Here is a 144,179-nt window from a genome sequence, read left to right as displayed (position 1 = left end):
GATTTTGCTAAGAATGAATTGGAAATATTACTGTGTGGGAGTGATGAGCATATTATTGCTAAGTTTTATAAAATGTTATTGAAATTGAATTTGAAAAGTGAACATGTAAAACTGTATGATTCAATGGGTAAGGAATTTTGGCTATAATGTGATGCCTGAACAATGGGAAAATATGTGGATGAAAGGTTTAAAATAAACTATAATTTAAAATATTTTTTTATAAGATGATGTATCGCTGGTATTTAACACCGGATAAATTATCCAGAATGTATAAAGGTATTTCAAATGAATGTTGAAAGTGTAAAAGCAAAGAAGGAATATTTTTCCCATTTATGGTGGACATGTGATAAAGAAAAGAAATTTTGGAGTAAGATTCATATTATAATACAGAATATTCTTAAAATGAAAATAAAAATGAAAGCAGAATCTTTTCTTTTGGGTTTATGGAAGAGGACTTGGAGAAAAAAACTTGGAACTTGGATCTTATATATGTTGACCACAGCAAGATTATTATACACACAAAAGTGGAAGGACTCTTAGATTCCCACTATGGATGAATGGCTACAGAAGCTGATGGAGTTGGCAGAAATGGCTAAATTGATCATTTTGGTTAAAGGAAAGAATATAAGTACCTTTGTTTCCACATGGAGACTGCTTCTGAACTTTGTGCCTGAAGTAGGGAAAAAAATTAAACTTTGATTTTGGGTTTTACCGATTAGATTGATATGTTTTTATAGAAATGAATAGTTTATATTACGATGGGAAAACAAAAACTTGTGGTTTGATGTTAATGCTTTTTTTTTTACTGCAACAGAGGGAGTCGGAAGGCAATGTTTCTCCTTTTCTTTTCCCCAATTTCTTCTCACTTTTCTCTTCCTGTTTCCCCCTCAACACACTGTGTCTTCCTATTTACTTTTGTATTTTGTATTTTATCTTACAACCTAATAAAAAATGTTAAACTGGAAAAAAGATGTGTTTATTATTTCAAGGAGGAAATTTTCTTATTTTGTTCCTTAGTTTATGTAGTGTATTTTTAAGGTAGTGTTTTAAAGGATTGGATTCAATATCGGTGTTTTTAAACATATATGGCTGTTTCCTTAGATGTTTGAGGCTTTATAGAACTTCCCTACCACTACTCAATTATTTTTGAAATAGCAGAGTTTAAATCCCCCCACCCATCCAGATCTGCAATACTGCCTCATCAATGTTGGGCAGAATCTACCTGAGAGGAGTGAGCAAAGAATGTCATAATTGTATGGAGTAGGTTAATCATCTCTTGTGACATTTCATCTCATGGATTTCCATGGTAAACTATGCTGTTCCATGAGATCTGTGTGCACAGAAGGTCTCCACAGGAATCATTCTATCCATGCCCAACATCACAATCCAATTTCTTTAATGAGGACAAGTTCCCAGTAACATCATTCAAGGTGTGCCAAGACCTTGCGAGGACCTGGCATGAGACGCTTTCAGATCTTGGGAGGCCTCCATTGTTTATGTGGGGGCTGGGGGGGGGCTAGAGATAACTGCCCCTGTTTCTCCCCAATGCTTCTCTACCGGGACTATGCCCACCTTGGATTGTCGGCTAGCTCACTGACTCACTTGACGCCAAGTTTATTTTCATCTGAACTTTCCCTAACTGCGGGGAGGACTATTTAAATCTGAATGGGGGCTGGTACATGGCTCCATCCCATCAGCTGAGAGGGCTGGGCTCAGTTAAACCACCGTGAGAGGGTGGCTCTGATGTCGGGGCCCCTGGGGGCTGGACTGGGATGATATTGAATTTCTTGCATCTGCCAGCAGAGGGGACCTGACCATCGGACCAACCGCCGTAAGAGGGCGGTTTTTGGACCTGAGCCCCGGATGCTGTGCTGTCTGCATTGGTTCATCGCTGCCATCTCACCACAAGAGGGGGTCGACTGGTTGATCGGACCACCGTGAGAGGGTGGTTGGGTCTACCCCTCCCCCTTGGATTGTGGTCGACCTGGAACCTGACTTTGTCCTCTGTTGTGAGGGGACAGTGGACTTGGTCTTGTTGGAAATACCCTGGAGACTCCCATTCCATGTCTCTCCCCTGGACCTTCTATATGGACCCCCTAGGATATGGTTGCTCCCATCCTCTGTGGTCAAGATGTATTCTGCAGCGGAGCTTCTTGGTCTGCGAGACTCCCCCCTCTTGCAGGCTTGGCCCTCCACTCTATCGAGGGCCTACCTCGATGACGGGCTTTGGAACCCCGAGAGGTGGCATGCCGCAAAGAGGGGGTTGTGGGGTTTCTTAAAATTGTCTTTTTGTAATCTTTTAAGGGGTTTAGGGCGGGGGGTGGGGAGGGAGGGGCATAGGTCAGGCTCGTTACAGGGGCATGGAATGGAAGGCGGGGAGCGGGGTGTGGAGGAGCTCAGTGTGGATAGGGTGGAGGGCAATTCTATCAGGACTATGGTTGGGAGGGGCAGATATGGCGGGAGTAGGGGGCCACATCAGGTGGTGGGGGCACGCACCCGCTATCCCCAAGCGGTGGCATGCCTCAGCCCCCAGGACTCTTCTCGTCTCCCTGGCTGTCCAGAGTCTCAGAGCCCAGGCCTTAGACTGATGCTGTGCAACGCCAGGTCCGTGGTTAATAAGGCCCCCCTCATTTGTGAGCTAATACAGGAGGGGGGTGCGGACCTGGCAGGTATTACAGAGACCTGGTTGGGCCAAGAGGGGGGTCCCCCTCGTAGAGATGTGCCCACCAGGTTTCCGCGCATTCCATCAGCCAAGGGCCCAGGGCAGGGGTGGGGGGGGTGGCGGTCGTCATAAAGGAAGGTCTTGATCCGAGGGAGGCCACTGTACCTCAGATAGCCGGATGTGAGTCTCTCCTGGTGAAGTGGGGCCATGGGATGCAGGTGGGCCTGCTGATCGCGTACCTGGCTCCCTGCCACGTGACAGCGGCCCTGCCCGAGCTTCTCAACGTTATTGCCGGGGTGGCGGTTGATACCCCCAGACTTTTGGTCATGGGGGATTTCAACCTGCCGTCTACCGGTGAGGCGTCTGGGATGGCTCGGGAGTTTATGGCTTCCATGACAGCCATGGACCTGACACAATTAATTCATGGCCCCACTCACGTGGGAGGACACACTCTGGACTTGGTTTTTATCTCTGATCAGTGGCTGAGTGGTCTGGATATAGGGGATATAGTTATTGAACCCCTGTCATGGTCAGACCATTCTCTCCTGAGACTGGACCTTTTGACCGCTGCACCCCACTGCAGGGAGGCGGAACCGACCAGGTGGTTCCGCCCCAGGCGCCTGATGGATCCTGATAGGTTCCAGAGGGAGCTTGGGCCAGTTCCTGAAACTCTGGCTCATGACTCGGCTGAAGATCTGGTGGCTGCCTGGGATAGGGCGGCCGCCGGTGCTCTGGACCGAGTCGTGCCTTTGCGGCCTCTGACCCGACGCCGAACCTGCCCAGCCCCTTGGTTTTCCGAGGAGCTGAGGGAGATGAAGCGCCGGAAAAGACGCCTAGAGAGTGGTTGGAGGGCTAGTCGCTCCGAATCCGACCGAACACTAGTTAGGTCTCATATTAAGACCTATCTAGTGGCGATAAAAGCGGCAAAGCGTAACCACTTTTCCGCTCTTATTGCATCGGCAGATAACCACCCAGCCACCTTGTTTAGGGTGACTCGCTCCCTCCTACATCAGGGAGCGCGGGAAGACCCCTTGCAAGGGCAGGCTGAGGATTTTGCACAGTATCTGCATGATAAAATCGCTCAGATTCGGGAAGGCTTGGACTCTGACTGGGTAGACCCTGGCGGGGTGACTGAGGCTGGTCTTGAGAATGTTATCTGGGATGAGTTCGACTCTGTGACTCCTGAGGACGTGGACAGGATCCTGGGGAGGTTAAACGCAACCACATGTTTATTGGACCCGTGCCCCTCCTGGCTGGTACTGGCCACCCGGGAGGTAACACGAGGCTGGCTCCAGAGGATTATAAATGCTTCTCTGAGAGAGGGTTTCTTGCCTCCCGCCTTGAAAGAGGCGGTGGTGAGGCCCCTCCTCAAGAAGCCTTCTCTGGACCCGGCCGTTTTAGCAAACTACCGTCCGGTCTCCAACCTTCGCTTTGTTGCGAAGGTTGTGGAGAGTGTGGTTGCGCGACAACTCCCACAGTTCCTGGATGAAACCGTCTATCTAGATCCGTGCCAGTCCGGCTTCAGGCCTGGGTACAGCACGGAGACGGCATTGGTCGCATTGGTGGATGATCTCTGGAGGGCCCGGGACAGGGGTTGTTCCTCTGTTCTGGTCCTGTTAGACCTCTCAGCGGCTTTGATACCATCGACCATGGTATCATGCTGCGCCGGCTGGAGGGATTGGGGGTGGGAGGCACCGTGCTGCGGTGGTTCTCCTCCTATCTCTCTGACCGGTCGCAGTCTGTGTTGACAGGGGGGCAGAGGTCGACCTCAAGGCGCCTTGCTTGCGGGGTGCCGCAAGGGTCGGTCCTCTCGCCGCTCCTGTTCAACATTTATGTGAAGCCGCTGGGTGAGATCATCCGTGGTTTTGGGGTGCGATGCCATCTGTACGCTGATGACACTCAGCTGTACATTTCCACCCCAGACCACCCCAATGATGCCCTCGAAGTGATGTCCCAGTGTCTGGAGGCCGTGCGGGTATGGATGGGGAGGAACAGGCTTCCGCTCAATCCTTCCAAGACCGAGTGGCTGTGGATGCCGGCGTCCCGGTATAGCCAGCTGGTGCCATCGCTGGCTATTGGGGGCGAGTCACTGACCCCCACAGAGGGGGCCCGCAACTTGGGCGTCCTCCTGGACACACGGCTGTCTTTAGAAGAGCATATGACGGCCGTGGCCAGGGGGGCTTTTTATCAGGTTCGCCTGATACGCCAGTTGCGCCCCTTTCTGGATCGGGACTCCTTGTGCACAGTCACTCATGCCTTGGTTACGTCACGCCTGGACTACTGTAACGCTCTCTACATGGGGCTCCCCCTGAGGAGCACCTGGAGGCTCCAGCTGGTGCAGAATGCAGCCGCGCGGGTGATTATGGGAGCGACGTGGCGCTCCCACGTAACACCTCTCCTGCGCGAGCTGCATTGGCTCCCGGTGGTCTTCCGGGTGCGCTTTAAGGTGTTGGTTCTCATCTTTAAAGCGCTCCATGGCTTAGGGCCAGGGTATTTGCGAGACCGCCTGCTGCTACCGATAACCTCCCACCGGCCAATACGCTCTCACAGAGAGGGCCTCCTCGGGGTGCCGTCGGTCAGGCAATGTCGGCTGGCGGCCCCCAGGGGGCGAGCCTTCTCTGTGGGGGCACCCGCCCTGTGGAATGAGCTGCCTCCTGGAATACGATTGATCCCGGACCTCCGGACCTTCCGTAAAGCCCTGAAGACATTTTTATTTCATCAAGCCGGCCTAGCCTAAATGGTTTTAATTGGGATTTTAAATTTTATGGATTTGGGGTTTTAAATTGGGTAGCCAGTGATTTAATTCTTTTAATTATCTTAACTTTTGCATTTGTATGTTTTTTAATTTTGGCTGTTCACCGCCCTGAGTCCCTTCCGGGAGAAGGGCGGTATACAAATTAAATTAATAAATAAATAAATAAAATAAATATGACAGTCATCAAAGTCAGGAGGCACCTACAAATCACAGAGTCCTGTGACATGTAGTCATTTAATCCTGGGTAGTGCACAATTCGTATGTTGATGATAACATCTCCATTTCCATCAGAAGGCCTCTCATGTGGGAAATGGAAACAATGGAGGAATGTGTGCGAATTGGCCCATAAAATAGCAAACTCAAATTCTCTAGTTTTCAATAAGGTTTATCAAAATTTCTATGGCAACGTAACTGACATACTTTTTTATTAAGATAATATTTCTCTGTTGAAGATAGTAACACTAGACGAGTGACAGCATAATTGATAGTTTGTTAATTATGAATAGGTATGATTACACCATCTATATATCATTTTCTCCTTCTTTCTCAAATGTATGAACATGAGTGTATCCTTTGGTCTTCAAGAGTTCCTCCACTGGCACAAAATATTCAAGAACCAATAATGGTGGAAACTTGGGAAAAAATATGGGTTAAAAATGTGAAATTTACGCAAGCACAAAATTTAAGAGAAAATTTTTATAAAATGGTTTACAGATGGCATTTTGATCCTAAAAAGTTAGCTTGCATGTATCCGAATCTGCAATCTAAGTGTTGGAGATGTGATTGTGATTATGCCATTTATTATCATATATGGTGGACTTGTAAAAAAGTTAAAGCATTTTGGATCAAAATATGGTGGATTATCCAAAATATCCTTAAAAAGAAGATAAAGTTTACACCACAGTTGTTTTGCTGGGTATAATCACAGATTGTACGGTTATAGAGACTAAATTGATCTTAAATTTAATAACTGCAGCTAGACTTTTGGTGGCGCAATATTGGAAGAAGGAAGATTTGTCTACTACTGAAGAATGGACATTAAAAGTAACGAATTTAGCAGAAATGGTGAAAATTTCAGCTTATTTGAAAGTTCACTCACAAGAAAGATATATCTCGGAATGGAGAAGATGGATCGATTATATTCAAAACAAATATCGAACTAAAAAGTATCAAATAGCTTATGAATGAATAGAAAAATTAAGAGTATTCATATTTAGTTAAGTAAAAGGGGAGTTAAAGTGTCAAGGGGGGATAGGAATCCATAGATAGTTAGATTAGTTTACTATATGATTGTCAATTGTTATACCCTGTATTTTGTTCTGGGAAGTTTGTGGGGGGGAGGGAGTAGGGGGGTTAGGGAAGGAAGGGGGAGGGGGAAATATTTGTAAATTTATTTATTTTTGTGTAAAACTTTTTAATAAAAAAAAAGAGAGTTCCTCCCACTATTCTCTGGAGAAAATTTATCCTGGGCACACTCTTAACAAGGAATTCTGCTGTGAGACTTACTGGTTTTTGGTGCTGCATTTGAATCCACTGTGGTTTTGGGAGGATTAAGGATTAAGCATTTGTAATAGCCATATAAACATGACCGATAGTCCTTGTTTAGCAACAAGGATGAAATAGTAACTTTGCAATACATCACATTCATGGGAATGGGACAATTGGCCGCAGTCATCTCACCCAGTCATCCCACTTCGCCCCACCCCCATCCCAACCAACCCACTACAACCACCCTTCTCTGGCAGCCCTTCCCCATCAGCCCCTCCCCTATTGCCCCAGGCATTTTGCCACAGTACAGTTTGACCTGGCAGATTTGCCACATGGAACAATTAGCTGCATGTGTCTCAACTGTTCCCAGACCAAAACTGGTCCCAGAAGGTCCTTCCCACCACATTGACCTCCTCCTCCTCTTCCACCGCCTCCTGGAATTGGGGCACCCTCCCCATATTTTAATCTCCTCCCACGTGACAGTCGCTCTTGGCAAAGAAGAATTGAGGCCAGGCGGACTGCAGCCAGGAAGAGGCTCTGTCCACCAGCAAGGCCAGCAAAGGCAGGAGATGAGTCAGATGGAGACTCAGATGGAGTGCTTCCTAGATCAGAGGCTCCTTCCAAAGAAGGGCCCTCTTGAATGCCCTGTGATTTGCCCCGCTTCCATCTCAGCTCCTTCTGTCCAAGGGTGATCAAGAATTAACTTGTATTGTTTTTTTAACAATATGAAGGCCCAGGGAAGGGGAGGTGGGGTGGCGGTTGTTATCAGGGAAGCCCTTAGTCCACGGGAGGTCACTGTTCTGCAGATAGACGGATGTGAAACCCTCCTCATGAGATGGGGTCCACAGGGTCAGTTGGGCCTGCTGATCATGTACCTATCTCCCAGATGTGTGGCAGCGGTCCTGCCTGGCCTACTCAACGCCCTGTTGGGGTTGGTGGTGGAGCTCCTCAGACTTATGGTGCTGGGGAACTTCAACCTGCCTTCCCTGGACAGGGGGTCAGCATTGGCTCAGGAGTTCATGGCATCCATGGCAGCCATGAACCTGACTCAGATTATTCAGGGACCGACTCATGAGGGAGGGCACACACCCAATCTTGTTTTCATTTCGGAGCAGCGGCGTGTTATGCTCGGTGGGGGGGTATTTGTCGTTTCCCCCCTGTCATGGACCAACCATCATCTCCTCCGGTTGGACTTCCAGAATGCCACCCCACCTTGCTGGGATGCGGAACCGACCATCTGGTTCTGTGCCAGGCACCTGATGGACCCAGAGAGGTTCCAGATGGAGCTTGGGATGATCCCTCTCTCTCTCTCCCATGCCCCGGTCGAGACCCTGGTGGAGGCCTGGGATAGGACGGCCGCTGGGGCTCTTGACTGTGTTGTGCCTTTGAGGCCTCTAACCCGGTGCAGACCCCGGCTTGCCCCTTGGTATACTGAGGAGCTCCGGGGGATGAAGCGCAGGAGGAGAGGCCTAGAGAGCTGTTGGAGGACTAGTTGTTCCGAATCTGACCGAGCCCGGGCTAAGATCGTTCACACGGTCTTACCTGGAGGCGATGGCGGTGGTGAAGCAGATATACTTCTCCGCCCTCATCGCATCCGCAGACAATCGCCCGGCTGCCCTGTTTAGGGTATCCCACTCCCTCCTGTATCAGAGGGCGGGGGAGGACCCTTTGCGGGGGTGAGCCGAGGAGTTTAGCCAACATCTTCCTCAAGGATGTATTAACCATCATTAGGATCCACCTACATGTGACCTTCCAGGTGGCCTTGACCAGCCAAAAGGGGCATGGATCTAGTTCACAGGTGGTCACATCTACATCCCTAGGATGACTTCCTTGGGTTCAACTGGATCAAACTGACCGACCCAAAGGTATACATGGTCAATCATGCCAAAAAAACATGGCTAAGACTGCAAGAACAAGAATGGATGCATGACCTCTGTCCTGCTTCCACCAGAGATCATACAAAAGGGTGACTAATGGTGTTGCTGTCCCATTTCAGGCCTGAAATCTGACTGGATGAAGTCTAGATAGTCTAGATAATCACCTCAATCTCAATCACCTTCTCTTAAAAGAGGAGGTGGGAGACTGAATGAAATAATCAGCATGGTGGTGTGTCCAGGAAAGGTTTCTTGAAGAGAGGCCATAACAGCAGTTCTTTAAATGATGCTGGGAAGACCCTCTTCCTCAAGGATGAATTAACCATCATTAGGATCCACCCACATGTGACCTTCCAGGTGGCCTTGACCAGCCAAGAGGGGCATGGATCTAGATCACAGGTGGTCACATCTAGATTCCTAGGATGACTTCCTTGGGTTCAACTGGATCAAACTGTTCCTAGATAACTGGGTAAGTTCTTTCCTCAGCCATGTCCATAGGATCTATACCATGCTTGGCCTCCAACAGGGAACAGATCCAAGCAATTTTATCAACCAGATGCACAGAGAATTCCTCGGGGAGGTCAGAAGGTAAACCTTCATGTGACCCTTACCCAGATGGTTCCGGATAATCTTTTAAAGGGCCATGGGTGGCACTCAGTGCAATAAAAAGTGCAACAAGAATGGAGAAATATAGACATTTTGCAGCTTCTACTGCCATGAGGTAGGCCTTAATAGAAGCTCTAGCTCATGTTGAGTCAGATTCATCCCTCATTCCTTCAGCAGACCTCTAGGTGCCTCTTGATCGTTTTTGATCCATCTATTGAATCATGCGGCATATTAGGAGCAATGGATCAGGAGAGGTTGCATGCAAGTGATCGTATCCAAGGCCATAATAGCTTTCCTATTTCAGGCAGTAACCAAGGCCTCAGCAGAACCATGCATCAGAGCCTCAGGTATAATCCTCAGTTCCTCGGATCTTGTCTCCCTGCAGAGAAGGGCAGCCTAAAAGAATCTCACAGTCATCAGGCCATGATTTGGCCAGGACAAAGAGGACAAGGATAGCTCCTCCTCAGATCACGTTCTAGTAGTCTGTCAAGAAAACCATGTTGGGTATGTCATCATTGTTTTGACTTGAGCCAGGAATGATGGTGACCATGGTGAGATGCCTGTATGGCCAGCCCCAGGGATAGCAAATGGACATCTCTCAAGACCATCAGTCTGGGGAAACCCACAGTCAACTGTGAAATACCCTCCAGAGGCTCAGACACGGAGGTTGCTATGCAGCAGGAAGGTTGGTACAGTGGCAACGATCCCAACCGGTCCTGTGAATGAATCTTCAAGAAAAGAATTTCAGACCTGGCAACTTGCAGAGCAGCACCCCAAAAGACCAAAAGAGATACCTGGATGACAATTGCTACAGCAACAGAAATTTGCAAGTCTTGCCATAAAATTGGGAAAAAGTTAATATCCTGAGATTCTTCCTCAAATTACATTTCTGCCTTGTGCCACTATTCCCAAGTAGCCCTCATGTTATGTGACCCAACTAGGGCATAAGCCAAAATCCATCTTGTGTGCAGGAGTCACTTTCACATAGGTCAACTAGACAGCTTCCCCATGACTCCATCTGCTATGTGAATTACAAGAAGAGACACAAACATGTTTTCCATTCTCCTGCATGAAGAGCAGCTGTTGCTAAGGGGATAGGACAATGGCTCTTCCCTGCAATTATCAGAAGAACAGATACATGCTTCATGTATCCCCTGTGGATTTCTAGGCACAAAAATCTTCCAAGATAAAATTTGCTTTAAAAAATATCTCTGAGTTCACCAGATGGGGTGGGCAGATCATGTCACCTTAGCCTGTCTTGCAAAGAGCTCACTCCTGGGTTGGAAGAGACTCACATGCCTTTGTTTCCTCTATGGTCACAGCCTAAACAAAGGTAAGAGGAAGCATTGTTGCTATAAATTTGTCCTGGTGCCATCCAGGAGGCACAGGTGGTGTCTGATCTGCTAAAGGTCCAGTGAGATTTCAGGAGAAACCTTCAAATCAGTTTCTGCATAAACCTTGATTTCTGTTCTAGGAGGGAAGGAGACGAGACTGACAGTCATGCTACTGCTGTTGCTGATGCTTTTCTGGCTCCTGGCTCCAACTACAGCAAAGAGTCTGAAAACCATCTGTGTGTTCAGGGGTTATATCGACTTAAAGGAATGCTACTATAGGCCTGGTGATCTCATTATTGGTGGGAATTTGCCCTTGGGAACCATTGTAACGTCTGTTGTCCCAGTCTTCGATACAATGAATTTTCCTATAGATCGTGCGTAAGTTTCAACTGGAGAGGAAATATGCAGATAATTGTTTTCTTTGCTTTAAATTCAGGGAGTTTTTTCAGAAATACTTCTAGAGTCCTGGTGCAGTGCACATTTTATGCTTTTCTCAATAAAATAGCAAGCTGTTGAAATATGCTGGAATTCTCAATCTCTTCATCAAGAAGATGATAAACAACAAAAATGAAGAGGGAAGCTGTGCTGGCCTAGTGAAGAAGTTGAATTGTAATATTAATCTGACCAGTAACTTCTGGTAGAAAATTCAAATAAAAGCTCAGCACTCTTCAAGTGTTCAGGATACAAAAATCCCTCTCAGTGTTGGAATCAGCATTACTCATGAATAATAGCCTTCAGTAAACCTATGAGGTGACCCCCACTGTACTCCTGTGCTCAGCAATCCTTACCACACCTGAAGAAGCTGCTCCAAGAGAGACCTGAAAGAATTACATTGAAATGGGAGCAGTTGTAAAGGATTTCAGCTACCGAAGCAAAGTGAATATGGCAGGGATGATAGAGAGTATAAAACAGTCCATGATATTGATGGAAAGGCTTGTCTCCTTTCTCACAAAGTCATCCAAGTTTAGCCAAGGAAATCCTTTGAAAAAAACCCAAACCCAGTAAAATTTGGGAGTTTCTGCTCCCAAATTTTCCCCCAAACAGTGAAGCAAATTCTACAGCCATGCACAAGTTTTCCTGTAATGTTCTGCAATGTTTTTCTCACCACAGACTCATCATTGGTAACTACCAGCAGTTCCTTGCATTGATGTTTGCTGTCTCCCAGGTCAATAAGGATTTTCTTCTGCTCCCCAACATCACCCTTGGCTTCCACATCTATGGCCATTTCCAGAGGGAGAGGTCTATTTCCTTAAACAGCCTCTCCATGCTCTCCTCACGAGGCCAAATGGTTCCAGGGTACAAATGTGATGTGAAGGACACTCTGTTCTCCGTCATTGGTGGTCTCAGTGCCAAATCCTCGAGGCAGATGGCCTCCATCTTCAGCATCTTTAAGGTCCCACAGGTAAGGGAGCTCTCTTGGATAGAGTATGGAGTAGACAAACTCTCAACTTTCCAATCCACATCTATGTGAACGCTGAAACAATCAAAGCCAGTTCACTGTGTTTGGATGATCAGTGTTTGGTTTAATTCGGTATACACAGGAATCAGGAAAAGATGAGAATGCTCCATACAAAGTCGGCGCTGAGAGCAAACACCTCTCAGCACAATTTAAACAAGCTGCGCCGCCCGCACCCCACCCTCGTAATGCATCTCAGCTGTTTGGCAGCCACTTCCTGCTCACTCTAACCAGGATATGGGATCATGACGCTCCCAAAGCTACAATGATGTTGATTCATCGGCCACATATCCCCTCATCTCGCACCCATTCAACCATCATCAGTAGTCCATTAGTGCCTCCACCACAACCGAAACCTAGCCACCCAGTGCACATCCCCTCCTGGAATCATTGCAGGAGCGTTGTGTGTGTGAACCTTCTTGTGACAAGCCATGGCTGGGCTCGACACAAACATCAGAAGCATACTCAGAAGCGAAAGAGGTAGTTTTTTCTGGGAGGGGGCATATAACGAACATGTGACATCAAAATGTGTTGCTGGGAGATCTTCCTAGAAAGGGGAGGAGATTAATCTTGCCACTCAAAATGAGTCAACCTGACTGCTGGGGCCACAAACCACACAATGGTGACCCCTAAAGTCAAATATCTAACTTTACTTTGTTTTTGAAAAAAGACTCTCTTTTTCTTCAGCTCGGTGTTGGCTTTGAGTTTTCTCAGGGGGAGAGAAGAATGTATCCTTCCTTCATCCGGATTAATCCCAAGGAATCTCCTCAGTATGTGGGTTTAGTCCAGCTGCTCCTGTATTTCCAGTGGAACTGGGTTGGCCTTATGGCCCCTGAAGATGACAGGGGAGAACATTTCATTTCAATTCTGATGCCAATGCTCCAGGAGAAGGAGATCTGCCTGGCCTTCACTGAAAGGTTGAAATTAGATAATATTCAGATTATAATGAAAAAATTAGTTCTCAATTTACAGACTTGGTCAAAAACTAAAGTGATTATTCTGTTTGGAGACTTTGATTGTAGTTTCAGTGTACAGGCAATTTTGTCTGTCCAGGAAAAATTGATCAAGACAACATTGCAGAATGTTTGGATCTTAACCTCCCATTGGAAACTGAGTTTGCGTGAATCTAAAGACACCTTGCTATTTCTAAAGCCTTTCCATGGAGTCTTGCATTTCAGGGACCACACTGGGGATGTCTCAGAATTCAATCATTTTGTTCTGTCTTTAGACCCCTTGAACCCACAAGGGGATATATTTCTCCGTCCATGGTGGGAAATCGTCTTTGGCTGCAAGATTCACCAACCAGACAAGATCCCTCCAAAGGGGGCAAAAATATGTACAGGAAAGGAGAATCTGCAGAATCTGCCCAATTACATCTTTGAAACAAGCATGACAGGTGAAAGTTACAATATCTACAATGCCATTTTTGCTGTGGCACACGCTTTACATGCAATGTATGGACCCAGAGCCCAACCGACCATGATGAGGCTTGGAAAGAGGATCTCCAATGTCCAGTCATGGCAGGTAATTACTGTGGCTTCCTTAGAAAGGAAAACATATTAAAAGCAATTATTAGAAAGAGATGAAATAAGAATAATGTTTTGTTGGAAGAGTTTGGGGGGGGGGGGAGAAGAGAAGTAAACCAAATGAGCTCTCCATAAGATCCATAAAAGAAAGACCTTCATAAAGTCCTGAAAGGCTTCAATGGTTGCCAGAGTTTCAGGAGGTAACCCTGACAGGGAGTAGATGTCAGCTGAGACCAAAAGAACAATCTGGATGTATTTGAGAAAGAAGCTTCCAGAAGTCAGTAGAAGTCCTAGTTGGCATATTTGTGGAACACCCTCTGTTTCCCTCAGCATGGAACCCAAATCCAACTTGTAGAAAGACACTCAATTTGTTTGAACCTTGGTTTATGTTTGTATAGTTTAACATCCTCTGTGACCCCACTCAATTTGTCCAGTTTTACATTTATTGCACTGCTCAGCTTGTTGTGTGAATTCAGAAAGTCTCGGTCCATCTGAGCACATATAGCAGGACTCAAAATAGTCTTAATGGGTTGTTTGTCTGAAACCCATCAACTTTTCTGCATTAATGGATAGATGTTGAACTTCTCTGAACAGTGAAGAGACAAACCAGGGCAAGCCCTTCCTTTTCCTTGACTCCATTTCATCAAACAGGTGCTCTGCATTGTGCTCTGCATTGTGCTCTGTTCAATTCTCAGATGGAGAAAATCAGAGGAATTGTACTCTGTTCTCATACAAATTATTTCATTGTTGCTAAAGTGAATTGATCAGTTACAAGACCCCAGGACAAAGTAAATATTTAAAACTACATGTAACCAAGTATTATAGGAGGAACAGCATATACAACCTTGTAGATGACCTTCACTCTATCAAGGACCTTGGAGTACTCATCTCAAATGATCTAAGCACCAGAGCCCACTGTAACAGCATTGCCAAAAAGGCATTAAGAGTTGTTAATCTAATCTTGTGAAGCTTCTTCTCCGGTAATATTGTACTGCAAACTGGGGCATACGAAACCTTTGCTAGACCAATTCTCAAATACAGCTCATCTGCCTGAACCCCACACTGTATATCAGACATCAATACAATTGAACGAGTCCAGAGATATTTCATGAGAAGAGTACTCCATTCCTCTGCTCACAACAGAATACCTTATGCCACCAGGCTCGTAATCTTGGATTAGACAATTTAGAACAATGCTGCCTTTGGTCTGACCTAAGCATGGTACACAAAATTATCTGCTACAACATCTTACTTGTCAATGACTACTTTAGCTTCAACTGCAATAACACAAGCACACAATAGATACAAACTCAAGGTAAACTGCTCCAAACTCGATTGTGTAAAATACGACTTCAGCAACAGAGTGCTCAATGCCTGGAATGCGCTACCTGACTCTTTGGTTTCTTCCCCAAACCCCCAAAACTTTAACCTTAGACTGTCTACTGTTGACCTCACCCCATTCCTAAGAGGTCTATAAGGGGTGTACATAAGCGCACCAATGTGCCTACCATCCCTGTCCTAATGTCCCTTTTTATTCATATCCATTTCATGTATTCATAATCATGTTTATACTTATATGTGTTATCTTATACATATTTGAGAAATAATAAATAAATAAATAAATAAATAAATAAATAAATAAATAAAATATTAATTTTGAAATGTGGCAGTAAAATCTTTCAATGTACTTATTCTGATGAAGCTTGATTTGAGGCAAACATGATACAAAGGACCAAAGAAAAACCATTTGTAGTTTCAGAGTTAAATATTTGGTGTTACTGCAGATTCCTCAGTTCTCCACCAAGGGAACTCCTCTAGTTTTTCAGAAATAAACTCATATTCTCAAGTTGGTCACCATGTTCTGACAGAAGCCATAACCATACCTCTAGCCCAAATACTCCTATTTCTGAAGGTCTCCTTTCTTTCAGATTCTTCCCTATTTGGGCAATGTGCAGTTCAACAACAGTGCTGGAGATGAAGTCTCCTTCTCAGAAGATGGACTGGGATCTGCTCGTTATGACCTTCTCAACTGGGTTTTCCTCCCCAATCAATCTTTTCTCCCCATGAAGGTTGGGCAAGTAAATCCTGAGGCTCCCCCAGGCCAAGATTTCACCATTAAATCTGATGGAATCGTCTGGGGCACAGAGGTGAGATGTAAGGTAATATTGTAAGTGCAGGGAGATTCATTCTCTTCCTGAGTTACAGAAGATGTTTCTAAGTGGAAAAATAATCAATTGAGTCAGAAATTATGGAAGTCATTTGGTGAAAAATCTGCTTTGTATCTAGCATATTTGGGGTTTGATTTGTTTCATTCCACAAAGGGTTAGGCTTGGGAGCAACATCTGCTTCAAATGCAGGATGCAAATACAGCAAGCCACATGGATTTCTATGGATCATCGATGCCTTTTAGAAATGCTGTAGTTCAGTCACAAGCCTTCCTCTGCAGGCTGAGATCCCAGTTCCAATCTCCAGCATCTGTTGGTAGGTTGCGAGTGCCACTGGCCTGAATCCCCCAGCACCTGTTCCTGGTTTGTGATAGACAGTGGCAATCTATTTCTTTAGAACAGAATCTGAAAATAGGAGGAGGAATAAAGAAGGGAAATCATAATGGGGAATAGAATGAGTGCAGCAAGTTCATTGCTTAAGTAATTTCAAATACTTCTCTTTTAGACCATCCCCTTTGCCAGATGTGGCATAAAGAGGTGCCATGCAGGAGAGAGGAAAAGAGTTCCAGAGGGAAAGCAGGTTTGCTGCTACCAGTGTGATGCTTGTCCAGAAGGGACCATTTCTAATCAGACAGGTAGACAAGACTTCAAAAGTAGATCTTCCAAGATCAAAGAAGACATTCATTAAATCTATTTTGTTTTTTGTGATCATTTTTGATATGGTTGACATGCACTCATGCTTTTCAGCAGAACCTTTCAGTTGGTGGATATAAATTGCCCTGGCCACAGAAGTCACCTTTCCTAATCCTCAGCAGTTCCATGCAGGATAGTTTTAGGGCAGAATTTATGAATCTCCAACTTGCATTTCAACTCCTCCTCTAATATCTGATTGTGAAACCCAAAGTCTAATCTTTTCCTGAGGAAGTGGGGTTTTCAGTCCAAGCTTTAATTCTTATTACTTAATGCATGTTTCATCCATCAATATTATCAACCTCTGAGGAAATAGACCTGCCAGAGAAAGAGGAGATTCATCTATCTGTGCCTCTTTGATAGAGTAGGAGCGATCAAATAAGTCTGAATAAACAAATCTGAAGCACAAAGCAGAGAGGTTAAGGCAAGGATAATGTACACATAAACAAAACAGCAACATTCCTGGATAACAGATCTATCGATCTTCTGTGTGTTCCATTATAAAGTAGGGGAGAAAACAGGCAGCAATCTCAAATTGAAAGACACATTACTCATGGAATTTCATAATGAATGGATAGCTGGAATTGAACTAATCCTCGTTGCTGGTTAATCTATCCTAGAATCATTATAAATGCAGCATGATTTGCTTGAATGAATGAATTCTTAAACAAAGATTCTTGATTTCAGATGCTGCTCACTGTGAACCCTGCCCAGAAGTCCAATATCCCAACAAGGACAAGGACGAATGCATTGCCAAGAAGATCCACTTCCTTGCCTATCAAGACACCCTGGGATACACTTTAGTTTCTCTCACTCTTTTTCTCTCTGTGAGCACATCTGCAGTCCTGGTGATTTTCTATAAATATCATGACACACCGATTGTTAAGGCCAACAACAGAGAACTCACCTACATCCTCCTGGTCTCCCTCCTGCTCTGCTTTCTCTGCTCCTTCCTCTTCATTGGTCAACCAGGGAAGGTCACCTGTCTTATACGACAATCTGCCTTTGCCATTCTCTTTTCCCTGGCAGTTTCCTCTGTGTTGGCAAAAACTATCATGGTGGTTCTGGCCTTCATGGCCACTAAGCCAGGGAACAGGTCAAGAAAACTCTTAGGAAAACCACTGACTAACTCTATTGTCTTAGCTTGTCCCCTGGTCCAAGCAGTCCTTTGTGCCACCTGGCTTGGAACCTCTCCTCCATTTCTCAACTTGGACTTCCACTCCTTGTTTGGAGAGACCATCTTAGAATGTAAGGAAGGTTCGGCTTTAATGTTTTACATGGTCCTCACCTATCTAGCTTTTTTGGCCCTTGTCAGTTTCACAGTGGCATTTCTAGCTAAGAGATTGCCTGATAGTTTTAATGAAGCCAAGTTCATTACTTTTAGCATGCTGGTCTTTTGCAGTGTCTGGGTCTCCTTCCTCCCCACCTACCTGAGCACCAAAGGAAAGTCCGTGGTGGCTGTGGAGATCTTCTCCATTTTGGCCTCTGGGGCTGCTCTCTTGGCCTGTATTTTTGTCCCCAAATGCTACATTATTCTGCTGAGGCCCAATCTGAATTGTAGAGAAAATATAGTAAGAAACAAGAATGTCTAACTAATGCCGGGATCTGCTTTTTATATTTATATTTCTCTTTGTGGCATGTTTAGAATATGATGATTTCTAAAAAAAATAATGTCTTCAAAGAGGAATTTCTCCATTAAAAAATTCCTTATCAAATGCTGCAACTGGTTAGAATTTACCTGTGGTCAACAGCAATCACCCAGCCTTTTGTTTATCATGCCTTCAAAATATCCTCGTGTTGTCCAGTGCCTAATGTTGATGGAAAACTAGTTATTAGAGATGTATTCATTATTTCAAGGAGGACATTTTCTCATTCCATTCTTTTTAATTTAATTATTTTTTAAAATAGTGTTTTAAAGAGTTGGAATCAGTGTTTTTAGGCCTATATGGTTGTTTCCTTCGACGTCTGAGGCTTTATAGAGTTCTCTACCAGTATTCACTTCTTTTTAAGAACATTTCCCTTTCCATAAAATGGCCTCTCATGTGGCAAATAGAAAGAATGGAGGAATGTGTGCTAGCTGGCCCATAAAATAGCAATTCTCTGGCTTTCAATAAGCTTTATCAACATTTCTATGGCAACGTAACTGATATACTTTTTTATTAAGAGAATATTTCTCTGTTGAAGATAGTAACAGTAGAAGAGTGGCAACATAATTGATAGTTTGTTAATTATGAATAGGTATGATTACACCACCTTATGCATAAATCATTTTCTCCTTCTTTCTCAAATGTATAAATATGAGTGCAATCTTTGGTCTTCAAGGGTTCCTCCCACTATTCTTTGGAGAAAATGTACCCTGGGCACACTCTTAACAAGCAATACTGCTGTGAGAATTGATTATTGATTTTTGGTCCTGCATTTGGAGCCTGAAGGCTTAAGCAGTTGTAATAACTACATAAACATGACAGATAGTGCTTGTTTAGCAACAATGATGAAATAGTAACTTTGCAACCAGAGACAATGACTGAACGATCCAAGGACAGAGGCATGGGAATAGAATGCAAAGGGCCACCAAATAAGCATCAAACTTTAGACCTATTACCAAAACAACTAATTTTAACCTCATTGGATACTAACAAGATGACATATGGGGGAAGGCCTGGGAGTAGGGGAAATTACATGGTTTATACAGAAATCTTCAGACCTGGCTTTGCTTACGCAGTAACCACTTGACTTTTAGTAAAAGTATACCCAACTCTACAGATAGAGTCAAGGATTTTTCTTTCCTAAATGTCTAAGCTGGGACAGGCCTGACATTCTGTCCACCAGCAAGGCCAGCAAAGGCATTATGCAACCGGTGGTCCCAACTGGAGAGCCATAGATGATGCTTCCTAAATTAAAGGCTCTGTCACTCCAGGAGAGATTGAATTTTTTCCCCTCTCAGATAGATGTACAGAGAGCACAGTCCTGCCCTGCATTGACAGCAGGCTACAGCTTGTGGGCCCCTCTTTGCAAACTGCACACCTCAGGCCATGGAATTGATCAGCAAACGGAAGCACTGAATTGGCTGCTGAATGGTGGGAACAGAAGCTGTCTGGCCCATGTGCTCACCCTTTCAATTGAACCTAAGTGGGGCAGCTCGAAGGGAGTCAAAAGGCAACCATGATCACTCCTGCCACAGCCTGGGGTATCCAGTTTGCAAAGAGGGTTGCATGAACCATAGCAGCTAGGGAGGGGTGAATGCCATGGGTCAGCTGGGGTGAGAGGGCTGGGATGAAGTGGATGTAGGCAATTGTCCCAGACTACACATTGACCATGTTCACAGGTCTGTAAAGCATTAAAAAAATGATGTTCTTCATCAATGTTGGGGCAGATTCGCTAAGCAAGCACTTCCAGCATGATTTTGGTAGCAGCCACCAGTGGCCTCATTCAGTTGTGGTCCCTTGGAATATGGTGGCCGCTTCTGTCATTGCACCAGGTGGCCTTGTGACAAAGAGATTCGTTCTGCTTCCTCTGGCTGTTTATGCAGCATTGCAGAAAACTCTGGAGCTCCAGCGAAGGTAAAGTTTCAGGTGGGGGTCAACAACGGTGATTTCATTTATTTATTTTATTTTCCGAGTGCAGAACATCTTACAATAAAAGGAGAAAATATGCTATTTAAAATTGGCCTATTGATCTAAATAAACCAAAAACCAAAAACTATACAATCAATATAAAAATTAAATGCAAAAAAAGAAATCTTAAGAAGAATGAAAATATTAATCTTAATGTGAACGTGGGTAAATATTTATAGGAGCATTGCATGACAATTGAGAATTCTTTCTTCTGGATAAACTTTTCTTTCTTTTGATGAGTTGGCTTAATGGAAGTTTGTACTTTCTCTAGGCGAAAATTGATACTTTAAAACTCTATATGTATTTTATTACTCTCTGCAATTCTATCCATATTATTATATTTTTTTCTTTATTTTTTTAATAATTTTCAATAATTTTTTTTTAAAAAAAATATATAAAAATTAAACACAGAAGGAATTTAAAAACCGTATTTGACATTATACAGGCCATATTCGTTCAAAGTTACAAAGGCCCTGAAAAAAGTGACTTATGACTGTTTTTCACACTTACGACCATTGCAGCATTCCCATGGGCATGTGGTCAAAATTTGGGCCCTTGGCAACTGGCTCATATTTATGACGGTTGCACTGTCCCAGGGTCCTCTTTTCTGACCTTCCAACAAGCCAGGTCAATGGGGAAAGTAGATTCATTTAACAACCATGTCATTAACAGGGGGGCATGGATCTAGTTCACAGGTGGTCACAACTATATCCCATGGACTCTGTCGACATCCTTTGGATCAGCCGGATCAAAAACTGTTCCTAAATTACTGCAAAAGTCCTTTCCCCAGCCTTCTCCATAGGATCCACACCATGCTCGGCCTCCAACTGGGAAGAGATCCAAGCAATTTTATCAACCAGAATTCCTCTGTGAGTGTGAGAAAAAAAATTCCCTCACAGTTGCTGTGCCTATTAATGGCCTTTGGCTTAGATAATTGAATAGGCCAATCAGAGTGCAGCTCCTGGTTTTGAATCTCCCGGGCTTTTTCTATGCCTTCCCTAACTGTCACTAACTGTCACTAACTGTCAGCATATAAGGAGCTGCTTGCCAGCAGTCTAACCCAGTTCGGGATCAGAGGCAGAGCTGAAGTCACCAAAGCCTCTCCCTTCTGAGGAAGAAAGGCCCAAACTCCAATCGTACAGGGCGATTGGAGAAAGAGCTGACAAGATACTTAAGGAAGAGACTGACAACGGATATTCTGTTGAATAGGCTTTGTTTATTTTCGTAAATAAAACAGTTTAGTTTAAAAATCTTTGTGAGGCTCATTTAAAAGCTACACATGACCCTTACCCAGAAGGTTCCAGATCATCTTTAAAAAGGCCACGGGTGTCACTCAGTGTTATAAGAAGTGCAAAAAGAATGGAGAAATATTGACATTTTGAGGCTTGTAGTGCCATGAGGTAGCCTTAATAGAAGCTCTAGCTCAGATATGTCTGTCACAAGTAAATGCCTTATTCTCCATTATGTAAATAGTATATGAACGGGATATCAGGGGTTAACTTATTCTTCACTTCTTAATGTATTCATACTTCACCACTCCCTTTCCTAGCTCCACCCATTGTATATATAAGGAGCTGGATACATCCCTTTTTTGCATCTATCTGTGAATATTCAGTGAATATAGAATGCCTTATGTAAATAAAGAGAGATATATTTAAACTCTTAATTCTCTAATTACTTATTGAGTCTGATCCTGAAAAATATCGTAACAATCTGGTAGCAGAGGATGGTTTAATTGACTCAATAAGAATTTAAATATGCCTAAAAGAGATAGGCCCAACACCAGGGCATACAGCAAAAAAATGGAAACGGACCAAGAGATAATCGATGAGTCCACGAATGCAATTTCAAGAGAATCTGAAGAATACACCACAGAGGACGAAGAAATAATAAATGAAGATAATGACCAGGAGGAAAACGAAATAGAAAACAACGAACTCAGGTCAGAGATACTAAAACTTTTAAAAAGCCAAAAGAGCGATGAAAGTCTCATTGCGAACCTCCAAGATATACTAAAAAACAACGGAGCAGCGAGAGAAAAGCACATCGCTACTGAAAAGCCAAAAGACTCAAAAATAGTAAGTGAAATGCTTACAGACAAAGGCGCAGTTAAGAAGAAAGGCAGCGATCCCGCGCTAAATTTCGAATGGCAGCCATCTTGGTTTCAACAGACACCCAATGTGAGCGAAGCAGAGCCAATCAGAAAGCAAGATTCAAAATTTTTGGCGCGAAAGGCCTTACTAGATAAAGTAAATAAAAAAGAAAAAATATATACCTCAGAAGAGTCAGAATCAGAAAGCGAAGAGGATTCATCAGATACACAAATAAAGTCAGCAATGAAAACGCTTTTTGCTGCTTTTGGACCGAAACTGAAGATTACTAAAAAATCAACCAAAAAACAAGCAAGCGAGCCAGAGCCTCAAAATCCAACAGCTCCTGTCCAGACAACAAGAGCACCGACACCTGAACCCAGAGAGCCCTGCAGATACCACCCCACGCCGCAGACTGATCCAAGGACCAGCACCTTCAGCAGAAGGAAACAAGCACCCGCTATCACCAGGACTCCCAAGATCGAGCCGGAGACTGATTCATCGGAGGAGGAGCGGAGCGGGCGAGCTGCAGCAGCGAGAACCTCTCACGACGACTCCAGGAACGAAATGAGCAACGCGCATGCGCAAAACTACGAGGACGACCCAAGAAGACATGAGATGCGGAGAGAATCATGTAGACTCGTTGCGAGCATTCCCACGCCGTTTTGCAGTTTCCAGCATTTACGAGACCACGGACTACCCCCGGTTGTAAGTAATGGACCCAACAATGTTGGGAATTTACCCAGTGACTTCCCAAAGCTGAGGATAGATGGCATTAATTTGCAAGAATGGTATCAGCAGCTCCAGGTTGTCTTTATGAAAGAAAACTTATTATTTTTTATCACTAATCCCCCAAAAAGACCTTGGACTCTAAAGTTAGATTGCCTACACCATAGAGCATTTTTCTTGTTAATTTCCAGTGTGTCTCCTGCCATGTATCACAGCATTAAGCAGAATCTGACTGTCTCAGAAATTGTTCAATGTATGTTCAATTTATTTCACAGTGATAGTGTAGCTACTACCACAAGAATGTCTAAAGATTTCTTCTCTTCTAGGATAAAGCCAGGGGTTACTATAAGTGAACATTTAATATCTTTAAACAAAATTAGAGCAGAACTGCATTTAAGGGGGGAGGTGATTTCAGATCAAACGATGAAAAGTGTTATCATCAACTCACTTGATCCATCATGGGATAATTATATGTCACATTTAGACACTATCAATCTAGGATACTTATCCATAGAAAGTCTATCCAATAAGTTAATAGCTGAAGACAATTCAAGGAGGAGTCGCTCTGACAATCATATAGAACACAAACAATACAGAAAGGTAGCATTTCAAGAAAGATATCATGAAACATTTAGATGCCACAATTGTGGGTCCAAAGAACATAGTAGGAGGGATTGCCCTAAAATCACAAGAGAAAGACATAGATCAGAATACAGAAGTAAGTACAACAACAGACAGTCCTCCATTGATAGACATAGGTATAGAAGTCCACCTAATTATAAAGAACATAGAGGGGGCAGAGATATTTCAAAGGATAGGAAATCTGGTTCACTGAATGGACTAAACAAACAAGACAACACTAACATACAGCAAACAAAGAACAATAATTGGCTTATTGATTCTGGAGCAACTAATCACACTACAAATAATAGAAATATATTGTCTTCTTTTGTAGAGGATAAATTTGTAATCAAAGTAGCTAATCAAGAAAAAGTCCAAGTAATAGGTAGAGGGAATGTAACCTTACCTGGTCTAGGAAAAATAGAGGGGGTATTACTAATACCTGAAATACCTCATAACATACTTAGTGCCATAAAACTAAGCAGAGATTCTGACACAAACATTGTGTTCTCAAAGGGAAAAGCAACATTAGAGAAAAATGGAATAGATATAGGTACAGTAATAATCAAAGGAGGCCTACCTTATTTAATGACTAGGGAGAAATGGCTACACAACATTGATTCAAATATGGAAGATAACATTGAGACAGAAAATGGAAACAATAGTAACAGTGACAATGATGAATGTGAAGCAACTCACAATCACAAAGATACACACAATGAAAAAAGACCTAAAATAGGTAAACCAATTCACGATGAGTGTGCTCATATTTTACATAGGAAGTTAGGACATGCCAGTTTTCCTGTAGTACAAAAAATGACTGAACACGCAGAAGGTGTTAAAATAAAAAATTGTGAAAACTATTTGGAATGCTCAGTGTGTAAGTCTACAAAGCTAAAAACTAGTCCCAGACCTAGAAGATCAACAAGATCAACCAACAAAATTTTTGATTTGGTTCACATGGACCTAGTTGGTCCGCTTACACCATCAATTACTTACAAAAAACGTTACTTTCTAACCATTGTAGATGATTATAGTCGTTATGGATTTGTTTACACATTAAAACATAAAGATGAAACCTTTCAGAAATTCAAAGAGTTCTACAAACGTATAGAAACACAGCACAATATTAAAATAAAGCAAATCATGACAGATAGGGGATGTGAATTCATGTCTAAGGAATTCTCCCAATGGTTAAAGGACAAAGGAATGTTACATTACACATCTAGCCCATTTTCCGCATTCCAGAACTGAGTGGCAGAGAGAAAGAACTCAACATTACAAACCATGATTAGATGCACATTAGAAGATGCTGGCTTAGGCAAACAATTCTGGTCAGAAGCCCTACAATATTCTAATTACACACAAAATAGAACTTGGTCCAGCATTGTAAATAAGACACCATATGAAGTAATGTATAATAGGAAACCAAAATTAGCACACATGCACATATTTGGAGTCACTGCAGACGTACACATACCTAAACAATTAAGACGCAAAGGAGAGAACGTATCCAGAAGACTTAGATTTATGGGATACGAGACAGGCACAAAAGGATACAGATTCATCGATAATAATAATAAATTTATAGTTTCCAGAACGGCTGTGTTCCATGAACAGGCCAACTGGTCTAAAATACATCTTAATGAAATATTTCCAAACACCAAACCAGATACCAAACTTCAAAGAAAAAGAAATATAGAAGAACACGATAACAACATGCATAGGAATAAAACCAAAACATGGACAAACAGTCAACACAAAATAAAGACAGACTCTTTAACAAAAAAAGAAGCAAGGTATTTACATGACAATGATAGTAAGCCTAAAAGAACAATCAGAAGTAGTAGAAATCAAGTGCCAAACAAATACAAAGATTATATAATGTATATGGATGGAGAATCAACAACACCTAATACATATGAGGAAGTGTTAAAACTTCCTCCTAAAGAAAAAGAAAAATGGGAATCAGCAATGACTAAAGAGATGGATAGTTTACGAGGGCTAAATGTATTCACACCTGCAATTGCACCAAAGGACAAAACCATCATTGGCACTAGGTGGATATATAAAATTAAAAATTTAGAGGGAGGTAATACCCTATACAAAGCTAGATTAGTTGCACAAGGTTATGCACAGAAATATCCCGAGGATTATACAGACACATACTCTCCCACAGTTAGAACAGAGAGTGTCAAAACAGCTCTAGTTATAGCATCAGCACTCAACCTCGATGTGTTTCAATACGACATACAGACTGTGTATTTACACGCAAAATTAGATAAAGAAATATATGTAAGAGCACCTCACAGTCAATACACAAACAAAAATGAGACTTGGTTATTAAACAAAAGTTTATACGGGTTGAAACAATCTGGTAAACAATGGTATGATTGTTTAGTGAAAGTACTTAAAACTATGGATTTCAGTGCCACTACTGCTGACAATTGTTTCTTTGTAAAAAAGGATGGTGATTCCATAGAATTTGTATTAATCTATGTGGATGATATTTTGTATATAGGTAAACATAAGGAAAGGAGAGAAACATTTGTAACAAAACTAAATGAACATTTCTCACTAAAATCTTTGGGTAAAGTAAATAAATATCTTGGCGTTCAAATCAGCAAAACCAGAAGGGGATTCAAACTCTCTCAAAGAGATAAAATCATAGAGCTCTTAAATAAATGTAATTTAAGTAATGCTAAGCCCTGTGATACTCCCATGCAAACTGATTTTCTAAGAAATGCAGACGAATCATCCCCTGAATTCAAAGATAACACGTTTTATAGATCAATCATAGGTTCCCTTCTTTACATTTCTAATTGGACTAGACCTGATATTGCCTTGCCTCTCAACTTATTGTCCAGGCATGTCAGCAAACCAACACTATACCATTGGGAAGCTGTCAAAAGGATATTAAGATATTTGAAAAGTAGTTTAGACTTTTGTTTGTTATTGGAACCTGATAATATCAAGGAACCCATCCTCACATGTTACGCCGATGCGGATTGGGCTGGCGATACTTCATGTAGAAAAAGCACATCTGGTTATATATTTCTCCTTAACGGTTGTCCAGTTTACTGGTACACTGGCAAACAAGATTTAGTAGCTACTTCAACAACAGAAGCAGAATATGTTTGTCTATCTAAAGCAGCAAATAACCTTGTATGGTTTAATGACTTACTTTCAGATATTTGGAAAAAACCCACCTTACCATTCATCATGCATGAAGATAATAAAGCTGCTATCGAAATATCTAGATCTGATGCTATTGGACAAAGGTCCAGACATATAGATATAAAATTTAAACATGTGAGACAGTTATCTCAGGATGGATTTATCAAAGCAGTTCATTGTGAAACATCAGAGCAAATAGCTGACATATTAACAAAGTCTTTGCCATCCAAGCAACATAAATATTTGACTTCTAAATTACATGTTTTATATTGTTCTGAATCTGAATGTAATTGGTGTGATATATCGAATCGGCATTTAGAGGGGGATTTGTCACAAGTAAATGCCTTATTCTCCATTATGTAAATAGTATATGAACGGGATATCAGGGGTTAACTTATTCTTCACTTCTTAACGTATTCATACTTCACCACTCCCTTTCCTAGCTCCACCCATTGTATATATAAGGAGCTGGATACATCCCTTTTTTGCATCTATCTGTGAATATTCAGTGAATATAGAATGCCTTATGTAAATAAAGAGAGATATATTTAAACTCTTAATTCTCTAATTACTTATTGAGTCTGATCCTGAAAAATATCGTAACAATGTCAAACACAAGGCCCCTCCCACCCCAGTCCACACACAGGAGGGGACGAGTGCACAGGGTCCAACAGCGTCTGGCAGTAGTCACAGCCCATGCTGGGCAGGTGGGTCCAAGCACTGGGACTGCCAGGTTGGCCCTCCAAGCAGAAGGGGGAGGCAGAGCCGTGGGGGGCGGCACCTGATCAGGCCTGCTGAATGCATCAGGTGGCTGCCCACTCACTCACCCACTCTGTCCCACCATTTGTTTTTGCTTGCCCACGGCCATTCCAGCTGGGACAGGGCAGGCAGATGCATGGCCCCCTTGCAGGCCAAACCTCATGCCTTCCCCCAGGCATCTGCTTCCACCTGCTCCTGTTGCTTTCCAAATCTCTTCCTCCAGCTCCACCAGACATGGGGATGAGCCTCCCACACACCTCCCCACCTGGAATGGCTCCAGTATATGGGAAGGGCAGGGAGACCCATCCCCAAGAGGCAGCCAGGACTCCCCTCCCTACTCTGCCTTGCCTGAGCTCAGCCCCAGAGCTGACCTACATGTCCTACACCAGCGTACTTTGGAACCCCTCAGCCAGGCCACACCGCCTCACCCCCTGCCTCGCCTTCAAGCAGTGGCACCAGCAGTAGCAGAGCCCTCCAGCAGGAGCCCCACTGTCCCTTAGCCCCTCCCCCAAGTCCTGGAAGCCCAGACTGGGCAAGCAGTAGCCTGGAGCAGGAGCCAAGTGAGCCCAGGCAGCCCCTCAGGGAAGTAGGGCATGGCTGTGGAATCCTGGTGCCCTGGGAGCTCAAAGGTCAGATGACTCATGCTGCCATCTGTACCTCCCTGTGTGGCCCAAGAGGGTCAGTGAGTCTCCTCCGGTGGATCATCCTGGTCTCACCCCCCAACATGAGGGACATCTATCTCGCCATGCCCACCCTGTCCACACACACCCATCCACCCACAACCACACAGCCATGCCACTCCCGGCTCTCCTAAGGGCAACAACAATCCTGATCTGGCCCTCAATGAAATGGAGTTTGACACCCCTGCTCCAACACATGTTCAGTCAGATTCATCCCTCATGTTCCTTCAGCAGAGCTCTGGATGTCTCTTGACCCTTTTCAGCTCCATCAATTGAATGCTGGGGCATGTTGGGAACAATGGACCAAGAGTGATTACATGCAAGTGATCCTATCCAAGGCCTCAGCAGCTTTCCTATTCCCGGTAGTGGCCAAGGCCTCAGAAGGACCATTCAGCAGAGCCTGGGGTATAATCCTCAGTTCCCTTTGGAACCCTATCAGTCACTAAGAGTGGACTGGTCAAAGAGATCCAGCCTCCCTGCAGAGAGGGGCAGCATAAAAGAATTTCAAAGTCATCAGGCCATGATCTGGCCAGGACAAAGGGGACCAAGATAGCTCCTCCTCAGATCACGTTGGAAGTGGTCTGTTTTTAGTTTAGCCATGAATGATGGTGGCCATTTTGAAATGCTTCTAAGGGCAGCCCCAGGGATGGCAAATGGACATCTCTAAAGACCATAATCTGGGGAACTCTGTGGAGTGCCGCAGGGATAGGTCCTCTCGCCCCTTCTGTTCAACATTTATGTAAAGCCGCTGGGCGAGATCATCCGTGGCTTTGGGGTGAGATACCACCAGTACGCTGATGACACCCAGCTGTACATCTCCACCCCAGGCCACCCCAATGATGCCCTTGAAGTGATGTCCCAGTGCCTGGAGGCTGTGCGGATCTGGATGGGGAGGAACAGGCTCAAGCTCAACCCTTCCAAGACTGAGTGGCTGTGGCTCCTGGCATCCCGATATAGTCAGTTGACTCCATCACTGACTATTGGGGGAGAGTCTTTGGCCCCCACAGAAGGGGCTCGCAATCTGGGAGTCTTCCTGGATAGGCAGCTGTCCTTGGAGGAACATCTGACAGCTGTAACCAGGGGGACCTTTTGTCAGGTTCGCCTGATTCGCCAGTTGTGGCCCTTTCTTGATCGGGATTCCCTGTGCACAGTCACTCATGCCCTTGTCACCTCTCGCCTTGACTACTGCAACGCTCTCTACATGGGGCTCCCCTTGAAGAGCACCCGGAGGCTTCAACTGGTCCAGAATGCAGCAGCGCGGGTAGTGATGGGAGCAGCATGGCGCTCCCATGTAACACCGCTCCTGCGCGAGCTGCACTGGCTCCCAGTGGTCTTCCGGGTGTGCTTCAAGGTGCTGGTTATCACCTTTAAAGCGCTCCATGGCATAGGGCCTAGCTATCTTTGAGACTGCCTGCTGCTACCAACGACCTCCCATCGTCCCGTGTGCTCCCACAGAGAGGGCCTCCTCAGGGTGCCATCAGCCAATCAATGTAGGCTGGTGACCCCCAGGGGGAGGGCCTTCTCTGTGGGGGTACCTACCCTCTGGAATCAGTTGCCCCCAGAGATAAGGAGAATCCAAGACCTTAGCGCCTTCCGCCGTGCCCTTAAAACCCACTTTTTCCAGCAAGCCGGGCTGGCTTAAGAAGAAATTTTAAATGTTTTAATTGGTTTGTATTTTTAATTTTGGGCCAAATTTATATATATTTTAATTGTTTTTAATATTTGTATTTCATGTTTTTTAATTCTGGCTGTACACCGCCCTGAGTCCTCAGGGAGAAGGGCGGTATATAAATTTAAAATAAAATAAAAATAAAATAAAATAAAAACCCCACAGTCAACTGTGAAATGCCCTCAAGAGGCTCAGACATGGAAGTTGCTAGGCAGCAGGGAGGCTGGTACAGTAGTAATGATCCCAACTGGTCCTGTGAATGAATCTTCAGGAAAATAATTTCAGGCCTGGGAATTTGGGGAGCAGCACCCCAAAAGACCAAAAGAGACACCCGGATGACAATTCCTACCCTTAGGATACAGCAACAGAAATGTTCAAGTCTTGCCAAAAAATTGCAGTTAATACCCTGAGATTCTTCCTCAAATTCCATTTATGCCTTGTGCCACTATTTGCAAGTAGCCCTCCTATTATCTGACCAAACTAGGGCATAAACCAAAATCCATCTTGTGTGCAGGGGTCACTTCCATGTAGGTCAACAACACAATTTCCCCATGACTCCATCTACTCTGGGAATTACAAGAGACACAAAGATGTTTTCCATTCTGCTGCATGAAGAGAAGCTGTTGCTAAGGGGACAGGACAATGCCTTTTACCTGCAATTATCAGAAGAACAGATACATTCTTCATGTATCCCTTGTGGATTTCCAGGATGAAATTTGCTTTAAAAATTGTCTCTGAGTTCACCAGATGGGGAACAGAACGTGTCACCTTAGCCTGCCTTGCAAAGAGCTCACTCCTGGGTTTGAAGAGACTCACATGCCTTTGTTCTCTCTATGGTTGCAGCCCAAAGACAGTTAAGAGGAAGGATTTTTGATATAAATTTGTCCTGATGCCATCCAGGTGGCACAGGTGGTGTCTGATCTGCTAAAGTTCCAGTGAGATTACAGCAGCAACCTTCAAATCAGTTTCTGCATAAACCTTGTGTTCTGTTCTAGGGGGGAAGGTGATAAGAATGACCGGGCAGGAGTCATGCTACTTCTGATGCTTCTGATGCTCTTCTGGCTCCTGGCTCCAACTACAGCACAGAGGGCGCAAAACATATCTGTGTTCAGGGATTATGTACAGTTAGAGGAAAGTAACTACAGGCCTGGTGATCTCATTATTGGTGGGAATTTACCCTTGCGAATGATTTTCAAGCCTCCTGCCCTAGATTTTAATACAGTGAATCTTCTTTTAGAAACTGTGTAAGTTTCAGCCTTAGGAGAAACATGCAGATAAATGTTCTCTTTGCTTAAAATTCTGGGACTCCTTTCAGAAATACTTCTTCTAGTGTTTTGAACGGTCCTGGTGTAGTGCGCATTTTGTGCTTCTCTCAGTAAATTAGGAAGCTCTTCAAATAGGCTGGAATTCTCAATCTCTTCATCAGGAAGATGATAAACAATAAAATGAAGAGGGAAGCTGTGCTGGCCTAGTGAAGAAGTTAAATTATAATATTAATCAGAATAGAAGCTTCTGGTAGAAAGTTCAAATAAAAGCTCAACACTCTTCAAGTGTTCAGGGGTTACAAAAATCCCTCTCAGTTTTGGAATGAACATTGCTCATGAATAATGGCCTTCAGTAAAGCTATGAGGTGACTCCCACTGTAGTCCTGTGCTCAGCAATCTTTACCACAGCTGAAGAAGCTGCTCCAAGAGACACCTTAAATAATTACGGTGAAAGGGGAGCAGTTGGAAAGGATTACAGCCACTAAAGCAAAGTGAATATGGAAGGAATCGATAGAGAGTATAAAACAGTCCATGATATATATGGAAAGTCTTGTCTCCTTTCTCACAAAGTCATCCAAGTTTAGTCAAGGGAAATCCTTTGAAAAAACCCAAACCCAATGAAATTTGTGAATTGTTGCCCCCAAAAGTCCCCCCAAACAGTGAAGCAAGTTCTACAGCCAAGCACAAGATTTCCTGTCATGTTCTCCAATGTTTTTCTTACTACAGTCTCCTACCCAGTAACTACCAGCAGTTCCTTGCATTGATGTTTGCTGTCTCTGAGGTCAATAAGGATTTTCTTCTGCTCCCCAACATCACCCTTGGCTTCCACATCTACCGCCATTTCCAGAGGGAGGAGATTATTTCCTTAAACAGCCTCTCCATGCTCTCCTCACGAGGCCAAGTGGTTCCAGGTTATAAATGTCACCTGCAGGACACTCTGCTGTCCGTCATTGGTGGTCTCAGTGCCAAGACTTCAATGGAGATGGCCTCCATCTTCAGCATCTTTAAGGTCCCACAGGTAAGAGAGCTCTCTTGGATAGAGTATGGAACAGACAAAGATCAGAAGCACAGACAGAAGCCAAAAATAAAACTAAAAGTATTTTTTTTGGGGTGGGGAATATTATGAGCTTGTGACTCTGTTTATTTTTTATTAAACAGTAGCCATCATTTTAGTGCCATTTTCTTTTTTAATTTGATTTATATGGCGCCCTTCTCCACAGACTCAGGGTGGCTTACAGTGCGTTAAGCAATAGCCTTCATACTTTTGTATATTTTATACAAAGTCAATTTATTGCCCCCGCAAACTGGGTCCTCAATTTACCTTAGAAAGGATGGAAGGCTGAGTCAACCTTGAGCCTGGCAAGATTCGAACTTACTTTAATTGCAGACAACTGGTGTTAAATTAAAGTGCTTAGTCTGCAGAGCTATCCAGGCTCCATTTATTCTCTGTATCAGGTTGTTGGTTTCTTCTCTTGTCTTCTGATGTACCACAACCAATAAAAATGGCTAAGATGGGAAGAAGATGAAGTTTGCCAGTCAAAGTGAGTCAGCCTGTCTGTGAGGGCCATCAACCAGACAATGGTAACTACTAAAGTCAACATAAAATTTACTATGTCTTTGAAAAAATAATCTTACTTTCTCCAGCTCGGTGTTGACTTTGAGTTCTCCCAGGGAGAGAGAAGAGTTTATCCTTCCTTCTTCCGGATGAATCCCAAGGAATCTCCTCAGTATGTGGGTTTAGTCCAGCTGCTCCTGCATTTCCAGTGGAACTGGGTTGGTCTTTTTGTCCCTGAAGATGACAGGGGAGAACGTTTCATCTCAACTCTGACGCCAATGCTCCAGGAGAAGGAGATCTGCCTGGCCTTTACTCTAAAGCTGGAATTAGATGATATTCAAATCGATCAGAAGAAGTTTATTCGTAATTTCCTTACCTTGTCTAAAACAGAAGTGTTTATTTTGTTTGCAGACTCAATTGTTACTATCACTGTAATAGGGGTGATGTATTCTTTTGAAAACCAGAGGAAAGTATCATTGAGGAAAGTTTATATCTTCACTTCCCATTGGAAACTTGGCATGGAAGAATCTGAAGAAACATTGCAATTGGTAAAACTTTATCATGGGGTCTTGCATTTTAGGGACCACTCCAGGGATGTCTCTGAATTCAGCCACTTCCTCCTGTCTTTAGAACCCCTGAACCCCCAAGGAGATGTCTTTCTCCCTCAATGGTGGGAAGTTGTCTTTGACTGCAAGATCCATAAATCAGGAACGATCCCTCCAAAGGGGGAAAAACAATGTACAGGAAAGGAGAATCTGCAGAATCTGCAAAATTACATTTTTGAAACGAGAATGACAGGTGACAGTTACCATATCTACAATGCTGTTTATGCTCTGGCACACACTTTACATGCAATGTATGGATCCAGAGTTGGACCATCCATGATGAGGCTTGGAAAGAGGATCTCAAATGTCCAGTCATGGCAGGTAATTTCTGGGTCTTTTGACTCAGTCCACAGATGCTTTAATTGGAAGCTCAGCATATGCATTTCTTCAGTTACTGATTAAATAACTGCTTACTTCAATACCAACTCATCTGAGACCATGCCCTTTTTTTAGTTTACCCTTTGTTGTGCCACTCAGTTTGCTGTGTGAAAAGAGCTTCTTATTAAAAATGGATGGAAACTAACCAAGCAGAGAAGCAACCTAGAACTAAGGAGAAATTTCTTAAGGGAGTGTTTATCTTTAGAAGTTGTGGGTGCCCCATTGCTGGAGTCATTGAAGAAGAGACAGGATAGCCACTTGTCTAAAAGTGTAGAGGGTCTGTTGCTTGAGCCGGGGGTTGGATTAGAAGACCTCCAATGTCCCTTCCAAGACTGTGATTCTGTTTCTATGACAACCACAGCACAGAGCAAGATTCAAAGTGGTCCTAATGGGTTCCTGATCTGAAATTCATCAGAATTCCGTACATTAAAGGCTAAAATGTTGGACCTCTCTGACTAGTGAAGTGACCAACCAGTTCAGATGCTTCCTTCCACGTGGCCCAGTAGATCAAAACCGGTTTCTGCATTGTGCTGCCTTTGAGAATGAGCTAGAGAAAATCAGTGGAATTTTCCATAGTTTTGATAGAAATAATTTATTCACTCCAAACATTCATTTATCAGTCAACAAGACTTTGGAACTATTTCAAAGTGCACGTAGCGAAGTATACAAGAGGAAAATCCTAAAATTAAATTTAGATTGTGGAACTAAAATTCTTGTGTTTTAGTGAAATTGGAGTTGGAAAACATACCCAGTGATAAAGGGAAAACTTAGTTTCAGAGTAAAATACACCTGATTCTTCAGATGGCAACCAAGAAATGGAACTATGATGTTCCATTTGTAGCTCCAGCCCAAATACTCCTATTTCTGAAGGTTTCCTTTTTTTTCAGATTCTTCCTTATTTGAGGAATATGCAGTTCAACAACACTGCTGGAGAGGAAGTCTCCTTCTCAAAAGATGGACTGGGATCTTGCCGTTATGATCTTCTCAATTGGGATTTCCTCCCCAATCAATCTTTTGTCCCCATGAAGATTGGGCAAGTAAATCCTGAGGCTCCCCCAGGCCACGATTTCACCATTAAATCTGATGGAATCGTCTGGGCCACAAAGGTGAGCTACAAGGAAATGTTGTAAGTTCAGGGAAAGATTCATTCTCTTCCTGAGATGCAGAACATCTTCCTAACTTGAAAAATAATAAATTGAGTCAGAAACTATGGCAGATATTTGCTGAATAACCTGCTTTACATGTAACACCTTTGAGGTCTGATTTGTGTCATTCCACAAAGGGTTAGGCTTGGGATCAACATCTGCTTGAAATGCAGGATGCAATTACAGCAAGCAACAGTGATTTCCATGGAACTCAGTTGTATCCCCATGGTTCTTTCTTTTAGAAATGCTGCGGTTCAGTCACAAGCCTTCCTCCTCATGATGAAACCCCAGTTCCAATCTACGGCATCTATTGATGTCTCAGGAATGCCAGTGGCCTGAATCCCTCAGGAGCTGTTCCATATTTCTGATAGACGGTGGCACTGTATCTCTTTAGAAGAGAATCTGAACATAGAAATAGGAATGGGGAAAAGAATGAATGCAGCAGGTTTGTTCCTTAAGTAATTTCAAATACTTATCTTTTAGACCATCCCCATTGCCAGGTGCGGCATGAAGAGGTGCCATGCAGGAGAGAGGAGGAGAGTTCCAGAGGGCGAGCAGGTTTGCTGCTACCAATGTGACCCTTGTCCAGAAGGGACCATTTCTAATCAGACAGGTAGACCATACTTCAAATTTAAATCTTCCAGAATCAAGGAAGAAATTCATAAAATCAGTATATTTTTGTTATTGTGACCGTTTTTGTTAAAATTGACATGCACTGATACTTTTCAATAAAACCTTTCTATTGATCTAAACTGCCCTGGCCACAGAGGCCACCTTTCTCGATCCTCAGCGAGGATAGTTTGAGGACACAATTTATTAATCCCCAACTTCTTTTTCTGCTTCTACTTTAACCTCCAGTTGGGAAACCACTTTTCAGTCTTTTCCTGAGGAAGTGGGGAATGCAGTCCAAGGTTTTATTTGGTCATTTAGTGCCTGCTTCTTCCAGCATCTCTATCAACCTCTGAGGAAATAGACCTGCCAGAGAAAGACGAAATCCATCTATTTATGTCTCTTTGATAGGGCAGAAAGGGAGGAATGAACAGATTTTTAAAAAGTTTTTTATATTTTTATTTTATACATCTCATTCCCTGAATGGTTTGATTCCTAGGTTTCATATATTTCAATATAAATAATCATAACAATATTTTTCTTAATAATTACAGCCCATTTTCATTTCTAATTTTACTAACATATAGTTTCTACTGTTATCTTTCAACTCTAAACCTTCTCATAATTCTATCATACTTCATATCATCTTAACATACTATTAAGATGATATACTACTACTTTTTACTATTTCCCCCCTCATATTTCTACTTCTATTTTAGCCCTCTTTTTTTGCCCTTACCCCTATCAATCTAATAATCAAAGACGTGATCTTTCCTTTTTTCATTATTCAATATTCCAGTATATCAATCATGATCTTTCTCTGGCTTTTCGTTAATAATCACATTTTTTAAATATACATATTATCTCCAACCATTCATTTCTTATATTCATTACGTTACTACCCAGTAGTGGGTTGCTCCCAGTTTGCACCAGTTCTACAGAACTGGTAGTAAAACCAGCGGAAGGCTCTGCCCACTGACCCCGACATCATCAAAATGCTTCTGCGCATGTGCAGAAGCTTCTATGCAGGAAGCTTCATTTCCTTATGTTGTTCTTTTATAAAATCCTTAATGTCTTGATATGTCAGCTCCATATCCTTATATCCACTTATTTCCATTTTACAGTCAGTCCAATTTTTAAAAAAATCCAGGGGTTATCCACGTCCCTTCCAATCACTTTTATTTCTTCAAAAGTTTTGTATTTTGAAGTTTAAAGTAAGTTTGAAGTAACTCCTTATAATCCAACAAAGATACAAATTCCCATAGATGCACAGTTCTCCTCTTAGCAGCAGATGGTGATCATGATTCAGCTTAGTATTGCCTCTCTGCATAGTGCTGATAATCCAATTTTAATTATTTTAGATTGTAAATCCAATAGGTGAGTGAACAAATAGTAATAAAATTTGATAGTCATAAAATATAAACAATTTCCAGATCAAATTCCAGTATATATAATCTTTAAAAAATACCTTTTCAATGTCATGTCTTCACTTTGAGAGTTCAATTTTTTAACTTAGTTTTCTTTAAAAAGTTTCTCTTCTTAAATATTATAGCTTATATATATATATAAAAGCTATAATATAATATTGGAAGTGTCTTGGCAATTTTACGTGGAAGAAAACCCGAATAACCAAAGACCTACATACAAACACCCGCGAAAACCTCAGAAAACAGTGTGTGTGTGTGTGCTTATACCGCAGCTAGCAAATAGTTCCAGTATTCTTCCCCCTCATATTTCTTGGGGATATTTTCAAAGAAAATTATTCTTTTGCCCAGTTCACAAGCCACTCACATTCTCTGCTCCTGCTCAGTCTTGGGTATTCAGGTTGTCTTCTGCTTCAGGGCAGCCATGTTTGCTGCTGCTGATCCCTGTCATTGGCGGAGTGGGCTTTCCTAGTCAGGGAAGGGAGACGCGACTCCCCTCTACCTGCTAGGCTGTCCCCCTTTGCTTCACCACCCCTCCAGGGAGGCTATAGTCCCAATTTGAACCCTCCAATAATGAGAGGTCGGAGCTGACCACGAAGCTCGCGGATCAGGCTTCTGAAGGCACTGGAAGTACAACTGGAAGTCAGGAATGAACAGATTTGAAGTACAAAGCAGAGATGTTAAGGCAGGAATAATGTACTTAAAACAAAACAGCAACATTTCTGGATAACGGATCTGCCATTCTTCTTTGTGTTCAATTATAAAGTGGCAGAAAAACAGGCAGGAATCTCAGACTGAAAGCCACATTACTCGTGGAAGTGCACAGTGAATGGACAGATGGAACTGAATAAATCCTTGTCTCTGGTTAATCTATCCCCAGAATCATCATAAATGAAGGTTGATTTGCTCTTTTTCATGCCCCATAAATAGCACAGGGGATTGTTTCATTACTCCCTTTATAGGAGGGTCAACAGCAGAAAGGCAACACATTTATTTATTTATTTATTTATTTATTTATTTATTTATTTATTTATTTATTTATTTATTTATTTATTTATTTATTTGATTCTATTTCTATACCGCCCTTCTCCCGAAGGACTCAGGGCGGTGTACAGCCAGAATAAAAACACAAAAACATACAAACATGATAAATTTAAATTGAAAAATATTAAAATTATTAAACAATTTTGGGCCAGTTTGATTTAAAACCCAAAGTTAAAATTCCAAATTAAAATTCATCTACATAGTCAGCCCTGCCTGTCAGAAAGCAGGGTCTTGAGGGCGCAGCGAAAAACACGGAGGTCGGAGATCTTACGTATCTCCAGGGGCAGTTCATTCCAAAGGGCAGGAGCTCTCACAGAGAAGGCTCTCCCTCTGGGTGTCGCCAGTCGACATAATTTGGCCGAAGGCACCCTGAGGAGTCCCTCTCTGTGGGATCGAACTGGCCGGTGGGAGGCTATCGGTGGCAGAAGACGGTCTCGTATGTACCCAGGTCCTAAGCCATGGAGTGCTTTAAAGTGGTAACCAGCACCTTGAATCGCACCTGGAAGACCACTGGGAGCCAGTGCAGCTCGCGCAGGAGAGGTATTACATTGGCACAACGAGTTACGCCCATAAACACCCGCACACCGAATTCTGGACCAGTTGGAGCCTCCTAGTGCTCTTCAAGGGGAGCACCATGTAGAGAGCATTGCAGTAGTCCAGACAGGAGGTGACAAGGGTGTGAGTGACCGTGTGCAGGGCGTCCCGGTCCAGAAAGGGACGCAATTGGCAGATCAGGCGAACCTGAGAAAAAGCCTCCCTGGCCACGGCTGTCATATGCTCTTCTAAGGACAGCCATGCATCCAGGAGGACACCCAGATTGCGAGCCCTCTCTGTGGGGGCCAAGGTTTCACCCCCAATAGTCAGCGATGGCACCAGCTGACTATACCGGGACGCCGGGAGCCACAGCCACTCAGTCTTGGAAGGGTTGAGTCTGAGCGTATTTCTCCCCATCCAGATCCGTACGGCCTCCAGGCAACGGGACATCACGTTAAGGGCATCATTGGGGTGGTCTGGGGTGGAGATGTACAGCTGAGTGTCATCAGCGTACTGATGGACCTTCACCGCAAAACCATGGATGATCTTGCTCAGTGGCTTCACATAAATGTTGAACAGAAGGGGCGAGAGGACCGACCCTTGTGGCACCCCACAAGCAAGGTGCCTCAAAGTTGACCTCTGACCCCCTGCCAACACAAACTGTGAGCGGTTGGAGAGGAAGGAGGAGAACCACCACAGCATGGTACCCCCTATGCCTAACCCCCTCAACCGCTGCAGCATGATACCATGGTTGATGGTATCAAAAGCCGCTGAGAGGTCTAATAGGACCAGGACAGAGGAGCAACCCCTGTCCCGAGCACTCCAGAGATCATCAACCAATGCGACCAATGCCATTTCCGTGCTGTATCCTGACCACAAAGTGAAGGTTGGAATAAGGTTGGACGATAATTCGCTAATACAGCCGGGTCCAGGGAAGGCTTCTTGAGGAGGGGCCTCACCACCACCTCTTTCAAGGCAGCAGGAAAGGCACCCTCACTCAAAGAAGCATTAATAATCCCCTGGAGCCAGCCGCGTGCAACCTCCAGGGAGGCCAGTACCAACCAGGAGGGACACGGGTCCAATAAACATGTGGCAGTGCTAAGCCTACCCAGAATCCTGTCCACGTCCTCGGGAGCCACAGGTTCAAACTTTTCCTAGATAATACTCTCAAGACCTACCCCCATCTCCTCCCCTGGACTTACCCAATCGGAGTCCAAGCCTTCCCGAATCTGAGCGACTTTATCATGCGGGAATTGCACAAAATCCTCAGCCCGACCCTGCAAGGGATCTTCCCATGCCCCCCCCCCCCGAAGAAGGGAGCGGGTCACCCTAAACAGAGCAGCTGGGCGGATCTCTGAAGATGCGATAAGAGCGGAAAAATAATTAGATTTTGCCGCTTTTATCGCCACTAGGTATATCTTGATATAAGACCTCACCAGTGTTCAGTCAGATTCGGATTGGCTACTCCTCCAATCGCTCTCCAGCCATCTTTTCCAACGCTTCATCTCTCTCAGCTCCTCAGAGAACCAGGGAGCCAATTGAAATCGGCATCGGGTCAGAGGCCGCAAAGGCACGACACGGTCCAAAGCTCTGGCGGCTGCCCTATCCCAGGTGGCCACCAGGTTTTCAATTGAGTCGTGTGCCAGGGTCTCAGGGAATGGCCCAAGCTCTTTTAGAAACCTTTCCGGGTCCATCAGGCACCTGGGATGGAACCACCTGGTCGGTTCCGTCTCCCTGTGGCAGGGGGAAGCAGCTTGAAAGTCTAAGTGAAGGAGAGAATGATCTGTCCATGACAAGGGCTTGATGTCTAAATCCCCTTTCCTAGATCATTCAACCACTGACCAGAGACAAAAATCAAGTCCAAAGTATGTCCCCCTATGTGAGTGGGGCCTTGAACTAACTGGGTCAGGTCCATGGCCATCATGGAAGCCATGAACTCCCGCGCTGCCTCTGATGCTTCACCAGCGAATGGCAGGTTAAAATCCCCCATGACAATAAGTCTGGGGGTATCCACCACCACCCTGGCAATAACATTGAGCAGCTCAGGCAGGGGCGCCGCTATATGGCAGGGAGCCAGATATGCAGTAAGCAGGCCCATCTGCACCCCACAACCCCACTTCTCAAGAAGGGACTCACATCCGGCTATCTGAGGAACAGTGGTCTCCCTCGGACAAAGGCTTTTCCTAATAATCTCCGCCACCCCTTACCCGCCCCTCCCCCGAGGCCTTGACTGATGGAATGCAGGGAAACCTGGTGGGCACATTTCAACGAGGGGAACACCACCCCTCCTGGCCCAACCAGGTCTCCATAATCCCTGCCAGGTCCAACCCCCCTCCAAAATAAGATCGAAAATGAGGGGGGCTTTATTTACCACCGACAAGGCATTGCACAACATCAGCCAAGGACCCAGGGCCTGAGACTCTGTGCAACCTGGGAAATGAGCAGTGCATTGGGGGCCGGAGTATGCAATCGCTCATAAGCAGCAAGACCGTATGCCCAAAACATGAAATGGCCCCTTGCGCCCGTCATATCTGCCCCTCCCACTCACTATCTCAATTGAGCTGCCCATCATTTCACCCCCCGGCACCCCGGTCAAACTTACATCCCCGTCCCCTCTGTGATGCCCATCAGACCCACCACCCCATTCAGTGGCCATATGGACCCCCCAGGTCCATCTCTACAGCCCCCTCCCCCCTCCTGGATCCCCTTAAAAACTTCCCTGATACCCTAATTAAAAAAACCCTCAGCCCCCTTTTTTTTTGCATGCCACCTCTCTGGGTCCAAAAACCCGTCATTGAGGAAGGCCCTCGATAATGTGGAGGGCCATGCCTGCTAGAGGGGGAAATCTCGCAGTGCAAGAAGACTGGTTGTCGTGTACATCTCAAGTGTCAGAGATGGAGGCGAGAAGCATGACTCGGGGTCCATTCAGTAGTCTAGAAAGCCAAGGTAGAACATACAGCCATTTCCAGTACAACGTATCACTTTTGCAGGAGGGAAAATATGCATGATAATTGCTCAAGAAATGCTTAGACAAAGACTTTTGATTTCAGATGCAGCTCGCTGTGACCCCTGCCCAGGAGACCAATTTCCCAACAAGGACAAGTACCAATGCATTGCCAAGAAGATCCACTTCCTTGCCTATCAAGACACCCTGGGATACATTTTAGTTTTTCTTGCTCTTTTGCTCTCTGTGATCACTTCTGCAGTCCTAGTGGTTTTCTATAAACATCATGACACACCGATTGTCAAGGCCAACAACCGAGATCTCACTTACATTCTCCTGGTCTCCCTCCTGCTCTGCTTCCTCTGTTCCTTCCTTTTCATTGGACGACCTGGGAAGGTCACCTGTCTCGTCCAACAATCTGCCTTTTCCATTCTCTTTGCCCTTGCAGTTTCCTCTGTGTTAGCAAAAACTGTCATGGTAGTTCTTGCCTTCATGGCTACCAAACCAGGGAACAAGACAAGGAAACTCTTAGGAAAACCACTGACCAACTCCATTGTCATAGCCTGTCCCCTGATCCAAGCCATCCTTTGTGCCACCTGGCTGGGAACCTCTCCCCCATTTCTTAACTTGGATTTCCACTCCTTGTTTGGAGAGACCATCTTGGAATGTAAGCAAGGCTCAACTATAATGTTTTACGGTGTCCTTTCTTACCTAGGACTTTTGGCCCTAGTCAGTTTCACAGTGGCATTTCTAGCTAGGAAATTGCCTGATAGTTTTAATGAAGCCAAGTTCATTACTTTTAGCATGCTGGTCTTTTGCAGTGTTTGGATCTCCTTCCTCCCCACCTACCTGAGCACCAAAGGGAAGTCCATGGTGGCTGTGGAGATCTTCTCCATTTTGGCCTCTGGAGCTGCTCTCTTGGCTTGTATCTTTTTCCCCAAATGCTACATTATTCTGCTGAGGCCAGATTTGAATTGCAGAGAAAATATAGTAAGAAACAAAAATGTCTAACTAATGCAAGGATTGGCCTCATTTATATTTCTCTTTGTGGCATGTTTAGAATGTGATAAGATTTCTAATAAATGATGACAGAAAGGAGGAATTTGTCCATAAAAGAATTCCTTATGAAGTTCTGCAACTGCTTACAATATTCCGGTGGTCAGTTTTTTCTTTTTTGTGTTTTCGAAGTGTCCTTAGTGAGTTCCAAAGCCCTTGTTATTAAAGATGTGTTTATTATTTCAGATATTTCTAAGTTTATATGGAACAGGAAAAAACCAAGAATTAGATAGAAACTACTGCAAGATGCTTAGGAAAAAGTGGGGGTTAGGTTTTCCAGATCTGAAATTGTATTTTGAGGGATGTTGTCTGGCCTGATTAAAAGACTTGATGAACCTCCAGAATAAGAGGGCCACGAATTAAGGTTTGGATGGCATGATTATTTATGGTATGATAAAGTTAAAGTTAATGTTTGTTTATTTATTTATTTATTTTGTCGCATTTCTATTCCGCCCCACTCCCAAGGGACTCTGGGCGGCATAGAATGTTGATTTTAGTAATCACTTTGCTAGACGTGCCATACTAAGAGTTTGGAATAAATATAAAACAAGGTTCTATATGAAGTTGCCTCTTTGGGTGTCCCCACAAGAAGCTTTTTTAAGAAAATAAATGGTGGCAAAGGCAGACAGTTGGACATATGGTAAAATGTTATCTTTCAACTCTGGTGAAGATACATTAAAGTTGAGGGAAGAACTTGAATTAGAAGGTTATGTTTGCCATTGGTTTACATATCAAGAACTGAAAGAATAATCTAAATAAAACAAAAAAGAGTTGTGGGTTTGATTTTGCTATGAATGAATTGAAAATCTTACTGTGTGGTAGTGATGAGCATATTATTGCTAAGATTTATAAAATGTTATTGAACTTGAATTTGGAAAGTGACCATGTAAAACATTGTATGATTCTCTGAGTAAGGAATTTTGGATATAATGTGATGCTTGAACAATAGGAAAATATGTGGATGAAAGGTTTAAAATTTACACTAAACTGTAATTAAAAACAAAAATTTTATAAGATCATGTATCGCTGGCATTTAACACCGGATAAGTTATGCAGAATGCATAAAGGCATTTCAAATGAATTTATAAAGGAAAGATGAAACTTCTTACCTTTTATAATGGACATGTGTTAAGAAATTTTAGAGTAAGATTCATACTATAATACAAAATATTATTAAAATAAAAATAAAAATGAAACCAGAAACTTTTCCTTTGGGTTTAATGGAAAAAGACTTGGAGAAAAATTTTGATCTTATATATGTTGACAGCAGCAAAACTATTATACGCACAAAAATGGAAGGACGCTTATGGACAAATGGCTACAGAAGCTGATGGAGTTGGCAGAAGTGGCAAAATTGATCGTTTTGTTTAAAGGAAAGAATATAAATATCCTTTGTTTCCACATGGAGACCACTTCTGAACTTTGTGCTTGAGGTGGATAAAAATGAAACTTTGATTTTGGGTTTTACCGATTAGATTGATATGTTTTTATAGAAATAGATAGTTTATATTACTATGGGAAGACAAAAAGTTGTGGTTTGATGTTAATGCATTTTTTTTTTTACTGCAACAGAGGGAGTCGGAAGTCAATGTTTCTTCTTTTCTTTTCCCCAATTTCTCCTCACTTTTCTCTCCCTGTTTCCCCCTCAACACACTCTGCCTTCCTATTTACTTTTGTCTTTTCTTTTTTATCTTATAACCTAATAAAAAATGTTAAACTGGAAAAAAGATGTGTTTATTATTTCAAGGAGGAAATTTTCTTATTTTGTTCCTTATTTTATTTAGTTTATTTTTAAGGTAGTGTTTTAAAGGATTGGGTTCAATATCAGTGTTTCTAAACATATAGGCTGTTTCCTTAGATGTTTGAGGCTTTATAGAACTTCCCTAACACTACTCAATTGTTTGTGAAATAGCAGAGTTTAAATCCCCCAGCCATCCAGATCTGCAGTACTGCCTCATCAATGTTGGGCAGAATTTCCCTGAAAGGAATGAACAAAGAATGTCATAATTGTATGGAGTAGTTTAGTCATCTCTTGTGACATTTCATCTCATGGACTTCCCTGGTAAACTGCTGTTCTATGAAATCTGTGTGCACAGAAGGTCTCCACAGGAATCATTCTAGAAGAATGACAACATAATTGATAGTTTGTTAATTATGAATATATATGATTACACCATCTATTTCTTATACAAAAATCATCTTCTCTTTCTTTCTGAAATGTATAATATGAGTGCAATCTTTGGTCTTCAAGATTTCCTCCCACTATTCTCTGGAGAAAATTTACCCTGGGCACACTCTTAACAAGCAATACTGCTGTGAGAATTGATTATTGATTTTGGTCCTCCATTTGAAGCCTGAAGATTTAAGCAGTTGTAATAGCTACATAAACATTACAGATAGTGCTTGTTTAGCAACAATGATGAAATAGCAACTTTGCAACACATCATATTGACGGAAATGGGACAATTGGCTGCAGTCACCTTGCCCCGGCCACCTCATCCCAGCCTCCCCATTTCAGCTAACCCATCATGGCCATCCCTCCCCATCAGTCCCTCCCTGGTATCCCCTCCTATCAGCCCCCCAACTGATTCTCCCCAGCCACCTTCTCCCGCTGCCTCACTCTGGGTGATTCACTGTAGTATAAATTGCCTCGGCAGATTTGCAACACGGGACAATTAGCCCTGCGTGTCTCAACTGTTCCCAGACCAAAACCATTCCCAGAAGATCCTTCCCATTGCACCAACCTCCTCCTCCTCCTCTACTGACTGCTGACTGCTGGAATTGGGGCCCATTCCCCATTTTTTTTCATCACCTCCCACATGAGAATCACTCTCAGCAAAGAGGGATCAGGGCCATGTGAGTTGCAGACAGTAAGAAGCTCTAGGTCAGATCTGCCATAAAGGATGAGAGGGGGGAGATAGGGAAGGGGGGAATGGCAGGAAACATAACAGGCAACCAGAGACAACGACTGAATGATCCAAGGACAGAGGCATGGGAACAGAATGCAAAGGGCCACCAAACAGGGCTCAAACTTTAGAAACCAAGACGATTAATTTTAACCTCATTGGACACTAACAAGATGACATATGGGGGAGGGCCTGGGAGTAGGTTAAATCACATGGTTTATACAGAAATCTTCAGATCTGGCTTTGCTTACGCAGTAACCACTTGACTTTTAGTAAAAGTATACCCAATTCTACAAATAGAGTCAAGGATTTTTCTTTCCTAAATGTCTAAGCTGGGACAGGCCTGACATTCTGTCCACCAGCAAGGCCAGCAAAGGCATTATGCAACCGGTGGTCCCAACTGGAGAGCCATAGATGGTGCTTCCTAAATTAAAGGCTCTGTCACTCCAGGAGTGATTGAGAATTTTCTTCCCCCAGATAACTGTACAGAGAGCACAGTCCTGTCCTGTATTGATAGCAGGCTACAGCTTGTGGGCCCCTCTTTGCAAACTGGACACCCCAGGAATTGATCACCAAACTGAAGTGCTGGGTTGGCTGCTGCATGGTGGGAACAGAAGCTGTCTGGCCGATGAGCTCACCTGACGCACTTCCACCAAAGTTGGGCAACTCACAGGGAGTCAAAATGCAACCATGATCACTCCTGCCACAGCCTGGGGTATCCAGTTTGCAAAGAGGGGTGCATCAACCATAGCATCCCGGACATCATCATGGATGTTCTGTGCATGCACAGAAGTGCCGTGTGTGAGTGAAGCGTGCGTGTGCCTGCATGTGCACGCTCCTGATACCAAACCAGTACGGAAGGTAAATGGAACCCACTACTGGAGGGGATCGATCTCATCTCAGGTGGCAGGATATTCCATGATAGAAAAGATTCTCCTTCTAGACCTTGCCAGCTGAACCTCTGGCCACAAGGGCCTGCAGTATGGCCCTTCTGCTGAATTGAGCGGAATGAGCCAAAAGCATTGGGTGAGATGGTTCCTCAGATACAATCATAGGGCTGGAATGGATCTTGGAGGTGTCGTAATCCAACCCCTTTCCCAAGGCAGGAGTCCTTATACATTCTGAACCAATGGCTGTCCAATCTCTTCTTAGAAACCTCCAGTAATGGAGCACCCATACCTTATAGAGGCAAGCTGTTCCACTGATTAATTACTCTCTCTATCAGGAAGTTTCTCCCCCATTGTAGGTTGGGTATTTCATTGATAAGTTTCCAACCATTACTTCTGGTTCTTCGCTCCCGTGCTTTGGAAGATAAGTTGACCCCTTCTTCTCTGGGACAGCCCCTCAAATATTGGAAGATTGCTATCTATGTACCTTTGGTGTGTGACCATGCTGGCCACATTACCATCGAAATTGTTTTCAGACAACACTGGTTCTTTTGGCCAAGAACCAGAGAGGAATGCCATGCCCTAGAGCCAGACACAACTGAAAGGAAACCTTTACCTTTCTGCTATAATTTCAACCCTCATCCTTTAGTATATTTCCCTTAAATATACATCATATGAATTCATGTCCAGGCCAAAATAATAGTAAATGGAGAATTAACTGAGAAAGTCAATATAAATAAAGGGGTCAGACAAGAATGTCCACTATCCCCTCTTCTATTTATCTTATCACTAGAAGTGCTGCCTTCACAGCTTAGACAGAAACAGGAAATAAAAGGATTAAGAATTAAAAAAGAAGAATATAAAACACATTCTGCATTTGCAGATGATCTGGTCCTTTTTATAGAAGAACCATTAGAAGCAGGAACTATATTATTGGAGGAAATAGAGGACTTTGCCAAAGTAGCAGGACTAAAAATAAACAAGGAGAAAACAAAGATAATAACCAAAAATCTTACACACAATCAGAATGAGAAACTGGAGGGGAAATTGGGAATCCAAATAGTAAAGAAAGTGAAATATCTTGGAATTTGGCTGACAGCATAATGTTCTTCTATAAAAGAAGATAATTATACCAAATTATTACAACAAATACAAAAGGATTTGGAAACTTGGGCAAAACTACAATTATCGTTAATCGGAAGAATTGTGACAATAAAAATGAATATTTTACCTAAAATCTTATTTCTATTTCAAACAGTACCGATAAAATTTGGGAAAAAATATTTTGTAGAACTAAATAAAACAACCTTAAAATTTATTTGGTTAAGGAAGAAAGCCCGAATAAAACTTAAACTCTTACAGGATAGTAGAAGTAAAGGAGGATTTGGACTCCCAGATTGGGAACTTTACCATCAAGCAGCAGCCGTAACATAGCTTAAGCACTGGATAACTCTTAAAAATAAAAGGGTACGAACAATAGAAGGCCATCATCTACAACTTGGCTGGCACGCGTTCATCTGGGAGGGAAAAGATAAATTTCATACATATTTTCAGAGACATCAGGTAAGAGGTGCCTTGTTAGACGTGTGGGGGAAAATCAAGAGAAATTACTACACAAAATCCTGAGGTGGCTAGCAACCATGGAAGCAATGATTTACCCCAACGTATTAGACTGGAATAAGGTAGTGACATACAAAGAGTTATTGGCTGGGCAAGGAAAACTTAAATCTAACCAAGACTTAAAATCTTAAGGAATAGAAATAGATTGGTGGCCATATTTACAAATTCAGACAAGATATAAAAAGATTTAGAAAATTTAGGCTTCCAAAGAAGCCTAAACAAGAATTGGACCAAATATTATTAGGGACAGAAGAAAAAAATGATAACCAAAACTAACAACTGTTTTTTAAAATTCAAAATGGAGGAGGAAACAGTGAAAGGGACGATGATAATCTGGGCCAAAAATTTTGGATATAATATCAAATTGGAATATTGGGAAAAATTATGGGGAAAAAATTATAAATTAACAATGTTGGCAGTTTATAAGGAAAACATGTACAAAATGTTTTATAATTGGCATCTATCTCTAGCAAGGCTGGCGAAAATATTCCCCCATAAACCAGCAAATTGTTGGAGAAGTAACCATGAACAAGGGACATTCTATCACATGTGGTGGACATGCCCGAAAGCTAAGAAGTATTGGATGAATATTAAAAAATGATTAGAAGAAATTACAGATTACTTTGGCTGTTCACCGCCCTGAGTCCTATATTGGAGAAGGGCGGTATAGAAATTTAAACAAATAAATAAATAAATAAATAAAACTAAAAAAGGTTGAATAAAGATTATTTTTTTAAAAAAAAATTGAAAAGTCTTGGGGGAAAAAAATTGCACTTAATATCCTGTCTGAGATACTTTCTCAAATTACATTTCTGCCCTGTGCTACCGTATCCAATTAGCACTCATATTAGCTGACCAAACTATGGCATAAGCCAAAATCCATCTTGTGTGCAGAGGCTCAGTTTCATGTAGGTCAAATTCACAACTTCCCCATGAGTCCATCTGCTCTGTGCATTACAATAAGGGACACAAACATGTTTTCCATTGTGCTGTTTGAAGAGAAGCTGTTGCTAAGTGGGTAGGACAATGGATATTCCTTGCAATTTTCAGAACAGTAATTCTTAAGGGATTCCCTATGGATTTCTAGCACAAAAATATATCAAGATGAAACTTGTTTTAAAAATATCTCTCGAGTCCTCCAGAGGGGAGCAGTATATGCCTCCATAGCTGGTCTTGCAAAGAGCTCACTCCTGGGTTTGAAGAGACTCACATGGATTCCTTGCCTCTTTGGTCACAGACCAAACACAGGTAAGAGGAAATTTTGTTGGTATAAATTTGTCCTGAAGCCATCCAGGTGACACAGGTGGTGTCTGCTCTGCTAAAACTCTGCTGAGATTTCAAGAACTACCTGAAATTCAGTTGCTGCACAAAACTTGATTTCTGTTCTAGGAAGGCAGGTGAGAAGACTGACTGGGCAGGAGTCATGCTACTTCTGATGCTGATGCTCTTCTGGCTCCTGGCTCCAACATCTGTGAAGAGACTCCAAACTGTATGTGTGCTGAAGAATTATTTCAAATTTCAGGAAAATTACTATAGGCCCGGTGATCTCATTATCGGTGGAAATTTGCCCTTGGGAATTATTGATATGTCTGCTCTCCCAGACTTTCAAAAAGACCCATTGGAGTTTCTTGTGGAAAATGGGTAAGTTTCAGCTGGAGGGGAAACATGCAGATAATTGTTCTCTTTGCTTTAAATTCAGGGACCCCTTTCGGAAATATTTCTTCTAGTATTTTGCACTGTCCTAGCGTAGTGCACATTTTCTGCTTTTCTCAATAAACTACCAAGATGTCAAAATAGTCTGGAATTCTCAATCTCTTCATCAAGAAGATGATTCAAAAATGAAGATGGAGACTGTGCTGCCCTAGTGAAGAAGTTGAATTATAATATTGATTTGTACAGTAGTAATGGAAAACCCAAATAAAACCTTTTTCCAGTGTTTTCAGGAGTTACAAAAATCCCTCTCAGTTTTGGAATCAGTATTGCTCATGAATCATGGCCTTCAGTAAATCTATGAGTTAACACCCCACCCCCCCCCACCCCCCACCCCCTGTAGTCCTGGGCTCAGCAATGTTTATCTGAAGAAGCTGCTCCAAGAGAGACCTTAAAGAATTACAGTGAAAGGGGAGCAACTGAAAAGGATTACAGCCCCTGCAGCAAAGTGAATATGGGAGGGATGATAGGGACTATAAAAGAGCCCATGATATTTATGGAAAGGCTTGTCTCCTTTCTCACAAGATTAGCTGAGGAAGATGCTTTAAAAAAATGTTTGCTGCTGGACCGCAACTGATTGGGGAGGGAAACCCAGTTGAGAAGATCATAACAAGAAGATCCCAGTCCATCTTCTGAGAAAGAGACTTCATTTCCAGCACTGTTGCTGAACTGTACATTCCTCAAATAGGCAAGAATGTGAAAGAAAGGAGACCTTCAGAAATGGGAGGATTTAGGTTAGAGTTGTGCTTCAGAGTTGCTGCTGCAAAAATCCCCCCACCCCAAAAGCAAAGCAAACTCTACCAGCACACACAAGCTTTCCAATAATGCTCCCCACTAATGTTTTTCTCACTATAGGCTCCTCACAGTTAACTACCAGCAGTTCCTTGCACTGACGTTTGCTGTCTCTGAGGTCAATAGGGATTTGTTTCTCCTCCCTAACATCACACTTGGCTTCCATATGTATTCCCATTTCCAGAGCGAGATGGATATTTCCTTAAACAGCCTCTCCATGCTCTCCTCACAAGACCAAGTGGTTCCAGGGTACAAATGTGACCAGCAAGACATTCTGCTGTCCATCATTGGTAGTCTCAATGCCAAGTCCTCAAGGCTGATGGCCTCCATCTTCAGCATTTTCAAGGTCCCACAGGTAAGAAGCCCCCTTGGATATAATATTCAGTAGAAAAAGGTAAAAAGCACACACAGAACTGAAAGATGAAACCAAAGGTAGTTTTTGGGGAGGGGGCATATCATGAGCTTGTGATGCTTAGTTTATATTTGATAAAAGGGTAGTCATTGTTTTAGTGTTATTCATTCTCTGTATCAGGTTGATGGTTTCTTCTCTTGTCTTCTGATGTACCACAACCAATAAAAATGGGAAACTGTTGCCACTCAAAGTGAGTCAGCCTGACAGATGGGGCCATTACCACACAATGGTGATACCCTAAAGTCAACATCAAGATTTACTTTGTCTTTGAAAGATGAATCTCTTTTTCTCCAGCTCGGTGTTGGCTTTGAGTTCTCCCAGGGAGAGAGAAGAGTTTATCCTTCCTTTTTCTGGATTAATGCCAAGGAATTTCCTCAGTATGTGGGTTTAGTCCAGCTGCTCCTTTATTTCCAGTGGAACTGGGTTGGACTTATGGCCCCTGAAGATGACAATGGAGAACATTTCACTTCAACTCTGACGCCAATGCTCAAGGAGAAGGAGATCTGCCTGGCCTTCACTGAAAGGTTGAAATTGGAAGATACTCAAATTACGCTGAAAAAGGTCCTTCAAAATGTCCTTGCTTGGTCTAAAACAGAAGTGTTTATTCTGTTTGGAGACTTCACTGTTACTAACAGTATAATAGGGGCGGTAATTTTTTATGAAAAATTCATAAAGGTATCATTTAGGAAAGTTTTTATCTTCACTTCCCATTGGAAATTTAGTATGGACGAATCTCAAGACACATTGCAATTTATAAAGCCTTTCCATGGAGCCTTGCATTTGAGGGACCACTCTGGGAATGTCCTAGAATTCAGCCGTTTCCTCCTGTCTTTAGACCCCTTGAACCCCCAAGGAGACGTCTTTCTCCCTCCATGGTGGGAACAAGTCTTTGACTGCAAGATCCACAAATCAGGCAAGAGTCTTCTAAAGGGGGAAAAACAATGTACAGGAAAGGAGAAGGTGCTGGATCTGCCAAATTACACTTTTGAAACAAGAATGACAGGTGAAAGTTACAATGTCTACAATGCCATTTATGCTGTGGCACATGCATTACATGCAATGTATGGATTCAGAGTTGGACCGATCAGGTTGAGGCTTGGAAAGAGGATCTCAAATGTCCAGTCATGGCAGGTAATTGCTGTTGCTTGTTATTCAGTCCACGTATGTTTAGAGAGGAGGTTCCCCACATGAATTTCTTCAGTTACAGATTCATTGTCTGCATAGTCCCCTATCAATCCATCTCAAAGAATATTAAAACAGCAATGATTGAAAACAGTTAAGAATAATGTTGTATTCTGACTAGAGCGGCAGCATACAAGGAAAACCATTACAAAATGCTTCATAGATGGTATTTAGCCCCGGCCAGACTAGCAAAGATATATCCTAATATACACCCCAATTGTTGGAAATGTGGCCACGGTCAAGGCACCTTCTTTCACATGTGGTGGACATGTTCGGAAGTGAAAGGATATTGGAACAAGATCAGAAGGTGGTTATATGAAATAATTGGGGAAGATATTGAACTAATACCAGAGATATTTCTCCTGGGAATAGTAAAGAAGCCATATGGAAAGGAAAAGATACATTTAATGATCCACATAATTACAGCCTCCAGATTGGCATACGCACAGTACTGGAAAGAGAAAACCCAACCACCAGAAGAGCTCACAATTAGGAAAATATTGGAGTGCGCAGAGATGACTAAATTAACTCATGAATTAAATGATGATGAGAAGTCAGTTTACTATAATGTGTGGGAAAGGTGGTATAAGTGGATGCATGATAAAATGAAAGAAAGACCTAAAGGTGTTAAATAATGGTTAAAAGTGATTTGAAATATCACCAAGTATTATTTATGTAAATAGTTAAAACACTGCACATCCGATACTAACTGAAAATGTCATTACACCTATGTCTTTTATGTTTCTGTTTGTATGTTTTTCTTTTTTGTTTGTTTGTAAAAAATCTCAATAAAGTTTCTCAAAAAAAAAAGAATAATGTTGTATTGAAAAAGAATAGCGGGGGGGGGGGGGGAAGAGAAGTAAATCAAATCAGTGGTCCATAAGTTCCATAAAGGAAAGACCTTTATAATGTCGTGAATAGCCTTCAACAGTTGCCCAAGTTTCAGTGAGTGACCATTCCAAGGTGGAGTTGTCAGCCCAAGGCAAGATAGCAATCCGGGTGTGTTTGTGCAACACATTTCAGCAGAAATGTGTTGCACAAACACATCTTAGTGTTTGTGGGCATAAATGCAGAACAATCTCAGTTTTGCTCAGAATGTGCCCTGAATCCAACTTGTAACAAATACACACAATTTATTTTAATGTTGGTTTGTGTTTCTATGGCTTAGTATTGTTTGTGACCCTGCCCTTTTTGTTTAGTTTTTCTTTTGTTGCACTACTCAGCTTTTTGTGTTAAAACAGCTTCTGTTTAATAGTGCATGGAAACTAAGCAAGGAGAGAAGCAACCTAGAACTAAGAGGAAATTTCTTAACATTGAAAATAATCAGGGCAATGGCTTACTTTAAAAGTTGTGGGTGTCCCATTGCTGTAAATGTTTAAGAGACAGGACAGCCATTTGTCTGAAAGAGTAGAGGGTCTCCTGTTTAAACAGGGGGTTGGACTGGAAGACCTCAAGCTTCCTTCAAACACTGTGATTCTGTTTCTATGTCAACCACAGCACACACCAAGATTCAAAGTTGTCTAATTGGCTCATAGTCGGGAATTCATCAAAATTTTCCTCATCAAAGGCCAAAAGATGGACCTCTCCTAATAGTGAAGTGGCCAGTCAGAGCAGGTGCTTCCTTCTACATGGTACTACTTGGTCATATCTGGTTCCTGCATTCTGCTGCCTTTGACTATGAGCTAGAAAAAGTCAGTGGGATTATTTATTCATTTCTAAAATCCATTTGTCCATTAACAAGACCTTGGACCAAAGTAATTATTTGAAATTGCATGTAGCCAAGAATCACAATAGGAAAACCATATAATTAAGCTTTGGATCCGAAACTAAAATTTTTGTATGTCTTGTATTTTGATGAAATGGAGTTGGAAATCATGCTCTGTAATAAAGGGAAATGTTCTGGTTTCAGAGTTAAATATTTGGTGTTATTACCAATTCTTCAGATTTCCACCAAGAGAACTCAACATAAACCCATCTGCTCAAGATGGCCATCAAGATAGAATAGAAGCCATGATGTCTCTTTGTAGCTCTAGCCCAAAATCTCTGATTTCTGAAGGTCTCCTTTCTTTCAGATTCTTCCCTATTTGGGCAATGTGCAGTTCAACAACAGTGCTGGAGATGAGATCTCCTTCTCAGAAGATGGACTGGGATCTGCTCGTTATGATCTTCTCAACTGGGTTCTCTTCCCCAATCGATCTTTTGTCCCCATGAAAGTTGGGCAAATAAATCCTGAGGCTTCCCCAGGCCAAGATTTCACCATTAACTCTGATGAAATCCTCTGGGTCACAAAGGTGAGGTGCAAGGAAATCTTGTAATTTGAGGGAAAGTTTCATTCTCTTCCTGAGATGCAGAACCTCTTTCTACCTTGAAAAATAATCATTTGAGTCAGAAATCATGGCAGTCCTTTGGTGAAAAATCTACTTTGATTTGTGTCATTCCACAAAGGGTTAGGCTTGGGAACATCATCTGCTTGAAATGCAGAATGCAATTAGAGCAAGCCACAGTGATTTCCATAGACCATCGATGTTCAGTTTCTGGTTCTTTCTTTTAGAAATGCTATAGTTCAGTCACAAGCCTTCCTCTGCAGGCCAAGATTCCAGTTCCAATTTCCCATGTCCATGGGTGTGTCAGGAATGCCACTGGCCTGAATCCCTCAGGAGCTGTTCCTGATTTCTGATAGATGGTGGCCATCTATTTCCATAGAAAATGATTTAAACAGAAATAGGAATATGGAAGGGAAATAGGAATGGGGAGAAAATGAATGCATCAGGTTGATTGCTTAGGCCATCTCAAGTATTTCTTTTTTCTCTTTCAGAAAGTGCCCTTTGCCAGGTGTGGCATCAAGAGGTGCCATGCAGGAGAGAGGAAAAGTGTTCCAGAGGGAAAGCAGGTTTGCTGCTACCAGTGTGATGCTTGTCCTGAAGGGACCTTCTCTAATCAAACAGGTAGACACAACATGAAATTGAAACCTTCCAGAATAAAGGAAGACATTCAATAAATTAATATGTTTTTGTTATTGTGTCATTTTTGATAAGATTGACATGCACTCACACTTTTCAGGAGATCTAAACTGTCCTAGCCATAGAGGCCACCTTTCCCGACCCTCATCAAGGATAGTTTGAGGGCACAATTTATCAATCCCCAACTTCCATTTCTGCTTCTTCTTTCACATCCAGTTGGGAAACCAACTTTCAATCTTTTCCTGAGAAAAGGGATAGCTTTAATTTGGTCATTTAGAGTGAGCTTCTTCTGGCATCTCTATCAACCTCTGAGTAATTAGACCTGCCAGAGAAAGAGGAGATCTGTACATTTACGTCTCTTTGATAGAGCAGGAGGGAGGGAAAGAAATCTGAATGAACAGATATGACATACAAAGCAGAGAGGTTAAGGCAGGGATAATGTACACACAAACAAAACACCAGCATTCCTGAATAACAGATCTGTTGGTCTTCTGTGGGTTTCAATATAAAGTGAGGGAAAAAAACAGGCAGTAACCTCAAACTGTAAGCCACATTACTCATGGAAGTGCAAAGTGAATGGATAGTTGGAACTGAATGAATCCTCATCACTGGCTATTCAGAATCATTATAAATGAAGAATGATTTGCTCTTTTTGATGTCCCATGTTGCTCAATGAGTTATTTCATTACTCCCTTTGATGGAAGGTGAACAGCAGAAAGACAACAAGCATTTCACCTTTGCAGGAGGGATAATGTGCATAGAAGTTGCTTAAGAAATCCTTAGACAAAGACTCTTGATTTCAGATGCAGCTCACTGTGAACCCTGCCCAGAAGACCAATTTCCCAACAACGACAAGGACCAATGCATTGCCAAGAAGATCCACTTCCTTTCCTATCAGGACTCCCTGGGATATGCCTTAGTTTTTCTTGCTCTTTTCCTCTCAGTGATCACTTCTGTAGTCCTGCTGATTTTCTATAAACATCACGACACACCAATTGTCAAGGCCAACAATCGAGACCTCACCTACATCCTCTTGGCCTCCCTCTTGCTCTGCTTCCTCTGCTCCTTCCTTTTCATTGGTCAACCAGGGAAGATCACTTGTCTGTTCCAACAATCTGCCTTTGCCATTCTCTTTTCTCTTGCAGTTTCCTCTGTGTTGGCAAAAACTGTCATGGTGGTTCTGGCCTTCATGGCCACCAAGCCAGGGAGCAAGACAAGGAAATTCTTAGGAAAACCACTGACCAACTCCATTGTCTTAGCCTGTCCCCTGATCCAAGTAGTCCTGTGTGCCACCTGGCTGGGAACCTCTCCTCCATTTCTTAACTTGGACTTCCACTCCTTGTTTGGAGAGATCATCTTGGAATGTAAGCAAGGCTCAGCTGTAATGTTTTGCAGTGTCCTCTCTTACCTAGGAGTTTTGGCCCTTGTCAGTTTCACAGTGGCATTTCTAGCTAGGAAATTGCCTGATAGTTTTAATGAAGCCAAGTTCATTACTTTTAGCATGCTGGTCTTTTGCAGTGTCTGGATCTCCTTCCTCCCCACCTACCTGAGCACCAAAGGGAAGTCCATGGTGGCCGTGGAGATCTTCTCCATTTTGGCCTCTGGAGCTGCTCTCTTGGCCTGTATCTTTTTCCCCAAATGCTACATTATTCTGCTGAGGCCAGATTTGAATTGCAGAGAAAATATAGTAAGAAACAAGAGTATCTAACTAATGCAAGGATTAGCCTCATTTATATTTGTCTTTGTGGCATATATAGAACGTGATAAGATTTCTAATAAATAATAACATGAAGGAGGAATTTGTCCATAAAGGAATTCCTTATCAAGTGCTGCAATTCGTTATAGTATTCCTGTGGTCAATCTTTTGTTTTTCATGTTTTTAAAGTGTCCTTAGTGAGGTCCAGTGCTCTGTATGGCAGGAAAACCTGTTGTTAATGATGCATTTTTTATTTTGGATATTTCTAAGTTTATATGGCAAAGGAAAAAACCCAAAATTAGATAAAAGCTACTGCAAGATGCTAAGGAAAAAAGGAGGTTGGGTTTTCCAGACCTGAAATTGTATTTTGAGGCATGTTGTCTGGCCTGGTTAAAAGAGTGGGTGAACCTCCAGAATAAGAGGTTACTTGGATTAGAGGGCCACGAATTTGGATGGCACCGTTATTTATGGTATGATAAAGTTCAAGTTAATGTTGATTTTAATAATTACTTTGCTAGATGTGCCATACTTAGAGTTTGGAATAAATATAAAACAAGGTTCTATACGAAGTTGCCTCTTTGGGTGTCCCCTCAAGAAGCTTTTTTAAGAAAAGAAATGGTGGCGAAGCCAGACCGCTAGACGTATGGTAAAATATTATTTTTCAATTCTGGTGAAGCTACATTAAAGTTGAGGGAAGAACTTGAATTAGAAGGGTATGTTTGCCATTGGTTTACATATCAAGAACTGAAAGAATGGCTTAAATCAAATAAAAAGAGTTGTGGTTTTGATTTTGCTAAAGAATGAATTGGAAATATTACTGTGTGGTAGTGATGAACATATTATTGCTAAGATTTATAAAATGTTATTGGACTTGAATTTGGAAAGTGAACATGTAAAACATTGTATGATTCACTGGTTAAGGAATTTTGGATATAATATGATGCTTGAACAATTAGAAAATATGTGGATGAAAGGTTTAAAATTTACACTAGACTATAATGAAGATGATATATTGCTGTCATTTAACACTCGATAAGTTATCCAGAATGTATAAAGGTAGTTCAAATGAAAATTGGAAGTGTAAAAGAAAGAAGGAACTTTTTCCCATTTATGGTGGACATGTGATAAAGCAAAGAAATTTTAGATTATAATTATAATACAGAATATTCTTCAAATGAAAATAAAAATGAAACCAGAAACTTTTCCTTTTATATATATATATATATATATATATATATATATATATATATATATATGCGCACAGAAATAGAAGGACACTTAGATTCCCACTGTGGATGAATGGCTACAGAAGCCGTTGGAGTTACCCCTTATAGAGGACAATTTACTGTTAAATAATTGGTAAATGAGAATAATAATGTAATAAACGGTTAAATAAGAAAATGTGGGATAGAGGATTAAGCACAAAAGATTCATAACCGATCAATACACTTTCTGTAATTATAATGGATGACAATTGTTTTATGTTTTAAGTTTTGTTTAAAAATAAAAAAAAATTCAAAAAAAAAGAAGAAGAAGCCGTTGGAGTTGGCAGAAGTGGCAAAATTGATTATTTTGGTTAAAGGAAAGAATATAAGTACCTTTGTTTCCACATGGAAACGGCTTCCGAATTTTGTGCTTGAAGTGGAAAAAAATGAAACTTTGATTTTGGCTTTTACCAATTAGATTGATATGTTTTTCTAGAAATGGTTCGCCTATATTATTATGGAAAAAGAAAAATTTGTGGTTTGATATTAATGCTTTTTTTTTACTGCAACAGAGGGAGGCGGAAGTCCATGTTTCTTCTTTTCTTTTCCCCAATTTCTCCTCACTTTCTCCCCGTTTCCCCCTCACTCACACAGTGTCTTCCTATTTACTTTTGCACTTTGTATTTTATTTTATAACCTAATAAAAAACGTTAAACTGCAAAAAGATGTGTTTTATATTTCAAAGAGGATGCCATGGAGGACTTTCAATGTGATAAACCAAATCTTGAGTTGGGCACGGATGCAAAGCAGAAACCAATGCAGCTTGTAAAACACGGATATTACATGTGACATTCTAGGGGCGGATAACATTGTCCACCCTGCTTCATTCAGTACCAGCTGTAGCTTCCAAATGCTCTTCAAAGGAAGCTCTATGTAGAGCACATTGTGTGAATTCAAATGCAAGAGGACCAGGGCATGAGTGACTGAGAACAGGGAACCACGATCAGGGAACAGAGAAGCAGCTGGGACTCCCCTCCCCTCTCTGCCCCACCTGAACCCAGCTCCAGAGCTGACCCACATGACATGAACTCATGTATTTCGGGGGCCCTGCAGCCAGGCCACTCCCGCTTTGCTTCCTGCCTCACCTTGCAGTATTGGCACCAGCAGCAGCAGCAGCCAGGATCAGGAGGCAAGCAGGCCCGGGCATCCCCTCAGGGAAGTGGGGCTGGGCAGTAGAGTCCTGGTGCCCTGGGAACTCAAGTGTCGGGTACTTGCTGCCCAGGGCCCCAGGCAGCCCATGTCCTGCTGCAATCCAGGAAATGCCATGTGACCTAAGAGGATCGGTGAGGCTTTGCCAGTGGATCAGGGCCTGGCACCCACCCTGATCCCACCCCCAAAATGAGGGATGTTGAGCACCCATGCCCACACTGGCCATGCCCACCCAGGCAGCTGCCACTGAGTAAGAAGCGGTAGCATGAGAAGCGCCAGCGGTGATGGGGTGGCAGCGGAAAGGATGGGTGTGCTGGGGCTTCAGTCCTTCCCCCAGGCCTGGGTCCATACCAGAAGCCTGCTCATGTGGGGAGACAGGGGACCCCCAGCTCGTCCATCCTTGCAGCCACCCCCCCCATTGCCCCTGGGGGTGGCAGTTCTCGTGTTGCTGCAGGGGGCTTGCCGGGAAGCCCAGCACCCAGTGGGGAGGAGCCCAGGCAAGGCTGCACGTTCGGAGCTTCCCCAGTTGGCACATGGCGGGGCCGAGAGCACTGCCGCCAGCCGGGGAACAGCTGTCTCGCCAGGGAACAGTTCAGTATCTGGTTGTCCTCCGGTAAGAGACGCACCAGCCGCCTTGGAAAAAGTGGAGAGTGCATGCGCAGGAGGGTGTATGCGCAGTGTGGGGCGCATGCGTGGGGGGAGGGTCATGTGCACATGTGCAAATGGGGCGCAATGCCAAAAAGGTTTGCCATCACTGGCCTAGAGGATCTATGTAGCCACAAAAGTCGAATCCCTCAGGAATTCCATTGACCCTTATCTAACACCAAGAAAGCGCTAACCATTCATTGAGTGGGTTCCTGTTTGCATGACTAGTAATTAATCCATCTAATTCTAATTTCATGTGTGGTTTCAATGCTTTGCATGTGACACAACATTTACAAAGACCTTCCTTGACATAGCTACCATACTGTTCTTTGAGCAGAAACTAATAGTCCAGGAAGACCCTAGACTGAAGAAGAGTCCTAAGCATTACAGTGCAATGTCATGCAGAACCAAAGATGAAAAATACCACTTCTGGGAGAACCAATCATGCACAGCTGCTTCTGCTTCCTAGTGTTTGCTTCAAACTTCCTTCCCATGTAAACTTTCATGCACTAATTCAGGGGTGGCCCTTTTACAACCTGTGGACTTCAACTCCCAGAATTCCTGACAGCCAAGCTGGCTCAGGAATTCTGGGAGTTGAAGTCCACAGGTCATAAAGGGGCCATATTTGCCCACCCCTGCACTAATGCAAAACCTTGATAGTACTGCTTGGTCAATCATTGGTGGAACTGAATATCATCAGCATATGATGATACCGGATCTCAAACTGAGAAGGCTGTTCAGATGCACCCTGAAAGTCAATGGATTTGGCTCAGTCTCACTCCTGCAACCAACACCCAATGGAACCACCTTCAGATGAAGGAGAGACTCACATAACAGTATGCACCCATGCCGTTTACCCCAGTTTCTGATTTCATAGCCCTGTCAAGTCTTTGTTAAAACTGGTTATTCCATCCAAGCATTGGCATGACTGCTCACAGCTACTAGGGTACAACTGATTCCCATGTGCCACCAAACCACATTAGCACTCATACTAGCTGACCAACTATGGCACAGGCCAAACTCTCTCTGGTCAGTTTCATGGAGGTCAAATTCACAACTTCACCAACTTCCATCTGCTCTGTGCATTACAAGAAACACAAACATGTTTTTCCATCCTGGTGAATAAAAAACTATGGCTACTCGGGTAGAACAATTGCTTTTCCTTGCAATTATCTGAAGTACAGTAATTCTTAGTGTGTCCCCTGTGGTTTCCAAGATTCAAAAGCTACCAAGATAAATCCTGCTTTAAAAATATCTCTCTGAGTTCTCCAAATGGGGGCAGAACATATCACCTTAGCCTGCCTTGCAAAGAGCTCACTCCTGGGTTTGAAGAGACTCACATGCCTTTGTTTCCTCCATGGTCACAGCCCAAACACAGGTAAGAGGAAGCATTGTTGCTATAAATTTGTCCTGGTGCCATCCAGGTGGCAGAGGTGGTGTCTGATCTGCTAAAGTTCCAGTGAGATTTCAGGAGAAACCTTCAAATCAGTTTCTGCCTAAACCTTGATTTCTGTTCTAGGAGGGAAGCAGACAAGAATGACTGGCAGGAGTCATGCTACTGCTGATGCTAATGCTTCTGCTGCTCTTCTGGCTCCAGGCTCCAACTACAGCAAAGAGGCTGCAAACCATATGTGTGCTCCAGGATTATATTGACTTGGATGAAAACTACTATAAGCCTGGTGATCTCATTATTGGTGGGAATTTGCCCTTGGGAGCCATTATAACGTCTCCTGTCCTTGACTTTAATGATTTGGAGCTTGATTTAGTAAATGAGTAAGTTTCAGCTGAAGGGGATACAAGCAAATAAATCGTTTCTTTGCTTTACATTCAGGGAATTTTTTTAAAAAAATACTTCTAGTATTTGTACTATCCTGGTGTACTGCACATTTTGTGCTTTTTTTGATAAATTAGCAAGGTCTTCAAATAGGCTGGAATTCTCAATCTCTTCATCAGAAAGATGTTAATCAACAAAAATGAAGAGGGAAGCAGTGCTGGCCTAGTGAAGAAGTCAAATTATAATATTAATCTGAACAGTAACTAGGGGTAGAAAATTCAAATAAAAGCTCAACATTCTTCAAGTGTTCAGGAATCACAAAAAATCCCTCCTAGTTTTGGAATCAGTATTGCTCATGTATTCAGTAAACCTATGAGGTTACCCCCACTCTAGTCCTGTGCTCAGCATTCTTTACCACACCTGAAGAAGCTGCTCCAAGAGAGACCTTAAATAACTACGGTGAAAGGGGAGCAGTTGGAAAGGATTCTAGACACTGGAGCAAAGTGAATATATCTATAACTGTCTGGTTTGGTTCTGCAACCCAACAAGACAGACACAGACTTCAGAGGATAATTAGAACTGCAGAAAAACCATTGCTACCAAGCTGCCTTCCATTGAGAACCTGTGTACTGCACGAGTCAAAAAGAGGGCCGTGAAAATATTGACAGACCCCTCACATCCTGGACATAAACTGTTTCAACTCCTACCCTCAAAATGATGTTGTAGAGCACTGCACTCAGAACAACTAGACACAAGAACCGTTTTTCCCCGAATGCCATGTTATCAGAGCTTCATCATTTGAGACTTTCAAGAAGAGATTGCACTGTCATTTCTCAGGAATGGTGTAGGGTCTCCTGCTTCAGTGAGGGGGGGGGTTGGACTAGATGATCTATAAAGTCCCTTCCCACTCTCTTAATCTGTTAAATCTGCCATCACTCTGCTAAACAAATAATTCCCTCAACACTGTCAAGCTATTCACTAAGTCTGCATTACTATTAATCTTCTCATCATTCCTACCACCCATCTCCTCCCACTTATGACTGTATGACTGTAACCTTGTGGCCTTATGATTCATATTGACTGTTTCCTAATATGATTTGATTGCTAATTTGTTCCCTATGACTATCATTAAGTGTTGTAGCTTTTGATTCTTGAAGAATGTATATTTTCTTTTATGTACACTGAGAGCGTATGCACCAAAGACAAATTCCTTGTGTGTCCAATCACACTTGACCAATAAAGAATTCTAGTCCTTTCTATTCTGATGTGGCAGGGATGATAGAGAGTATAAAACAGTCCATGATATCTATGGAAAAGCTTGTCTCCTTTCTCACAAAATCACCCAGGTTTAGCCAAGGGAAATCCTTTGAAAAAAACCCAAACCCAATGAAATTTGGGAGTTTCTGCCCCCAAAACTCCCCCCAAACAGTGAAGCAAATTCTACAGCCATGCAGAAGCTTTCCTGTAATGTTCTCCAATGTTTGTCTCACTACAGATACACCACCAGTAACTACCAGCAGTTCCTTGCATTGATGTTTGCTGTTTCCGAGGTCAATAAGGATTTTCTTCTGCTCCCCAACATCACCCTTGGCTTCCACATCTACTGCCATTTCCAGAGGGAGGAGATTATTTCCTTAAACAGCCTCTCCATGCTCTCCTCACGAGGCCAAGTGGTTCCAGGGTACAAATGTCACCTGCAGGACACTCTGCTCTCTGTCATTGGGGGTCTCAGTGCCAAGTCCTCAAGGCAGATGGCATCAATCTTCAGCATTCTTAAAGTCCCACAGGTAAGAGAGCTCTCTTGGATACAGTATGGAATAGACAAAAATCAAAATACACACAGAGAAGCCAAGATGAAACTAAAAGTAGTTTTTTTTTGGGGGGGATATAATGAGCTTGTGACCCTTAGATTATTCTTTATTAAAGGGTAGCCATCATTTTGGTGCCATTTATTCTCTGTATCAGGTTGTTGGTTTCTTCTCTTGTCTTCTGACAACCAATAAAAATGGCTAAGAAGGGAAGAAGATGAAGTTTGCCTGTCAAAGTGAGTCAGCCTGACTGGAGGCCATCATTCACACAATGATCACTACTAAAGTCAACAGAAAACTTTTACTTTGTCTTTGAAAAATGAATCTCTTTTTCTCCAGCTCGGTGTTGGCTATGAGTTCTCTCCGGGAGAGAGAAGAGTTTATCCTTCCTTCTTCCGGATTAATCCCAAGGAATCTCCTCAGTATGTGGGTTTAGTCCAGCTGCTCCTGTATTTCCAGTGGAACTGGGTTGGTCTTCTGGTCCCTGAAGATGACAGAGGAGAATGTTTCATCTCAACTCTGACGCCAATGCTCCAGGAGAAGGAGATCTGCCTGGCCTTCACTGAAAGGTTGAAATTGGATGATATTCAAATCACTCTGAAGAAGTTAATTTTCAATTTCCCTACTTTGTCTAAAACAGAAGTGTTTATTATGTTTGCAGACTCAGCTGTTACTCTCAGTGTAGCAGGGGCAATATATTATATGGAAAAATTTGAAAAGGTATCAATAAGGAAGGTTTGTATCCTCACTTCCCATTGGAAAATTGGTCGGAAAGAATCAGAAGAAACATTGCGATATATAAAGTTTTTTCATGGGGTCTTACATTTCAGGGACCACTCCGGGGATGTCTCTGAGTTCACCCACTTCCTCGTGTCCTTAGACCCCTTGAACCCCCAAGGAGATGTCTTTCTCCCTGGATGGTGGGAATTGGTCTTTGGCTGCAAGATCCATAAATCAGGAAAGATCCCTCCAAAGGGGGAAAAACAATGTACAGGAAAGGAGAATCTACAGAATGTGCCCAATTACACTATTGAAAAAAGAATGACAGGAGAAAGTTACAATATCTACAATGCTGTTTATGCTCTGGCACATGCTTTGCATGCAATGGATGGATCCAGAGTTCGACTGACCATGATGAGGCTTGGAAAGAGGCTCTCACATGTCCAGTCATGGCAGGTAATTTCTGTGGCACTTAAACTGGAAGCTCCCCATATGAATCTTTTCAGTCCCTGATTAAATGTCTGTGTACTCCCATACCAATTCATCTGAGACTCTGTCCTTTTTTAAGTTTACCATTTGTTGTGGTACTCAGCTTGCTGTGTGAAAACAGCTTCTGATAAATAATGGATGGAAACTAACCAAGGAGAGAAGCAACCTAGAACTAAGGAGAAACTTCATAAGGACCTTTAGAACTTGTGGGTGCCCCATTGCTGGAGCCATTGAAGAAGAGACAGGACAGCCACTTGTCTAAAACTGTAGAGGGTCTGTTGCTTGAGCAGGGGGTTGGACTAGAAGACCTCCAATGTCCCTTCCAATACTGTGGTTCTGTTTCTAGGACAACCACAGCACAGAGCAAGATTCAAAATGGTCCTAATGGGTTCCTGGTTTGAAATTCACCAGAATGTTCTGTATCAAAGGCTGAAATGTTGGACCTCTCTGAATAGTGACCAACCAGGTCAGATGCTTCCTTCCATATGGCCCAGTAGATCAAACCTGGTTCCTGCCTTCTGCTGCCTTTGATAATGAGCCAGAGAAAACCAGTGGAATTTTCCATGGTTCTGATAGAAATGATTTTATTTATTTATTTATTTATTTATTTATTTATTTATTTATTTATTTATTTATTTATTTAATTATTTATTTATTTATTTATTTATTTATTAATTATCAAATTTCTATACCACCCTACTCCCGAAGGACTCAGGGCGGTGAACAGCCAAGATAAAATACAGATAATGCAAATATTAAAAATCCCTTAAAATTATTAAATATTTTGGCCGAAACACAGATTAAAACACCCAATTTATAAAATCACGAATTAAAAATTTAAAAGAGGAGAGTTAGGCCAGGCCAGCCTGCTGAAATAAAAAAGTTTTGAGAGCACGACGAAACATGCACAGGTCCAGGATCCTCCGTATCTCTGGGGGGAGCTCGTTCCAGATGGTAGGTGCCCCCACAGAGAAGGCTCTCCCCCTAGGGGCTGCCAGTCGACACTGTTTGGCCGACGGCACCCTGAGGAGCCCCTCTCTATGGGAGCGTACTGGTTGGTGAGAGGCTATTGGTAGCAGAAGGCGGTCTCGTAGATACCCCGATCCGATGCCATGGAGCGCTCTAAAGGTGGTAACCAAAACCTTGAAGCACACCCGGAAGACCACCAGGAGCCAGTGCAGCTCGCGCAGGAAGGGGGTCACATGGGAGCGCCATGTCGCTCCCATAACCACCCGCGCGGCCGCATTCTGGACCAGCTGGAGCCTCCGGGTGCTCCAAATTTCATTTCAAACATTCATTTATCAATTAAGAAGGCCTTGGGCCAAAGGAACTATTGGAAAGTGCAAGTAGCCAAGGATCACCAAAGGAAAATCCTAAAATTAAATTTAGATTGTGGAACTAAAATTCTTGTGTTTTGATGAAATTTCAGTTGGAGGTCATGCCCAGTGATAAAGGGGAAACTTTTAGTTTCAAAGTTAAATACACCTGATTCCTCAGATCGCCACCAAGAGATGGAACTAGCTTCTCAAATGTAAACCCATCTTCTCAAGATGGCCATTATGTGATGATAGAAGCAATGATGTCTCATTGGAAGCTCTAGCCCAAATACTCCAATTTCTGAAGGTCTTTTTTATTTCAGATTCTTCCCTATTTGAGGAATATGCAGTTCAACAACAGTGCTGGAGATGAGGTCTCCTTCTCAAAAGATGGATTGGGATCTGCTCGTTATGATCTTCTCAACTGGGTTCTCTTCCCCAATCGATCTTTTGTCCCCCTGAAAGTTGGGCAAGTAAATCCCGAGGCTCCCCGAGGCCAGGATTTCACCATTAACTCTGATGGAATTGTCTGGGCCACAAAGGTGAGCTGCAAGAAAATATTATAAATTCAGGGACAGATTCATTCTCTTTCTGAGATACAGAACATCTTTCTAACTTGAAAAATAATAAATTGTGTCAGAAATCATGGCAGTCATTTGGTGAAAAATCTGCTTTGCATTAAACACATTTGATTTGTGTCAATTCCACAAAGGATTAGGCTTGGGAACAAGATCTGCTTGAAATGAAGGATGAAAGTACAGCAAGCAACAGGGATTTCCATGAACTATTGATGCTCAGTAGTATCCTCATGGTTCTTTCTTTTATAATCACTGTAGTTCAGTCACAAGACTTCCTCCACATGGATCTCAGTTCCAATATCCCATGTCCATGGAGGGATAAGGAATTCCACTGGCCTGAATCCCTCAGGAGCTGTTCCTAGTTTCTGATAGACGGTGGCAATCTATTTCTTTAGAAGAGAATCTTTACATAGAAGTAGGAACAAGAAAGGGAAATAGGAATGGGGGAAAGAATGAATGTAACATGTTCAATACTTAGGTCATCTCAACTATTTCTCTTTCAGAAGGAGCCCTTCGCCAGGTGTGGAAGGAAGAGGTGCCATGCAGGAGAGAGGAGAAGAGTTCCAGAGGGAAAGCCGGTTTGCTGCTACCAGTGTGACGCTTGTCCAGAAGGGACTGTTTCTAATCAGACAGGTAGAGCGGACATCAAATCTAAACCTTCCAAAATCAAGGAAGACATTAAATCATTAAATCAATTGTTTTTTGTTATTGTCATTTCTGATAAGATTGACATCCACTCATACTTTTCAGCAGAACCTTTCAGTAATCTGCCCTGGCCACAGAGGACACTTTTCCTAATCCTCAGCAATCGCTTGTAGGAGAAATTTAGGGCACAATTTGTGAATCCCCAACATGCATTTCTACTCCTAATCTAATAACCAATGTGTAAAACCAACTTCCAATCTTTTCCTGAAGAAGTGGTGTATGTAGTTAAGCTTTATCATTTAGAGTGTGATTCTTTTGGCAGCTCCATCAACCTCTGAGGAAATAGACCTGCCAGAGAAAGAGGAGATCCATCTATTTATGTCTCTTTGGTAGATCAGGAGGGAGACAAAAAACAAAAAACAAAAAAAGACAGACTGAATGAACACATTTGAAGTACCAAGCAGAGAGGTTAAGGCTATCAGGTTAAGGGAGAATGTACACACCAGCAAAACAGCAGAATTCACTGATAACAGATCTGCCATTCTTCTGTGGGTTCCATTATAAAATGGGAGAAAAAAACAGGCAGCAATCTCAAACTGAAAGCCATATTACTCTTGGAATTGCACAGTTAATGGACAGCTGGAACTGAGTAAATCCTTGTCTCTGGCTAATCTATCCCCAGGATCATCATAAATGAAGGACGATTGGCTCTTTTTGCAGTCCCGTAAATTGCAGTGGTGTATTTCAGTATTCCCTTGGTGGGTAGTTCACCAGCAGAAAGGCAACAATCATAGCAGGAGGGATAATGGTAGATGCCTCTGAAAGAGCCTGTAGTACAGTGGATTAAGCACTGTAATTAACATCTGCTGCTTGCAATTACTGCAAGTTCAAATCTCACCAGGCTCAAGCCTTCCATCCTTTCAAAGATAGGTAAAAATAAGCTGACTTTGTATAAATATACAAAAGTATGAAGGCTATTGCTTGAACGCATTGTAAGTCACCCTGAGTCTCTGGAGAAGGGCGGCATATAAATTAAAGAAAAAAAATACTTAAATAGACTCTTGATTTCAGATGCAGCTCACTGTGACCCCTGCCCAGAAGACCAATTTCCCAACAAGGACAAGGTCCAATGCATTGCCAAGAAGATCCATTTCCTTGCCTATCAAGAAACCCTAGGACACATTTTAGTTTTTCTCACGCTTTTCCTCTCTGTGATCACTTCTGCAGTCCTGGTGATTTTCTATAAATATCATGACACACCAATTGTCAAGGCCAACAACCGAGATCTCACCTACATCCTCCTGGTCTCCCTCTTGCTCTGCTTCCTCTGCTCCTTCCTCTTCATTGGTCAACCAGGGAAGATCACCTGTCTCTTCCAACAATCTGCCTTTGCCATCGTCTTTTCCCTTGCAGTTTCCACTATTTTGGCAAAGACTGTCATGGTGGTTCTGGCCTTCATGGCCACCAAGCCAGGGAACAAGACAAGGAAACTCTTAGGAAAACCACTGACCAACTCCATTGTCATAGCCTGCCCTCTGGTCCAAGCAGTCCTTTGTGCCACCTGGCTGGGAACCTCTCCCCCATTTCTAAACTTGGACTTCCACTCCTTGTTTCGAGAGATCATCTTGGAATGTAAGCAAGGCTCAGCTGTAATGTTTTATGGTATCCTCTCTTACCTAGGACTTTTGGCCCTTGTCAGTTTCACAGTGGCATTTCTAGCTCGGAAATTGCCTGATAGTTTTAACGAAGCCAAGTTCATTACTTTTAGCATGCTGGTCTTTTGCAGTGTTTGGATCTCCTTCCTCCCCACCTACCTGAGCACCAAAGGGAAGTCCATGGTGGCTGTGGAGATCTTCTCCATTTTAGCCTCTGGAGCTGCTCTCTTGGCTTGTATCTTTTTCCCCAAATGCTACATTATTCTGCTGAGGCCCAATCTGAATTGCAGAGAAAATATAATAAGAAACAAGAATTTGTAACTAATGCAAGAAGCGGTCTCATTTATATTTGTCTTTGAGGGATGTGTAGAATGTGATTTTTAAAAAAATTAAAATATGTTGAGAAGGAGGAGGAACTTGTCCATTAAAGAATTCCTTATCAAGTTCTGCAACTGGTTACAATTTACCTGTGGTCAGCAACTATCATCCAGTCTTTGTTTATCGTGCTTTCAAAATGTGCTCAGTGATGTTCAGTGCCCTGATTTGAAATTTTGTTTATTAAGATGTGTTTATTATTACAATAAATTTTCTCATTTTATTCTTTTTAATTTAGTTCATCTTTAAAGTTAATATTTTAAATGGATGGGTTCAATATTAGTGCTGCTAAGTAAACATGGTTGTTTCTTTAGATATTTGAGGCTTTATAGAATTCCCTACACAATTCAATTCTTTTTGAAGTGGTAAAGTTTAAATCCTGTTCGCATCCAGGTCTGCTGTACTTCCTCATCAATGTCAGGCAGAATTTGCCTTAGATCAGGGGTGTCAAATTCATGTCGTCACATCAGTATCACATCATGTATCGGGACATTTCCTCCTTTGCTAAACCGAGCACGGGTGTGGCCAGTGTGTGATGCATCTGGCCCACAGGCCAAGAGTTTAGTGCCTTAGATGGATGAGCAAAGTATGTTATAACTGTATGCAGTACATTAATCATTTCTTGTGACATTTCAGTTTTTTTACTTTCTTGATAACCATGATGCTCTGTGAGATCTGTGTACAAAGAGATTCTAGACAGGAATAATTCAACCCATGCCTAGGATTGCAATCAAATGTTCTTAATGAATATATGTTCCCAATAAGGTCATCCAGGGCATGAGCATCATCCCAGCTTCCTAACTAAAGTAATGAGGCATTTGCCAATCACACAGTCCTGTGATATATGGTCAATTAAAGGTGACAACAAGCACCTTGAATGGTGACTTGGAGGAATGTGGGAGCCACTGCAGCTCATGGAACAAAAGTCTATCCTGGGTGAACGTAGAAATGTCCGATCTTGTGAGCACCACTTCATTTTGGACCAGCTGCAGTTTCCAAGGGGTCTTCAAGGGTAACTCCAAGGGGAGAACATTGCAGTAGTCCAGATGGGAAGTGAACAAGGCATGACTGACTTGGAGCAGGGCCACCAGCCCTGGGTAGAGCACAATTGGTATGTGGATTATAACATCTCCATTTCCATCAGATGGCATGTGAGGAACAGAAACATAGGAGAAATGTGTGGAAATTGGCCCAAATTGGCAAACTTGAAATCTCTGGTGTTCAAAAAAAAAAAACTTTATCAAAATTCCTATGGCAATGTAACTAATATGTTTTTTTATTATGAGAATCTTTTTTTTTTTTTTGATGAAGATAGTAACAGTAGAAGGGTGGAGAAATAACAAGAGATTTGTTAATTACAAATATGTATGCTTGCACTGAGATAGACAGGTTAACATTGGAATTAAAAGAAAGAGGAGAATTGGAATATTGTTTAGTCTGGGAAATGTGGTAGAAATGGCTAGAGAACAGATGTAAAGATTAAATATGAAGGTAGCTAGAGAGAAATATTAAAGATAATGTATATCATTAAAGAAAGAATAAGGAATGTTATGTATGTTATGTATGTATGAATATTATCGATGCTGGAATGCTGAAAAAATTGTAAATGTGATATGATATGTTTAAAAAAACCAATACACACACACACACACACACACACACACACACAAAATTAAAATCTTGGGTGCTTTCCCGTGTCATTATAAATAAGTTGGTTAAAATATTTAAAATCCTGGTTAAAATCCCAGCTTAAAATCTTCTAAAATTCCTTACAGAGCACTCTGCAAGGTCCTTTAAAACCTCAACTAAAATCCTACCAGTGACTTTAAAAGTTTTTCTTAAAGCAACGTTTCGACAGGCTCGCACCCTGTCCTCTTCAGGGTGTAATATATATATATATTATTCGGGTTTTCTCCTGCATAAAATTGGAAGTGTCTTGGGGATGCTTCGACGAAGTCTCATTCGTCATCTTCAGGCTGGTGTTTGAGCACAAAGCCGAAAACACCAGCCTGAAGATGACGAATGAGACTTCGTCGAAACATCGCCAAGACACTTCCAATTTTACGCGGGAGAAAACCCGAATAACCAAAGACCTACATACAAACACCCGCGAAAACCTCTGCAGGCTGTGATCCCAGTTCCAATCTCCCACGTCCATAGGTCTGTCAGGAATTCCATTGGCCTGAATCCCTCAGGACTGTTCTTGATTTGTGATAGACATTGGCAATCTATTTCTTTAGAAGAGAATCTAAATATAGAAGTCGGAATAAGAAAGAGAAATGGGAATGGGGGTGGGGGATGAATGCACATGGTTCATTGCTTAAGTAGCTTCAAATACTTCTCTTTCAGACCATCCCCTCTGCCAGGTGTGGCATCAGGAGGTGCCATGCAGGAGAGAGGAGAAGAGTTCCAGAGGGAAAGCAGGTTTGCTGCTACCAATGTGATGCTTGCGCAGAAGGGACCATTTCTAATCAGACAGGTAGAGCAGACTTTAAATGTTAATCTTCCAGAATCAAGGCATTCATTAAATCAATATATTTTTGTGATTGTGTCATTTTCGATAAGATTGACATGCATTCATATTTTTCAGGAGAACTTTCAGTTTAAACATTTAAACTGTCCTGGCCACAGAGGCCACCTTTCCCAACTCTCAGCAAGGATAGTTTGAGGGCACAATTTATAAGTCCCCCAACATCCATTTCTGCTTCTAGTTTCACATCCAATTGGGAAACCAACTTCCAATCTTTTGAAAGTGCGGTATGCAGTCCAAGGTTTTATTTTTATTATTCAGAATATGCTCCTTCCTTCAGCACTATCAACCTCTGAGGAAATAGACCAGCCAAAAAAAGAGGAGATCCACCTATTTATGTCTCTTTCATAGAGCAGGAGGGAGGGGAAAAATCTGAATTAACAGATTTGACCTACAAAGCAGAGATTAAGGCTATATGGTTAATGGATAATGTACACAAAAACAAAACAGCAGCCTTCCTGGAGAACAGATCTGTCTGTCTTCTTTTTGTTCCATTATAAAATAGCGGGGAAAAAAGGCAGGAATCTCAAATTGAAAGCCTCATTACTCATGGAGGTGCACAGTTAATGGATAGCTGGAACTCAATCCTTGTCTCTCACTAATCTAGTCCCAGGATCATCATAAATAAAGGATGATTTGCTCTTTTTGATGCCCCCTAAATAGCACAGGGGATTATTTCATTACTCCCTTTGTAGGTAGGACAATAGCAGAAAGGAAACTCTCATATCATTTATGCGGGAGGGACAATGTGCATGGTAGTTGCTCAAGAAATTCTTAGAAAAAACTTTTGATTTCAGATACAGCTCACTGTGAATCCTGCCCAAAAGACCAATTTCCCAACAAGGACAAGGACCAATGCATTGCCAAGAAGATCCACTTCCTTGCCTATCAAGACACCCTGGGATACATTTTAGTTTTTCTTGCTCTTTTTCTCTCTGTGATCACTTCCAACAATCTGCCTTTGCCATCCTCTTTTCCCTTGCAGTTTCCTCTGTGTTGGCAAAAACTGTCATGGTGGTTCTGGCCTTCATGGCCACCAAGCCAGGGAACAAGACAAGGAAACTCTTAGGAAAACCACTGACCAACTCCATTGTCATAGCCTGTCCCCTGGTCCAAGTAGTTCTTTGTGCCACCTGGCTAGGAACTTCTCCCCCATTTCTCAGATGGGACTTTCACTCTTTGTTTGGAGAGACCATCTTGGAATGCAAGGAAGGTTCAGCTCTAATGTTTTACATTGTTCTTGCCTATTTGGGTTTCTTGGCCCTCGTCAGTTTCACAATGGCATTTTTAGCTAGGAAATTGCCTGACAGTTTTAATGAAGCCAAGTTCATTACTTTTAGCATGCTGGTCTTTTGCAGTGTCTGGGTCTCCTTCCTCCCCACCTACCTGAGCACCAAAGGAAAGTCCATGGTGGATGTGGAGATCTTCTCCATTTTGGCCTCTGGGGCTGCTCTCTTGGCCTGTATTTTTTTCCCCAAATGCTACATTATTCTGCTGAGGCCCGATCTCAATTATAGAGAAAATATAGTAAGAAACAAGAATGTCTAACAAATGCAATGATTGGTCTCATATACATTTGTCTTTGAGGCATGTTTAGAAAATGAAAAGATATTTCCAAAAAATGAGGATATGAAGAAAAAATTTCTCCATTAATGATTTCCTTATCAAGAGCTGCAACTGGTTAAAATTTACCTGTGGTCAGCAACAATCACCAGATTTTTGTTTGTCATGACTTCAGAATATCCTCAGTGAATTTCAGTGCCTTGCACGAAGGAAAGCTTGTTGTTAAAGATATGTTTATTATTTCAAGGATGAAATTTTCTTATTTTGTTCCTTATTTTATTTCAATCATTTTCAAGGTAGTATTTTAAAGGATTGGGTTCAGTTTCAATGCTTTTAAACATATATGGTTCTTTCCTTAAATGTGTGAGTCTTTATAGAGTTCCTTGCCACAATTCATTTCAATTCAAATCCCCCACCCATCTGGATCTGCTGTACTTCCTCATCAATATCCAGCAGAATTTCCCTCGGATGTATGAGGAAAGTTATGTCATAAATGTATGCAGTACGTTAATCATCTCTTGTGATATTTCAGCTCTTTGAATTTCTCGGTAAACCATGCTGGTCTATGGGATCTGTGTGCATAGAAAATCTGCACAGGAATAATTCAACCCATGCCCAGGATCACAATCAAATTTCCTTAATGAGTATATGTTTCCAGCAAGGTCATTCAGGGCATGATAGTCATCTCACCTTCCTAAGTAAAGGAGGCATTTTCCAATCACCTATTCCTGTGATATATGGTAAATTAAAAATGATAATAAGCACCTTGAATGGTGCCTTGAAGGAATGTGGGAGCCACTGCAGCTCATGGGACAAAAGTCTAGCATGGGTAAACCTAGAATTGTCCAATCTTGTGAGAACCACTTCATTTTGGACCAGCTGATTTTTGGAAGCAGCCTCCAGCAACCCCATTCAATTGTGATCAATTGGAAAATGGTGGTCACTTCTGTAATTACACGATGCAGCCGTTTGACGAAGTGATCCATTCTACTTCCCTCATGTGGTCTATGCAACATTTCAGAAAGTGCCAGAGATCTCATGCTAGGTGAAGTTTCAGGTGGGTGACAACATTGGCGATTTTGGTCTATGGCAGTGATTCTCAGCCTGGGGGGAGGGGCACAAAATCATCACATGGGGTCCATGAAGGCTTGAAGAAATTTAAATCTTGTGTTAAATCTTGCGGGTCCGTGGCCACAAAAGATACTAGAGCAAAACCTTGGCAGTATTGCTTGGTCAGTTGATGTTTATACAACTGAATATTATTGCATCCAAGCATTGTTCACAGTTACAAGGCTACAACTGATTCTCATTTGCCACCAAACCCCATTAGCACTCACACTAGCTGACCAACTATGGCCCAGGCCAAACTCCATCTTGTACGCAGGGGGTCAGTTTCATGGAGGTCAGATTCACAACTTCACCAGGACTCCATCTGCTCTGTGCATTACAAGAAAAACAAACATGTTTTTCCATTCTGGTGAATGAGAAGCTGTTGCTACTTGGGTAGAGCAATTGCTTTTCCTTGCAATTATCAGAAGTACACTGATAATACAGGATACACATAGTGTATCCCCTGTGGATTTCTAGATACAAAATATTCCAAGGTAAACCCTACTTTAAAATCTTTGTTTAAGAATTCATTCATTCAAGGAAATCATGCTGCATTTATAATGATTCTAGGATAGATTATCCCCCCTGCAGAGAGGGGCAGCATAAAAGAATCTCAAAGTCATCAGGCCATGATCTGGCCTGGACAAAGGGGACCAGGATAGCTCCTCCTCAGATCAGGTTGGAAGTGGTCTGCTTTGAGTTGAGCCAAAAAGGAGGTTGGAGATGGTGAAATGTCTTTATGCCTGCCCTGGAGATTGCAAATGGACGTCTCTCAAGACTATAAGCCTGGGGAACCCCACAGTCAACTGTGAAATGCCCTCCAGAGGTTCAGACATGAAGGATGCTGTGCAGCAGGAGGGTTGGTATACTAGCATTGATCCCAATTAGTCCTATAAATGAATCTTCAAGAAAAGAATTTCAGACTTGGCAATTTGGGGAGCAACACCCCAAAAGACCAAAAGAGACACCCAGATGACAATTGCTACCCTTAGGCTACAGGAAAAGAAATTTGCAAGTCTTGCCAAAAAAATTGCAGTTAAAATCCTGAGATTCTTCATCAAATTCCATTTCTGCCTTGTGCCACTATTCCCAAGTAGCCCTTCTATTATCTGACCAAAGTAGGGCATAAACCAAAATCCATCTTGTGTGCTGTAGGTCAACAACACAACTTCCCCATGACTCCATCTGCTCTGTGAATTACAAGAGACACAAAGATGTTTTCCATTCTGCTGCATGAAGAGAAGCTGTTGCTTAGGGGATATGACACTGGCCTTTCTTTGCAATTATCAGAAGAACAGTCATTCTTCATGTATCCCCTGTGGATTTCCAGACACAAAGATCTTCCAGGATAAAAATATCTCTGAATTCACGAAATGGGGGGCAGAACGTGTCACCTTAGCCTGTCTTGCAAAGAGCTCATTCCTGGGTTTGAAGAGACTCACATGCCTTTGTTTCCTCTATGGTCACAGCCCAAACATAGGTAAGAGGAAGCATTGTTGATATAAATTTGTTGTGGTGCCATCCAGGTGGCACAGGTGGTGTCTGATCTGCTAAAGCTCCAGTGAGGTTTTAGGAGCAACCTTCAAACCAGTTTCTGCATAAACCTTGATTTCTGTTCTAGGAGGGAAGGTGATAAGAATGACTGGCAGGAGTCATGCTACTTCTGATGCTGATGCTCTTCTGGCTCCTGGCTCCAATTACAGCAAAAAGGCTGCAAACCATATGTGTGTTCAGGGATTACATCAATGTAGATGCAAGCTACTATAGGCCTGGTAATCTCATTATTGGTGGGAATTTGCCCTTTGGAACCATTTATAAATCTCCTGTCCTGGAGTTTAATAAAGTGAATCGTCATCTACAGAATGTGTAAGTCTGAACTGGAGGGGAAACATGCAGATAATTATTTTCTGTGCTTTAAATTCGGGGACTATTTTTAGAAATAATTCTTCTAGTGCTTTCAACTGCCCTGGTATAGTTAACATGTTGCGCTTTTCTCGATAAAATACCAAGCTCTTCAAATAAACTTGAATTCTCAATCTCTTCATCAGAAAGATGATAAAACAACAAAAATGAAGAGGGAAGCTATGCTGACCTAGTGAAGAAGTCAAATTATAATATTAATCTGAAGAGAAATGTCTAGTAGAGAATTCAAATAAAAGCTCAACACTCTTCAAGTGTTCAGGAGTTACAAAAATCCCTCTCAGTTTTGGAATCAACATGGCTCATGAATAATGGCCTTTAGTATATCTATGAGATGACCCTCACTGTAGTCTTGTGCTCAACAATCTTTACCACACCTGAAGAAGCAGCTCCAAGAAACACGTTAAATAATTATGGTGAAAGGGGAGCATCTGAAATGGATAACAACCACTGCAGCAAAGTGAATATGGCAGGGATGATAGAGAGTATAAAACGATGATAAAAGTCCATGATATTTATGGAAAGCCTTGTCTCCTTTCTCAGAAAGACATCCAAGTTTAGCCAAGGGAAATCTTTTGGGGAAAAAAACCCAAACCCAATGAAATTTGGGAGTTTCTGCCCTCAAAGCCCCCCCCCCAAACAGTGAAGCAAATTCTACAGCCATGCACAAGCTTTCCTGTAACGTTCACCAATGTTTTTCTCACTACAGAATCATCATCAGTTACTACCAGCAGTTCCTTGCATTGATGTTTGCTGTCTCCGAGGTCAATAAGGATTTTCTTCTGCTCCCCAACATCACCTTTGGCTTCCACATCTATGGCCATTTCCAGAGGGAGATATTTATTTCCTTAAACAGCCTCTCCATGCTCTCCTCACGAGGCCAAGTGGTTCCAGGGTACAAATGCAACCAGCAGGACATTCTGCTCTCCGTCATTGGTGATCTCAGTGCCAAGTCCTCAAGGCTGATGGCCTCCATCTTCAGCGTCTTTAAGGTCCCACAGGTAAGAGAGCTCCCCTGGATACAGTATGGAATAGACAAAGATCAAAATACACACAGAAGTCAAGACAAAACTAAAAGAAGGTTTTTTGTTGCGGGGCATATCATGAGCTTGTGATTCTTAGTTTATTCTTTATTAAAGGGTAGCCATCATTTTAGTGCCATTTATTCTCTGTATCAGGTTGTTGGTTTCCTCTCTTTTCTTGTGACAACCAATAAAAATGACTAAGAAGGGAAGAAGATGAAGTTTGCCAGTCAAAGTGAGTCTGGAGGGCCATCAACCACACAATGGTGACTCCTAAAGTTGTCCTAAGACTTTACTTTGTCTTTGAAAGATGAATCTCATTGTTTTTCAGCTCGGTGTTGGCTTTGAGTTCTCCCAGGGAGAGAGAAGAGTTTATCCTTCCTTCTTCTGGATTAATCCCAAGGAATCTCCTCAGTATGTGGGTTTAGTCCAGGTGCTTCTGCATTTCCAGTGGAACTGGGTTGGTCTTCTGGCCCCTCAAGATGACAGGGGAGAAAGTTTCATTTCAACTCTGACTCCAATGCTCCAGAAGAAGGAGATCTGCCTGGCTTTCACTCTAATGGTGGAATTGGATAATATTGAAATCACTCAGAACAAGATTATTGTTAATTTCCGCACGTGGTCTAAAGCAGAAGTGTTTATTATGTTTGGAGACATAGTTGTTACGGGCACTATAATATGGGCGGCATATTTTTTTGAAAACTACAGGAAAGTATCATTTAGGAAAGTTTGTATCTTTACTTTCCATTGGAAACTTGGTGTGGGAGAACCTGAAAAAACATGGCAATTGCTAAAGCTTTTTCATGGGGCTTTGCATTTTAGGGACCACTCCGGGGATGTCTCTGAATTCAGCCACTTCCTCCTATCATTAGACCCTCTGAACCCCCAAGGAGATGTCTTTCTCCCTCCATGGTGGGAAGCGGTCTTTGGCTGCAAGATCCATAAATCAGGAAAAATCCCTCCAAAGGGGGAAAAACAATGTACAGAAAAGGAGAATCTGCAGAATCTGCAAAATTACACTTTTGAAAAAAGAATGACAGGAGAAAGTTATAATATCTACAATGCTGTTTATGCTCTGGCACACGCTTTACATGCAATGTATGGATCCAGAGTTCAACCGACCATGATGAGGCTTGGAAAGAGGATCTCAGATGTCCAGTCATGGCAGGTAATTTCTATGGCTTTTGACTCAGTCCACAGACACTTAGATCGGAAGCTCCCCATATGAATTTCTTCAGTTACTGATTCAATGTCTGCGTACTCCCATACCAATTCATCTGAGACCCTGCCCCCTTTTCTTAAGTTTACCATTTGTTGTGCTACTCAGTTTGCTGTGTGAAAAGAGCTTCTGATTAAGAATGGATGGAAACTAACCAAGGAGAGAATCAACCTAGAACTAAGGAGAAATTTCTTAAGGGAGTGTTTATCTTTAGAAGTTGTGGGTGCCCCATTGCTGGAGTCATTTAAGAAGAGACAGGATAGCCACTTGTCTAAAACTGTAGAGGGTCTGTTGCTTGAGCAGGAGGTTGGACTAGACGACCTCCAATGTCCCTTCCAATGCTGTGATTCTGTTTCTATGACAACCACAGCACAGAGCAAGATTCAAAATGGTCCTAATGGGTTCCTGGTCTGAAATTCATTAGAGTTTTCTGCATCAAAGCCTAAAATGTTGGACCTTTCTGAATAGTGAAGTGTCCAACCAGGTCAGATGCTTCCTTCCACATGGCCCAATGGATCAAACCTGGTTCCTGCCTTCTGCTGCCTTTGACAACAAGCCAGAGAAAACAAGTAGAATTTTCCGTGGTTCTCTTAGAAATGATTTATTCATTTCAAACATTCATTGATCAGTTAACAAGACCTTGGGCCAAAGTAACTATTTGAAAGTGCATGTAGCCAAGTATCACAAGAGGAAAATCCTAAAATTAAATTTAGACTGTGGAACTAAAATTCTTGTGTTTTGGTGAAATACTAATTGGAAACCATGCCCAATGATAAAGGGAAAACTTAGTTTCAGAGTTCAACACACTTGATTCCTCAGATCGCCACCAAGAGATGGAACTAGCTTCTTAAACATAAACCCATCTTCTCAAGGTGGCAATCATGTTGTGATAGAAACCACAATGTCTCATTTGTAGCTCAAGCCCACATACTCCTATTTCTAAAGGTCTCCTTTCTTTCAGATTCTTCCCTATTTGAGCAATGTGCAGTTCAACAACAGTGCTGGAGATGAAGTCTCCTTCTCAAAAGATGGACTGGGATCTGCTCGTTATGATCTTCTCAACTGGGTTCTCTTCCCCAATCGATCTTTTATCCCCATAAAAGTTGGGCAAGTAAATCCTGAGGCTCCCCCAGGCCAAGATTTCACCATTAACTCTGATGGAATCGTCTGGGGCACAAAGGTGATCTGAATGGAAATGTTATAAGTTGAGAGATAGATTCATTCTCTTCCTGATATGTTAGAACAATTTTCTAACTTGAAAAATAATCAATTGAGTTGGAAATCGTGGCAGTCATATGGTGATAAATCTGCTATGCAGGTAACACCTTTGAGGTCTGGTTTGTGTCATTCCACAAAGGGTTAGGCTTGGGAGCAACATCTGCTTGAAACGCAGGATGCAATTACAGAAAGCAACAGTGATTTCCATGGATCATTTCCACTCAGTTGTATCCTCATGGTTCTTTCTTTTAGCAATGCTATGGTTCAGTCACAATCCTTCCTCTGCAGGCTGAGATCCCAGTTCCAATCTCCAAAATCCATGGGTGTCTCAGAAGTGCCACTGGCCTGAATCCCACAGGAGCTTTTCCATATTTCAGTAGAAAAGTTTTTCTTTGGAAGAGAATCTGAACATAGAAGTAGGAATAATGAAGGGGAATAGGAATGGAAAAAAGAATGAATGCAGCAGGTTGATTGCTTAAGTCATCTCAAGTGTTTCTCTTTCCTCTTTCAGAAGGTGCCCTTTGCCAGGTGTGGCATGAAGAGATGCCAGGCAGGAGAGAGGAGAAGAGTTCCAGAGGGCAAGCAGGTTTGCTGCTACCAATGTGACCCTTGTCCAGAAGGATCCATTTCTAATCAGACAGGTAGAATGTCAACGGTCCGACTAGCAAACCCAAAAAAAGGAGACACTCTCAGGAACTTTGTAATCCCCAAAGCAAAACTTTATTGGATACACCATTTTGGTACTGAAGAATCAAAACCAGCTCTGGTTTTTCCCACACAAGGCCTACATGGTTAAACAATATCTTGTCCTTCTCCCCACCCCTGGCTGTTCACATTGTCCAATTATGAACCGTCCTTTTCTTTTAAGAACAGTTCACTTCTTTGTCAGACACCTTCAGCAGTGGCCTTGGTAGGTTCTTGGCTCTCATTGTCTGTCTCTGGAGTGTCTACATTTTTTCTCACCCTTCCCTCCCAGTTCTTTGGCAAATTGAATAGTGATAAGACTCAAATGTTTCAAAAGAGGTTCAATCTTGATAAAGAGCAGACAACAAATGTAAATCTTCCAGGATCAAGGAAGACATTCATTAATTCAATTTTTTTGTTATTGTGATCATTTTTTATAACATTGATATGCACTCACACTTTTCAATAGAACCTTTCAGTTTAAACATTTAAACTGCCCTGGCCACAGAGGCCACCTTTCCCGACCCTCAGCAAGGATAGTTTAAGGGCACAAATTATGAGTCCCCCAACATTCATTTCTGCTTCTACTTTCACATCTAATTGGGAAACCAACTTTCAGTCTTTTCCTGAGGAAGTGGGGCATGTGGTCCAAGTTTTTATTTGATCATTTAGAGTGAGCTTCTTCTGGCATCTCTATCAACCTCTGAGGAAATAGACCTGCCAGAGAAAGAGGAGATCCATCTATTCATGTCTCTTTGATAGAGCAGGAGGGAGACAAAAAAAGACTGAACGAACAGATTTAATGTACAAAGCAGAGACATTAAGACTATCAGGATAAGGGATAATGTACACACCAGCAAAACACCAGAATTCATGGATAACAGATCTGTCTCTCTTCTGTGGGTTCCATGAGAAAAATCAGGCAGCAATCTCAAACTGAAAGCCACATGACTCATGAAAGTGCACAGTGAATGGATAGCTGAAACTCAATCCTTGTCTCTCGCTAATCTATCCCCAGGATCATCATAAATGGAGGATGCTTTGCTCTTTTTGATGCCCCATAAATAACACAGGGGATTATTTCATCACTGCCTTGGTGGGTAGGTCACCAGCAGAAAGGAAACAAACCTATCACTTTTGCGGGAAAGATATAATTGCTCAAGAAATCCTTAGACAAACACTTTTCATTTCAGATGCAGCTCACTGTGAACCCTGCCCAGAAGACCAATTTCCCAACAAGGACAAGGACCAATGCATTGCCAAGAAGATCCACTTCCTTGCCTATCAAGACACCCTGGGTTACATCTTAGTTTTCCTTGTTCTTTTTCTCTCAGTGATGACATCTGCAGTCCTGCTTATTTTTTATAAACATCACAACACACCAATTGTCAAGGCCAACAACCGAGACCTCACTTACATCCTCCTGGTCTCCCTCCTGCTCTGCTTTCTCTGCTCCTTCCTCTTCATTGGTCAACCAGGGAAGATCACCTGTCTCTTCCAACAGTCTGCCTTTGCCATTCTCTTTGCCCTTGCGGTTTCCTCTGTTTTGGCAAAAACTGCCATGGTGATTCTGGCCTTCATGGCCACCAAGCCTGGAAACAGGTCAAGGAAACTCTTAGGAAAACCACTGACCAACTCCATTGTTTTAACCTGTCCCCTGGTCCAAATACTTCTTTGTGCCACCTGGCTGATAACCTCTCCCCCATTTTCCAACATGGACTTCCACTCCTTGTTTGGAGAGACCATCTTGGAATGTAAGGAAGGCTCAGCTTTGATGTTTTACACTGTCCTTGCCTATCTAGCTTTATTGGCCTTCATCAGTTTCACAGTGGCCTTTCTAGCTAGGAAATTGCCTGACAGTTTTAATGAAGCCAAATTCATTACTTTTAGCATGCTGGTCTTTTGCAGTGTTTGGATCACTTTCCTCCCCACCTACCTGAGCACGAAAGGAAAGTCCATGGTGGCTGTGGAGATCTTCTCCATTTTGGCCTCTGGAGCTGCTCTCTTGGCTTGTATCTTTTTCCCCAAATGCTACATTATTCTACTGAGATCGGATCTGAATTGTAGAGAAAATATAGTAAGGAACAAGAGTTTCTAACTAATGCAAGGATTGGACTCATTTATATTTGTCTTTAAGGCATGTTTAGAATGTGATATTGTTTAAAAAAAATGTTGACAAGAAGGAGGAACTTGTCCATTAAAGAATTCCTTATCAAGTGCTGCAACTGGTTACAATTTAGCTATGATCAGGAACTATTATTCAGTCTTTGTATATCATGTTTTCAAAGTGTCATCAGTTATGTCCAATGCTCTGAATGGATGGAGATCTTGTTCATAAAGATGTGTTTATTATTACAAGGAGGGAGTTTTTCTCATTTTATTCCTTTTAATTTACTTAATTTAGTTAGTTTTTTAAAGGGATGGGTTCAATGTTTTTAAGGAAATATGGTTGTTTCCTTAGATATCTGAGGCTTTATAGAATTGCCTACCAATATTCAATTATTTTTGAAATGGCAAAGTTTAAATCCCCCTCACATCCTGATCTGATATAACGTATTTTCCGGCATATAAGACGACTTTTTAACACATGAAAATCTTCTCAAAAGTCGGGGGTTGTCTTATACGCCGGGTGTCGTTCTCCTGTAACCAGGCAGATCAGCCCGAAAGGCTCTGACGAGCCATAAATGGCTCTGGCGATCCCAGCTCTGGCGATCCCAGCTGAGTTCCCTGCAACTCAGCTGGGTTCGCCAGAACCATGTAAAAGGAAAAAAGTTTTTTCCCTTTCACATGGCTCTGGCGATCCCAGCTCTGACGATCCCAGCTCTGACGATCCCAGACATGGTTCGCCAGAACCATGTAAAATGAAAAAAGTTTTTTCCCTTTCACATGGCTCTGGCGATCCCAGCTCTGACGATCCCAGCTCTGACGATCCCAGACATGGTTCGCCAGAACCATGTAAAATGAAAAAAGTTTTTTCCCTTTCACATGGCTCTGGCGATCCCAGCTCTGACGATCCCAGCTCTGACGATCCCAGACATGGTTCGCTAGAACCATGTAAAATGAAAAAAGTTTTTTCCCTTTCACATGGCTCTGGCGATCCCAGCTCTGACGATCCAGGCTGAGTTCCCTGCAACTCAGCTGGGATCGCCAGAACCATGTAAAAGGAAAAAAGTTTTTTCCCTTTCACATGGCTCTGATGATCCAGCTCTGACGATCCCAGCTGAGTCCCCTGCAACTCAGCTGGGATCGCCAGAACCATGTAAAAGGAAAAAAGTTTTTTCCCTTTCACATGGCTCTGGCGATCCCAGCTCTGACGATCCCAGCTCTGACGATCCCAGCTGAGTCCCCTGCAACTCAGCTGGGATCGCCAGAACCATGTAAAAGGAAAAAAGTTTTTTCCCTTTCACATGGCTCTGACGATCCAGCTCTGACAATCCCAGCTGAGTCCCCTGCAACTCAGCTGGGATCGCCAGAACCATGTAAAAGGAAAAAAGTTTTTTCCCTTTCACATGGCTCTGACGATCCAGCTCTGACGATCCCAGCTCTGACAAGCCCAGACATGGTTCGCCAGAACCATGTAAAATGAAAAAAGTTTTTTCCCTTTCACATGGCTCTGGCGATCCCAGCTCTGACGATCCCAGCTGAGTCCCCTGCAACTCAGCTGGGATCGCCAGAACCATGTAAAAGGAAAAAAGTTTTTTCCCTTTCACATGGCTCTGACGATCCAGCTCTGACAATCCCAGCTGAGTCCCCTGCAACTCAGCTGGGATCGCCAGAACCATGTAAAAGGAAAAAAGTTTTTTCCCTTTCACATGGCTCTGACGATCCAGCTCTGACGATCCCAGCTGAGTCCCCTGCAACTCAGCTGGGATCGCCAGAACCATGTAAAAGGAAAAAAGTTTTTTCCCTTTCACATGGCTCTGACGATCCAGCTCTGACAATCCCAGCTGAGTCCCCTGCAACTCAGCTGGGATCGCCAGAACCATGTAAAAGGAAAAAAGTTTTTTCCCTTTCACATGGCTCTGACGATCCAGCTCTGATGATCCTAGCTGAGTCCCCTGCAACTCAGCTGGGATTGCCAGGACCATGGCTCTGGCGATCCCAGCTCTGACGATCCCAGCTGAGTTGCCTGCAACTCACCTTGGATTGCCAAAGCCATGTAAAAGAAAAAAAGTTTTCCCCCTCCAGCTTGCTTACCTCAGGTGCTAGTCGCAACGCTTGCCTTGCTTCGCTTGCCTGAATCCATTCCATCAGCAAGCAACTCCCTGCCTGCAATCAAGCAAGCAGGGATTGTGGACTTCAACTCCCAGAATTCCTCAGCCAGCAAACCAAAGCTGGCTGAGGAATTCTGGGAGTTGAAGTCTACAAGTCTTAAAGTTGCCAAGGTTGGAGACCCCTGTTCTATTGGGTAAGTTTTTTTCCCCTTTGGGAACTTTCAAAAAAATAGTCAATTGGGTTTTTTTTTAGTTGTTCTTTTTTAGACCTAGCCATTTAAAGTTTAGGAAGTTTTAAATTTAGCTTTCATATAAAAATAAAAATAAAATAAAATAAAATAATATTTGTGCAGCTTTCTGAGATTTAGTGTGTTTCTGTAGTGTTTCACTCTAACTACACAAACACACAAAATCTCACAAAGCTGTATGTGGAATTTTGTGTGTGTAAAGTGTGAAAGTTTTTTGGGGGGGCTTTTTGTGGCTGTGTGAGGTTCCTGCTTGTTGCAGGGGCCATTTTGGGTCTAGCACAGCTGCTTTTACATTGTGGGTGAGCCACTTGATGTTTTTTAATTTTTATTTGGTGTGCGTTGGAAGAGGGGTAGTCTTATACGGCGAGTATAGCCCAAACCCTATATTTTAACAGGAAAAGTTGGGGGTCGTCTTATACGCCCAGTCGTCTTATACGCCAGAAAATACGGTATTTCCTCATCAATGTCAGGCAGAATTTTCCTGAAATGGATGATCAAGGTATGTCATAACTGAATGCAGTGTGTTATCATCTCTTGTGACATTTCATCTCATGGGCTTCCTTGGTAAACCATGGTGCTCTACGAGATCAGTGTGCATAAACAGTCTGCACAGAAATAATTCAACTCATGCCTAGGATCACAATCTAATTTCCTTAATGCGTATATGTTTTTAGCATGGTCATCCAAGGCAGGACCGTAATCCCAGCTTCCTAACTAAAGTCAGGAGCCATCTGTCAATCACCCAGTCCTGTGACATGTAGTTATTTAAAACCAGTACCTTGAATGGTACCTTGGAGGAACCTGGGAGCCACTGCAGTTCAGGCAACAGAAGTCTAACATGGGTGGACCTAAAACTGTCCAATATTGTGAGTACCTCTTCATTTTGGACCAGATGCAGAGATCAAGGGGTATTCAAGAATAGCCCTAATGCAAGAACATTGCAGCCTGAAACAGTAGAGAATATTCATAGCTCATCTTAGATAGTGGCAGTGGTTTGTTCTCCAATAAGATTTGATTACTAGTTTTCGATCCTGCATTTCATTCCACAGTGGCTTTCGGATGGAGGAGGCCCGAAGGATTAAGCAGTTGTAATAGTCACACAAACATTACAATTAGTTCTTGTTTAGCAATGATGATGAAAAAGTACTTTTGCAGCCTACCACATTGACAACATTTGGAGGTTTGTAAAGCATACAAAAACTGAAGTCATAATTCTTGCAACAGTTTCACTTAGCAAACACTTCCAGCATGATTTTGAAAGTAGCCACCAGCGATCCCATTTAATTATGGTCACTTAGAAAATGGCTCTTCTGTAATTGTGCCATACAGCCATTTGACAAAGTCATCCATTCTACGCCCCTTGTGTGGTCTATGTAGCATTGCAGAAAGCTTTGGAACTCCTGTGTCCTGTGGAGTTTCCACTCACAACAATGAAGTTTGGTCTACCGGTTGTGAGTGGCCAAGGGTCAGACACAATAGAGGGGCTGATGATGACAATGTTGATGTTAATAGATCAGATTGTTGTAGAGACCATTAGCACCCAATAAGCCTGTTTTCATTTGTATTTCCTGAAATCCTGACTGTCCGTGCTTGATGGTTGATGACATTAAAGATCACCAAGAGGTCATGTTGAGCCAGAATGGATGCCCTGGCCTCATCCTGCTCCTTACAAAGTTCATTTAAAAGTTCAACTCATGCCATTTCCATCCCATTAAAGGCCTGAACTTTCACAGAAATCAGGATTTATCAAAGTTCCACTAAAATTGTCCAGTATGGTAGGACCCAGGAATTGTTTCTTGAATATTAGCCAAACCAAGTAATCATTCATAGGTGGATGAACACACCCATCTTTCAAGGATGAATTCATGCTGGGTATCTCTCACCTGTAGGTTTGTTCCCCATAATAGAAGACTTTCTGCCTCCACATTTCCATCACTCTGGCCTCTATCATTTCTGTTGCTCACATAGGTGCTGAGATTCTCCACAGTTCCATTTTGTTCTATTTAACAAACTTAACCTATTGGAGGAGTGGCAGAACCTGGGCATGGAGTCAAAAGAGCAATCAGCCTAGAGTGTCTACATAACCATAAATTAACTAAGTCCAATTCCTCATGAATTCCATTAACCCTTATCTAATACCAAGATAGTGCTAAACATTAGTTGAGAAAGTTCCTGTTTGGATTATTAGTAATTAATCAGTCTAGTTGGAAATTCATGTGTGATCCATATGTTTTGCACCTGACAGAACATTTACAAAGACCTAGCCGGCCAAAGTCAAGGCCATCGCCATTGAAACCAGTAGTGGCCAGAGGGGGTGACTTCTACGACCCGTGAAATTGCTTTGTTGGGGAATGTGACTGATGACACACCTTGGAGGGAGGGGTAAAAAGGGTCAGAGGCAAGGCGCGAATTGAGTGAAGTCAGAGTTTCAGCTTTGGAAGCCATATTAACCTAACCAGAAGCCATATTAACCTAACCAGAAGCTTCCACACTGCCACCTTCTTGTGCTTGGGAAAGTGGGAGGGGGGATTTGATAGACTGATTTTTGTTAAACATAATAGCATTCTTCTTTTTGGTCAAGGTCATGGTGCTTCTGCATCTGGAGGAGGAGTGGTTGCACAGGTGTCTTAAGTTGGGACAGGTGGTGATTGGGCCATGTGATGGACTGATGGATGCAGGGGCTGGATATGGGGTTTTGATTTATTGAGGGAAAACCTGGAACTCTCAGATTTGGCTTTTCCCAGATGTGCCAGTATACCTATTCCAATAAATGAAGATTTTGAGATGAAGATTGTCTTGGAGTTTTTAATTGGAGTTGGAACATTCTGGAATGCTGACATTGAGTTGGCTTCAATTGGTCAGTGCCGACATGACACTCCAAATAAACAACTGGATTTTCCTTGAAACTTTGCTTGAGGCTCTTGCTTTTACTAGGGCCTTGGTTGGAACCCTGGCAGCCAATCTGTCAGACTGACTGAAGAAGGGGATCCCTTGGGTGTTCTGGCATTGGGACGAAGTCCATACCACTTACTACATTGAAAGGAGTTAGTCCCATGCTACTGTGAACAGCATTATTGTACCTGACCTCGGCGAATGGCAAGAGGTCTGCCCAATCGGACTGCTGGTAGTTCACGTAACACCTCAGGCATTCTTCTACTATGGCATTCAGTCTCTCTATCCTCCCATTGGTGTTCGGATGAAAGACCAAGCTAAGGCCCTGGGATAACCCAATGGACCACAGGAACTCCCTCCAAAATTTAGCCATGATCTGCACTGTGATTGACCTATTCTCCAAGCGGGAACACTTCTTTCTTGAGATAGATACCATTCTGCTCCTTGAGCAGAAACTATTAGTCCCGGAAGATCCTAGAGTGAATAAGAATCCAAAGCATTACAGTTCAATGTCATGCTGAACCAAAGATGAAAAATTCCACTTCTGAAAGAACCAATCAGGAACAGTGCTTGTTTTTGCTAGGATTCAAACTGAGACTCTTCCTTCCCATCCAACCTTCATGCACAATGACAAAATCTTTTTATTTATCTATTTATTTATAATTTAATTTATATACCGCCCTTCTCCCGAAGGACTCGGGGTGGGGTACAGCCAATTAAAAACACAAGGTACAAACAACAGTTTTAAAATAGTTAAAAGTATTAAACAATTTCAGCCCGAATTTAAAACCCAAATTTTGAAACACCCAATTTAAAATCATTTACATAGATAGCCCTGTCTGGCGGAACAGCAAGGTCTTAAGGGCACAACGAAACACACGGAGGTCGGAGATCTTGCGTATTTCCGGGGGCAGTTCGTTCCACAGGGCAGGAGCTCCCACAGTGCAGGCCCTTCCCCTGGGTGTCGCCAGCCAACATAAGTTGGCCGATGGCACCCTGAGGAGTCCTTCTCTGTGGGAGCGAATTGGCCGGTGGGAGGCTATTGGTGGCAGAAGTCGGTGTTGAAGGTACCCAGGTCCTAAGCCATGGAGTGCTTTAAAGGTGGTAACCAACACCTTGAATCGCACCTGGAAGACCACTGGGAGCCAGTGCAGCTCGTGCAGGAGAGGTGTCACATGGGCGCAACAAGTCGCGCACATAACCACCCGCGAGGCCACATTCTGGACCAGTTGGAGCTTCCAAGTGCTCTTCAAGGGGAGCCCCATGTAGAGAGCATTACAGTAGTCCAGCCAGGAGGTGACAAGGGCATGAGTGACTGTGCGTAAGGCTTCCCGGTCCAAAAAGGGCCGCAACTGGCAGATCAGGCGAACCTGATAAAAAGCCCCCCTGGCCACGGCTGTCATATGTTCTTCTAAAGACAGCCGTGCATCCAGGAGGACACACAGATTGTGATCCCTCTCTGTGTGTGTAAAGATTCACCCCCAATAGTCAGCGATGGCACCAGCTGACTATATCGGAACGCCGGAAGCCACAGCAACTCGGTCTTGGAAGGGTTGAGTCTGAGCCTATTTCTCCCCATCCAGACCCGCACGGCCTCCAGGCAGTGGGACATCACATCAAGGGCATCATTGGGGTGGTCTGGGGTGGAGATGTACAACTGAGTGTCATCAGCATACTGATGGACTCTCACTCCAAAACCAAGGATGATCTCACCCAGTGGCTTCACATAAATGTTGAACAGAAGGGGGAGAGGACCGACCCTTGCTGCACCCCCCATGCAAGGCACCTCGAGGTCGACCTCTGCCCCCCTGCCAACACAAACTGCAAACAGTCGGAGCGGAAGAAGGAGAACCACCATAGCACGGTGCCTCCCATTCCTAACCCCATCAACCGCTGCAGCATGATAACATGATCGATGGTATCAAAAGCCGCTGAGAGATCTAATAGGACTAGGACAGAGGAGCAAACCCTGTCCCGAGCCCTCCAGAGATCATCCACCAATGCGACCAATGCCGTTTCCATGCTGTACCCCTGCCTGAAGCCCGACTGGTACAGGTCCAGATAGATAGCTTCATCCAGGTACAGGGGAAGCTGTCGTGCCACCACACTCTCAACAACCTTTGCCACAAAGAGAAGACCGGACGGTAGTTAACTAATATAGCTGGGTCCAGGGATGGCTTCTTGAGGAGGGGCCTCACCACTGCCTCTTTCAAGGCGGCGGGAAAGGTACCCTCACTCAAAGAAGCATTTATAATCCCAGCAGCAGCCTGGAGCAAGAGGCAAGTAGGCCCAGGCATACAATTGGGGAAGTGGGGCTGGGCTGCAGACTCCCAGTGCCCTTGGAGCTCAAGGGTCAGGTTCCTGCTGCCCAGGACCCCAGGCAGCCCATGCTGCCATCCAGGGCTGTCCCCCATGGCCCAAGACAGTCAGTGAGGCTCCTCTGGTGGATGAATGTCTGGCACGCACTCTGGTCCCTCCTCCCACCCCCCGATGTGAGGAATGTCAAGCTGGCCATGCCTGCCTTGGCCACGCCCACACAGACAACTGCAACCACCCAGCCATGCCCCCCCTGCCCCCCTCAGGCAATAAACAATTCTGATCCAATTCTCAATGAAATCGAGTTTGACATCCCTGCTCTAACTCTTGTTCAATCAGATTCATCCCTCAGGTTTCTTCAGCAGAGCTCTAGGTGTCTCTTGATCCATGGTAGGATTCAAATAATTTAACAACCGGTTCATCCAAGGTCAGGTTGGCTATTTATTTGTTTGTTTGTTTGTTTGTTTGTTTGTTTGTTTGTTTGTTTGTTTGTTTGTTTGTTTATTTATTTATTTATTTATTTATTTATGAGATTTATATGCTGCCCTATCTCCAGCCAGACTCAGGGCGGCTCACAACAGTAAAAAACATCTAATGAAAAAGTTAAAAATTAAATCCAAATCTCATAATTTAACAGATAAAAGTGCAATTAAGACTAACAAGTTAAAAATTAAAACCCCATCAGTCCAGGCCAGCCAAACAAAACAGCCAAGTTTTCAGGTTGCGACGGAAAGAGTGGAGGTCGGGGGCCACCCGGAGCTCCAGGGGCAGTTGACTCCAAAGGGTAGGTGCACCCACAGAGAAAGCTCTCCCCCTGGGGGTCACCAGCCGACACTGTCTGGCCGACATCACCCTGAGGGGGCCCTCTCTGTGGGAACGTACCGGGCAATGGGCAGCTGTTGCTGGCTGCAGATGGATCCCCAAATAACCCGGGCCTAAGCCATATAGGGCCTTATAGGTAATCACCAGCACCTTGAATCTCACTCGGAGGGCAACCGGCAACCAGTACAAGTCGCTAGGAGAGGTATAACATGGGAGTGTCAAGATAATCCCATCACAACCCGCACGGCCGCATTCTGCACCAGCTGAAGCCTCCGAGTGGTCTTCAAGGGCAGTCCCATGTAGAGGGCATTGCCGTAGTCAATATGGAAGGTGACAAGCGTGTGAGTAACCATGCGTAGGGCATCTAGGTCCAAATAGGGGCGCAACTGGCGCACCAGGCGAACCTGGGCGAATGCTCCCTTGGTTATGGCCATTACATGATCTTCCAAGTTTAGCCGCAAGTCCAGGAGGACACCCAAGTTGCACGCCCTGTCTACAGGGGGCAACACCTCATCCCCTATGACCAAAGATGGGATCTCTTGATCGGACCAAGATGCTGGTACCCACAGCCACTCGGTCTTAGTAAGGTTGAGCCAAAGCCTGTTCCTCCCCATCCAGATCCGCACCGCTTCCAGGCAATGAGACATCATGTCGAGGGCATCGCTGGGTTGGTTTGGGATGGATATAAAAAGCTGGGTATCATCAGCATACTGATGATACCTCACCCCAAAACCCTGGATGATCTCACCCAGTGGCTTCATATAGATGTTGAACAAAAGAGGAGAGAAGACCAACCCCTGGGGCACCCCACAAGTGAGGGGCCTCGGGGACGACCTCTGTCCCCCAGCCAACACCACCTGCGAACGTTCTGAGAGGTAGGAGGAGAACCACCATAAAACAGTGCCTCCCACTCCCAACCCCTAGAGGCGTCGCAGCAAGATACCATGGTCGATGGTATTGAAAGCCGCCAAGAGATCTAATAGGACCAGGACAGAGGATTAACCTCTGTCTCGGGCCCTCCAGATATTATCCACCAGCGCGACCAATGCCGTCTCCATACTGTACCTGGGCCTGAAACCCGATTGGTACGGATCCAGGTACTCCGCTTCATCCAGGGCCAATGGGAGTTGACGTGCCACCACGCTCTCAACAACCTTCACAACAAAGCAAAGGTTGGAGACAGGACGAAAGTTGTTTAAAATAGCTGGGTCCAAAGCAGGTTTCATGAGGAGGGGCCTCACCACCGCCTCTTTCAAGGTGGTATGGAAGCTTCCCTCACCCAAGGATGCATTAATCACTGCCTGGATCCAGCCTCGTGTAACCTCCCGAGCCGAATAAACGAGCCAGGAGGGACACGGGTCCAATACTGTTGTTGGAAGCATGGACCATCCCATGGGAGGCATGGCCCATCCTGAGCCTCCTGCGAGAAGCCAACCTGACCCTGGGCGAACTGGTTGTTAAATCCCTGCACCCCACTATCAAAGGGTTCTGGGCACTGCACTGCAATGGAGGAAAGGGAAATGGAGCAGCCAGCACAAGGGGAGGAGGAGGAGCAGTGAAAGAGGCCTCCTTCCCTCACTCTGGGTGTTCCCTTTCCTGTTTCTCCATTGCAGCCCAGGGCCATGGAGCTTGCCCCACCCACCACCACCCAGATGCCCTCGCTTCTCCGAAGCGTTTCTTTGCCTACCTGATTTGCAGCTCCGTCGCATTTCTCTCTTGCGTTTCTCACCATTGTGTGCAGAGAAACAAGTTTGTGGGACTAAAAAAAAATTACTCAATCAATTCCAACTTCATGAGAGCTTTTTTCATGAGAAGATGGAATTGATTTATTGAACTTTTGTTTTCTTTAATCCCACACACTATTGTTTCCCTGCACACAATGGTGAGAAACGTGACGGAGCTGGAAATCAAGTAGGCAAAGCAATGTTTCGGGGAAGTGAGGGCATCTGGGCGGTGGTGAGGCAAGTTCTTCGGCCCACAAAAACCTCGTCTTTGGCGTCCGACCCCGCAAAGCAGAGAAAGAGTTGCCAGGAAGAAGCCAGTCAGGCTGGGAGTTGCAAATTCTTTCTCCCCTGCCCCAGTCCTCCTCACCTGCCACCCCCAAATTGCATCAGTAAAGGTGGCTGGTGGCTAAGTGAGGGTCAGGAAGCTCTGCCATGCCCAGTGAGGGGGGAAGAAAGGGCAAGAGGAGCCTTGTCTCTCTCCATGTGACCCACTGAAAGGAAGCGGCAGTCTGACCACTTCCCTTCCTCACCCTCTCCAGTGCTGGAAACCAACTGTCAGCGACAGGCCCACCTGCCCATTTATCTGTCTCACTCTTTGCGTTTCTGGGCTCACCCAGTGCCACAGTCCACCATGCAGGCCTGGAAGGGCGCACCTATGACATGACGATGGGCAGCAGCAGCAGTGGCTGGACATGCTCGGATAAATGATCTATAAACTCATGCAGGGGATGTAGAGCATGCCCAGGAAGCAGATGCAGGCCAAGAGGGCAGCCTTACTCAGGTGCAGCAATGGTGGCAGCTCTGGAGACATCTGTGGGGGAGGAGGAAAAGGAGGAGGAGGGGTGCTGAGACGGGCCCATGGAGAGAGGGAGGGCTCACCTGCAAGCCACCACCCATGAAGAGGCTGCCCAAGTAGCCACTCAGCCTCCTTGCAGAGATGGGAAGCATAAATGAATCTCAAAGTCATCAGGCCATGATCTGACCAGGACAAACGGGAACAGGATAGCTCCCCCTCAGATCCCATTGGAAGTGGCCAAGGCTCAGAAGGACCATGCAGCAGAGTCTGGGGTATAATCCTCAGTTCCCTTTGGAACCCCATTAGTCACTAAGAGTGGACTGGTCAAAGAGATCCAGCCTCCCTGCAGAGAGGAGCAGCAGAAAAGAATCTCAAAGTCATCAGGCCATGATCTGGCCAGGACAAAGATGACAAGGACAGCTCCTCCTCAGATCAGGTTGGAAGTGGTCAGTTTTGAGCTGAGCCAAGAATGATGGTGGCCATGTTGAGATGCCTCTAAGGCCTGCCCCAGGGATGGCAAATGGACATCGCTCAAGACCATAAGGTCTGGGGAACCCCACAGTCAACTGAGAAATGCCCTCCAGAGGCTCAGACAGGGAGGTTTCCCTGCAGCAGGAAGGCTGGTACAGTGGCAATGATTCCTACTGGTTCAGTAGGAAAAGAATTTCAGACCTGGCAATTTGGGGAGCAGCACCCCAAAAGACCCAAAGAGACACCCAGATGACAATTGCTACCCTTAGGCTACAGCAACAGAAGTTTGCAAGTCTTGCCAAAAAAAATTGCAGTTAATATCCTGAGATACTTCCTCAAACTCCATTTCTGCCTCGTGCCATTTTTGGGAAGTAGCACTCCTATGATCTGACCCAACTAGGGCATAAGCCAAAATCCATCTTGTGTGCAGGGGTCACTTTCATGTATGTCAACTACACAACTTCCCCATGACTCCATCTGCTCTGGGAATTACGAGACACAAAGATGTTTTTCATTCTGCTGCATGAAGAGAAGCTGTTGCTAAGGGGATAGACACTGGCTCTTCCTTGCAATTATCAGAAGAACAGTCATTCTTCATGCATCCCCTGTGGATTTCAGACACAAAGATCTTCCAGGATAAAACCTGCTTTAAAAATATCTCTGAGTTCTCCAGCTGGGGGGAGGAGGCAGAATGTGTCACCTTAGCCTGCCTTGCAGAGAGCTCACTCCTGGGTTTGAAGAGACTCACATGCCTTTGTTTCCTCTTTGGTCACAGCCCAAACACAGGTAAAAAGAAGCATTTTTGATATAAATTTCTCTTGATGCCATCCAGGTGGCAGAGGTGGTGTCTGCTCTGCTAACGTTCCAGTGAGATTTCAAGAGCAACCTTCATATCAGTTTCTGCATAAACCTCGATTTCTATCCTAGGAGGGAAGGTGATAAGAATGACCAGGCAGGAGTCATGCAACTGTTGATCCTGATGCTCTTCTGGCTCCTGGCTCCAACTACAGCAAAGAGGCTGCAAACCATCTGTGAGCTCAGAGATTATATCGATTTAGATGGAATCTTCTACAGGCCTGGTGATCTCATTATTGGTGGGAATTTGCCCTTCGGAGACATGTACCCGTCTGATGTCCAAGAGTTTAATACAGTGAATCATAATCCCGCTATTAGGTAAGTTTCAGCTGGATGTGAAACATGCAGATAATTATTCTCTTTGCTTGACATTCAGGGCCTTTTTTTCAAAAAAAAAATACTTCTACTATTTGTACTGTCCTGGTGTAGTTCACATTTTGTGCTTTTCTCCATAAAGTAGCAAGCTCTTCAAATAGGTTGGAATTCTCAATCGCTTCACCAGGAAGATGATAAACAACAAAAATAAAGAAGGAAGCTGTGCTGTCTTAATGAATTAGTCAAATTATTATATTTATCTCCCCAGTAAATTCTGGTAGAAAATACAAATAAAAACTCAGCACTCTTCAAGTGTTCAGGAGTTACAAAGATTCCTCTCAGTGCTGGAATCAGCATTTCTCATGAATAATGGCCTTCAGTAAATCTCTGAGGTGACCTCGCTGTAGTTCTGTGCTCATCAATCTTTACCACACCTGAAGAAGCTGCTCAAGGACAGACCTTAAATAATTACATTATAAAAGGAGCAGTTGGAAAGGATTACAGCCACTGCAGCAGAGTGAATATGGCAGGGATGATAGAGAGTATAAAACAGTCCATAATACCTATGGAAAGGGTTGTCTCCTTTCTCACAAAGTCATCCAAGTTTAGCCAAGGGAAATCCTTTGAAAGAAACCCAACCCCAATGAAATTTGGGAGTTTCGGCCCCCAAAATTCCCCCCAAACAGTAAAGCAAGTTCTACAGCCAGGCACAAGATTTCCTGTAATATTTGCCAATGTTTTGCTCACTACAGACCCATCACCAGTTACTACCAGCAGTTCTTTGCACTGATGTTTGCTGTCTCTGAGGTCAATAAGGATTTTCTTCTGCTCCCCAACATCACCCTTGGCTTCCACATCTATGCACATTTCCAGACTGGGGTACTTATTTCCTTAAACAGCCTCTCCATGCTCTCCTCACAAGACCATGTGGTTCCAGGTTACAAATGTGACCAGCAGGACACTCTGCTCTCCGTCATTGGTGATCTGAGTGCCATATTCTCAAGGCAGATGGCCTCCATCTTCAGCATCTTCAAGGTCCCACAGGTAAGAGAGCTCCACTGGATACAATATGGATAATTCAAAGATGAAAACACACACATAAGCCAAGAGGAAATTAAAGGTAGTTTGGGGGAGGCACATCATGAGCCTCTGACTCTCTGTTTATTCTTCATAAAATGGTAGCCATCATTTTAGTGACATTTATTTCCTGTATCAGGTTGTTGGGTTCTTCTCTTGTCTTCTGACATATCACAATCAGTCAAGATGTGTAAGTGGTGGCTCTCCCTAAGAAGGGAAGGAGATGAAGCTTGCCAGGTTGACTGATGGAGCAAAATCCACACAATGGTGACTCCTAAAGTTGCCCTAAGACTTTACTTTGTCTTTGAAAGATGAATCTCATTGTTTTTCAGCTCGGTGTTGGCTTTGAGTTCTCTCAGGAAGAGAGAAGGTTTTATCCTTCCTTCTTCTGGATTAATCCCAAGGAATCTCCTCAGTATGTGGGTTTAGTGCAGCTGCTCCTTTATTTCCAGTGGAACTGGGTTGGTCTTATGGCCCCTCAAGATGACAGGGGAGAACGTTTCATTTCAATTCTGACGCCAATGCTCCAGGAGAAGGAGATCTGCCTGGTGTTCACTGAAAGTTTAAAAATAGATGATCTTCAGATTAGAATAGAGAAAATGCTTCTCAAGTTACAGACTTGGATAAAAACTGAAGTGATTATTCTGTTTGGAAACTATGGTTGTACTTACACTGTACAGACACTTTTAGCTTGCCATGAAACGTTGAGCAACAGAACATTGCAGAATGTTTGGATCTTAACTTCCCATTGGAAACTTAGTCTGGAGGAATCTGAAAAAACATTTCTAAAGCCTTTCCATGGAATCCTGCATTTCAGGGACCACACCCGGGATGTTTCAGAATTCAGCCATTTCCTCCTGTCTTTAGACCCCTTGAGCCCCCAAGGAGATGTCTTTCCCCCAGAACTGTGGGAATCTGTCTTTCATTGCACACTCCACAAACCAGGCAATATCACTCCAAAGGGGGGAAAACAATGTACAGGAAAGGAGAATTTGCAGAATCTGCCAGATTACGTTTTTGAAATAAGCATGACAGGTGAAAGTTACAAGATCTACAATGCCATTTATGCTGTGGCACACGCTTTACATGCAATGTTTGCATCCAGAGCCCAACCGACCATGATGAGGCTTGGAAAGAGGATCTCAAATCTCCAGTCATGGCAGGTAATTTCTGTGGCTTCCTTAGAGAGGAAGCTTCCCATATGCATTCCTTCAATTACTGATTAAATATCTTCTGGTTATTATATCAATGCATATTCAAAACAATTATTAGAAAAATGTGAATTAAGAATAATGTTTTGTTGGAAGAGTTTGGGGGGGGGGGAAGAGATGGAAACAAAGGAGCTGTCCATAAGACCCGTTGTTGTTGTTTTAAAATAATTTTTATTAAACAATTTTGTCTTTAAAAACAACTTAAAAAACAACCACAAATACATAAAAACAAACAAAGCAAACAATATATGCCATCTAAATTTATTTTACAGCTTTCTGTATTGGCATATGTATTTTGCTTTTGTGGTTCTCTATTCTATCATATCTATTTACTTCTTGATAGTAGTATAATATCATTACATCAATGTATATATTAACCCATATAGTAGTATTCATTATTCTTGTCTACCGACTTATATTTATTTATATTCACATCTCTTTGTTTAATGTTTTTCAATTACTCCAATTTAGGTTTCATCAGTACTAAGATAAACATTTCCTGTTTTGGTTTCTATTTTCAAACCAACTATACATGTTATTCCATACTTCATAATAGTCCGAATCATCCCTCTCTTTTAGCTCCATAGTCATTTTATCCATTTCTGTGCATTCAAGAATTTTTCTAATTGCTATTTTGTCTGAAGGTAAATTATTTTGTTTCCAGTTTTGTGCAAATATGATTCTTGCTGCAGTGAGTATGTGTAGTGTGATGTATTGAAGTTTTTTGTTCATTTTCGAGTCCAGTATTCCTAATAAAAATAGTTCTGGTTTCAAATCTTTTTTTTTTTTTTTTGGTCTTAATTTCTTCCAGCCATTTTTGAATTTTGCACCAATATTTCCTTGTGATGGGGCACGTCCACCACATGTGATGGAATGTTCAAAATTTGTGGTTACATCTCTAGCATTTGGGGGATAAATTTGGGTACATTTTGGCCAATCTCATAGAGGGCAAATGCCATCTATAAATCATTTTATAGAGGTTTTCTTTGTAGGGGACTGCTGTTGTAAATTTATAGTTCCTTGTCCATAGTTTGTCCCACTGTTCTAATTCTTCCTGTCCTCTACCATCCCCTGGAGTCCATTTAAGCTCATGCCTCCTGCTTCAGTGACTCCATCCAGCCACCCCATTCTCTGTCGTCCCCTTCTTCTTTTGCCCTCAATCCTTCCCAGCATTAGGCTCTTATCCAGTGACTCCTTCCTTCTCATTAGGTGGCCAAAGTATTTCAGTTTCATCTTCAGGATCTTGCCTTCTAAAGAGCAGTCAGGGTTGATCTCCTCTAGGACTCCCTGGTTTGATTGCCTTGCAGTCCAAGGGACTTGCAGGAGTCTTCCCAGCACCAGAGTTCAAAGGCCTCCATTCTCTGGTGCTCAGCCTTTCTTATGGTCCAACTTTCACAGCCACACATTGCAACTGGGAAAAAGATAGCCTTGACTATACGCACTTTTGGTGGCAGGGTAATGTTTCTGCTTTTTAGTAAGCTATCTAGATTTGCCACAGCTTTCCTCCCCAGGAGCAAGCATCTTTTAATTTCTTGGCTGCAGTCCCCATCTACGGTGATCTTGGAGCACAGGAAAATAAAATCTGTCACTACCTCCATTTCTTCTCCATCTATTTGACAAGAATTGAGAGGGCTGGATGCCATGATCTTAGTTTTGTTAATGTTCAGTTTCAAGCCAATTTTTGCACTCTCTTCCTTCACCCACATCAAGAAGCTCTGTGGTTCCTCTTTACTTTCTGCCATTAGAGTGGTATCTTCTATATATCTCAGTTTGTTGATATTTCTCCCAGCAATCTTAATTCCATCTTGTGATTCATCTAGCCCTGCCTTTCTCATGATCTGCTCTGCATATAAGTTAAATAGACAGCCTTTCCTAACTCCTTTCTCAATTTTGAACCAATTGGTGGTTCCATGACCAGTTCTCACTGTTGTTTCTTGACCCGCATATAGGTTTCTCAAGAGGCAAATAAGATGGTCTGGCACTCCCATATTTTAAAGAACTTGCCACAATTTGTTGTGATCCACACAATCAAAGGCTTTAGCATAGTCAATGAAGCAGAAGTAGATGTTTTTCTGGAACTCCCTAACTGAATCTCCTCGATCCAGCGTATGTTGGCAATTTGATCTCTAGTTCCTCTGCCTCTTTGAAATCCTGCTTGTACTTCTGGTAGTTCTCGATCCACTTACTGCTGGAGTCTAGCTTGTAGGATTTTGAGCAGAACTTTACTAGCATGTGAAATGAGTGCAATGGTGTGGTAGTTTGAACCTTCTTTGGCATTGCCCTTCTTTGGCATTGGAATGTAAACTGACTTTTTCCAATCCTGTGGCCACTGTTGAGTTTTCCAAATTTGCTGACAAATTGAGTGTAGCACTTTGACTGCATCCTCTTTTAAGATTTTGAATAGCTCAGCTGGAATATTGTCACCTCCACTATCTTGTTGTTGCTCAGATTTTCTAAGGCCCATTTGACTTCACATTCCAGGGTCTCTGGCTCGAGGTCAATGACCAGCCCATTGTGGTTATCAGGGACGTTAAGCTTCTTCTTGTATAGTTCCTCTGTATAATTTTGCCACCTCTTCTTAAACTCTTCGGCCTGTGTTAGGTCCCTGCCATTTTGGTCCTTTATCATGCCCATCTTTGCATGAAACTTTCCCTTCATATCTCCAATTTTCTTGAAGAGATCTCTGTTCTTCCCAATTCTTTTTTTTTATTATTCTATTTCTTTGTACTGTTCATTTAAGAAGGCATTCTTATCTCTTCTAGCTATTCTCTGGAATTCTGCATTCAATTGGGTGTATCTTTCTCTTTCTCCCTTGCCTGTCAGGGTTCCAAGTAACACCCCCAATGAATGAAAACTCCAAGGCTTGAGTTTCCTCAAAATTGCATTTAATTAGAGATGTCATATTGGGACATCTGGGAAAACTCGAATCTGAAAGTTTCCAAGTTTTCTCCACCGAAAGAAAAGTTCAAGTTCCTGCCCAGCACCCCCAAGAGTCCATCACATGGTCCAATCAAACATTGTTCCAACCGGAGATGCCTCTCAGTTCCAGCCTTCGAGGTGCAGGGCAAGTTGTCCTTGACTTCTTGAGAAAGGAATGTTATTATTACTATACATCACCCATATTCCATACAATCCCCCCTCCCAATTTCCCACAGTAGTAAATGTAGCAGGTCTGAAGGCCTAATACAAAAGATGGCTTCCAGGCCTGACATTGCCTTTCGCTTCCCTTCTTTCTTCAGCCACTTATAAAGCTTCCTCAGAGAACCATTTTGCTTTCTTGAATTTCTTTTTCTTAGGGATGGTTTGAGTTGCTACCTCTTCTGCAATGTTGCCAACCTCTGTCCATAGACCTTCAGGCATTCTTTCTACCAGATCTAATTCCTTAAATCTATTTGTCACCTCTACTGTATCAGGGATATGATTTAGTTCATTCCTGAGTAGCCTAGTGCTTTCCCCTACTTTCTTCAATTTAAGCCTAAATTTTGCAAGGAGAAGCTCATGATCTGAGCCACAGTCAGCTCCTGGTCTTGTTTTTACTGACTGTAAAGAGCTTCTCCATCTTTGGCTGCAGAGCACATAGTCAATTTGATTTCTGTGTTGACTGTCTGGTGATGTCCATGTGTAGAGTCATCTCTTGGGTTGTTGGAAAGGAGTGTTTGCTATGACCATCCTATTTTCTTGACAAAATTCCATCAGCCTGTGCCCTGATTCATTTTGTACTCCAAGGCCAAACTTGCCTGTTATTCCAGTTATCTTTTGGCTTCCTATTTTAGCATTCCAATCCCCTATGATAATAAGTGTCAGGGAGATGATTAATCCCATCCTGGCTCTGGGATAATCGCACCTTAATTAAGAGGGGGCGGATCGTGGCCATTCCTTGTTGCGTACTTTAAGAAAACAAACCCGAAGAATAAAGAATAAAAGTTCACGTAGTTCAGGTTCAGGCTCCTGCATCTCTGTGAAAAGTTCCTTTCTGTAGGTAACATGCAATGCTGCACCACTGTCCAAAGTCCACAGGAGTCGTCTGTCGTACTCTGAATGAGGTTGTGGATCATTGGCTAAAGCCAATGTGGCAAGTGGAGCTTGTGGATCATGCCTGGGACCACGACAACCTTGTCTTCTGCCTCTGCCTCCTCTGGAATCTGTTCCTCTGGGCTGGTACGAGACGGGAGCTGGAACTCGTTGGGGACAATCCCGGGTGGCATGTCCCATACGATCATAAATGTAGCATCTTGGCATCCTTGGAACGAAGGCTCTTCCTCGGAAGGGACGCCTCGCTGGAGCTCTTGATGCGGGTGGTCCTCTCAAATGTGGCGTGGCTAACATGAGTGCTTCTTCTTCAATTAAAAGTCTGCACACATGGTCCACTGTGCGTTGAGCAATAGGCACTTGGTTAATCTTTGTAATGGCATCTTTCCATTCATTATTCAATGAGTTAATAATAATGCTGATCATTTGAATATCATCAATATTATAGCCTCTTTCTCTCAATTCTGTTCTGATTCCTTTCAGTTTGGTTAAATGTCCTCCAGGTTTCAATCTCGAACCATGGAACTCAGACATGAGTAAACATGAAGATTCAAGTGAAACAGGCCTGTAGCAATTTTCCAATTGGGCCCAAATTTGTTGGGCTGTTGCATTAGGCGGAAAGGTGACCTGCAGTTCAGTATCCATGGACATCAATAATGTTGTGCAAGCTCTAGTCTCTAAGTCTCTTATTGCAGGAGTCCATGGCTGAGCAGGAGGATAAAAACATCATACAGTGAGTGCCTTCTCTGCGAAGTAACAATCCAATCTCACTGACCCAGGCCTTATAATTCTGTCCTGTCATCTTTAATTTGGACTCACCAGCTAGTGGAGCAACAGAAAATGCCTGGTGAGGAACATGCATTTGGTATGCTGGCTGTGCTGGTAAAAATACCTGTGGTATTTGTTGTGCTTGCTGTGGACCGGCTGAAGGCACTTGTGCGTGCGCTTGTGGCTGAGGCTGCTGCTGCTGCATATGAGCTGCAATATTAGCATGACCTGCTGGAGACGCAGTCATTTGCCTTTGCTGCATTGCTGTTCCATCTAAAAGGACACCAGCACCACCAGGGGGTGCTGAAGTTTGGGCCTGTGGAGACACTTATGGCGTTGCAGCCTGAATATCTGAATAAGTTAAGGACATGTTTGCTAAAATCTGTTGCAATACTTCAAAATGTCCATGTAGACTACGTTGCCTTTCAGCTTTCTCTAGTAAATTACTTTGGCCAGCAGATGGTGCTGCACCTTTAGTTTCGGGCAGCTCAGATAATTTCTGTGCCTTCGTGGCATATGTAATCTCAGAAGGGAGGACTTTGTGTGACGTGTGCACTGCTCTCTGTTCTGATTGGCCTGACACAAAATCCACCAGAGGGAGTGTTTTTGGCTCTGAAGAAGAAGGAGCCAAAATGGTGCTTTTAGAGATTTTAAAGTCACTAGACTGTCTCTCATCTCGCTCAAGCATAGATAAATCCATTTGTGCCTGGGATAGCTCATTTTCATAAAATTTTATATGGTTACGATAGGCTTTTATAGCTTTCTCATGCTGGGTGAGCTCAGAGCTTTGAGGAGAATAATGAATTATTTCTCTCTCTGCGTGGGAGGAAATATGCTCGGCAGTTTGTGAAAACTTTGGCCTTGCATCAAGCGTTACAAATTCAGAAGGTTCTGGGAGGACTTTTTTAGAGCTTGCAAATTCAGAAGAAAATGCTACTGACCTCAGTTGTAGCTCATTATCTTCAAAAGCAATTTTTCTCTTATCTCCCTTCGTTTCTTCTCCCACGGCTTCTTGTTCTGGTCGTGTGGCTGAAGCAAGGGGCTGGAAGTCTGAAAAGTTCTTTTCTGGAAGTTCTTTCTGCCACCTCTTCATTGGAAAGATCAATCAAATCATTTACGAAGAGTGGTCTTAGTTTCATTTTGCCTTTTTTCTTCTTCTTCGGCATCTTAGTAGGCAATTTAATTAGCGTTCCTCAGTCGCAAATCAATCATCTAGCTAATCTAGCCTAGAGGTCTTATCAAAGTAACAAGCAAGGAAAAAAGCCATAATTTTAACCATCCTCTGCTACCAGGTGTCAGGGCGATGATTAATCCCATCCTGGCTCTGGAATAATTGCACCTTAATTAAGAGGGGGCGGATCGTGGCCATTCCTTGTTGCATACTTTAAGAAAACAAACCCGAAGAAATATCTTCTAAGAAAACTCATTTATTTGTTATAAAGAAAATAAAAAACATCTCACTAGCTAAGTAATTACATCTTGGCAAAGCTCGCTCCTGCCGGACCTATCTGGCAGGAGAACAAAGGAAGAAGTGTGTAAAGGAATGTGGGTGGATGGACATGCGTAGTAGCATCAGAGATAAGGATTCTTGGCAAACTACGGAAAGTCTTATAGTTCAAAAATAGAGCTCAGCTGGTAAATAAAAAAATGCAGTGAAAGGTGGAAAGGTGAGTGTAAGGTATTCTACTGAAGAAAATGGAGCAGAAGAAAATGCTACTTGGAGCAGTGTAATGAATCAGACTCCTTTCTTCATTTTGTATGGCTACAAGCCCGATCTTCAAGATGAAGGAACCAAAATGGCGCTTGTAGAGATTTTAAAGTCACTAGACTGTCTCTCATCTTGCTCAAGCATAGATAAATCCATTTGTGCCTGGGATAGCTCATGTTCATAAAATTTTATATGGTTATGATAGGTTTTTATAGCTTTCTCATGCTGGGTGAGCTCAGAGCTTCGAGGAGAATAATGAATTATTTCTCTCTCTGCATGGGAGGAAATATGCTCGGCAGTTTGTGAAAACTTTGGCCTTGCACCAAGCGTTACAAATTCAGAAGGTTCTGGGAGGACTTTTTTAGAGCTTGCAAATTCAGAAGAAAATGCTACTTGGAGCAGAAGGTGACCTTCTGCTACAAGTAGGCACAGTGAGTGCCTTCTCTGTGAAATAACAATTCAATCTCACTGACCCAGGCCTTATAATTCTGTTCTGACATCTTTAATTTTGAATCACCAGCTAGTGGAGCAACAGAAAATGCCTGGTGAGGAACATGCATTTGGTATGCTGGCTGTGCCGGTAAAAATACCTGTGGTATTTGCTGTGCTTGCTGTTGACCGGCTGAAGGCACTTGTGCGTGCGCTTGTGGCTGCTGCTGCTGCTGCATTTGAGCTGCAAAATTAGCATGACATCATTTTTTGGTGTTAATTCTATAAGGTGCTGTAGGACTTCATAGAACCAGTCAACTTCATCCTCTTCAGCACCAGTGGTTGGGGCATAGACTTGGACTGCTGTGATGTTGAATGGGTTGCCTTGAATTCAAACTGAGATCATTCTGTCATTTTGGAGATTGAATCCCAGTATTGCTTTTCCTACTCTTTTATTGATTATGAAGGCTACTCCATTTCTTTGAGGGATTCTTGCCCACAGTAGTATACCTGATGGTCATCTGAATTAAATTCACCCATTCCTGTCCATTTTAGTTCACTGATTACTAAGATGTCGATATTCAGTCTTGTCATCTCTTGTTTGACCATGTCCAGCTTGTCTTGATTGGATGGATCTTACATTCCAGGTTCCTATGGAGTACAGATATTTACAGCATTGGACTTTGCTTTCACTATCAGATACATCCACAGTTGAGCATCCTTTTGGGTTTGGCCCAGGGGTGAAATGCTCCCAGTTCGGACCGGATCACCTGATCCAGTAGCAATGGCCGCGGGTAGTTCGGAGAACCGGTAGGAAAAATCCCTGCACACCCCCCTCCCCATACCCAGCTGAACGGTCATCAGAGGCTGGTTTTTTTACTTTTAAAAGCATTTTTTCTGCAACCTCTTCGGCTGAAGAGGTTGTAGAAAAAATTGTTTTAAAAGTAAGGGAAAAAAAGTTGGCCACGCCCACCCAGTCACATTACCTGCCCACCAAGCCACGCCCACAGAACCGGTAGTAACAAATTTTACATTTCACCACTGCTTTGGCCCAGTCACTTCTGTTGTCACCCAGGCCCACATAGTTAATATTAAATACAAAACAGTTCCAAAAAACGAACAGATTTTATTAAAATAGCTGAGAATTAACTCATTCTCAGCGTATAATCAATTAAATTGAAAGTAAAGTTCTCAAAACACCATTCTTCAGTTTATCTCTGACCTTGGGATAATTAGGCAAACTGCCAAATGCATTTCTTGGCAACAGTTCAGGAACCGAAGATGCTGACAAGAAAGAAATACATCCAAACACGAAGCAAATTTCTCAACAGTTGTTTTCCGGCAAAGGGGCCAAGAGCCATTGCTGGTCTTTTAAGCCTCATGAGAGGGGCCAATCATCTCTTGGCCCTACTCCCAAGTCGTCCTCTCTGCTTTAGCTCCTCCTGCCTTCTGGCAGTTCTTCTCATACATGCACTAGGAACAGGCTCCTCCTGTTCCTCTGCCTCTCTACTGTCAGCCTCTGGAGGCTCTGAAGTCTGTGCATCACTCCCGATGGCCCTGGCTCCATCTCTGCCTCTGACACAGAGCCCTCATCCAGGCCTTCCCCAGCCTCCAGGACTGGCCCATGTTCTTCCTCAGCCTCATCACTGTCCGAATCCACTGCCAGTTCCGCAGGCTGCTGGTGGACCACAACAGCTTGATTCTTTCTGGCACTACTAGGACTAGCCCTCTGCTCTTCCCCAATAACATATTGGACACCTTCTGACCTGAGAGGCTCATCTTCCAGCGTCATATATTTTTGCCTTTTGGTACTACCAAAAGGGGGTTTTCATGGCAAAGATACTAGAATGGGTTGCCATTTCCTTCTCCAGTGGGTCACGTTTTGTCAGAGCTCTCTATGATGACCTCTCCATCTTGGGTGACCCTGCATGGCATAGCTCATAGCTTCATTGAGCTACACAAGCCCCTTCACCACAACACGGCAGTAATCCATAAAGAGGGCCATAACCGTAGCTCTAACTAAATACTCCTATTTCTAAACGTCTCTTTTATTTCAGATTCTTGCCTATTTGAGGAATGTGCAGTTCAACAACAGTGCTGGAGATGAGGTCTCCTTTTCAGAAGATGGACTGGAATCTGCTCGTTATGATCTTTTGAATTGGATTCTCCTCCCCAATCGATCCTTTGTTCCCATAAAAGTTGGGCAAGTAAATCCTAAAGCTCCCCCAGGCCAAGATTTCACCATTAACTCTGATGGAATCATCTGGGGCACAAAGGTGAGCTGCAAGGAAATGTTGTAAGTTCAGGGAAAGAGTCATTCTCTTCCTGAGATGCAGAACATCTTTCTAACTTGAAAAATGATCAATTGAATCAGAAATTATTGCATTTGGTGAAAAATCTGCTTTGCACACAACACCTTTGAGGTCTAATTTATGCCATTCCACAAACAATTAGACTTGGAATTGACTTCTGCTTGAAACACAGGATGCAATTAAAAAGAAGCAACAGAATCACTTCCTCTCAGTTGTATCCTGACAGTTCTTTCTTTTAGAAATTCTCTTGTCACAAGAGTTCACAAGACTTCCTCTGCAGGCTGAGTCTCCAGTTTCAATCTCCCACATTCATGGGTGTATCTGGAATGCCACTGGCCTGAATCCCTCAGGACTGTTCTTGATGTCTGATAGACAGTGGCAATATGTTTCTTTAGAAGAGAATCTGAACATAGAAGAAGGAATAAGGAAGGGAAATAGGATTGGGGAAAAGAATAAATGCAGCAGGTTCATTGCTCAGGCCATCTCAAGTATTTCTTTTTTCTCTTTCAGAAGGTGCCCTTTGCCAGGTGTGGCATGAAGAGGTGCCATGCAGGAGAGAGGAGAAGAGTTCCAGAGGGAAAGCAGGTTTGCTGCTACCATTGTGAGGCTTGTCCAGAAGGGACCTTTTCTAATCAAACAGGTAAACAGGACTTCAAATATAGATCTTCCAGGATCAAAGAAGACATTCATTAAGTCATTTTTGTCATTTTAAGAAGATTGACATGAAACCATATTTTTCAGCAAAAGCTTTCAGTTCACAGATATAAACTGCCCTGGCCACAGAGGCACCTTTCCCGATCCTCAGCAGTTCCATGCAGGATAGCTTTAGGGCAGAATTTATGAATGTCCAACTTGGATTTCCACTCCTACTCTAACCTCCTATTGGAAAAAGCGCCTTCCACTCTTTCGTGAGGAAGTGGGGTGTGTGGTCCAAGCTTTAATTTTTATTATTTATATTATGCTTCTTCTGTCACCACTATCAACCTCTGAGTTAATAGACCTGCCAGGGAAAGAGGACATTCATCCTGGAAATGCACAGTGGAAATGGAAATGCACAGTGAAAGGACAGCTGGAACTGGATAAATCCTTGTCTCTGGCTAATCCATTCTCAGGATCATCATAAACAAAGGATTATTTGCTCTTTTTAATTCCCCATAAATAGCATAGGGGACATTTTATTTATTTATTTATTTATTTATTTATTTATTTATTTATTTATTTATTTATTTATTTATTAAGCTTATATGCCGCCCTCTCTCTGGAAGGACTCAGGGTGGCTCACAGCAATAAAAACAGATAAAATCAATATTAAGTGTTAAAAACCATTAAAACTCCCCTTAAAAACCCCTTCAGTCCAATCCAGCCTTGCGGAATAACCATGTCTTAAGGTCACGGTGGAAAAAGCGCAGGTCAGGGGCCACCCGGAGCTCCAGGAGGACATTACTCCCTTTGTAGGTAGGTCAACAGCAAAATGGCAACACTCATATCATTTATGTGGGAGGAATAATCTGCATGGTACTTGCTGAAGGAATCCTTAGACAAAGACTTTTGATTTCAGATGCAGGTCGCTGTGAACCCTGCCCAGAAGACCAATTTCCCAACACAGACAAGGACCAATGCATTGCCAAGATGATCCACTTCCTTTCCTATCAAGACACCCTGGGATACACCTTAGTTTCTCTTGCTCTTTTTCTCTCAGTAATCACTTCTGCAGTCCTGGTGATTTTCTATAAACATCATGACACACCAATTGTCAAGGCCAACAACCGAGATCTCACCTACATCCTCTTGGTCTCCCTCTTGTTCTGCTTCCTCTGCTCCTTCCTTTTCATTGGTCAACCTGGGAAGGTCACCTGTCTTATACGACAATCTGCCTTTGCCATTCTCTTTTCTCTTGCAGTTTCCTCTGTGTTGGCAAAGACTGTTATGGTGGTTCTGGCCTTCATGGCCACCAAGCCAGGGAACAGGACAAGGAAACTCTTAGGAAAACCACTGACCAACTCCATTGTCATAGCCTGTCCCCTGATCCAAGCACTTCTTTGTGCCACCTGGCTGGGAACCTCTCCTCCATTTCCCAGCTGTGACTTTCACTCCTTGTTTGGAGAAATCATCTTGGAATGCAAGGAAGGCTCAGCTTTAATGTTTTACATTATCCTTGCCTACTTAGGTTTTTTGGCCTTCATCAGTTTCACAGTGGCCTTTCTAGCTAGGAAATTGCCTGATAGTTTTAATGAAGCCAAGTTCATTACTTTTAGCATGCTGGTCTTTTGCAGTGTTTGGATCTCCTTCCTCCCCACCTACCTGAGCACCAAAGGGAAATTCATGATGGCTGTGGAGATTTTCTCCATTTTGGCCTCTGGAGCTGCTCTCTTGGCTTGTATCTTTTTCCCCAAATGCTACATTATTCTACTGAGGCCGGATCTGAATTGTAGAGAAAATATAGTAAGAAACAAGAATTTCTAACTAATGCAAAGGCAAATATAAATGCCTCATTTATATTTGTCTTTCAGGCATGTTTAGAATCTGATTTTTTTAAAAAAAAAAGTTGACAAGAAGGAGGAACATGTCCATTAAAAAATTCCTTCTCATGTGCTGCAATTGGTTACATGTCCGGTCCCATAGATTTCTATTGGGATGCTGCCATTCTGGTGGGAAGGGGACGCTTGGGGAGGGGGTTGTGCAGGGTTTCATTTGCATTGCTTTGCTGTACCTTGTGGGAAAAAGGGAGTGGGGAAGGAATGTGCCTTAGGTCATTTTAGGGCGGGGGAAGGAATGTGCTTTGAGCCATCTGCTTTATCTCACCACTAGAGAAAGTGAAATTGAACTGCCTGGGAGTTGACAGTTATCACCATCTCTACCTGAGGTTCTCAAAACATCTTCGCTCCTTGGGATTGGCACAATGTTGAACTGGACATTGGGAGGGGCTTTGCTTGTAGCAGTTTAGCCTAACGCTTTGAGTGGGAAACTTCAGTTCCTTCCTACATTTCCTTTGCTATCACTGTCTTTCAATAAAAGTTACTTTTGAAACAATAATTGTTTCAAGAGTTCTGCTTTCTTGAGAAGACTGGTGAGGCAGGACCTTACATGACAATTTACCTGTGGTCAGCAACGATCCTCCAGTCTTTGTTTATCGTGTTTTCAAAGTGTCCTCAGTGATGTCCAGTGCCCTGATTTGATGGGAATCTTTTTCATAAAGATGTTTTCATTATTACAAGGAGGGAATTTTCTCATTTTATTCCTTTTAATTTAGTTCAATTTTTAAGTTAGTATTTTAAAGGGATGTGCTCAGTATTCATGTTTTTAAGCAAATATGGTTGTTTCCTTAAATATCTGAGGCATTATAGAATTGTCTACCACTATTCAATGATTTTTCAAATGGTAGAGTTTAAATCCCTCTCACATCCAGATCTGCTATAGTTCCTCATCAATGTCAGGCAGAATTTTCCTGAGATGGATGAGCAAAGTATGTCATAACTGTTTGCATTATATTAATAACCTATCATGATATTTCATCTCTTGGACATCCTTGGTGAATGAAGGTGGTCTATCAGATCTTTGCGCAAAGAGAGTCTGCAGAGAAATAATTTGACCCAGGATCACAATCTAATTTCCTTAATGAATACATGTTACTAGCAATGTCAACCAGGGCATGAGAGTCATCCCAGCTTTGTAATTTAAGTCAGGAGGCATCTGTCAATCACCCAGTCCTGTGACATGCAGTTATTTAAAAGTGATAACCGGCACCTTGAATGGTGCCTTGGAGGAAACTGAGGGCCACTGCAACTTATGCTATGGAAGTTTGAAATGGGTGAACCTAGAAGGGTCCAACATTGTGGGCTTCATCTTGGACCAGCTGCAGTTTTCAAGGGGTCTTCAAGGGTAGCCCTAATGCAAGAACATTGCAGCATGAAACAGTAGAGAATGTTCACAGCTCAGGTTTAGATCGTGGCAGTGGTTTGTTTTCCAATGAGATTTGATTATTGGTTTTCTGTCCTGCATTTCATTCCACAGTGGGTTTTGGATGGAGGGGGCCTGAAGGATTAAGCAGTCGTAATAGTCACAAAAACATTACAATTGGTTCTTGTTGAGCAATGATGATGAAAAGGTAACTTTGCAACTTATCACATTGACAACATTTCAATGTTTGTAAGCATACAAAAACTGAAGTCATAATTCTTGCAACAGTTTCACTTGGCAAACACTTCTGACATGATTTTCAAAGCAGCCACCACTGATCCCATTTAATTATGGTCACATAGAAAATAGTGAGCACTTCTGTAATTGTGCCATGCAGCTGTGTTTGATGGTTGATGACATTATAGACCACCAAGAGGTCATATTGAGCCAGAATGGATGCACTGGCCTCATCCTGCTCCTTCCAAAGTTCATCTAAAAGTTCAACTCATGCCATTTCCATCCCATTAAAGGCCTGAACTTTCACAGAAATCAGGATTTATCAAAGTTCCACTAAAATTGACCAGTATGGTAGGACCCAGGAATTGTTTCTTGAATATTAGCCAAACCAAGTAATCATTCATAGGTGGATGAACACACCCATCTTTCAAGGATGAATTCATGCTGGGAATCTCTCAAGTGTAGCTTTGTTCCCAAGAACTCCTGACTTTCTGCCTCCACTCTTCCACCCCTCTTGCCTCCATCGCCTCTGTTGCTCTCATGCAAGTTGACTCTCCACTGCTCAATTTCGTTCTGTTTAACAAACTTAACCTGTTGGAGGAGTGGCAGAACCTGGGCATGGAGTTAAAAGAGGAATCAGCCACAAATAAACTAAGTCCAATCCCTCATGAATTCCATTAACCCTTATGTAATACCAAGATAGTGTTAAACATTAATTGAGAAAGTTACTGCTTGTATGATGAGAAATTAATCAGTCTAGTTGGAAGTTCATGTCTGATCCAAATGTTTTGCACCTGACAGAACATTTACAAAGACCTAGCTGGCCAAAGTCAAGGCCATCGCCATAGAAACCAGTAATGACCAGAGGGAGTGACTTCTATGACCTGCAAAATTGATTCGTTGGGGACTGTGACTGATGACACACCTTGGGGGGAGGGGGAAACAGGGTCAGAGGCAAGACATAAATTGAGTGAAATTGGCTTCACTTGGTCCGTGCTGACATGATGCACCTAATAAACAACTGGATTTTTCTTGAAACTTTGCTTGAGGCTCCTGTTCTTATTAGGCAGTGATCGGAACCTTGACAGACAATCCGTCAGGCTGATTGAAGAAAGGGGATCTCTTGGATATTCTGGCATTGGGACGAAGCCTATACCAATTACTACCTTGAAAGGGGTTAGTTCCGTGCTACTGTGAACAGCATTATTGTACCCGACCTCAGCGAATGGCAAGAGGTCTAATGCCTAATTGGACTGCTGGTAGTTCACGTAACCCCTCAGGTATTGCTCTACCATGGCATTCAGTCTCTCTACCCTCCCATTGGTGCTTGGATGAAAGACCAAGCTAAGACCTTGGGATGACCCAATGGAATGCAGGAACTCCCTCCAGAATTTAGTCATGATCTGCACTGTGATTTATTTGTTATTTATTTATTGGTTCGATTTATATGCTGCCCTTCTCCAGAGACTCAGGGCAGTTAACAATGCATTAAGCAATAGCCTTCATACTTCTGTATATACCTGCTTAGTATACCTGCTTTTGGCCCCCACTAAGCGGAGACTTATTCTCCGAGCAGGCACACTTCTTTCTTGAGATAGGTACCATTCTGCTCCTTGAGCAGAAACTATTAGTCCAGGAAGATCCTAGAGTGAAGAAGAGTCCTAAGCATTACAGTTCAATGTCATGATGAACCAAAGATGAAAAATTCCACTTCTGGGAGAACCAATCATGCACAGCTCCCTGTTTTTGCTAGAGTTCAAACTGAGACTCTCCCTTCCCCATCCAACCTTCATGCACGAGGGCAAAACCTTCATAGCACCGCTTGGTCAATCGGTGGTTGTACAATTGAATATCATCAGCATACAAATGATACCTGACCTCAAACTGAAAAGGCTTTCCAGATGGATCCTGAAAGTCAATGGATTTGGCTCAGTCTCACTCCTGCAACCAACACTGAATGGAACCACCTTCAGGTGAAGGAGAGACTCACATAACACTATATACCCATCCTTTGTTATCCCAGTTTCTACTTTCATCCACTGCCATGTGGTTATTAAAAAAAATGGTTACTCTTCCGGTTTGCGAGCTTCGGCGACGGCGGTGATTTTCTAAGACCGCCAGCCCCGCCGCCTGTAGAGCCGCCCCGCGAACGAGGAGCGGCTCGAAAACTCCGAAATCTTGAAGATTGCAGGAGCAGAGACAGCAGGGCACAGGTTGAGCCCCTGTAACCCCCCCAGGGAATTGTTTCTGGGGGTGAAAACAGGAGCGGCTCCCTTCCAACCTGCGGAGACTCCGGGCGGCGTGGGACGATTCTGCCTTCAGCAGAACAAGCCGACAGCAGCAAACTCTTAAAGTGAGAGGAAATAATTCTAACAAATAGCGGAAATACCAACTTGAATCCAGAAACCTGAAAATTGCAAGTATTAGTGCTTTATTGACTTTTTAAATCAAGAGAAAGTGAGCGAGTGAAAGTGATTTGGAAAAAATATGGCGTCCAGCGCTTGAGTTAACGAGCTAGTGAAAGTGAATTTGTGAAGCCTCTCTGCTTTGCTACAAAGTTGAAAAGTTGCTACAAAGTTGTCTTACCTAAAGGAAAACATTTCTTTTTGCTAAAATTTGACTTTGCTTTACTTCAGTTTTATTTGACTAAATTTGGGGGACTTTTTTAGAAGCTTTTGTGGAAGAGGGAAAGGAAAAAGAACTTTCCTCTCTAGAAAAATTAGCCTACGTGGCACAATGGCTTCAAAGAAGCAGGAAGGGAAGGCATCAGGGGGGGGATCCCCCACACACAAACATCAAACGCAACTTCCCCCTGCTCAACAACTACAAACTCAGAAAAAAGAACTTGATGTGGGAGATTTAAAAGACTTTATTGTTAAAACTTTGGATGAAAAATTTCAAGAATCTCAACAGGAAATAGATCATAAACTTCAAAAATCACATGAGGAATTTCTGCAGGAAATTAATGAAGTTAAAGATATGGTGAAGCAGAATCAAAATATGGTGACCAAAAAAATATCAGAAGTGGCGTCTGGCCTGGCAAATTTTATTGGGAAAGTTGATTTTAAAGTTGAAGAACTCAAATTAGAAGTTAATGTTAGGATGAAAGATAATGACTATAAAATTGAAGAAGCTGATAATAAAATGCAGAGAATTGAAGATGAGATTGTCATGATACAATTCCGGGCGATGGAATTTGCCATACGGCTTCGGGGAATTCGAGAGGAGGAGAGACAGGATTTGAGACAAGTTTGCTCTGAAGCCCTGGCTAAGATCTTACAAGTTAACCCTGATTTGGTATTTCACAAAATAGATAAAATTTACAGAGTCAACTCTTGGGTGGCCAGACAAAGACAATTGCCTAGAGATGTGGTCATATACTTTACTGAGAGAGAAATTAGAAATGAAATCCTCCAAAAATCTTTTCACACCTCTGTAGAAGTGGGGGGCTCACGACTTGTAATTTTTAAAGAATTACCTCCTAAAATGCTGAAAGCTAGAAAAGAGTTTGGTTTTCTTGTTAAGGAACTGAAAGACTTACAGATACCCTTCCGGTGGGATGCACCAGCTGGGATAATTTTTAGATATAAGGGAGAAGGATATCGATTGAATACCGTGGAGAAGGCACAACATTTTTATAGTACTATTCTTAAGGAAAGAACACCATCTCCACGTACATCTACAGTTTTGGAGATTAAGGAGAGTGAAGAGAGGCAGTTGGAAGAACAGCCCAAGCAAGAATTAGAAAATGTGCAAGGTGCAGAAGGAGGTTTTCTGAGTGAGCCCTTGCTGGATTCTTCTCCAATTTTGGATTTGATTCAGCTGACTGAAGTTAAAGATCAACGTATAACTAGAGCTCAATCCAAGCTACTTAAACAAAAGCAACAACAACAACAGGAAAGACAAGACAAGATGGCAGCTAAGAGTACCCCACAAGAGAGTGGAGCTATGGGAAGAGCAAGATCGAAGCTTTTGGATGAACTTCAAATATTTTGCTCTGCGCTCCAGAAACAGGCCGATGACCCTTAAGTGTCTATCTTGGAATGTTAATGGGTTGAATTCAGCACAGAAAAGGAAGAAAATATTTACATATTTGAAACAATTTAATAATGATATAATTTGCTTACAAGAAACACATATTACAACTCAAGATCAGAAATATTTGATAAATTCAAAATTAGGAGTGCATTATATATCTTCAACTTCGCAGAAAAAGAATGGTGTGGTTATTTATGTAAATAAAAAATTAACAGCAAAAATTATAGAAGTAGATCAAGATGGTAGGTTTGTAGCAATTGAATTGCTTACAGCAAATGGTCAAATTCTTTTGATTGGAATTTATGCTCCTAACCAACAACAGGATTGTTTTTACAAGATGTTACATACTAAAATATTGCAATGGGACTATAGATCTATTTTATTTATGGGAGACTGGAATGGAGTAATTGATTCTAAATTAGATAAAAAGAGCTTGGCAAAGTCTAGAATTAGACTACCGCAGACTTTTTTTGATATGAAAGAAGATATGGAACTAAAAGATGTTTGGAGAATACATAATCCGAATGAATTGGATTACACTTTTTTTTCCGATAGACATAGATCCTTTTCTAGGATTGATTTTATTCTGTTGTCAAATGATTTACTTATTAAGACAAAAAGAACAAAGATTTTTCCAAGAACTTTGACTGACCATAGCCCTGTATGGATAGAAATTGAGATGGATAAGGTTGAGAGACGTTCTTGGAGATTAAATGAGAACTTGTTTAGATATGAAAAAAATACAATAGAACTTAAAAAGCATTTGAAAGAATTTTTTGAAATAAATTTGAATAAAGGTACCCCAATTGAAATTGTTTGGGACGCTAGTAAAGCTTATATGAGAGGGGTACTTATCTACATGAATTCTAAACACAGACTGTTCCGACAAAAGAAAAGATCTGAGTTGGAAATGGAAATAAAGAATAAGGAACAGTTACTTATTAAAAACCCAACAGATGAAAGAATAAGAAGTGCTATAAAACTTTTGAAAGACCAATTTCAAATGCTTATGGCGGAACAAGTTGCAACAAGTTTACAATACGCAAAGCATAATACATTTTGCAATGCTAATAAACCGGGCAGATGGTTGGCTTACACACTGAGGAAAAAACAAAGTATACGGACTATTGATAGTATTGACATTGGAGGGAAAGAAATTTTTCAACAAAAATTAATTAAAGAAGCTTTTGTGGATTATTATACTAAATTATATGCCAAAGAAGAGGTGCAGAATGGACTTATAGAAAAATATTTAAAGGATAAGAGAATTACAAAAATTACTGATCAACAAAAGGAAAGAATGAATTACCCTATAATAGTGGAGGAGATAATAGCAGCAATTAAGCAGCTAAAAACAGCTAAAGCACCTGGCACGGATGGTTTGACAGCAGTGTATTACAAAACTTTACAAGCTGAAATGGTGGAACAACTTAGAGATTTATTTTGTAATATTCAACAAGGGGGTAAAATACCCCCATCTTGGACAACTGCTTATATATCTTTGATACCAAAGGAACAAGTTGGTCCTAAAAAACCAGAGAACTACAGACCAATATCTCTTTTGAATACAGACTATAAAATTTATGCGAAGGTATTAGCCAACAGGTTGATGCCAGTAATTCAAAAAGTGATTCATGAGGACCAAGCGGGATTTATTGAGGGCAGATATATGAAGGATAATGTAAGGCAAGTAATAGACTTATTGGAATATCTTGATAAGAATAAACAGATTTCTGCAGTGCTGGTTTTCTTGGATGCGGAGAAAGCCTTTGATAGAGTGGATTGGAACTTTCTACTAAAGACTTTAAAAAAGATGGGTTTTGGGGACCAATTTATACAGGCGATTTCAGCAATTTATCAAGAGCAAAAAGCACAGATTATTATTAATGGAAGTTTGACGACAGAGTTTAAAATTGAAAAAGGAACAAGACAGGGATGTCCGTTGTCCCCACTTTTATTTATATTAACATTGGAAGTCTTGCTAAATATAATACGGGACTCAAAAATCTTGAAAGGTATAGTGATAAGGCAAGAGGATTATAGAATAAAGGCATTTGCAGATGATCTGGTTGTTACCCTATCACAACCAATGGAATCAATAATCCTGATGAACGACATTATACAAGACTATGGTAGAGTTTCAGGTTTTAAACTGAACTCAAAAAAGACTAAAATGATAGTTAAGAATATGACACAAGATCGTAAACATGAGCTTGAAAGGAGGGCAGGTTTTGAAATTGTACCTAAGGTAAAATATCTTGGAATTCAGGTTGCAGAATCAAATATGAAATTGTTTCAAAATAATTACGAGGTGTTGTGGCGAGAGGTTCAGAAAGACATGGAGATCTGGAAAAAGCTGCAACTGTCTTTACTTGGAAGAATAGCAGCAGTTAAGATGAATATTTTGCCAAGATTTCTGTTTTTGTTTCAAATGATTCCGGTGCTTAAAAGTGATAAACAACTGAAAGTCTGGCAGTCTGGTGTGAATAAGTTTGTCTGGAACGAGAAAAAGCCGAGAGTGAAATTGAAAATTATGCAAGATGTTCCAGAAAGAGGAGGCCTTAAACTCCCAAACCTACAGTTATATTATGATGCAGCAGCTTTAACTTTAACAAGTGATTGGTTTGGAAATAAAAAGGCTGGAATATTGAATGCAGAAAGTTTTGATCTTGAATTTGGATGGCATGCTTATTTATTTTATGATGATAAAGTTGATAAAGTATTTAAAAGTCATATACTCAGAGATTCTTTGATGAGAGTTTGGAAGAAGCACCGACTCAAATGGGATTATAAAATACCGCTATGGCTGGATCTTGGTCATACCTTGTGGAATACAAATATAATGTCACTCGGGGGGTTTTTATACAAAGAGGTTCTTTTTACAGATGCGGGCAGATGGCAGCTGAAGACATTGCAGACACTGTTGGACGAAGGGATTAATTTAACCTGGTTACAATATAATCAATTACAAATGAGATGGAAAGAGGACCAAAAAACTGGTATTATGTTGCATGAGGAAGAATTGGTTAGACATATAAGAGAGAAAGGTCCAATGCATATTAAAAGGCTGTATAATGTTTTGTTAGAAAGAGATTCAGAAACGGAATTAGTTAAAGATTGTATGATTAAGTGGGCACAGAATTTTGAAGAACCAGTGATGCTGGAAACTTGGGAAAAAATTTGGGTTCAGAATGTTAAATTTACACAGTCGCAAAACCTGAGAGAAAATTTTTATAAAATGTTTTATAGATGGCATTTAGATCCTAAAAAGTTGTCATGTATGTACCCTAATGTTCAGCCAAAATGTTGGAGATGTGATTGTGTAGATGCTACATATTATCATGTTTGGTGGACCTGTAGGAAAGTTAAGGCTTTTTGGATAAAAATTTGGTGGGTCATGCAGAATGTTTTGAAGAAAAAAATTCAATTTTCTCCACAATTGTTTTTATTGGGTATAGTTAAGGGTTTTACACGGGGTGAAATAAAACTAATATTGTATATGATAACAGCAGCTAGATTGTTGATAGGTAAATATTGGAAGAATGAAGCTTTGCCTACTATCGAGGAATGGACTTTGAAGATGGCCAGCTTTGCAGAGATGGCGAAGATTTCAGCGTATCTAAAAGATTGTTCACAAGAGACTTACGAATGGGAATGGAAAAGGTGGATAGAATATGTTCAGAACAAATACCAAACCAGAAAGTATCAAATAGCTTTTATTTGAAAATAATGTATTAGAAATATTTTTATGTAAAGAGACAAAGAGGAAAAATTATATAGGGGGAGGGATGGGTTCAGGTTTATATATTAGTGTTATTAGTTATGAGTATGTAATAGGGAAGTCTGGGGGGGGAGGGTTAGGGAGGGTTAGGGTGGATGGGAAGTTTGGGGAGGGAGGTGGGGGGGTGAAAAAAGGGGTGAAAATGTAATTGTAAAACTTTTGCAATAAAAAAAAAAAAAAAAAAAAATGGTTACTCCATCCAAGCATTGGCATGACTGCTCACAGTTACAAGGGGACAACTGATAGTTGTATGCCACCAAACCCCATGACTCACACTAGCTGATCAACTATGGCCCAGGCCAAACTCCATCTTGTTTCCAGGGGGTCAGTTTCATGGAGGTCAGATTCACAACTTCAGCATGACTCCCTCTATCCTGTGCATTACAAGACACATAAACATGTTTTTCCATTCTGGTGAATGAGAAGCTATTGCTCCATAGGTAGAACAATTGCTTTTCCTTGCAATTATCAGAAGTACAGTAATTCATAGTGTGTCCCCTGTGGATTTCTCAATACAAAATCTTACAAAATAAACCCTGCTTTAAAAAAAATATCTCTGAGTTCTTAAGATGAAGGCAGAAGATGTCACCTTAGGCTGCCTTGCAAAGAGCTAATTCCTGGGTTTCAGGAGACTTGAATGCCTTTGTTTCCTCTATGCTCGTGGCCCAAACACAGGTAAGATGAATCATTGTTGCTATAAATTTATCCTGGTGCCATCCAGGTGACACAGGTGGTGTCTGCTGTACTAATGTTCCAGTGAGATTTCAGGAGCAACCTTCAAATGAGTTTCTGCACAAAGTTTCTTTTCTGTTCTAGGAGGGAAGAAGACAAGAAAGATGGGGTAGGAGTCATGCTACTGCTGATGCCCTTCCAGCTCCTATCTCCAACTTCTCTGAAAAGGCTGCAAACCATATGTGTGTGAAGAAAGACTGGGCAGGAGTTATGCTTCTTCTGATGCTGATGCTCTTCTGGCTCCTGGCTCCAACTACAGCAAAGAGGCTACAAACCATGTGTGTGTTCAGGGATTATATCGAATTAGATGGAAGCTACTACAGGCCTGGTGATCTCATTTTTGGTGGGAATTTGCCCTTGGGAAGCATTAATGAGTCTCCTGTCCTAGAGTTTAATACAGTGAAGCTTGTTTTTTAAAAGGGGTAAGTTTCAGCTGAAGGGGAAACATGGAGATAAATTGTTTCTTTGCTTTACATTCAAAAAATACTTCTAGTGTTTTGAACTGTCCTGGTGTAGTGCATATTTTGTGCTTTTCTCGATAAATTAGGAAGCTCTTCAAATAGGCTGGAATTCTCAATCTCTTCATCAGATAAATGATAAACAACAAAAATGAAGAGGGAAGCTTTGCTGGACTAGTGAAGAAGTCAAATTATAATATTAATCTGAACAGTAACTTTTGGCAGAAAATTCAAATAAAAGCTCAACACGCTTCAACTGTTCAGGACTTAAAAAAATCCCTCTCAGTGTTGGAATCAGCATTACTCATGAATAGTGGCCTTCAGTCAACTGATGAGGTGACCCCCACTGTACTCCTGTGCTCAGCAATCCTTACCGCACCTGAAGAAGCTGCTCCAAGAGAGACCTTAAATAATTACATTGAAAGTGAAGCAGTTGGAAAGGATTACAGCCACCGCAGCAGAGTGAATATGGCTGGGATGATAGAGAGTATAAAACAGTCCAGATATCTACGGAAAGACTTGTTTCCTTTCTCACAAAGTCATCCAAGTTTAGCCAAGGAAAATACTCTGAAAAAACCCGAAACCCATTGAAATTTGGGAGTTTCTGCCCTCAAAAGTCCCCCCAAACAGTGAAGCAAATTCTACAGCCATGCACAAGCTTTCTTGTAATGTTTGCCAATGTTTTGCTCATTACAGATTCATCACCAGTAACTACCAGCAGTTCCTTGCATTGATGTTTGCTGTCTCCGAGGTCAATAAGGATTTTCTTCTGCTCCCCAACATCTCCCTTGGCTTCCACATCCATGGCCATTACCAGACTGTGATAGTTGTTTCTTTAAACAGCCTCTCCATACTCTCCTCACGAGGCCAAATGGTTCCAGGGTACAAATGTGACCTGCAAGACACTCTGCTGTCAGTCATTGGTGACCTCAACTCCAAACTCTCAAGGCTGATGGCCTCCATATTCAGCATCTTTAAGGTCCCACAGGTAAGAGAGCTCCCTTGGATACAATATGGATAAAACAAAGATGAAAACACACACATAAGCCAAGAGGAAATTAAAAGTAGTTTGGGGGAGGCACATCATGAGCCTCTTACTCTCCGCTTATTCTTCATTAAAGAGTAGCCATCATTTTAGTGACATTTATTTCCTGTATCAGGTTGTTGGGTTTTCTCTTGTCTTCTGACATATCATAATCAGTCAAGATGTGTAAGTGGTGGCTCTCCCTAAGAAGGGAAGGAGATGAAGCTTGCCAAGTTGACTGGTGGAGCAAAATCCATACAATGGTGACTTCTAAAGTTGCCCTAAGACTTTACTTTGTCTTTGAAAGATGAATCTCACTGTTTTTCAGCTCGGTGTTGGCTTTGAGTTCTCTCAGGGAGAGAGAAGAGTTTATCCTTCCTTCTTCCCGATTAATCCCAAGGAATCTCCTCAGTATGTGGGTTTAGTCCAGCTGCTCTTGTATTTCCAGTGGAACTGGGTTGGACTTTTCACCACTGAAGATGACAGGGGAGAACATTTCATCTCAACTCTGATGCCAATGCTTAAGGAGAAGGAGATCTGCCTGGCCTTCACTAAAAGGCTGAAATCACATGATTTTGTGATTATATGGAAACAATTACTTCTCAATTTCCAGACTTGGTCAAAAACTGAAGTGATTATTCTGTTTGGAGACCCCAAATGTAGTGTCAGTGTACAGACAATGTTGTTTATCCATAAAAACTTCAAGAAGAAAACATTTCAGAATGTTTGGATCTTAACCTCCCATTGGAAACTTATTGTGGTTGAATCTAAAGACACCTTGCTATTTCTAAAGTCTTTCCATGGAGTCTTGCATTTCAGGGACCACACCGGGGATGTCTCAGAATTCAAACATTTTGTTCTGTCTTTAGACCCCTTGAACCCACAAGGGGATGTATTTCTCCCTCTATGGTGGGAAAAGGTCTTTCGCTGCAAGATTCACCAACCAGACAAGATCCCTCCAAAGGGGGAAAAACAATGTACAGGAAAGGAGAATCTGCAGAATCTGCCCAATTACATTTTTGAAACAAGCATGACAGCTGAAAGTTACAATATCTACAATGCCATTTTTGCTGTGGCCAATGCTTTACATGCAATGTATGGATCCAGAGCCCGACCGACCATGATGAGGCATGGAAAGAGGATCTCCAAAGTCCAGTCATGGCAGGTAATTTCTGTGGCTTCCTTAGAAAGGAAAACATATTAAAAGCAATTATTACAAATATATGAAATAAGAATAATGTTTTGTTGGAAGAGTTTGCGGGGGGGAGAAGAGAAGTAAACCAAATGAGCTGTCCATAAGAGCCATAGAAGAAAGACCTTCATAAAGTCCTGAAAGGCTTCAATGGTTGCCAGAGTTTCAGGAGGTAACCATGACAGGGAGTAGATGTCAGCTGAGAGCAAAAGAACAATCTGGCTGCGTTTGAGAAAGAAGCTTCCAGAAGTCATTAGAAGTCCTACTTGAGACAGTTGCATAACAACCTCCGTTTCCCTCAGCATATAACCCAAATCCAACTTGTAGAAAGACACTCAATTCCTTTTACCCTTGGTTTATGTTTCTATCAGTTAACATCCTGTTTGACCCCACCCAATTTGTCCAGTTTTACATTTATTGTACTGCTCAGGTTGTAGTGTGAATGCAGCAAATCTTGGTTCACCTGAGCACATAAAGCAGGACTCAAAATAGTCTTAATGGGTTGTTTGTCTCAAACACATCAGACTTTTCTGCATTAATGGATAGACATTGAACTTCTCTGAACAGTGAAGAGAAAAACCAGGGCAAGCCTTTCCTTTTCCTTGATGCCCATTTCATCAGACATTGTTCTTGCTCTGTTCAATTCTCAGACAGAGAAAATCAGAGGAATTGTACTCTGTTCTCATACAAATTATTTCATTGTTGCTAAAGTGAATTTATCGGTTACAAGACCCCAGGACAAAGTAAATATGTAAAACTACATGTAATCAAGTATTACAGGAGGAAAACCATATACGACCTCGTAGACAACTCTCACTCTGTAAAGGACCTGGGGTACCCATCTCAAATGATCTAAGTGCCAGAGCTCACTGTAACAACATTGCCAAAAAAGCATTAAGTGTTGTTAATCTAATCTTGCAAAGCTTCATTTCTGGTAATATTATACTGCAAACTAGGACATACAAAACCTTTGCTAGACCAATTCTTGAATACAGCTCATCTGCCTGGACTCTGCACTGTATTTCAGACATTAATACAATTGAGCAAGTCCAGAGATATTTCACGAGAAGAGTCCTCCACTCCTCTGCTCACAACAGAATACTTTATGCTACCAGGTTCAAAATCTTGGGATTAGACAATTTAGAAATATGCCGCCTTCAGTCTGGCCTAAGTGTAGTATACAAAATTATCTGCCACAATGTCCTACCTGTCACTGACTACTTCAGCTTCAACCACAATAATACACGAGCACACAATAGATACAAACTCAAGGTAAACCACTCCAAACTCAATTGCAGAAAATACGACTTCAGCAACAGAGTGCTCAATGCCTGGAATGCAATACCTGACTCTGTGGTTACTTCCCCAAACCCCCAAAACTTTAACCTTAGATTTTCTACTGTTGACCTCACCCCATTCCCAAGACGTCTGTAAGTGGCGTGCATAAGCATACCAACAAGCCTAATGTCCCTGTCCTAATATTCCTTTTTATTTAATCTTTTCATGTATCCAAATTCTGTTTATACTTTTACCTGTTATCTTATATATGATTGACAAATAAATAAATTTAATTAATTAATTAATTTTAAAAATATGATTAATTTTGGAATGTGGCACTAAAATCTTTCAGTGTACTTATTCTGATAAAGCTTGATTTGAAGAAACCATGATACAAAGGACCAAAGGAAAACCATTTGTAGTTTCAGAGTTAAATATTTGGTGTTACTGCAGATTCCTCAGTTCTCCATCAAGAGAACTCCTCTAGCTTTTCAGACATGAACTCATCTTCTCAAGATGGTCACCATGTTCTGATAGAAGCCATAACCATAGCTCTAGCCCCAATACTCCTATTTCTGAAGGTCTCCTTTCTTTCAGATTCTTCCCTATTTGAGGAATGTGCAGTTCAACAACAGTGATGGAGAGGAAGTCTCCTTCTCAGAAGATGGACTGGGATCTGCTCGATTTGATCTTCTTAACTGGGTTTTCCTCCCCAATCAATCTTTTCTCCCCAAGAAGGTTGGGCAAGTAAATCCTGAGGCTCCCCCAGGACAAGATTTCACCATTAAATCTGATGGAATTGTCTGGGGCACAAAGGTGAGCTGCAAGGAAATGTTGTAAATTCAAGGAAAGATTCATTCTCTTCTTGAGATGTACAACATCTTTCTAACTGGAAAAATAATCAATTGAGTCAGAAACCTTGGCAGTCATTTGGTGTAAAATCAGCTTTGCGTGTAACACGTTTGATGCCTGATTTGTGTCATTCCACAAAGGGTTAGCCTTGGGAACAATGTCTGCTTGAAATGCAGGATGCAATTACAGCAAGCAACAGTGATTTCCATGGACCATTGATGCTCAGTGTATCCTCATGGTTCTTTTTTTTAGAAATGTTGTAGTTCAGTCACAAGCCTTCCTCTACAGGCTGAGATCCCAGTTCCAATCTCCAACATCTGATGGTAGGTTGGGAGTGCCAATGGCCTGAATCCCCCAGCAGTTGTTCCTGTTTTTTGATAGATGGTGGCAATCTATTTCCTAAGAAGAGAATCTGAAAATAGAAGTAGGAATAAAAAAGGGAAATAGGAATGAGGGAAAGAATGAATGCAGCAAGTTCATTGCTTAAGTAATTTCAAATATTTCTCTTTCAGACCATCCCATTTGCCAGATGTGGCACAAAGAGGTGCCATGAAGGAGAGAGGAGAAGAGTTCCAGAGGGCAAGCCAGTTTGCTGCTACCAGTGTGACCCTTGTCCAGAAGGGACATTTTCAAATCAGACAGGTAGAGCAGACTTCAAAAGTAGATCTTCCAAGATCAAAGAAGACATTCATTAAATCTATTTTCTTTATTGTGATCATTTTTGATATGATTGGCATGCACTCATATTTTTCACTAGAACTTTTCAGTTGATGGATCTAAATTGCCCTGGCCACAGAAGTCGCCTTTCCCAATCCTCAGCAGTTCCATGCAGGATAGTTTTAGAGCAGAATCTCCAACTTGCATTTCAACTCCTCCCGTAATATCTGATTGTGAAATCCAAATTCTAATCTTTTCCTAAGGAAGTGGAGTTTTCAGTCCAAGCTTTAATTCTTATTACTTAGGGCATGCTTCATCCATCTAGACTATCAAACTCTGAGGAAATAGAACTGCCGGAGAAAGAGGAGATTCATCTATCAGTGTCTCTTTGATAGAGTAGGAGCGATCAAGTACGTTTGAATGAACACATTTGAAGCACAAAGCAGAGAGGTTAAGGCAGGGATCATGTACAGATAAACAAAACAGCAACATTCCTGGATAACAGGTCTATCGATCTTCTGTGGGTTCCATTATAAAGTAGGGGAGAAAACAGGCAGCAATCTCAAACTGAAAGCCACATTACTCATGGAAGTGCATAGTGAATGGATAGCTAGAACTGAACTAAACCTCGTCACTGGCAAATGCAGCATGATTTACTTGAATGAATGAATTCTTAAACAAAGATTCTTGATTTCAGATGCTGCTCACTGTGAACCCTGCCCAGAAAACCAATTTCCCAACAAGGACAAGGACCACTGCATTGCCAAGAAGATGCACTTCCTTGTCTATCAAGACACCCTGGGATACACTTTAGTTTCTCTCACTCTTTTTCTCTCTGTGAGCACATCTGCAGTCCTGGTGATTTTCTATAAATATCATGACACACCGATTGTTAAGGCCAACAACAGAGAACTCACCTACATCCTCCTGGTCTCCCTCCTGCTCTGCTTTCTCTGCTCCTTCCTCTTCATTGGTCAACCTGGGAAGGTCACCTGTCTTATACGACAATCTGCCTTTGCCATTCTTTTTTCCCTGGCAGTTTCCTCTGTGTTGGCAAAAACTGTCATGGTGGTTCTGGCCTTCATGGCTACCAAGCCAGGGAACAAGACAAGGAAACTCTTAGGAAACCATAGGAAACTATGACCAACTCCATTGTCATAGCCTGTCCTCTGGTCCAAGCAGTACTTTGTGCCACCTGGCTGACAACTTCTCCCCCATTTCCTAACTTGGATTTCCACTCCTTGTTTGGAGAGATCATCTTGGAATGTAAGGAAGGTTCAGCTTTAATGTTTTACATTGTCCTCATCTATCTAGCTTTTTTGGCCTTCATCAGTTTCACAGTGGCATTTCTAGCTAGGAAATTGCCTGATAGTTTTAATGAAGCCAAGTTCATTACTTTTAGCATGCTGGTCTTTTGCAGTGTTTGGATCACCTTCCTCCCCACCTACCTGAGCACCAAGGGGAAGTCCATGGTGGCTGTGGAGATCTTCTCCATTTTGGCCTCTGGGGCTGCTCTCTTGGCCTGTATTTTTTTCCCCAAATGCTACATTATTCTGATGAGGCCCGATCTGAATTGTAGAGAAAATATAGTAAGAAACAAGAATATCTAACTAATGACGGGATCTGCTTTTTATATTTATATTTCTCTTTCTGGCATGTTTAGAATATGATGATTTCTAAAAAAAAAATTAATGACTTCAAGGAGGAATTTCTCCATTAAAAAATTCCTTATCAAATGCCACAATTGGTTAAAATTTACCTGTGGTCAACAGCAGTCACCCAGCCTTTTGTTTATCATGACTTCAAAATATCCTCGTGTTGTCCAGTGCCTAATGTTGATGGAAAACTAGTTATTAAAGATGGATTCATTATTTCAGGGAGGACATTTTCTCATTCCATTCTTTTTAATTTAATTATTTTTTAAAATAGTGTTTTAAAGAATTGGAATCAGTGCTTTTAGGCCTATATGGTTGTTTCCTTCGACGTCTGAGGCTTTATAGAGTTCTCTACCAGTATTCAGTTCTTTTTAATAACATCTCCCTTTCCATAAAATGGCCTCTCATGTGGGAAATAGAAACGATGGAGGAATGTGTGCTAACTGGCCCATAAAATAGCAATTCTCTGGCTTTCAATAAGCTTTATCAACATTTCTATGGCAACGTAACTGATATACTTTTTTATTAAGAGAATATTTCTCTGTTGAAGATAGTAACAGTAGAAGAGTGGCAACATAATTGATAGTTTGTTAATTATCAATAGGTATGATTATACCACCTTATGCATAAATCATTTTCTCCTTCTTTCTCAAATGTATAAATATGAGTGCATCCATTGGTCTCCAAGAGTTCCTCCCACTATTCTCTGGAGAAAACTTACCCTGGGCACACTCTTAACAAGCAATACTGCTGTGAGAATTGATTATTGATTTTTGGTCCTGCATTTGGAGCCTGAAGGCTTAATCAGTTGTAATAGTTACATAAACATGACAGATAGTGCTTGTTTAGCAACAATGATGAAATAGTAACTTTGCCACCAGAGACAATGACTGAATGATCCAAGGACAGAGGCATGGGAATAGAATGCAAAGGGCCACCAAATAAGCATCAAACTTTAGAACTATTACCAAAACAACTAATTTTAACCTCATTGGACACTAACAAGATGACATGTGGGAGTAGGGAAAATTAATGGTTTATACAGAAATCTTCAGATCTGGCTTTGCTTACGCAGTAACCACTTGACTTTTAGTAAAAGTATACCCAACTCTACAGGATTTTTCTTTCCTAAATGTCTAAGCTGGGACAGGCCTGACATTCTGTCCACCAGCAAGGCCAGCAAAGGCATTATGCAACCGGTGGTCCCAACTGGAGAGCCATAGATGATGCTTCCTAAATTAAAGGCTCTGTCACTCCAGGAGAGATTGAATTTTTCCCCCTCCCAGATAGTTGTATGGAGAGCACAGTCCTGCCCTGCATTGACAGCAGGCTACAGCTTGTGGGCCCCTCTTTGCAAACTGCACACCTCAGGCCATGGAATTGATCAGCAAACCGAAGCACTGAATTGGCTGCTGAATGGTGGGAACAGAAGCTGTCTGGCCCATGTGCTCACCCTTAGCATTGAACCAAAGTGGGGCAGCTCAAAGGGAGTCAAAAGGCCATTATGATCACTCCTGCCACAGCCTGGGGTATCCAGTTTGCAAAGAGGGGAGCATGAACCGTAGCAGCTAGGGAGGGGTGAATGCCATGGGTCAGCTGGGGTGAGGGGTCTGAGATGAAGTGGATGTAGCCAATTGTCCTAGACTACACATTGACAATGTTCACAGGTCTATAAAGCATAAAAAATGATATAATTCCATAAGTGATGGGACAGATTCACTTAGCAAGAACTTCCAGCATGATTTTGGTAGCAGCCACCAGTGGCCTCATTCAGTTGTGGTCCCTTGGAATATGGTGGCAGCTTCTGTCATTGCACCATGTGGCCTTGAGACAAAGAGATTCGTTCTGCTTCCCTCTGGCTGTTTGTGCAGCATTGCAGAAAACTCTGAAGCTCCAGCGAAGGGGAAGTTTCAGGTGGGGATCAACAACGGTGATTTCATTTATTTCTTTTATTTTCTGAGTGCAGAACATCTTACAATAAAAGGAGAAAATGTCCTATTTAAAATTGGCCTATTGATCTAAATAAACCAAAAACCAAAAACTATACAATCAATATAAAAATTAAACACAGAAGGAGTTTAAAACCCTTATGTGACATTATACAGGCCATCCTCATTCAAAGTTACAAAGGCCCTGAAAAAAGTGACTTATGACTGTTTTTCACACATCAGATCATTTGAGGGCTACTTGCAAAAAGTGGCACAAGGCAGAAATGGAATTTGAGGAATAATCTCAGGATATTAACTGCATTTTTTTTTTTTTGGCAAGACTTGAAAATTTTTTTTTTTACAAAAAATATATATATATATATTTATTTTTTTCCCAACATAAACATAAAATATATCTTTCAAGAGCGAAGTCTCGATCTGGTCGTAGATGGGTACAGTCGCTTAAATTTTCTTAAAAAAAAAAAAAAAAAAGACTCCATTCACAATTTCCCATTACATCTTCTAAGATTAAAAATCAAAACATAAAAAACTTTTTTAACATAAATTCTAATATCTTGATCAGAACCATTCTTTTATATCACCACCAAAATTCATTTTTTAACCATTTATAGATTCAATTATATCTGGTTCTTTCCCAAATTCCCTTCATTACCCCTTTTAAAACAATATCAAAGCATATTTTTTTAAAAAAAAAATATTCTAATCTCTTAATCTGATTATTTACCTTACAATTTTATCATCACACATCTTAATTTTAAATTGAATACAGCTCCTTTTTTATTTCAATTTATGCATGAAAATTCTATTTATATTTCTTAATATTTAGACCCTTGAAAGACTTGAAAATTTCTGTTGCTGTATCCTAAGGGTAGCAACTTTCATCCGGGTGTCTCTTTTGGTCTTTTGGGGTGCTGCTCCCCAAATTACCAGCTCTCATTCACAGGACCAGTTGGGATCATTACTACTGTACCAGCCTTCCTGCTGCAGAGCAACCTCCGTGTCTGAGCCTCTGGAGGGCATTTCTCAGTTGACTGTGGGGTTCCCCAGGCTTATGGTCTTGAGAGATGTCCATTTACCATCCCAGGGTCAGGCCTTAGAGGCATCTCAAAATGGCCACCATCATTCTTGGCTCAACTCAAAACTGACCACTTCCAACCTGATCTGAGGAGGAGCTGTCCTTGTCATCTTTGTCCTCGCCATCATGGCCTGATGACTTAGAGATTCTTTTATGCTGTTCCTCTCTGCAGGGAGGCCGGATCTCTTTGACCAGTCCACTCTTAGTGACTGATGGGGTTCCAGAGGGAAGTGAGGATTATACCCCAGGATCTGCTGCATGTTCCTTCTAAGGCCTTGACCATTAAATGGAATAGGAATGCTACTAAGGCCTTGGATGGGATCACTCGCATGCAACCTTTCTTAGTCCATTGTTCCCAACATGCCCCAGGATTCAATTGAGGGAGCTGAAAAGGATCAAGACACATCCAGGGTGGGCATGGCTGGATTGTTGCATCTGTCTGGATGGGTGTGGCCAGGGGGGACGTGGCCACGGTGGGCATTGCCAGCTCGATGTCCCTCACGTAAGGGGGCAGGACCAGAGTGGGTGCCAGGCCCTTATCCATTGGAGGAGCCTCTCTGACCCTCTCGGGCCATGTGGGCAGGCCCTGGGCAACAGGCACTCGACCTTGAACTCCCAGAACTGCACGGCCAAGCCCCAATTCCCTGAGGGGATGGCTGGGCTCACTTGCCTCCTGATCCAGGCTGCTGCTGTGCTCACTCTTCTTGCCCAAGCTGGGCTTCCTGGGCTGGGGGGAGATGGGGGGTTGGGGGCTCCTGCTGGAGGGGGCTTCTGCTTTTGGTGCCAGTGCTTGAAGTCAAGGCAGAGGGCAAGGTGGGTGTGGTCTGCCTGCGGGGCCCTGATACACACAGGTGCAGAGCATGTGGGTCAGCACTGGGGATGGCCGTGGGTTGGGCAGAATGGGGAAGGGAGTCCCAGCTGCCTCTTGGGAATGGGTCTCCCTGCCCTTCCCATAAACTGGGGCCATTGTGGGTGGGATGGTGGGGGGAGGCTCATCCCACATGTCTGGCGGAGCTGGAGTAGGAGATTTGGACGGCACGTGCTGAGCCCCATGGCGACAGCACCAGCAGCAGGTGGAAGCAGATGCATGGAGGGAAGCACGAGATTTGGCCTGCACTTGCCCCATCCCAGCTGGGATGTCCACAGGGAAGCAAAAACAAATGGTGGGACAGAGTGGGTGGGTGAGTGGGTGGCTGCGGGTCCATTCTGCATGCCAGATCATGTGACTCCACCCCATACCTCTGCCTCCACCTGCTCCTTGGAGGGCCGGCCTAGTGGTCCCAGTGCTCCGACCCACCTGCACAGCATGGATTGCAGAGTCCCACTGTGTGCCAGTTGGATGCGGTTACTGCCAGACACTATTGGCCCCCATGTTCTCACCATTTCCTGTGGGTGCACCAGGGTGGGAGGGGCCTTGTGTTTGACATATCTGAGCTAGAGCTTCTATTAAGGCCTACCTCATGGCAGTACAAGGTGCAAACTGTCAATATTTCTCCATTCTTATTGCACTTCTTAGAGCACTGAATGAACCCTATGGACTTTTTAAAGATTATCCGGAACCTTCTGGGTAAGGGTCACATTTAGGATTTCCTTCAGGCCTCACAGAGGAATTCTCCATGCAGCTGGTTGACAAAATTCCTTGGATCTGTTCCTTGTTGGAGGCCAAACATGGTATAGATCCTATAGAGATGGCTTGGGAAAGGATTTACCCAGTTATCTAGGAACATTTTGGTCCTCTTGATCCCAAGGAAGTCAACAGAGTCCTTGGGATGTAGATGTGACCACCTTTGAACTAGATCCATGCCCCTCTTCGCTGGCCAAGGCCACCTAGGAGGTGACATGTGGGTGGATCCTAATGATGGTTAATTCATCCTTGAGGAAGAGGGTCTTCCCAGCATCATTTAAAGAGCTGCTGTTATGGCCTCTCCTCAAGAAACCTTTGGTAGATCCCACCATGTTAATTATTTCATCTAGTCTTCCACCTCCTCTTTTAAGAGAAGGTGATTGAGAAAGTGGTAGGGCTGCACCTTGAGAGGATCTTGGATTAAATGGATTATCTAGACTCCATCCAGTCAGGTTTCAAGCCCGATAAGGGACAGCAACACCATTAGTCACACTTTTGTATGATCACTGGTGGAAGCAGGACAGAGGTCATGGGTCCATTCTTGTCCTTGCAGTCTCTTCTATGGCTTTTGAATTTTTCGCTGGTTGATCTCCTGTGCCAGTCCCAATGGATCTCAAAGGAGAATGAGAGGTCTACCAGGCAGCCCCTGCCTTGTGAGATGCCAGAGGACTTGGTGCTCTCTTTGTTCCCATTTAACATCTACATGTTACCATAGAATGAGATATATCTGTATGCAGATGATACCCTATTGTACATCTGTGTCCCAGGTGAACTAACAGATACTATGGATGTTCCTTCATGGTGCCTGGATGCTGTGGGGATCTGGATGGGGAACGAAGGGCTTCAACTGAACCTTGATAGGATGGAGTGGTTGTGGGTGGGTGGGAGTTCCTCTAGCTGAGTGTTTATCATCTTTGGACATTAAGGGGTTGCAATGCTTCAGACTGAGCTGGTGAGAGCCCTCCTGGTCTCAGAACTCTTTCTTGAGGAACAGGTGACAGTTGTGACTAGGTGGTCCTTTGCGTAAATTCTTTTTTAAAAAATGTTTTTTATTTTAATACAAACATTCCATCTTTCATTAAACAGTGTGTCATCTGGGTACAAATATTTTGTGCAATAAACATTAAAATTACAGCCATGTTCATTATCTTATCTATTCTTAAATTGATACTAATACATAACATACTATTGTAATAATCCCCTTAACTTATTTAACTCTATTAATACAGTTTCCCTCTTTCACTCCTCTGCTTTCATTTCTAATTTTCATATTTATTCTCTAACCATTGATAAAATAACTCCCATTTACTATAATAATCAGATTCTTCCTTTTCTTTAATTGCAAGTGTTAATCTATTCATTTCTGCACATTCTAAGATTTTCTTAAACACTTTCTCATCCGTAGGGACCTCTTCATTTTTCCAATTTTGTGCAAATACAACTCTAGCTGTAGTTATTACATGAAAAATCAAATATACATTTTCATTACTATACATTTCTGATAAAATCCCCAACAAGAATAATTCTGATTTAAAGTCAATATGTTGTTGTATCATCTTCTCCAACCAAATATGAATTTTTGTCCAATATTTTTTAGCTTTTACACATGTCCACCACCTATGGTAGTATGACCCCAGTATCTGATGACATTTCCAACATTTGACTGATTTATCTTTAAACATCTTTGCTAATCTTTCCAGTGGAAAGTGCTACCTATAAAACAAATGCAAAGAATGCATAGAAGGAGAATTTTATGCAAATTCTCCTTCTATGCAGTTGATATCTGACCCTCCCTCACTGCCTCTCTCTGGGCAATTCACTGTGGGACAATTGCCTAAACAGATTTACCATGTGGGAAAATTAGCCATGTGCATCTCAATTGTTCCCAGACCTAAACTGGTCGCAGAAGGTCCTTCCAATCAGTAAACACTCTGTTAGCTCCATTCAATTGCCCAGACTCCACAATGCAAAGCATTATGGGATCATTAAAAGAATAAGACAATGATGAGTATGTCCTGGATAAATTCTATCCAGAGAATAGTGGGAGGAAATCTTGAAGACCAAAGGATGCACTCATATTTGTACGTTTGAGAAAGGAGGAGAAAATGAGTTATGCATAAGAAATAGATGATGTAATCATACATATTTGTAATTAACAGCCTATCAGATAAGTGTTTTCCCACTTATCTACTATTACTATTATCAACAAAGAAGTATTCTCTTTAATCAAAGAACATATATTACATTACCTTACATTGCCATAGACGTTTTGTTAAAAATTATTGAAAACCAAAGAATTTAAGTTTGCTATTTTTTGGGTCAATAAGCAAACACTCTTTCTATGTTTCTTTCTCTCACATGACAGACCATTTGAAGGAAAGGGAGATGTTATAAAAAATAACTTAATACTGGTAGGGAACTCCATGAAGCCTCAGACATTTAATGAAACATCCATATATATTTTAAAAAACTGATACTGAACCAAAACCTTTAAAACACTCTATGAAAAAACAACTAAAGGGCAAAAGATTAACATGAGAAAATTTCCTCTTTGAAATAATAAACACATTTTTAAAAACTATCTTTCTACCCACACAGGACACTGGATAACACAAGGTTGCTTTGAAGACATGATAAACAAAAGGCTGGGTGATTGTTGCTGAAAGCAGGTATATTGTAACCAGTAGCAGCAATTGATAAGCAGTTCTTTTAGGGACAAATTCCTCTTTCATGTCATCATTTTTTCTGAAATTTTATCACATTCTAAAAATGCAAATATAAGGACAAATATAAATGAGCCAGCTGTTGTATTAGTTAGAAATTCTTGTTCCTTACTATATTTTCTCTACAATTCAGATCGGGCCTCAGTAGAATAATGTAGCATTTGGGAAAAAAGATAAAAGCCAAGAGAGCAGCTCCAGAGGCCAAAATAGAGAAGATCTCCACAGCCACCATGGACTTCCCTTTGGAGCTCAAATAGGTGGGGAGGAAGGAGATCCAAACACTGCAAAAGACCAGCATGCTAAAAGTAATGAACTTGGCTTCATTGAAACTATCAGGCAATTTCCTAGCCAGAAAGGCCACTGTGAAACTGATGAGGGCCAGAAAACCTAGATAGGCAAGGACAATGTAAAACATGAAAGCTAAACCCTGCTTACATTCCAAGACAGCCTCTCCAAACACAGAATGAAAGTTGGAAAAGGAGGGGAGGTGACCAGCCAGGAGGCACAAAGAAGTGCTTGGATCAGGGGACAGGCTATGACAATGGAGTTGGTCAGTGGTTTTCCTAAGAATTTCCTTGTCCTGGTCCCTGGCTTGGTGGCCATAAAAGCCAGAACCACCATGACAGTTTTTGCCAACACAGAGGAAACTGCAAGGGCAAAGAGAATGGCAAAGGCAGATTGTCGTATAAGACAGGTAACCTTCCCTGGTTGACCAATGAAGAGGAAGGAGCAGAGAAAGCAGAGCAGGAGGGAGACCAGGAGGATGTAGGTGAGTTCTCTGTTGTTGGCCTTAACAATCGGTGTGTCATGATGTTTATAGAAAATCACCAGGACTGCAGATGTGGTCACAGAGAGAAAAAGAGTGAGAGAAACTAAAGTGTATCCCAGGGTGTCTTGATAGGCAAGGAAGTGGATCTTCTTGGCAATGCATTGGTCCTTGTCCTTGTTGGGATATTGGAGTTCTGGGCAGGGTTCACAGTGAGCTGCATCTGAAATCAAGAATCTTTATTTAAGAATTCATTCATTCAAGTAAATCATGCTGCATTTATGATTCTAGGATAGATTAGCCAGTGACGAGGATTAGTTCAGTTCTAGCTATCCATTCCCAATGCACTTCCATGAGTAATGTGGCTTTCAGTTTGAGATTGCTGCCTCTTTTCTCCCCTACTTTATAATGGAACCCACAGAAGATCGATAGATCTGTTATCCAGGAATGTTGCTATTTGTTTATCTGTACATGATCCCTGCCTTAACCTCTCTGCTTTGTGCTTCAGATGTGTTCATTCAGACTTACTTGATCGCTCCTACTCTATCAAAGAGATACTGATAGATGAATCTCCTCTTTCTCTGGCAGGTCTATTTCCTCAGAGTTTGATAGTATAGATGGATGAAGCATGCCCTAAGTAATAAGAATTAAAGCTTGGACTGAAAACCCCACTTCCTCAGGAAAAGATTAGAATTTGGGTTTCACAATTAGATATTGGAGGAGGAGTTGAAATGCAAGTTGGAGATTCATAAATTCTGCTCTAAAACTATCCTGCATGGAACTGCTGAGGATTGGGAAAGGCGACTTCTGTGGCCAGAACAATTTAGATCCATCAACTGAAAAGTTCTAGTGAAAAGTACGAGTGCATGACAATCATATCAAAAATGATCACAATAAAGAAAATAGATTTAATGAATGTCTTCTTTGATCTTGGAAGATCTACTTTTGAAGTTTGCTCTACCTGTCTGATTAGAAATGGTCCCTTCTGGACAAACGTCACACTGGTAGCAGCAAACCTGCTCGCCCTCTGGAACTCTTCTCCTCTCTCCTGCATGGCATCTCTTCATGCCACATCTGGCAAAGGGGGTCTGAAAGAGAAATATTTGAAATTACTTAAGCAATGAACTTGCTGCATTCATTCTTTCCCTCATTCCTATTTCCCTTTTTTATTCCTACTTCTATATTCAGATTCTCTTCTTAAGAAATAGATTGCCACCATCTATCAAAAACCAGGAACAGGTGCTGGGGGACTCAGGCCATTGGCACTCCCAACCTACCATCAGATGTTGGAGATTGGAACTGGGATCTCAGCCTGTAGAGGAAGGCTTGTGACTGAACTACAGCATTTCTAAAAAAAAAAAAAAAAAAAAAAAAAACCACAAGGATACTACTGAGCATCAATGGTCCATGGAAATCACTGTTGCTTGCTGTAATTGCATCCTGCATTTCAAGCAGACATTGTTCCCAAGGCTAACCCTTTGTGGAATGACACAAATCAGGCATCAAATGTGTTACATGCAAAGCTGATTTTACACCAAATGACTGCCAAGGTTTCTGACTCAATTGATTATTTTTCCAGTTAGAAAGATGTTGTACATCTCAAGAAGAGAATGAATCTTTCCTTGAATTTACAACATTTCCTTGCAGCTCACCTTTGTGCCCCAGACAATTCCATCAGATTTAATGGTGAAATCTTGTCCTGGGGGAGCCTCGGGATTTACTTGCCCAACCTTCTTGGGGAGAAAAGATTGATTGGGGAGGAAAACCCAGTTGAGAAGGTCATAACCAGCAGATCCCAGTCCATCTTCTGAGAAGGAGACTTCATCTCCAGCACTGTTGTTGAACTGCACATTCCTCAAATAGGGAAGAATCTGAAAGAAAGGAGACCTTCAGAAATAGGAGTATTTGGGCTAGAGCTATGGTTATGGCTTCTATCAGAACATGGTGACCATCTTGAGAAGATGAGTTCATGTCTGAAAAGCTAGAGGAGTTCTCTTGGTGGAGAACTGAGGAATCTGCAGTAACACCAAATATTTAACTCTGAAACTACAAATGGTTTTCCTTTGGTCCTTTGTATCATGGTTTCTTCAAATCCAGCTTTATCAGAATAAGTACACTGAAAGATTTTAGTGCCACATTCCAAAATTAATCATATTTTTTAAATTAATTAATTAATTAAATTTATTTATTTGTCAATCATATATAAGATAAAAGGTAAAAGTATAAACAGAATTTGGATACATGAAAAGATTAAATAAAAAGGAATATTAGGACAGGGACATTAGGCTTGTTGGTATGCTTATGCACGCCACTTACAGACGTCTTGGGAATGGGGTGAGGTCAACAGTAGAAAATCTAAGGTTAAAGTTTTGGGGGTTTGGGGAAGTAACCACAGAGTCAGGTATTGCATTCCAGGCATTGAGCACTCTGTTGCTGAAGTCGTATTTTCTACAATTGTGTTTGGAGCGGTTTACCTTGAGTTTGTATCTATTGTGTGCTCGTGTATTATTGTGGTTGAAGCTGAAGTAGTCAGTGACAGGTAGGACATTGTAGCAGATAATTTTGTATATTACACTTTGGTCAGACTGAAGGCAGTGTAGTTCTAAATTGTCTAATCCCAAGTTTCGAGCCTGGTAGCATAAGGTATTCTGTTGTGAGCAGAGGAGTGGAGTACTCTTCTCGTGAAATATCTCTGGACTCACTCAATTGTATTAATGTGTGAAATACAGTGCGGATTCCAGGCAGATGAGCTGTATTGAAGAATTGGTCTAGCAAAGGTATTGTATGTCCTAGTTTGCAGTATAATATTACCAGAAATGAATCTTTGGAAGATTAGATTAACAACTCTTAATGCTTTATTGGCAATGTTGTTACAGTGAGCTCTGGCACTTAGATCATTTGAGATGAGTACTCCAAGATCTTTGAAAGAATGAGGGTCGTTTATGAGGTCGTATATGGTTTTCCTCCTGTAATACTTGATTACATGTAGTTTTAAATATTTACTTTGTCCCGGGGTCTTGTAACCGATAAATTCACTTTAGCAACGATTAAATAATTTGTATGAGAACAGAGTACAATTCCTCTGATTTTCTCTGTCTGAGAATTGAACAGAGCACAATGCAAGAACAATGTCTGATGAAATGGGCATCAAGGAAAAGGAAGGGCTTGCCCTGGTTTGTCTCTTCACTGTTCAGAGAAGTTCAATGTCTATCCATTAATGCAGAAAAGTCTGATGGGTTTGAGACAAACAACCCATTAAGACTATTTTGAGTCCTGCTTTATGTGCTCAGGTGGAGAAAGACTTGCTGCATTCACACTACAACCTGAGCAGTACGATAAATGTAAAACTGGACAAATTGGGTGGGGTCAAACAGGATGTTAACTGATAGAAACATAAACCAAGGTTAAAAGGAATTGAGTGTCTTCCTACAAGGTGGATTTGGGTTCCATGCTTAGGGCAACAGAGGGTGTTCTGCAAATATGCCAACTAGGACTTCTACTGACTTCTGGAAGCTTCTTTCTCAAACACAGCCAGATTGTTCTTTGGGTCTCAGCTGACATCTACTCCCTGTCATGGTTACCCGCAGAAACTCTGGCAACCATTGAAGCCTTTCAGGACTTTACGAAGGTCTTTCTTCCATGGATCTTATGAATCTCTTTCCCCCCCCCTCCTCTAAACTCTTCCAACAAAACATTATTCTTATTTCATATCTTTCTAATAATTGCTTTTAATATGTTTTCCTTTCTAAGGAAGCCACAGAAATTACCTGCCACAGCAAAAATGGCATTGTAGATATTGTAACTTTCAGCTGTCATGCTTGTTTCAAAGATGTAATTGGGCAGATTCTGCAGATTCTCCTTTCCTGTACATTGTTTTTCCCCCTTTGGAGGGATCTTGTCTGGTTGGTGAATCTTGCAGCCAAAGACATCTTCCCACCATGGAGGGAGAAATATATCCCCTTGTGGGTTCAAGGGGTCTAAAGACAGAACAAAATGATTGAATTCTGAGACATTCCCAGTGTGGTCCCTGAAATGCCAGGCTCCATGGAAAGACTTTAGAAATAGCAAGGTGTCTTCAGATTCATGCAAACTAAGTTTCCAATGGGAGGTTAAGATCCAAACATTCTGAAATGTTGTCTTCCCCCTTTTTTCCTGGACAGACAAAATTGCCTGTACACTGAAACTACAATCAAAGTCTCCAAAAAGAATAATCACTTCAGTTTTTGACCAAGTCTGTAAACTGAGAAATATTTTTTTCATTATAATCCGAATACTATCTAATTTCAACCTTTCAGTGAAGGCCAGACAGATCTCCTTCTCCTGGACCATTGGCATCAGAATTGAAATGAAATGTTCTCCCCTGTCATCTTCAGGGGCCATAAGACCAACCCAGTTCCACTGGAAATACAGGAGCAGCTGCACTAAACCCACATACTGAGGAGATTCCTTGGGATTAATCCGGATGAAGGAAGGATACATTCTTCTCTCCCCCTGAGAAAACTCAAAGCCAACACCGAGCTGGAGAAAAAGAGATTCTTTTTTCAAAAACAAAGTAAAGTTAGATATTTGACTTTAGGGGTCACCATTGTGTGGTTTGTGGCCCCAGCAGTCAGGTTGACTCATTTTGAGTGGAAAGCTTAATCTCCTCCCCTTTTTAGGAAGATCTCCCAGCAACACATTTTGATGTCACATGTTCGTTATATGCCCCCTCCCAGAAAAAACTCCCTCTTTCGCTTCTGAGTATGCCTCTGATGTTTGTGTCGAGCCCAGCCATGGCTTCTCATGAGAACGTTGACACACACAACGCTCCTGCAATGATTCCAGGAGGGGATGTGCACCGGATGACTAGGTTTCGGTTGTGGTAGAGGCACTAGTGGACTACTGGTGATGGTAGAACGGGTGCGAGATGAGGGGATATGTGGCCGACGAATCAACATCATTGTAGCTTCGGGAGCGTCATGATCCCATATCCTGGTTAGAGTGAGCAGGAAGTGGCTGCCAAACAGCTGAGACTCATTACGAGGCGGGGGTGCAGGCGGCGCAGCTTGTTTAAATTGTGCTGAGAGGTGATTGCTCTCAGCACTGACTTTGTATGGAGCATTCTCTTTTTTTTTTTTTTTTTTTTAAATTTTAAACAAACTTTATTCATATTTAAAAAAAAGACATTTAAAACAATTATAAGAAAAACTGAACAAGTTTTTCTTAATCAAACACACAAATTACAAGTACATATACTATACATATATAGTGCTCAATTTCCTCTATCAACTACTTTCTAATGTTATATATACATATATATATATACACACAGTGACTATATTTCCTTCTATATCTCTCTGACAGTGCAGTTGTTTATTTACATTGATTTCTCCTAACTTTCATCTCTAAGCATTCCCTCTCTCTGACTTATCCACTGGTACCAGCTATTCCATATTTTAAAATAATTTGAATCTTCCTTATCCTGTAATTTTAGGGTTAATTTATCCATCTCTGCGCATACATAGATTTTCTGTATTACTTCCTGATCAGTTGGCAAACGGTCAATTTTCCAGAGTTGTGCCAATGCTAATCTTGCCGCTGTTATAATATGGAGTATTAGGTATTTTATGTCCTTCCTAATATTTTTATTGATCATGCCGAGTAAAAAGACTTCAGGTGTTAATTCAATTTCGTGATTTGTTATTTCTATTATCCATGTTTTTATTTTGTTCCAATATTTTTTGATTTTTGGGCAAAGCCACCAAGCATGGTAAAAAGTTCCCTGTGCTTTTTTACATTTCCAGCAAACCGGGTTCACATTTGGATACATTTTTGCTAACCTTGCGGGTGGCAGATACCATCGGTACCACATTTTATAATGATTTTCTTTGTATGGTACCGATTTTGTCATTCTATAATTATCTTCCCAAGCTCTTTCCCAATCTTCTAATTGTATATTATGCCCTATGTTCCTCGCCCAGGCTACCATCTGCCCTTTGACCAACTCTTCTGCCAGATCGAATTCGAGTAAATATTTGTAAATTTTTGAGATTAGCTTCCCTTCTTTTGATTCTAATAGTTTGTCTAATTGATTTTGTTTTAAATCTATTCCTTCTTTCTCTTGGTCTTTTCTGTATCTTACTTTTATTTGCGAGTAGGGCCACCAGTCTATTTCCATTCCTTGTTCTTTAAGCTCTTCCCTAGTTTTCAAATTCCCCTGAACATCTACTATTTCCCTATATTTTAGAATCTTTTGTTTTGATAATATGTTGGGGTGAGTTATTGCTTCTATAGACGATAGCCAGCCAGGAATTTTCATGTAGTGTTTTTGTTTAATTTGTAGCCATGTGTTAATTAAGGATCTCCTGATTGTATGGTTGTTAAAATGTTTATATATTTTATTTCCTGAACTCCATATAAAGGCGTGCCATCCTTTCATTAAATCATGCCCTTCTAAATTTAGCAATCTTTGATTATCTAAGGTTATCCAATCTTTAATCCATAATAAACTGGCAGCCTTGTAATATTTATCCCATGCCGGGAGTCCAAATCCACCTCTACTTTTATCATCTTGTAGTATATTCAATTTTATTCTTGATTTCTTCCCTTCCCACACAAATTTTTTAGTTATTTTATCCAAATTATCAAAGAATTTCTTATCTAATTTTATTGGAATTGTTTGGAATAGATAAAGGAGTCTTGGCAGTATGTTTGATTTTATTGCTGCTATTTTCCCCAATAAAGACAGTTTTAGTTTCCCCCATTTTTCTAAATCTTCCTTTATTTTCTGGACTAAAGTATCATAATTGTCTTCTTTTATTGTTGTCGTTTTGGCCGTCAAATTTATCCCTAAGTATTTAATTTTTTTTACTGTCTGCAGACCGGATTCTTTTACTAATTTCTCTACTTGTTTTATTGTCATGTTTTTTGTTATCATTTTTGTCTTTTCTTTATTAATTTTTAAACCTGCTACCTTTCCAAATTTTTCAATCTCTTTTATTAATTTTGGGGTTGTTTCTAATGGGTTTTCTACGAAAAAAACAAGGTCGTCTGCAAATGCTTGGACCTTATAATCCTCTCTCTTGATCTTTAATCCTTGAATTTCTTTATTTGCTCTAATTCTGATTAATAAATTTTCCAATGTTAAAATGAATAGTAAAGGGGAAAGTGGACATCCCTGCCTTACTCCTTTATCTATTCCAAAGAATTTTGTTGGGTCACCATTCACCAAAACACATGCTTTCTGATTCTGATATATCGATGTTATCATTTTAGTAAATTTTTCTCCAAAATTCATACTTTTAATTTGTTGCTTCATAAATTGCCAGTTAACTTGGTCAAAGGCTTTTTGTGCATCCAGAAAGATCAGTGCTACCTGTCTCTCTGGATGCACCTCATAATATTCTAGAACATCCAATACTATTCTTAAATTGTTTTTTATCTGCCTTGTAGGCAGAAAACCATTTTGATCCTGGTGTATTTTATTTTGTAATATTATTTTCATCCTATGGAGCATTCTCATCTTTTCCTGATTCCCGTGTATAGCGAATTAAACCAAACACTGATCATCCAAACACAGTGAACTGGATTTGATTGTTTCAGCATTCACATAGACGTGGATTGGAAAGCTGAGAGTTCATCTACTCCATACTGTGTCCAAGAGAGCTCCCTTACCTGTGGCACCTTAAAGATGCTGAAGATGGAGGCCATCTGCCTCGAGGATTTGGCACTGAGACCACCAATGATGGAGAACAGAGTGTCCTGCAGGTCACATTTGTACCCTGGAACCACTTGGCCTCGTGAGGAGAGCATGGAGAGGCTGTTTAAGGAAATAGACCTCTCCCTCTGGAAATGGCCATAGATGTGGAAGCCAAGGGTGATGTTGGGGAGCAGAAGAAAATCCTTATTGACCTCAGAGACAGCAAACATCAATGCAAGGAACTGCTGGTAGTTACCGAGGATGAGTCTGTAGTGAGAAAAACATTGGTGAACATTACAGGAAAACTTGTGCTTTACTGGGTTTGGGTTTTTTTCAAAGGATTTCTCTTGGCTAAACTTGGATGACTTTGTGAGAAAGGAGACAAGCCTTTCCATCAATATCATGGACTGTTTTATACTCTCTATCATCCCTGCCATATTCACTTTGCTTCAGTAGCTGAAATCCTTTACAACTGCTCCCATTTCAATGTAATTCTTTCAGGTCTCTCTTGGAGCAGCTTCTTCAGGTGGGGTAAAGATTGCTGAGCACAAAAGTACAGTGGGGGTCACTTCATAGATTTACTGAAGGCCATTATTTATGAGTAATGCTGATTCCAACACTGAGAGGGATTTTTGTATCCTGGACACTTGAAGAGTGCTGAGCTTTTATTTGAATTTTCTACCAGAAGTTACTGGTCAGATTAATATTACAATTCAACTTCTTCACTAGGCCAGCACAGCTTCCCTCTTCATTTTTGTTGTTTATCATCTTCTTGATGAAGAGATTGAGAATTCCAGCATATTTCAACAGCTTGCTATTTTATTGAGAAAAGCATAAAATGTGCACTGCACCAGGACAGTACAGACTCTAGAAGTATTTCTGAAAAAACTCCCTGAATTTAAAGCAAAGAAAACAATTATCAGCATATTTCCCCTCCAGTTGAAACTTACGCACTATCTATAGGAAAATTCATTGTATCAAAGGCTGGGAGAACAGACATTACAATGGTTCCCAAGGGCAAATTCCCACCAATAATGAGATCACCAGGCCTATAGTAGCTTTCCTTTAAGTCGATATAACCCCTGAACACACAGATGGTTTTCAGACTCTTCGCTGTAGTTGGAGCCAGGAGCCAGAAAAGCATCAGCAACAGCAGTAGCATGACTGCCAGTCTCGTCTCCTTCCCTCCTAGAACAGAAATCAAGGTTTATGCAGAAACTGCTTTGAAGGTTTCTCCTGAAATCTCACTGGACCTTTAGCAGATCAGACACCACTTGTGCCTCCTGGATGGCACCAGGGCAAATTTGTATCAATAATACTTCCTCTTACCTGTGTTTGGGCTGTGACCATGGAGGAAACAAAGGCATGTGAGTCTCTTCCGACCCAGGAGTGAGCTCTTTGCAAGGCAGGCTAACGTGACATGTTCTGCCCCCATTTGGAGAACTCAGAGATATTTTTAAAGCAGGTTTTATCCTGGAAGATCTTTGTGTCTGGAAATCCACAGGGGATACATGAAGCATGTATCTGTTCTTCGGATAATTGCAGGGAAAGGCCATTGTCCTCCCCCCTTAGCAACAGCTTCTCTTCATGCAGGAGAATGGAAAACATGTTTGTGTCTCTTCTTGTAATTCACAGAGAAGATGGAGTCATGGGGAAACTGTCTAGTTGACCTATGTGAAAGTGACCCCTACACACAAGATGGATTTTGGCTGATGCCCTAGTTGGGTCAGATCATAGGAGTGCTACTTGCCAAAAATGGCATGAGGCAGAAATGGAGTTTGTGGAAGTATCTCAGGTTATTAACTGCAATTTTTTTGTCAAGACTTGCAAATTTCTGTTGCTGTAGCCTAAGGATAGCAATTGTCATACGGGTGTCTTTTTGGGTCTTTTGGGGTGCTGTTCCCCATATTTCCAGGTCTGAAATTCTTTTCTTGAAGATTCATTCACAGGACCAGTTGGGATCGTTGCCACTGTACCAGCCTTCCTGCTGCAGGGCAACCTCCATTTCTGAGCCTCTGGAGAACATTTCACAGTTGACTGTGGGGTTCCCCAGACTTATGGTCTTGAGCGAT

General features: G+C 42.2%; 3 protein-coding genes and 1 pseudogene across 3 annotated transcripts; all 4 read left to right on the top strand.

Moving 5' to 3' along the window:
* Positions 1–12,004: 12,004 nt before the first annotated feature.
* LOC139312725 (vomeronasal type-2 receptor 26-like) lies at positions 12,005–18,100 on the top strand (the record flags this gene model as incomplete). The annotated part of the gene is made up of 3 exons (XM_070937754.1): positions 12,005–12,121; positions 15,771–15,848; positions 17,270–18,100. Coding segments are annotated over exons 1-3 (1,026 nt in total), but the record flags the coding sequence as incomplete, so codon positions are not given.
* A 4,406-nt stretch (positions 18,101–22,506) lies between these two features.
* LOC139312717 (metabotropic glutamate receptor 3-like) lies at positions 22,507–42,382 on the top strand (the record flags this gene model as incomplete). Its single annotated transcript, XM_070937741.1, has 6 exons — positions 22,507–22,894; positions 27,936–28,224; positions 30,891–31,030; positions 32,956–33,263; positions 35,411–35,456; positions 41,505–42,382. Coding segments are annotated over exons 1-6 (2,049 nt in total), but the record flags the coding sequence as incomplete, so codon positions are not given.
* A 49,179-nt stretch (positions 42,383–91,561) lies between these two features.
* LOC139312652 (extracellular calcium-sensing receptor-like) lies at positions 91,562–108,954 on the top strand. Its single transcript, XM_070937609.1, has 6 exons — positions 91,562–91,671; positions 94,715–94,960; positions 95,710–96,001; positions 106,237–106,386; positions 107,002–107,076; positions 108,136–108,954. The coding sequence occupies exons 1-6, from the start codon at positions 91,562–91,564 to the stop codon at positions 108,952–108,954; spliced, it is 1,692 nt and encodes a 563-aa protein (XP_070793710.1).
* Positions 108,955–118,733: 9,779 nt separating this feature from the next.
* Positions 118,734–126,247, top strand: LOC139312648 (vomeronasal type-2 receptor 26-like; annotated as a pseudogene).
* Positions 126,248–144,179: the final 17,932 nt, after the last annotated feature.

This window comes from Pituophis catenifer, unplaced genomic scaffold, assembly GCF_029215685.1.
Source record: "Pituophis catenifer annectens isolate HBS135680 unplaced genomic scaffold, rPitCat1.0.hap2 SCAF_1, whole genome shotgun sequence".
NCBI classification, from domain to species: domain Eukaryota; kingdom Metazoa; phylum Chordata; class Lepidosauria; order Squamata; family Colubridae; genus Pituophis; species Pituophis catenifer.
This window is presented reverse-complemented; position numbering and strand designations above follow the sequence as displayed.

What these genes read in the sequence shown, in the direction of transcription:
- LOC139312652 (XM_070937609.1), top strand. Translation starts at nt 91,562, where the DNA reads ATGTTGAACAAAAGAGGAGAGAAGACCAACCCCTGGGGCACCCCACAA. An exon ending in ACCTGCGAACGTTCTGAGAG is followed by an intron (nt 91,672 to 94,714) that starts GTAGGAGGAGAA and finishes TTTCTATCCTAG; the next exon opens with GAGGGAAGGTGATAAGAATG. An exon ending in AATCATAATCCCGCTATTAG is followed by an intron (nt 94,961 to 95,709) that starts GTAAGTTTCAGC and finishes TGCTCACTACAG; the next exon opens with ACCCATCACCAGTTACTACC.